The sequence below is a fragment of the Alnus glutinosa genome, chromosome 1 (assembly GCF_958979055.1).
Source record: "Alnus glutinosa chromosome 1, dhAlnGlut1.1, whole genome shotgun sequence".
In the NCBI taxonomy this organism is placed as follows: domain Eukaryota; kingdom Viridiplantae; phylum Streptophyta; class Magnoliopsida; order Fagales; family Betulaceae; genus Alnus; species Alnus glutinosa.
This window is the reverse complement of record NC_084886.1, coordinates 3,648,923-3,757,117: the sequence shown is the minus strand read 5'-3', so window position 1 is coordinate 3,757,117 and position 108,195 is coordinate 3,648,923. Positions and strand designations below refer to the sequence as shown.

Sequence of the window (108,195 nt, the reverse complement as noted above, 5' to 3'; positions counted from 1 at the left end):
CTAGTTCGAATCCCCCCTCCCTCTCTTGTGTGGACATGCCAAAAAAGAAAAAGAAAAAAGAGTTGATATCAGACACATACAAATAGAAAGGATAATATAATGTTTGGGCTAATAAATTTTTCTCATAAATTGATGTGGCAGTTCTGCTGTAATCAAATTTAATTATTGAGTTGCGTTAAGAGTATTACAATTTTTACTATAAAATCGTTTACAAATTGACGTGGTCATCTTGATGAAATAATTAAGTAAAAAATATGGTCAATCATACATTTTTACTTATTTTCTTAACTATGGATTTTCATATCAGTTTGTAAAATGACTTTCAAGTACTCTTAGCATTTTATTTATTTTTTTATTGTTTAGTGAATGACGTGGTAAGTGTTACGTAGACTTAGAGCTTGTTTGGAATTTCATTGTAAAATAGAGCTTTTAAAGTTAAAAAATAGTTTTTTAGGGGAAAAAAAATTCATCTCAAGATTTTTTCTCAAAAGTGTGTTTTTGCCATTATTCGAGTAAGAAAATAACGAAGTACAGAGTTTTTTACTGGATAGACCAATTTTTTGTTTTGAACATGAGTGACTTCTAGAATTACTCCATAATTTATGTTTGTAAAAAAAAAAAAAAAAAAAAAAAAAAAAAAAAAAAAAAAATCCTAATACAATCTCAAGAGTAATGCTATAAGTACTATTGTGTCATTCTTGTAATGATTTTAAAAGCCACCTCATTTTTTTAGGGATATAAAAGAGACACAATATAGACTTTTAGAATTACTTTGAACTCAAACATGCTCATCGTTTATGAAAAATAACTTTAAAAAAAATAAGGGGCAAAAAATTCCATACCGTTTGTAAATAAGACGGAATAGCCTCAAACGATAGTGGTCCAATGGAAATTGGAAACGATGTCGTAAGAAGAGCAGCAGTTAACGATAGTGAAGACGATATCGCATACTGTACAACGAACTAGGTGTGAAAATCATGAATAATTATGGAAGTCATTTTGTTGTCACTCTAATAATGATGTAGCTTTTAAAATCACTACTTGATCAAAATTCAATAGTGATATGTGATCAATCACAAGCTTATGCTACGGTTGTTTCGGCGTAAATTTGTTTATAGAAAATGATTTCCGTTTGATCAAAAATACTTGGTAAATTTCAGAAAATGATTTACGCTTTTTAAAAATGTAAATCATTTTTTTCAGACGACAGGCGTATTCAACTTTCTTTTAAACGACACAGTCGACCTTCGCGTTCAAGCAGTCGACCACTGGGATATGGCCGGTGCCGAAATCCGACAACGTCCGGTCACTGTCGCTGGATTTCGGTTAGCCTATATTTTGGTGACCAAAATCGTCGGATTCCGTCCAGCTGGCCGGGATCTGGCTGGATTCTAACCAAAACATTCGGATTCTGGCCAAAACGGTTGGCTTCCAGCACAAATTGCCAGATTCCAGCCACCTTCGTGAGAATCTGCCCAACCCAAATTCCAATGGAACTGTCTGAATTTCGACATTTATCTTGAAATCTGGCACCAGTAAACGGAATTCGGCGAAAGTGGTTGGAATCCTACCGGTTGGTGACGGAATCTCATCATCGTTGATTTTTATATTATTTTACATTAATATTTCTATGTTGTGAATAAAAATTGATTTTTATAAATTAATATAATTGAATGAAAATATAAAAAATATTTGTGATTTTTCGTACGTACCAAACATCAGAAAATGTTTTCGACGAAAAACATTTTTCTGAAACTATTTTACTACGAAAATTATTTTATATCGAAATAAATAGTATATTAATAGTAATTTTAAAAGTTATATTATTTTTAAAATGATATAAGAATAACAAAAGTTCTGGCGTTACCCCAAGATTGCCTTCCTCGTGTTATATTAAATGTTTTTTTTCATTTAATTTGATAAGATTGTTATAGAATTTTCATCCAATTATCCCCTTAATATTTGGGCCACGTTTGGGAGGAGAACAGTCCTTCAAGCGTTACTCGAAAAATGATAAGCTCTTTGAGCTCTTTGATCTCTTTGAAGAACGAAGGAAGAGAAGCTGACCGCCGAATTCCGATCATCTTCTACTACAGGATCGATATTCAGCTCATCCACCAGGTTCTTTCTTTTATCTAACAATCCCTTTTCAACTTTTTTCGTTATTTTTTTTCTATATCCAAAGACTGAAAGATATATACACATATGTATTCATTTTCATTTGGGCCAAGGCAAAAGCGTATAGGCATGTGCTTCTCGGAATTCCTTTCTTTTTTTTCATTCAATTTTTTGTGTGGATGAAACTGTGTTGAAAATATCCTCTTGTGGGTGATTAATAATTTCTCTGATTCTAAGGGTTCTTTTAATTGAATAATTTCTCAAAGGGTGCTTATGGCACATTGAAGTATAAGACCCAGATGGTGGAACTCAAGGGGTTGGCTCAAGTGGTAAGCGTTTTGGTCTTTGTGGTAGTTCAGGTCTAGGGTTCGAATCCCTTTAGGTGCAAACAATTACCTTCGGCCGGCCTGCCGGCGAAGTTAAAGTATTACCCGTAGAGGAGGTGCTTTACATGGGTCCGAAGTTTACTGACAAGGGTGGGTAGACGAAGTAACCCTATCTTGGATTAGTTCCTCCGCTCCTCATCATAAAAAAGAACCAAAAAAAAAAAAGAAAAAAGAAAAAAAAAGACCCAGATGGAGTCTTTGGTAGTTAGCGTTGTTCAGATCAGCGCTGATGTCTTTCTTTGCTTTGAACTCTTTTAACTTGGATTTTAGATGTTAGTTTTTGTTTCATTCCTGTGATGTTTAAAGGTCAGGACTTTGTGCCTTGTAGCTGTCTTTATAAAATAAGCATCTTAAGCTGAAGATAGATATTGCAAAGGGTGAAATTTCCTCATTGGAGGTGCCCAGATTTCATAGATGACTTGGAATCTTTTTCTCTAGTTTTCTGAAAGGATAAACATTGATAGGTATGTTTAAATTTGGATTCGCAGACTCTCTGAAGTTGTAACTCAGCATCGGAGTTAGACGACACATTCAACACAAGAAAAGCGTCGTTATAACAAGGTACACACAACATCTTAAGTCTGCTGTCGTTGGATGGTATCTATCAAGTATAGAAGTGGGAAGTTGACAATTGTGAATGAAACATGTGGTCGATGTTAAAGTGTCCCACATTGCTAAGATTTTCTTCACCTAGACACTTTATAAGCCATGGTGTCTCATTCTCTCTCAAGGCGTCTTTTGAGAGTGTTAATGGGTCCATGAACTTTTCACATGGTATCAGAGCCAAAGGTCATGAGTTTGAACCTTGACTCTATCATTTACCTCCTATTTCAAGTAAATATTTCATGTGTTGGGCCTCAACTATTAAAATGAAGTCTGAGTCCACACGTGAGGGGGGTGTTAAAGTATTGATTAAGTGATTAAATTTACCTCTTCCTATCAACTTAAGTTATTGGGAAAAGTAGTGATTTAACAGTCGACATAAGATGACTTGCAAGTTCCACTGTGCTTGCTTTAGGTGTTTTCATTAGCATATGTGTACCTCAATTGGAAAAGAAGGGTGTGTTTCCTTCATAAAGTCTGGAGTCTGGACGGCACATGAGAAATAAACATAAACATGATTTTTTTTTACATCTATGTAATCATGTTCCTTGAAAATGAATTTTTAAACCGCTAGTGGCCTGCCACCTGTGGTTCACTACCTCATGAAGGTTACATGCCCTTCTAAATGTAAGTAAGTTGATGGTAGAAGTGTCACTTAGCAATATTGTTACTTCACTTATGAGTATTTAAGGAAATAAATTTCAAGATTTTGTGATTTGCTTCTGAGAACAAAAAGTTTTGATTCTAACAGGAACATTGTGGAACTTGTAAGAGCCATGCTTGACTGTTTACAATGTTTTTTTCTTTTCTTTCTTTCTTTCTTTTTTGGACTTTATTTCTTCTGGAGGGTATTCCCCCGTATTTGGAATTCATGAATGATTGAAAAATGTCTTTGAGAGGGATGGAACTTCCATAGATATTATTACCACTCAGTGGTCTGTAATTCAAGCTATGGTGCTGAACTTAAAGATATATATAATAAGTTCAGAACTCTCTGGGAGAATAGTCCTTTTTTCTTTCATGTTTTCTGAGATCCAAGTGGGACTGTTTCTTATCGACTGTGATTACTTTCACAGGTTATAAAATCTGGCCTAACAGAATTGAGGGACCCAAGGTATAAGATTTCACCTTTTCCACAGAAAATACGTCCAGTTCAGGGAACCCCAATACAAATTTTCAAAGGTTACCATTTCTATGCAGAATCTTGTTCAGTGCAGAATATAAACTTGTGTTCTGTTTTGCTATAATATGGCCTGAGGATGATTTGTGAAGAAAAACCTGGCATGGCATCTATATACTCGGTTGATTCTAGAACTAGTTGCTCCCCGCTTGAATTTCATTGTGCAACCATTAAGACAGCCAGCAAATGTCAGCGTATTATCGTTCATACTGTTACTCTGTCCTCTCCTTCTCCTGTAATCTCTTGCGTAGAGAGTTTACCTCAAGGTGCACATGTTTCACATATTCCAGTGGGTGATTCAGAGCATGGAGACTCAAAGTCAAATACTGAGTCAACCACATCTCAGGTCTTGCGAGATGTACATATAGTAAGAACACATGAACTGCGCCATTTCTTTTTAAAATTCTTTGTTGTTTTTATTTTTTGGCATCACTGTATTCTTTTTTTACAAAAATCATGTTACTAAACCCTTGCTTCGTAGCTTCCTGAAAAATATCTTCATATTTGGTTTTCAAACTCCATGTGTTACTTTAAGCGCATGCCTACTTTATGGTTATATGCCATTGACTTAAAAAATAGATGGCTAATACATCAGTGTTATATTCATTCTTAGTCAACACGGTTGATGGAGGATTTTCTTGAGCTTGCTAAAGAAAACACAGACAAGGATCTGGAAACCTGTGGAATTCTTGGCGCCTTTCTTGTAAGATTAATGCTTTCTCTCTACATTCTAGAGCCTGAATATATTGTTATCCTGCAACTCCAGCATGATTGGCCCAATTATGTTTAGCAAGTTTTATCCATTAATATGGGATAATGGGGATTGATTTGAGGAGCATGTTTGCTAACTTAAAGCTATTTATATGATTATTTCCTTCATGTGTCCAGGAAAGAGGAACATTTTTTGTAACCACTCTTATCATACCCAAACAGGAATCAACTTCCAGTTCTGTTAGTATTCAAGGCCTTTTTATTCCTCTTGATTGTTCTTTTCCATACTGTGTAATTCCATTACTGCTTGGTGCTGACTTAAATTCTGAATGACAGTGTCAGGCTATAAACGAGGAGGAAGCTTTTGCCATTCAAAATGAGAGATCTCTTCTTCCTGTGGGTTGGATCCATGTATGCACGTCCATTCATGTTTTTCTTTGTATCATTCCTTCTCTTGTTCGGATATTCTTGTGTTCTAATGCACTGTCAACTAGAAGTGCTTGAACATTTTTAAGTCTTGGTATCAATAACACTATAAAGTTTGTCAAGATTGTCTATTTTTGGATATAGTTTATACATACTATTATTTTACGGATGTCTATGTTCATTTTTGCTGCTTTCACATCAACCAGAATGCTTTTGACGTCTTTTATAATTATCAGTTATTTCTCCTGCTTATGCTTCATGTTTGATCAGCAAGCTTCTTTGTTTTTTGTTTTTTCACTATATTTAGATATCCAGCTCATTCTGGATGGGAGTTGGCAGTATTTGTTCACTGTTGCCTAATCTTTTATATTCATTTTCAGACACATCCTTCCCAAAGTTGTTTCATGTCATCAGTAGATTTGCACACTCAGTATTCGTATCAGGTAATTGAGTCACTTAAGTGTGGGTTCCCTTTGTCATTAATTGAGGAATTACATTCATTTATTTCTGTTATTTGATTTGAGTGCCCAAATCAGATGTATTGTGAATTAAACTTTTGAATGTCACATCTGTTGCAAAACGTTTTACCTAGAATATATTTTGATGGGGGGGTTGGTCTCCAATAGGTAATAGGGCTCTCTACACCAAGGTTGGTGGCGCCATTGTACTGTTTCATGTGGTGAGCAGATGTCAGGATCAGAATAAACAACAATAAGATTGGTGTTATTATACATGTGATACATGTTTTTTTTTTTCGGTTTTCTTCTCCTGACAAAATGGTGAAAGGTTATCTTGATCTTTTGGGCAGCAAATTGGCATAAACTCTTGCTTAGTTATTTCCAAAGAGTTCTAGTTGGCATTTACTCCCTCCATAAGGATGGTTTGTAGGGTGTGGATAATGGCTCAAGATCCACATATTGCTTGTGTAACTTGCCAATCAGATCAATAAATAAACCCCTACCTAGTTATAATGATTAGGAAGGACTATGGTGAGACAGTATACTTCAAAAAACATAGATTAACCACAAAATTTTAATGTTTCTAGTCTATCAGCTTTTATTCAAAATTTGCTGAGGTAGCTTTAGCTTTGGGTACTTCAATTTGATTCAAAAATACTATGGCCTTCTTTTATTGTCTATTTCCCCATACTTTCAACTAGTTTTAGTAGTATTACTTGCAAAGACTGGGAATATACATGGAATAGTATGTTCTGGTTCCCAATTCGCTAATGGGAAGACCAACTTGAAATGATGCTTCTTCTTCTTCTTTTTCAGGTAATGGTACCTGAGGCTTTTGCCATTGTTATGGCTCCAACTGATACATCAAGGTGTGTAGCTCTTACATTATAGTTTAACTGTCACCAACTTGGGGTGGAGGGACTAACAATTCTTGTTATATTAGAAACGAAATTGGCGGTGCTATTTTGTAGTTCACATTTAGTATAAGTTTAATTGTAAAATATGTAAATAAATAATACTGCTTAAGAAATGCAAAGTAAAGAGACACTTGGTCAGGATCCTTAGTTTCATCTTTTGAGAGCTGATAAAGAGTAAATTTATGTGGATAAATAATGCTATTCAGAAACTTACGAAAGGAATTTCCTACAGGAGCTATGGAATATTTCGGGTATCTGACCCTGGTGGAATGAGTGTTCTAAAAGAGTGCCAAGAGAATGGATTTCACCCTCACGAAGAACTAGCTGATGGGAGTCCCATTTATGAGCATTGCTCTTATGTCTATAAAAATTCAAATCTGAGGTTTGAAATCTTTGACTTGCGTTGATATGCTTACATCCAGAAATACTGGTCTGTATGTATTGTGCATTGTTGACAGGTTTGTAGGTATTAGTAGACAGGGTGGTGACCTGAGTTGCTCCTTGCAACAGAGCTTGGCTGATATGTACAAATGTGACACGAATAATGCCTTCCTGTTAAGTGTGTGTGCATATTTAGTGGGAATATGTAAATAACAGTTGCTACTTGCTAACAATAATGAAAAGAACAGATGAGTTGCACTTTTTTTTTTTTTTTTTTTGTTATATCCCTGTCACTGCATTAGATTCTGCCTTGTAATAAGGTTTTCAAGGAACAAAAACTATTAAATAGATTTTTTTTTTTAAGGACGGTTTTTCTCTAACCGAGTCTATTAAGCTAACATGTTTTCAAAATGTGTGGGGTTTCCCTCAATGTTGTTTTAAAAATGCATGTGAGAGTGACTTGCATATTGGATACATGTCAGCTTCATAGACCAGGTTGGAAGAAAACTTTGTTCTTATTTTAATGCTTGCTTTTGAGTTTCCATATGTTGTCTCTGACTCTCTATAGATGGGAAAAAACATAGACTGACTTGGTTTGGGTATATGAGTTGCAATTAGTTTTTTATGCTAGTTAAGCTAATGTGAGAAATGAAGAAATATCCCATGTGCATCTACACTGCCTCCTATGGAACTGAATCCTCTCCTGTTCAAATGAACTGGTTCTTTTAAAAAAATTTCTATTTTTTAAGGAAACATTTTCTCTCCAATGGTTAATTAGGAGCTTAAATGGGAATGGTAGAAGTTTGGAGAGAATGGGCCGAGCTGTGGGGTTTGGTTGGGGCCCAGGAACTGCTACAGAGCTACGTACATGTAGTAAGGCTGCAAGAAATTTCCCAAAAGCAGAAAGCAAGTGGACCCCACTCCATCCAAAAAAAAAAACAAGCTCTGAAAAGTTTCCTCCTCCACGCGGAAACTTCCCGGCCACCACAGTTCTTTTTGTCTGAGCAACTTCTCACCAAGTTCGTCTTTCTCACTTCCACCTCCTAATTCAATTTAAAAATAATAATTTTAAAATGTACTATTTAGAGACATAATTTTTATTTTATTATTATTATTATTATTATTTTTTTAATATAAAGTTGATTTTATAAGAAAATAACGTGAATTTCCATGATGTTTCTTTTCTTTCATTATTCATCAGCTCCCTCTTCACGTGCCATTATTAATGCAAGGCCTGTCCTTGCAAAAGAGAGAGTAAAATCATAAAAGATGACCAATAATTGAGGTCCCCAACATTAATGGCTCCACTTGGAATTCGTCTGCCATCAATGGGCAATACCTAAAATTGATGAATAGGATTGTGAATTTCTTATACCCAAATAGCGAGTTAAGTTGAGAGATTTAACTCTATTTAATTAAATAATAAAATCATATACCAAATAAACATCCTACAAATACATCACACAATTAAAGTGACAAAGACAAAGATTTAGTAGTCATTGTATATATATATATATATATATTTTGTAACAACCGTTGATCTACTGAGTTTTGGACTTTATTTCTATCAGCTTTTGTAAAATATTTGTGTTAAGAGTTGATTTGTATATTAGAAACATTATTCTCGGCACGTGAAGCCAATGTATTATTATTATTATTATTTTAGATGAATTTAAAAATGCACAGGAAGATTGTAGCACAGGAGAGAATTCAATAAGCCTACTTCCTCAATAACAAAAATATAGTTGCAATTATAACTGATAATATTCACGTTAACATGAATATTAAATACTAGATGCAGAGCTGAGAATTCGAAAACCCCTACAAATACGGAATACTTCTACTCCGCTTGTATTTACATAAATTAATTAATTATTCAACAAATGAGACCCAACAAATCCCAAAAAATTAATTAATAAAAATTAGCATCGCGCTTAATTAGAAGGGATGCACATTCCTGCTTAACCCGTTCACATTCGTGAAAAATCCAACCCTGTACGGCAAATAAGATTTCCGCTTATCTCCCTCCCTCTTCGCCCTGTTATTCACGTAGTGCGCTTCGTGCACTGACGACGCCGTTTTAGCACCCCTCACTACCCTCTTCACCTCCACTTTTTCCACCTTCTCCTTCTTCTCAACGACGTCGCTTTTCTTAGCCTCCGTCGTTGGTTCGCTGCTTGGCTTTGCGCTCGCCGACGAATGGCTCAGGAACACGAAGGCATCGCGGCCGTCGCTGTTGCTCCGTCGAACCAAGTCCCGGAACCTCCAGATCTTCGAAAACCCCGTGGAGTTGCTCTTCTTGCTGAGCTCCGCCTTGCCGGACCACTCGCAGAACGGCCCGGAGGGGGCTCCCACCAGCTCGTCTGACTCCGAGGTCGTCGACGACGACGGAGTATCGCGCTCCTCGACGAAGAAATTCCTTAGCGGCGGTCGGTTAGCCGAGGAAGAATCCTCCTCAGGCTTCGAATCACCGTCGTAAGCGTCGGCGAGAAGGAGATCTCGGTTGAAGAGCGGGAATATCGGCCGGATCTGGCCGTCAGCGAATGCGTCGTCCGCAGAAATCGGCGACCCGTCGGGATTCACGCAAGCAAACGAGAACTCGTCGTCATCGTCATCGTATTCCCCTTCCTCTTTGCCGTTTTCACCTCCATCTACTAGTTTCTCATCCAAAGCTTCGATTTTGGAGGCTTCTTTGTTTTCCATATCCCCAGACTCGCAACCAAAAGCCTCGAGTTTGAGCTTTGCGCCGAAATCTTCGCTAACTTTATCCGCGACTTCTGTATATCCTCTCGCAGGTGGATAGAGATTAAAGGCCGGAGAGAGTGCTAACACCGAACCCGCTTGCATTTTTTTAAAATTCTTTTCCAAATACTTCAATGAATGAGGCAAGGAAGGCGGAGGAGGGTATATATAGCCTATTTTGAATCCGCTGGTGTTTAAATAAGGTGGTTGGTGTTTGAGGGAGACAAATACGAAGTTGTTAAGCTTGAACGGGAAGAAACAAATTATTAATTCACGTTAACAAAGACAAGAAAGCGAGTAGCGATAGCGCGTAAAAGCGGGCCCCGCCCCAGGTATTGGCGGGCGGTCCGAAATATCGGTGAGCGTGTGAGGTATTTTTACTATTTACGTCTCTGGCCTTCCCATTTTGACGGTTGCTGTGGGAGTCTATCTGTCTATGGACCCTCTGTTGCTTGGCTCACAAGGACCACGTGTCCGCATACACGCGGATTTGCCCACGTGTTTCTTTGTAGGTTCTGGAAGGACTTTTGTTTGGGAGTCAAGGGTCAGAAAGGAGGATCGTGAATCCTATTGTCACTGATGTCGTTAACGGATCAGATTCCAGAGATGGGGCCTGGGGGGTGTAATTACTCATGACTCATGGATGATGTAAGAGCTATGCTAACGTAACGGGGCCTGCGAGTTTGTGAATTGTGACATTTGGTGGGTAATGCGGGGGTGTTTGGTAAGCTTCAAAACATTCCCTATTTCCCTTCATATATATTTTTCTTTTTCAAAAAAATCCGCTTCAAAATATTTTAACTTTTTTTCGTTTTTTATATCACATTAATAATTTTTTATTATTATTTAAATAAAAAAAATCACTACAAAACAATTTATTTTTTTTCATAAAAATTATTTTTATTTTATATCACATCAATCATTTCAACTCAACAATTTTTTCCAAACACATGGCTGTAATTTTGGCCCCGTTTGACAATCTTCTCCCCCTCTCCCTTCTCTTGTTTTTACTTCTCTAAAAAAAAATCAATTTTAAAATATTATTAACTTTTTTTATTTTTTATATCACATCAACATTTTTTTTATTATTTAATTTTTTTTAAAAAAAAAACTTACTCCAATATAATTTTATTTTATTTTATTTATTTATTTATTTTAACATTTTCATATAAATTCTTCTAATTTATTTATTTATTTTTTTCTTTTTTTACATATCTACACAAGAGGGGATGGAGGATTCGAACTATTAACCTCCGTTTTATGAGGCGTGGTCCTCAGCCGATTGAGCTACCACTTATAGTCCAACTTTATGTCACATTAAGGGTTAAAAATACACTTCTGGTCCCTAAGTTTTGAAAATTTTATTTTTTAGTACCTGAGTTTCAATTTGCATCATAGATGGTATCCTTTATAGTCCAACTTTATATCACATTAAGGGTTAAATACAATTTTGTTCCCTAAGTTTTGAAAATTTTATTTTTTAGTACCTGAGTTTCAATTTGCATCATAAATGGTACCTCAATCAAGTTTTTCGTCCAAAAACTAACAGCCCTCCAGGTGTCAACCCATTAGGGTTGACACGTGTTTTAATATAAAAAAATCTTTAAAAATTAATTAAAATATTAAAAACTTAAAAAAAATTGAAAAAAAAAAAAGAAAAAGAAAAAAAGAGGGGTGGCTGCCAAGACCCTCTTAACCGGTTTGGGGTGACCGAGCCACCCCATGGCAGAAAAAAAAAATAATAATAAAAAGAAATAAAAATTGTCAAGGGTTTTTGGCTCTTGGGGGTGGCCATGAGGGTGGTTCGGCCACCCCCAAGCCGACCCTCTATAGGCAAACTTTCTTAAAAAAAAATTTGATGGGTTTTGACTTTTGGAGTGGTTCGACCACTTTTATGGGCAAACCCTTACATTAATTATATTTTTTATTTTTTTATACTAAAACATGTGTCAACCCTCCTGGTAGGCTGTTGAAAAACTTGATTAAGGTACTAATTTCATATTTTTTTAAAATAAAAATATTATCTGTAATGCGAATTGAAATTTAAAAATTAAAAAATAAAATTTTCAAATTAATTTGTAATACGAGTTGAAATTTAAAGAATAAAAAATAAAATTTTCAAAATTCAGAAAATTTTCAAAGCTCAGAGATCGAAAGTATGTTTAACCCTCACATTAATTACATTTTCCATATCTGTAGGTTGATTAGACACAATACAACCTAAACAGGACTAGGAGGAGAAACAAAGTACGTAAACCTCGTGATCATCTATTCTCAGTCTGTCACCGTCCCTTCCCACTTCTAGGGGGGATGGCTATATGGCCCATATCTAAGATCTTGGTTTCTTTTGAAAGGAAAAGGACCTATGTCACTGTTGTGTCGGGTTGTAGGAATATGGAGCGAGACTTATGTCTTTGAGATATGTTACATGCATATCATTTGTATATATTTTGTACATCTTTTTTTAAAATTAATTATTAGATCTGTAGGACTCATATGTGAATCTTTGTAAGACTTACAAATTCAATGATTGATTTAAAAAAGTGATATACAAAAATATACAAACTGTCTTTTGAAATAATGAAATATACTTGCTTCTTTTCTTCTTTTTCTTTATTTTTTTGAAAAAATGACTTTGAAATGTATATTATTGGTTCAGAATGTTTCAGATATTTTTATTCGTATCAAAATTGATGGACAAGGATTCAGACCCCTGCAATAATTTTTTTTTTTTAAAAAAAATGTCATACGAAAATAAAATTAGATTTAATTTTTATTTCAAAATCAATTGAAAGCTTTTTGAGTTTTAAAGAAATGTTATAATATATAATATATTTTAATATTATTCTTGATTTTTTTTTTATTTTTTATAAAAGATTTATCATAATTGTTTGTCTGTGATTTGATAAATTTTTTAGCTCACCTAATTTATCTAGTGGTGAAAGTAACTCTCTAACCATTCCAATTGTTTTATATTGTATTTTCTCTTTCTGTTTGCTTTCTAAACATTGAGAATCATTCGCATTCATTGTAGCTTGTCGTAAGAGATGATGTCATAGAACCTCCTTTGCTTATTTGATTATCATAATTATTAATTAAGGGATGATGCAATTAGATAAATAGACTAAATTAGTTGACTCATCGACATATATTAATTCTATGTTTACACCCTGAATTTGCGTACTTTTCTGAAATTCCTTAATTATGGATTAAGGATCGCAATTATTTGGTGATCAAGCCATAAACTAAAGACTTCAATTCAAACAATATATGGAGCACAAATCCAAGTCAATTTTTCAGGAAGGGAGACTTTTTGTAGAACCAACTCCGTTGACAAATCTAATAGTTACGGTCTCGTATGCCCTGCCATCTTCGAAGAAACCCGGTCACGCTTTCGTTCTACGACCAAATTGGGCAAGTAATAGCAGTCCCTTTGACCGCCATTGATGACCGAAGAAGAACATTCCAAATCCATGGAAGTGAGGGGGCCGGGGCGGTCAAAATCACGATTCACCCGTGTTCATAAACAAAGGCAAATAAGACCCTTTCATGCACGTTCTCCCCAAGACTTGCTGCGAAAGAGTTGTTTAATTTAATTACAACTAGCAATTTTCCAATATTCATCCTTAGTGGTAGACTGGGATTAAAATATTTTATAATTCGTTGTTCGAATTGCATGGGCAATCACCATGGAGATCCTTATCCGAAGCAGTGAGCTTACATCATTGTAATTGTACCACTTTCTATAATAGTTTTTTTTTTTTTATTTTTTTGGCTTTGGCTTTTCTGTTCGTATGAGTATAAAGGGGAGACTTTACTCTAACTTTCTGAATTGTTGTTTATTTTGCAATTACTTTTATAAACTTAAAAAACTTTCAATTTAGTATATCAATTTTTTAAATTTTATAATTTCATTAAGATTTTCTATTAAATCTAGCCAAATTTTTTAAAATACATATGTTTTTTTAAAATATTTATATAAAAAAAATTTCAAATATTCAAGTGTGAGTATTTTTACAAATTTCATTAAATTATGATCAACTCCTAAATCCTTACAATTTTTTTTTTCTTAAAAAAAGAATGGTATTTTTATGCTAGGATTTAACGAAAATCCTAATAGATAAGTGAAATTGAAAAATTTTGAAAAATGAATACATTAAATTGAGAATTTTTAAGTTTATAAGGATAATTGCAAAAAATGCGACAATTTAAAAGAATTAAGTGAAATTTCTCTAAATATTAGTAAATAACTCAAAATTTAAAATACTTAAAAACTACATTTAATTTTATGTCACATCACAAATAAAAAAAAAAAAAATACGCCGTAAATTTTTCCTAACCAAACGAGCTCAATATATGAACTAGTGGATGATGGAATAAGATCATTTCCATTTCAAATGAAAAATGGATGCTATCTATTTTATTGTCAGGATTTAAAGTTTAAAAAACATATTAATATTTTTATTTTTATTTTTTATATAGATACGTTACAAATAAACAACAACTAATGATTTAAAAGGGGAGCAACAGTGCTCGTAGGATTAGTGCCACTGACAAAAGGAACATGAGGTAGATAAAAACTGGAGGAAGTGGGAATGCAGCTAGAATTAAATCTAGCTACGGCCCAATATACCACATAATAAGCACCAAAATTTATACTTTTATTGATATACAACATTAAATACACAATTTTAAATCTTAAAATTTCATTTAAAATAGATACTATCAAATGCATCGACTTGTGGATGATGCCTTATCTTAGAAGTGACAAATGTGTACTAAATAATATCTTATCAAGAAACTGAGAGTGCCCCCCCGTTTCTTGTCAAGATGATGAAAGTCAAAGTTTGTTATGAGAATCCGAAAGAAACGACCGCCCCGATACAATGAGATCCGGTGCATTCAATGAAGGGGGCCCCTTGCCCTTATCCCTTACGGAAAAACGACGATTTTTATTTTTTTAAAATTATTATATTGTTAGGAAGCCGCCAGTCGGGGAGTAAATAACGCCCCTCTCACTCCCGTAACTGCCGAGTGGCATCGTCCTCTATATAGGATGTGACACTTTATCAATAGTACCAAAACATTTTCGTCTCACTTTAATTCTTGATTTATTATTTTTGGTGGTTTCCTTCTGATTTTTTTTTTTTTTTTTTTTTTTTTTTTTTTTTTTTTTTTTTTTTAAAAAAAAAACACAACAACAAGAGAGTCTGTGCAACCTAAAATTGAAACTAAGAACAAAAATACGTGGGGACAATACTTTCAAAGATGCGGATTCTTTAGCTCGAGGCACGGATGCTACAAAACTGGGGTCACCATTAAAGGTGATTTCATAAGTATATTAAGTCACAATGACCAAAATACCAAAACAACAAAAGTAAACAAAAAGAGAAGGAGACAAAACATAAAACAAAAACTAACAACAACTGCAGAGAATTGGGTGGATGACCGATGAGGGGTGGGAGCCGTCCTGAGAGGCGCGTGAGAAACACGCGCCGTCCAAAAACAGCCTCTCGGCAGTGAAAATCCCCAGTTTGATTGGGTCACTTTAGACAATCGGAGCTATTTTGTTGTCCAGAATGGGCCCATTTTGTTTGGGGAGTTGAGACCGCATCATTGGGAGCTTAGACAAGAAATAAAAGAGAGAGCTCGTCGTTGGAACTGGACGGGGTTAATTGAAAGCTTGAATAAATTAAGGGAACTTCGGAGGCCTATCAAGTGATTGGGCTTTGCCTGAGACCACCGTCTGGTTTCCGCTCAAGATTGGCCTAATCTTTGTCTAAGCTTTTTGGGGTATGCATGCAAGTAAACAACCAAATACTACTGGCGATTCCCACCACGCCACACTTAACTGCAGGCCTCATGGTACACAGCCCAGGGGATACGGATCTTCTCCGGTTCAAATAAACGAGAGAGTATTCGGTCTTTGTAAAATTAATGGTATAATTATCATTTTACATTTTGTTAGACAATTTTATTCTTACTTTTATAAGAACTGTAGGTGGGTGTCTGCCAATTCGCATGAAGTACGGGTGAATTTGTAGCCTCTAATACTGAGTGGATGGATATCATATTTGATATGTAGAGGGATATATATATATAGCAGAATATGGATAGACAATATCTGTCTCCGCCTACCTATATATAACAAACATCATTTTGGGATTTAATCACAAAATGATATCATTTCGTTTAGGGAAAGCAATAGAAAATGAAAACCTAATGCCTAATTTTCTTTCTCCCCCTCTTTTTATAGCCGTAGCTAGCTCCCCTTCATATCTCTCTCTCTCTAGCTAAAAAGAAGCTAAAAAAAAAACCTCAAAAAAAAGTCCAAAATGAAAAGTAAATGTCTTAGGTGGTTAATACAAAATAAAAATAAAAATAAAAATGCTTGTGTGAGGTTACACTACAAAAATACTGACAATTGGACGCGTGTCTACAGTACCGGTTACTGTAGATACGCGTCTAATTTGACACGTGTCTTATGAGACACGTGTCTAATTGTACAGCCGCCACAATTGGACGCGTGTATGTAATACACGTGTCCAATTGGACACGCGTATTAAATACACGCGTCCAATTTGACACGTGTATTTAATACGCGTGTGGACACGCGTATTAAATACACGTGTCAAACTGTTATTTTTTTAAATATAATTTTTTTTTTATTAAATAGAATTTCAACAATTGGACACGCGTATTTAATACGCGTGTCCAATTGGACGCGTGTATTAAATACACGTGTCCAATTAGACACGTGTATTAAATACGCGTGTCCAATTAGACACGTGTATTAAATACACGTGTCAAAATGTTATTTTTTTTCAAATATAATTTTTTTTTTAATTAAATAGAATTTTAACAATTGGGGACGTGTATTTAAATACACGTCCCGGAATGGTGTAGGTAGGCGCGCGGGAGTTATCCCGCGCCCACCTGATGAGCATTCAAAAAGAATTTTTTTTTTTTTTTTTTTTTTTTTGTTTTATACAGTACTCTCTCTCTCTCTCTCTCTGCGCGCTCTCACCTCTCTCTCTCGCCTCTCTGTCTCTGTCTCTGGCGGGGTCACGCCGGAGGGCCGGCTGGGTCGCGGTTCTGGTATCCTCTCCTCACGGGTTTCGCTGGAAGATCACTGGAGCCGCCGGAAGTCAGTCGGGTTCCGTCGGACTGCAGCGTACCTGCTGGGTGGTTTCACTCGGAGGCAGTTCTGTAGGGCCCGGAACGGCTTTGCGCCGTTCCTGGAGTGGAACTCGGCGAGGTGGGGGCAGGGCTGGGTTCCCCTGAGCTCACCGAGCCGATCAGCCCTCCCTCTCACGCAGGTTCACAGCCACTCCAACCCACTCTCGATCTCTCACTCTCTCGCTCTCTGTCTCTCGCTCTCTGTCACTCTCTCTGTCTCTGTCTCTCGCTCTCTCTCACTCTCTCGCTCTCTGTCTCTCGCTCTCTCGCCTCTCTGTCTCTGTCTCTCGCTCTCTCTCACTCTCTCGCTCTCTGTCTCTCGCTCTCCGTACGTCAACACTGTCTCTCGCTCTATCTCTCTCTCTCTCGCCCTCTCTGTCTCTCGCTCTCTCTCTCTCTCTCGTCAATACCGGACCACCGGCCAGTTCTAAGTGGACGACCACCGGCCAGTTCTAAGTGAACCAGTTTCGAAACTGGTTCTGCATGTGTTTCGAATTCGTATAGCAATATTCAATATTTTTGATTTTAGCAATATTTTAAATAACAATTTTCTTTTAAATAGCAATATTTTAAATAGCAATATTTTAGCAATATTTTAAAATAACAAGTTTCGAAACTGGTTCTGCATGTGTCAATTTTCTTTTTTTTTAAAGCAATACATTTAGCCACGTGTATGTATACACGTGGCTAACAATTTAGAATTTTTTTTTTTTTTAAAAAAAAAGCAATTTGACACGTGTATTAGAATACACGTGTCAAACCGTTTTGACACGAGTATTTTCATACACGTGTCAAATTGTGCAGTTCGTGACATGCACATTTGACACGCGTATCACGCGTGTCAAAATGCACGTGTCTAACTGTTTGACACGTGTACGACACTGTACACGTGTCAAACTGCACGTGGCTATTTGCATGCATTTTTGTAGTGTTATGGGTGGATTCCTCTTGCTTTGGATGGGCGGACGGTTACTAAAATTTGCTCTAGTCTTTGAGGCCAAATAATATTATCGGAAAACTTTAGTTAACCCCATAAACTACCACATCTATTGTAATATTCCTTCCAAATTCAAAAATTTGCAAAGTGGGTGTCCTATGTATCAGGCCTTTACAACTAACCCAATCGTTATAATTTTGAGTTAAATCTTAACAAAAAAAAAAAAAGAAAAAAGAGTAAAAATATCCAAAATACTCCAGTTTTATAAAATAAAAAATTGAAAAAAAAGAAAAAAAAGAAAAAAAAACACCCACATCAACGCCGTGACTGTGGGTCATATGTTTTTCAATTTTTTTTTTTAAAAAAATTTGGATTTTAGTTGTTTAATTTTAATTTTTTAATTAAGGGTATATTTATATTTTTATTAATTTTACAGGAATAAGAGACATTTTATTTGTTACTCTTTTGAGTTAAAGAAAAATCCTAACAGTAAGGAGTGATTGAAAGGGGCTCATACATCAGATACATATATTGTAAATTTTTTAATTTTGTGGGGACATTACAAAATGTGTGGCAGTTTGGGATGAGTAAATGAAGTTTTCTGTGATATTATTAGGACAAAAAAAAAACACACACACACACACACACAATTTTCTAGAGACATTATTCAAAATTGTTATACATGTATCTAGTATCTATTGTAAGTTAGATCATAAGAGTGTTTGTAGTAAAGTCGTCAAACAGTTGAAATCACCAAAATCAGCTGATCTTTCACAAAAACACGCATGCATCAAGCTCTCTACTGCTACAGTAAATCAGCCGATTGTCAGAACGCCTCGTCTCTTCAGCGGAGTGGATTTCGTTTGTCTCTTATTATTTTTTGTTTTTTATTCTATTTTCGCGGGTTCGACGAACCAACTGCCTTTGTCTCTTTCCGGTCGTCGAGGAAGCCAGGGTCGACAGAGGAGAAGTCGGTCGTCGAGGGTTCGGTGGATCTTGGCTTGGGTCTGCCATAGGAGAAGCCGGAGAATGGGTTGGGTCCGGAGATAGGCGCAACGGCGTGGCCGGGTGTTACAAGTGCGGCGATCTGAGGCTAGGGATTAGGGTTTCAATGGATTTAGAAGTAGAGAATGTCTTCTTCAGCCGATCTTTCAATTTCTCAGGTCGGCGAAGGTAGAGAAGAAGTCGGCCGTCAAGGAAGAGCTAGCCGTCGAGATCTTGCCGATCGTTATCAGGAAGCCGATGTCGAAGGTAGGGTCTAGAGAAGGAGAACGGGTTGGGTCCGGTGGGGGTCGGTTGAAAAGTGGTTATTTAAATTGTAATAAAAAATAATATTTATTTGAAGTAGAAAATATTTCGGGAGTTTGTTATTTAGAGCTTTTGAAAACTAGGTAGCTAAATTAATGAAAGTGATATTTTTGGTCAAAATTTGCTGAAATTTTGACAACTTCACTACAAATGCTCTAAGCTTCTACCTTTTCTAGGAGGAAAAGTATCATTAGATTATTAAACCAATGTTATAAGGATTGCAAGTTGAAACTTGCTCAATTTATATATATATATATATATAATGGAAATTTAGCCTGTGGGATTAAACTAATGGTAATGGTTATAAAAATTGAAAGAAAAAAAAAAAGAAACAAGCTCCACTAGTTGGAAAAAAAAAAAAAAAAAAACAACATAACTATTTATTATGTTCTTTGGAAAATGTTTGGAGCACTACTATTTTTACTACAACTTCTTTACAAATTAACATGAAAGTTCATGTGACATTGCCATATGAGCCACAATTAAATTTAATTGTTTAGTGACTGATGTAGAAAGAAGTCTTGATAAAAGCAGTGGTTCAGGCGATCCCAACTTACAGTATGAGTGCATTCTAACTCCCGAAAACCTTATGCAAATCCCTCAATTCTTTAATGAGTAAATTTTGTTGGGGGCATAAATCTAACCAAGGTTGTGTTGCTGGGATGAGCTGGAAGCGTTTAGGGACTCCCAAACTTTGTGGAGGGATGGGCTTCAGGGACTTGGAGGTGTTTAACACTGCGTTGATTGCTAAATAAGGCTGAAGGCTTATTTCTTCTCCAGATTCTCTCTTGGCGCGAATTCTCAAAAAGAAGTATTATCCAAATGGGGCTTTCTTAGAGGCACGAGTGGGATACCGGCCTTCTTTTGCTTGGCAAAGCATCATTGGGGCGAAGCATATCTTGGAAAAGGGGGTGGGCTGGAGGGTGAGAGATGGAGCGAGAGTGAAGGTTTGGGGAGATGCCTGGCTGCGCCCCCCCCCCCCCCCCCCCCTCCTCTCATCCTCGGTTATTCCTTCCCCCAAGACAGGATTTTGACCCTGATAACCGGGTGGAGACTTTGATAGACTATGATACGGGATGGTGGAATTTGGACCTACTCCACAGCCTGTTTGATTCGGAGGATTCGGCACGCATTGGAAGTGTGATTAATAGTCCCCTTCGGCAGCCTGACAAATTGATTTGGAGAGCTACTCCTTCGGGGTTTTTCTCTGGTAAGAGTGCATATCATTTGGAGATGAAGAGGCTAGCCCAAGAAAATGGTGAGAGCTGGGGTGAGAATGGAGGTGGGGAGGTTTGGAAAGCTATCTGGTCTATGAAAGCTCCTCCTGTGCTCAAGTCTTTTTGCTGGAAGGTGTCAAATAACCTGCTTCCTAATATGGTGAATTTGCATAAGAAGCAGATAGCTCCCTAGCCCTTTGCGTCCCATCTGTAGCCATGAACCAGAAACAACATTTCATCGCCTTTGGAGATGTCCCTCAGCTGAAGCGGTATGGCAAGAATGCTCCAGAAGAATTCAAAAGCTCAACTGTGGAAGCACTGACGGAAGGGGCCTGCTCATTTTCCTGTTTGAGAAGCTGGACTCCGAAGATTTTTTGGAAGCATTTACAGTGGCAAGACTAATATGGCATCGACGGAATGATTTTGTTTTTGGGAGGGGATTCAACTCCCCCAACAAGGTGATTGCTGCTATGAGAGCATCTCATAGGTGGCTAGCATCAATGGGGGGCTTCAAGAGGAAATTAGTCCGGTTCCTCCTACAGGTGCAAACCATCAGTGGGGAAATGGAAGATCAATTGGGATGCAGCCATTAACAAGTCGACTATGAAGATGGTATTGGGGTGGTGATTCGGGATGAGGAGGGTAGTGTGGTAGATGCTAGTGCTCGTACAATTCCCTATATCCTAGACCCTTCATCGGCAGAGGCAGTGGGAGCTTGGGCTGCAGTTTTGTTGGGCAGAGATGTGGGGGGTACAACAATCATTCTGGAGGGTGATTCGATCACTGGAAATGGTGTTAGCATTGCGAAACGAGGATTCAGACAACCGGGTATATGGCCATCTACTACAGGACACTAGAGCTTGCTTCTCTTTCTTCACTTCTGTTGAAGTAGTGCATGTTAGGAGAGATGCTAACAAGGCAGCTCATGTACTGGCTCAATGTGCAATTTCCCAAATGCTAGACATAGTTTGGATAGAGGAGTGCCATTCTTTTATCCAGCACATTGTAACAGCGGAACAAGCCAATTAGTTTTGATGGAATATATTATATTTTCTCAAAAAAAAAAAAAAAAAAATTATAAAGAACTTGTAATAAAGTTGTAGTACCTTTAATAACACTCTATGTGGACATAATCCACGAAATCTATGAAAATTAGATAAAAGAAAAATCTTATAGTAATATAGTATTAAAAATCTTACAATAACTCATATTTTGTAATTAAGTGAATGCTATAAATTATACTATGGGATTCGTTACAAATACCTACCATCATCTTTTTTTTTTCTTTTTCTTTTTTTTCACCCTTAATAAATTAATTGTAACACAGTCATCATCGTCATCTCTCTCCGTAAGTCCTTTTATAGTTGTCTTTTTAACTAATTATTTAGTTATTATATGGTTAATATAAGTATTTCATACACACCTTTCGGTTGATAGTTCAATTTTTTTTTGTATTTAACTAATCGGGTGCGTAAACGGTGAAAAAAGAAAGAAAGAAAGTAAAAACAAACAATGAAAGAATGGCCTCACGAGGAAGAGAGACGACAGAAGAGAAATTAGAGACATTATTATTAAAATTGTGTGAAGTGTGACTTTTTAGACAACATATTGGGACATGTCAAATGGCACTTTCGCTTTGTGTTTTCGCCCCCTCCACGTACGCACGCTATAACTAAAAATTATAATTTTATTTTATATTTATCATTTAATACTGACGTGTCAGTTTTAATTATTTTTATTTTTTTAACAATGATGAATACAAAGGATGTTCATCATCGTTGGATTGTTGTGGTATAAAATTGTAGTTTATAACAATATTTTGAACAAAATAAGTTTCGTCGATTTATAGGAGCAGCGGAAGATACGTAAAAATAGAGGAAAAACACCATGGAAAATTTGGCGCAAAGGAAATTTCCAGCCAGTTCAAAGGATTACAAGTTGTACGAAGAGGTTGGTGAAGGTGGCAGTGCCACCGTGTACAGAGCACTCTGCATTCCGCTTAACGAGATCGTTGCCGTCAAAGTTTTCGATCTGGAGAAGTGCCAGAGTGACATGGTATGTGTCATGCGCTGTATTGCATGTAGAGCTCCGATCCGATCGATATTGGTTCATTGGATGTTGATGGTGTTTGTACTATATTTGTTTTTGGGATCGTTTGTACAGGACGCCATTCGTCAAGAAGTACAAACTATGAGCTTGATTGAGCATCCAAATCTTCTGAGACAATATTGCTCTTTCGCAACTGGCAGCAGCCTCTGGGTTGTGATGCCTTACATGGCCTGCGGATCATGTCGTTACATTATGCAATCTGCTTATCCAGATGGTTTTGAACAGCCTGTTATCGCCACCTTGTTGTACGAAGTTATAAAAGCTCTTGCTTATCTTCATGCCCAAGGACTCATTCATAGAGATATTAAGGTATCCAATCCTAGCTAGCTGTCATTATGTTTTGTAAGTTTGTCTTGTAATCTTTCAATTTTGGGTTATTACTGTTTATGTATTATCTTCAGGCTGGGAATATATTGGTTGATTCAAAAGGAGCAGTTAAGTTGGCAGACTTTGGGTTGGTGGCAAGCATGTTTGATACTGGTAGTAGACGACGTTCAAGAAAAACGTTTGCTGGAACTCCATGCTGGTGCTGATCAATTGAACCCTGCAAATCTCACTACTATTGGATTGTTCAAAGCACTACTTATTGCACGACTTGTGTTTGTAAAAATCTCACCTTTTTTAATTTTCACAGGATGGCTCCAGAAGTTATGCAGCAATTGCATGGATATGACTTCAAGTGAGTGGGTGATTCAGGGACAGTAGCTCCCCGCTCCTTAATTATCGTGGATATCTATAACTAAACTCTAGCATTTAATATATAGTTCTATTGTACGTTTGGGGGGAATCTCTATTATATGTTGACTAATAACATAAAACATGCATCCTGATCCTATGGTACGTTCTTATATACGCGCACACATAATGCAACAACTTGTTAATGATGTGTGGTTTTGGGCTTAATAAGTCAGATTTTTTGTTTAATCATTTTAATAATTATGGACTGCCACGTTAGTTTGTAAAGAATTTTGTAGTAAAAATTATGGTATCCCTAATAGCACTATGTGGGCTTCAATATTCACACGAGTCTTTAAAAAGAAAATGATACTATAAGTGATACCTTCGAAAAATTTGAATTATGACCTTGATTTGAAGTTACTACTGTGCTGAATTTAACACTGACATCTTTATTATCATTTAAACTATGCGAAGTTATTACGCATGTGTTCTTATATGAGTTTCATATGAACAGAGCAGACATTTGGTCATTTGGAATAACAGCTCTAGAACTTGCTCATGGTCATGCACCGTTCTCCAAGTATCCACCTATGAAGGTAAATCTGTGGACATAGATAAAGTGAAACTTGGACATGCCAACCTGCCTAACTTTGCAGATTGAGTCTGCCGAGTCATATATTGGCATAATGTGAATTGCGCACAGGCCAGCCATCTCAAACTGGTTAATTGTTTTATTTTTTTTGCTTTTGGTGAAATCCCTTCTTTTTCTGGGATCTTATGTGTTTAATTTCTTGTCCATTGCAGGTATTCCTGATGACCGTACAAAATGCACCACCTGGTCTTGACTATCACAGGGACAAGAGATTTTCAAAGGTGTCTGCCATTTAATTGAAACTTCTTTGAAGGAAGTAGCTTTTATGTATTCCCCTGAAACTGACCATCGATATCCTTTCCAGTCATTTAAAGAGATTGTAGCTGCTTGCTTAGTAAAGGATCCAGTGAAGCGCCCTACAGCAGAGAAGCTTTTGAAGCACCGTTTCTTCAAATATGCACGTTCAAATGAAATTCTGGCTCGGACTATTCTGGATGGCCTTTCTCCACTTGGTGAACGTTTTAGGATGCTGAGGGTCTGTATTCTCATTTCAGTAATGCAGTACTCATCAACACGCTTACACATAATTCGCATCATGCATGTTTTGATATGCCTTCTTTGTTCAGGAAAAAGAGGCCGACCTTGTGCACAATAAGGCAATGTATGAATCACAGGTAATTAGTAACATTTTCTTTGGCAATTATTATTTAAGGTTCCCAAAGAAGAAGTTAACTGCATAACATGTGGAGTACTATTTTTTCTTTGTTCCCAAGTTAGATTGTCATGGTGGCTTGTGCTTTTAGTTGGAACAGGGGTGTTGACCGCCGAAATGAGTAATTCTATAAGTCACTCTTATGTTCTTCTTGTGTTCTTCAAAAAATGATGTAACTTTTAAAATCACCACTTAATCAAAAGTCAATAGTGATCAATCATAAGCTCAATGGTTATTTTAAAAGTCATATCATTCTTAGATGGACACAAGAATGACAAAAGAGACACTATAGTATTACTCTTATCGAAATAATAATGATATTTCCTAATCTCAAAAGGTGCTTTAAACATTGTAAACCCACCTAGTCAAAGGATGTTGTTTATCTCAAAGGTTTATATTCCTTGTGATACACAACAACATTGAGTTAGAGAAGGTGGCTAAACCATCCTATAGTCATTTGGAATCACACTCAATATTGGTTATGGAATGGTTCAACCACCTTCAGGCTGATTAGAGAAGGTGGCTGGACCACCTCCATGGCCTTGAAGGTGGTTCGACCACCCCTCCATATTTTCATTTTGTTTAAAAAATATTTTAATATTTAGTTTTTAAATATTTTTTATTGTAAGTGACATGTGTCACAATATGATTAATGCTAATGACAAGGACCTATTTTTTTTTTTCCCTTAATTCAGAGAGTGTTTAGTCATTTTTTAAACCACGTAGAGCTATTTGTCAGAATCTCAAAACACGGACCAATTTAGCAAATGTCTCTTATAATTGTTATGTTATATCCCAACATATGTATTGTGCATCAATTATCATAGTGCTGACATAATTTCCCCTCTTTCGTTATGCCTTTAAAACTCATTACTGCTAAACTTTTATCTCAATTACCTAATTACCTCTGTTGACCTTGCAGCGAGAGTACATACGGGGAATCAGTGCATGGAATTTTGATCTAGAGGATTTGAAAAGGCAGGCTGGTCTTGTGAGTATATTAATCCCTGCTTATGGATGTAGGCATAATACCCAACTAAGTCTGTGTGCTGTTTTCTCTTTCTTTCTATTTTACTTTTCACTGAATTTGATGGGTTTAACAAACTTAACATAAGCATATGGAGTGATGCCATATTGCCATGCTCATGCAAAAATATTGTTTTACGTTTAGATTCAGGATGATGATGGATTTGACGACTTAGCTGTTCTAGCAGAGAAACCGTCAGGGGAAAGGTTGAATCATTCTAATGTAGCAGAATCTACATCCTCGCAGGAGGTAAAATCCCGTGCTAATTACAAATGCAACTCAGACTTGGGCTTACAGGAATTTGCCTGACGTTTCCAGATATTTATCATCTACTTTCTAATCGTTTCAGGATGGGCGTCATTATCTTCGTCGTGTTGGTAGTTCTCCAGCTATATCTCCTGTTCAATCTCGTGAAGCACTTGGGTACGTATAATCGAAACTTTGTTTTGGTATGATCTCCTATAGATGGAGCAAAACGATTCAGATAGTGTGGACTAGTTTACTATTGCTATAATGAAGTCTTGAAAGGAATTTCTTAACATAAAAACCCATCATTTGCAGCGATCAATTGCTACATCTTCAAAATAGAGATAAGAGGAAACTTTCATCTGGTGTGTTGTTTATGATCTCTCTGTTTAGTTTACATCTACTTACATTCAATTGTTAACAAATGCTTTGTTAAATTGCTCATGCAGCAGAGGATGCATTCCACGAAATGGGTTTCCAAAACAAGGGCTGGTTCACAATCAAATTTGCAGATTCCAGACCTAAGGTACTCTTGGTATATCTACTATCAGCTACATCACATGTCAGTGCTATTACAAGGTAACCATAAGGAAAATGTAGTTTTGACTAATGCTACCGTGAACTTCATGGCTGATGTTGAGACAGTTTTTGGGTTGGATATTTTGAGGGGATATCCTTTGCTCTTGAGGTCCTGCAAAAGAAAGGAAATTAGGTAAAGGAGCTTCCCGGAGCGGCCCGGCAAGGGATAGTTCAGATGCCTAAGTCATATATGACTGAGAAAAGGCTTAAGAAATTGTAGAAAGTTTGAGTGTTGGAAAAGAGATCCTTTACCTTTCTCTTATTCGCGTATAATAGTAGTTTGAACATTAAGAGTGGCCATGCTGTTCATATCCTGCTATCCCCCATACCTAGGTTAGGAGGTTAAGTTGTCAAATTTGGCATATGCTTAAATGTTATGATGACGTTTTTCTCTTGATTTAGGAAACTCATGGTTGTCTGATCACACCCAGGTACAATAAGCTGTTGTATAAGATATATCCGTATCTTGGAATCTTGAGAAAGTATGGTCCAAAAATTCTTTTTATGGTGCAAGTCTTGTCAAATCATTGTCAGAGCCCCTTACCTATTGAATAGCGGATAAGTCTTCACATAAATCGACCCGTTGACCGAGTCTTGTCCAACAAGGCGTGAACTGGATTAGCAATCGGGATTTATCATTCGCAATCGAGACCCATTGTTGGGCTCCGATCCTGATTAGGCTTTATTCGGTTGAACCTCCTAGTGATTGACTAAGGAATTGGGCCTGCGTATAGAGGCCCGATTCCCAACAGCTGAGAGAGCTGAAGTTCTTGGACTTAAGGTTCCAGTAGTGTCGGTTCAATTAGACTCTACTGCTGCTTTGGAGAAATTGAAATATCCTCCAATAGGCGATAGCTTTTGACCCAAACAGAGATCTTATCCTGCTCTGTAGAGAACCATTGGGAGAAGTTTGGGTCTGGTGGTTGACTCGTGTTCATCGTGAAGCCAATTGGTCGCAGATTGGCTTTCTATAAGTTTTGAAGACCCTTCATCCTTGCAATGCCTTTTCTGACAATTGCATTCATGTTTCCTATTCAGGATGCTCCAAATAGCCTCATCAACCCTTTTTCCAGACAGTCAATAAATTCTATGCCTTCCACAGGCACCTACGTTCTTCTCAGGGTGCAGTCTATGTTACAGCAGAATGCAATACAAAAGGTGTGCATTATTCTTTGTTTGTCTACTTATCTAGCTTATGCTTCGGCTTCTCATCATTCTTCATAATTCTGGCAGGAACAAATAGTAAGATTAATTAGATATGTTAATGAAACCACAGGTAATGCTTATTTTATTATTAATCATTTTTTTTTCCTGCATTTTCATGTTAAGTTTCCCACCCTCTGTTTCTTGATGTTGTTGTATTTGCCATAATTTGCACAATAAAGGTAATAATATAGAGTATCCAGGGGAAGCAGGCAACGACGATAGCCTACAGGTACAGAACACCTTCTTTGGCTTTTAAAACCTGGGCGATATTGCTAGCTGGATACAGATTACAGACATACACAGTGTTTTCTCAAGAAAAAAAAAAAAATTTACTCCTAAATTTTTTTATTTTTTCAAATTTTCCCCCCCAAATTTTTTTTTTCAATCCTGCACCCTCCAAAGTTGGAAGGCTGGCTCCGCCCCTGGGTCACATATAGTAGATTACAATGATTTTAAAACCTGAGGTTATAAGGGGATGTCTTAAGTATGATAGAAACCAAACGGAACAAGATAGCAATAAAAGAATATAAAATTTGTCAGATTAAGGACATATGTTGAGAGGCAAATTGGAGCAGCTCATAGCCTAGCAAAGAATGCGCTCTCTATCATGGGTGAAGTGGTCCACATAGAGGAAGCCCCTCAGTGTGTTAATGATATTGTATACAATAGCTGAACGTTTTGTTCTGAGATTTTTCTCCTCAATGATATGAATGGATGAATGATTTCAAGAAAAAAGAAAGAAAAAAAAAGAATATATCAGTTTAATAGACTGTATTAAAGGATTTCTTTCAACCGGTCTAGAAAAAAACTGTCTTATACATAGTATTTTGTTCTTCTCTACTGTGATTCTTTGGGTGTATAGACATACATGCATATGTACATAAATACCTTGGATTGAACAGTAAATTCTACAAATTAACAGTATCCATCTTAAGAACCACATTTATAACTTGGTGCAATGGTAGTAGCTACTTACTATAAAGCTTTCATTAAAAAAGCAACAACCGACTTCCAAATTTTGATTTTTTTTTATTATTATTATTATTTTATTTAAGTAAACTGGAAAAAAAAAAAATGTTAGATTCTTTCCTTCTCTTTGCTTTAAATCTTGCCTTTCACAATTTGCAGACGTCTCTAGCCTCTGCAAGGGAGAGTGTCTTACAAGATGAGGTGATCAGTATGGAACAAAGGTATGTGAGATACACCTATGTCTTTTCACTACAAATATTCCATTTAATTGTTAAATCTTTATTGTCACGTCTTTGTCATGTCAGCATTAAGGAACTTTTTGAAGAGTTACAGAGATGGAAGATAAAAAATACAGAGGTATGTAGCGAGCACTTAAAGATCAATGCTTGGTAAAATTCATTCACTTTGGTAAAACCTATGCTTTCCAACATTTAGAGCCCTGATATAAGCTTCTTCTGTAGACCAAAGTTTAAATTGGATTTGGTTCTCTCTGTTATGCAGCTGGAAAAGCAATTAACTGCTTTGGGTGACAAGTAGGGGCCATTGGGCCACTTATGGACTCATGAGGGATTTGTTTAAACCTAAAAAGTCTCCTATATTCTCAATTTCGAGATTCAAATGCATAAATATCTATTTGTAAATTATACTTTTTTTTTAAAATTATTTTTTTAATTGAATGAAGAAAAAGGCTACAAGTGATAAATTATACTATATTGATAATGCAACAATACAATTATCTCCCCCATGGTAATCTGATCCCTTATTTGTCTTTGAGTAAGTCTCGCGTTCTGTTTGTGCACACAAAACGCAAGATGAATGTTGCAGATGAGTAATTCTAAATGTCATACCCATGTCCCTCTTGTGTCCTTCTAAAAATGATATGCCTTTTAGAATCACCATGTGATCAAAATTCAATTTTGATAAATTACAAGTCCAATGGTGATTTTAAAAGCCACCTTATTTTTAAATGGACATGAGTATGACATCTAGCATTACTCATTGCAGAGGCATGACACAAACCAAAGCTTTTGTCTTTTCTTTGAGAAATGTTACATGTACTTAAATTTTTATAAAAAGAGCCTTATTAAGATGGTGTGAAGTTTATTTATTGGTACCCGTAGCATTTCTTTTTATTAATTATTTTAATCATCTCTAATAATTAAGCTCTACATCAATTAATAAGACTCCCTTTATAAAAATTTAAGTACACGAAGCATTTTTCATTTTCTTCTTTCTTTGCCCACATTTTCCATTTTGGATACCGAATCCAGGTACTGAATGATGTTGAATCCCCCAAGGTAACCTGAACTCGAATTACATTTAATTGATGGCAGAAAAAAAAAATGAAAAAAGAAAAAAAAAAAGAAAAAAAAGAAAAAGAAAAAAGAGTAGTAAAGTCTGATGTTTTCTATTGGAAAATCAAAGTAAACAAAACAAATCCTTTAAGGAGGCTAGGAGTAACACTAGTACATTCAAATCTCTAGACTAAGAAGAACTAAACCCAAAACCCAAATCTACACTAAAACGTCTTTGCTTTTTAACGTAGAAGAACGTCATCCCACGTGTTTGCCACAATCTTTTCTTTGCTACTATTTTATATTGAAAATTGATTTTCACACAATTCTTCTTACCCAACTCCTACCCAACTCCTCTCATGTTATGTGGGTTTTATACACGTAGGTCTCACATGTGAGACCCATACCTACACAATGTGAGAAAGAGTTACGTAAAAATTGTGTAAAGGCCGTAAGAAAATCATTATTCTTTTGTGTTTTGCTGCATCATCTACCTGCACAACAAAAGAGAAAATTTCAACTTAAATTGATAAGCATCTACATTGGTGTGACATTTGATACAAAGAAAGCGACCCATCTAAGTAAAGATGAAGGAGAATTGAACCAAAATAACATTTAACATATGATTAAAAAAAAAAAAAAGGCAATCCTTAACTGCCTCATGAGTCATTGACTCGTGTAATACAAGTATATAAAAGTAAAGAGAATAATGGAGTTCCAAAAGTTTGCCAAAAGTTCCTGAAACAGCCAGCACATAAAATGTACTTTCCAACAAGAATTCATAAAAGAAAATAGAAATACTTTCGAAAATCATGCTTAAATATATCTTTGCCATTAAGCAAATAGTGTAGTTAGGCGTAATACCACCTCATTTGTTATTTTTTTCTTAAAAAGAAAAGGAAAAAGTGAAAGCATCAATAAATAATTTTAAACACAAAACAACCTAGACTAATTTTATCTTTTATGTTAAGTCAGAATACTTTTTTTTTTTTTTCTCAAAAATGCAAAAATTACCCTCTAAAAGTCTTCTTATATTTATTATATGAACCTTACATTTATTATTATAATAAATTTCTTACAAATCGAGGTTTTACACTTTTAAAAAGCAAACTGTGATGTGACAATTATTATTGCCTATACAAATTGACATGAAAGTGATAGTGGGATGGTAACGACGTTCATTAAAATACACCCCCCGCGCCCCCCCCCCCAAAAAAAAATAAAAAAATAAAAAAATTGGCTCCACAGAACACACCTTGTGCGTGAGTTTTGACTATTTCAGCTAACAACTCGTCTCCAGCGGTGACCCTGAGTAGATTTACAAATTGTCTTCGCGTGATCTTCAAGTTCTGTGAACAAAATACAAGCAAAAATCAAGAAAACAAGTACATAACCCCTAAAAAAGACCCCACGTGAAGAGCAATATGATAAGATAAATAATAATTTATTTTTTATTTTTTTTGTACTTCACTTGAAGGACCCGTAAGAACCCACTTGTGGGTTCTACAAATTTAATAATTGATTTAAAAAAGAGATTTATGAGATATGTTAGAAAAATGTACATGTAAAATGTATCGTATGATACACTTACCCGCAAATCTTTATGTCTCTTTTCAATCAAAGCCATTTGAGAAGGATTTAAGGACCTTGAAAGTACAGATATCAGAGCAGGAATACACATCCGTGGCGTTTTGGGTGTGGGAAAATTTGCAGGCACACTTTGAAAACCTGAGCAATTTAACAAAGCAACCAAAATGAGTTCAATTCAACATCATATATATATTGCTAACACGCTTAAAAGTAGTAGGCAGCATTGAATTGGCTTACGATTTAAGCATGCAGGGGCCCTGAAAGTAATGGTGAAAGCGGGAAGGATGTGGGAATTCATGAAAGCACTCCACACAATGTATCTTCTGGGATCCGAGGGATTGTCCACGCCGGAGTCGAAATTCGTGGAGCTTGGATGAAACTGCTTGGAACCAGGACAAACCACTTCCATGTTGCCCAGAATAACGCGGCATAGCAGAATATGTCTTAACCCGTCTTCATCGGCCACACAGGAAGATGCGCTGTGAAATATAAATTATTAAAGCATATATAATTAAGTAACGCAACAAATAATGCTCTGTTTGATTGCTCGGAAACTTTAAGACAAAAGGAAAAGAAAATACAGTTTCAGAGAACATTTTCCTAGTGAATACTGGAAATTCTTGAGGAAATTCTTGCAGCCTAATTTGTTAGACAAATGTGATTCTTTATAGAAAATGCATGTGAGAATTATATGTATTTTAAACAGATATAAACGGGAAGAATTTTCTACCTAATATAAAGGAAAGCTCTGTTCTTAAATTAATCACTTTATTGTTTTCTTTATTCCCAAATTTTGACTGAAAATCTAAAAATTTCTTTTTATTTGGCCACCTTTGTAATCAGAACAGGGGCATGCACGAGAAGTACGCAATAAGAAGTATGATATATCCTCCATGAAATAACAATTTAACAAGAAATTCATTTAAATTATTTAGTATTTTCAGGCCGGCTTAAATACCTGTCAATGGCGAATTTCGCAGAAGCCAAATGGAGTCCAACGCCATACGACGGACCATGCAAGGGCGTTCCACAGCGGCTAAACCCATGTTTCAGAATGCCAAGAATTTCGTCCCTCGAACCGCCATACCAAGCATACCTCGTGTTAGCATTGCCGCCACACTTTCTCGCCACCGCCTCGGAGAAAATCTTATACGAGTCCAACTTTGCTTTCTTTGTCAAGCTGGAGCCGGTGTTCCTATGTATTTCCACAACGTCGGTGTCCTTAGAAGCCGTTCCCATGCCCAATAGAAAGACTCTCTTCAACAATCCAAGCTCCGTGCTCCCTTCTCCTATGCGAAACAATCCTTCCCGAGCAAAGAACCCGATTTGCTCGCGAGGAGCTCTCCTTTCGTCGGCTACAGACCCGGCATCCGAAATTTCGCCATCATCAATTGAGATAGAGATTTGGTCTTCAACATCAATGACTTCCATCTGTTCATCCACAAAATCGTAACCATTATTTCTAATTAAATAATTCAGATTTCACCATCTCAACGTATCTGGCGTACGTGACAAATAATAAATTACAAAAACATAAATACCCGTAACAAAACTTGAAAAGCATAATCTAAACCATTTAATTTAAGATAATAGTTGGAATTTCAAGTACTTCCCCGTAAACCAAAAAATAAAAATAAAAAAAATCAGAAGATTGAGGAGATTATAATCCCGTTCGTGATACGAGCTAAAAGTAACTTCCAAGAATTAAAAGCCATTGAAAAGGAAGAATCCACAAAGAGAAAAGAAACCTTTTCAAGAAACCTTTTCTCAAGATCGTGGTGCAGAACAATGCGGGCTATTGATCGAGCAAGTTGCTTGGAGAAGAAGAACGGAAACAACAGGGTTATGTAATATATATATATATATATATATATATATATATAAAGGGAGGGGCTCTTTGGCGGTTGATTGGAGGCACCAATTTCGTGCCGCCATTTCCCTCCCAAGTGGACTAGATATTACACGCCTTTAATTCTTTGACCGTGTGGGGGTTCGTAACGTGCAGGCTAGGGATCTTATTCAATTGCGAAGTTACTCGAATGCCCCTATTGATATATACAAGAAAATAACTTCGAAGTGGATTAGGATTTCGGTTACTTCCAGGGCAAGTTACCATTATTTAATAACTTAACACCTCACCTCATGCGTATTGTGTTTTTTCTTTTTTCTTTTTTCTTTTTTCTTTTTTCTTTTTTCTTTTTTCTTTTTGGTTTTATATCAAAGTTTAGTAGGGTTTCGTAATGGGTTTGTTAGTTCATTTTAGTTTTATTGTTTTATAATATTATCCTTTTCTTTTTATTTTCTCTTTTTAAAATAAAAACATTAACACACAAACAAAAATATAAAACATTTAAAACTATTTTTATCTTTATGTCAGATCAAATTTTTTTTTTCAAATAATAAAAAAGAAACATCTAAAAAGTATTAACAAATGGAGCAAATACTATTTAATTTCCTGTTATATCTTGTTGGCCAAGTATTCCCTTTTTAAGAAAAAAAATTGTTAATACATGAAGTTTTTTTTTTTTTTTTTTTGGTATCTTCTTATTTTGGAGGGATTTATTTTTCAATATTTTAAAATTTCCTTCAAAAGAAACGGGCAAAAAAATTATTTTTCCTTGATCTTTCCGTGAAACAAATATTTCTTTAACATACAATATTTATAGTGAATTGGTCTCCACAAATTCCATCGACTTAATTCATTGTTCAAATTTAATGTATTTTTATTAGTGATTTCGTAGATGGTAAGTTACTTTTACAAGTTGGAAGAAATTTTCTTCTCCTTTCTTTTGTCACAAGCAAATTGTTAAATTGACTTGCTTCCAGTAAAAAAATTACTAAATATATTTTTGTGCAAAAGTAAATAATAAAGATTGTCTCTTTTTTTTTAAAAAAAAAAAAAAAAAAAAAAAAAAAAACTAAAATTCTCCATAATCTTACAACCTCCACCGTTTATTTTTGCAAATGAGATCTTTAATAAATTTTCACCATATAAGCCAAACTCAATTGAGAAAAGTTTTGTCTTCATGGCAGAATCATGCACAAAAGTAAGAGTGAACCAATTAAGCACCTCTCGGCCCATTGGCGTGGAAATTAAGGTCTCAAATTTCAGTCAATTGGATCACATTCCAACTTCGCTATTTTTTATTTCTTTTGTTCTGTATCAAATAATAATAAAATAAAGAAGTAAAAACCTAATCCAAAAAATACTTGTAATTTCTTTCATTTTTATCCAAAGACTAAAAAAAAAGAAAAGAAAAGGTGCATGCGACCTTCCAAAACAAACTATAACATCCAATTAGGACCTATTGATTATTGTTGGGAATAATTCTATTCGGACCGGCTAATTTAAAGAATCAAGAGCCTTCAAGTCAGTACCGGTGAAAAAAGAGAATTGACGGCCATAAAACTGAGATAGCAAGACTCCTGGATAGTTCTATCCTAGGAGATAAACACCAATTAAGTAGTCATCCCCGTAAAAGCTATTCTTGAGAATACGCAACATGAGATACATCTTGATTGAGTCCTGGGAATGTAGACACCCCGGGACCAAGAGTCAATTCATTCAGCTAAGGCCTGAGACAAGTATGTCCCGGGAACTTAGGTATCAACTTCATCCCAGGAAATTCGGATTAGAACTCTTCTCTAAGTTGAATTGGATCCTTGAAAATCTGGACCAGATCTTACGTCTACTAAGGAATCCAAGTCCAGATAAAACTTTGACAGCACTTCTAGATCAAGGAGCAAAAAACTTAATTCAGGTTTACCTCTACCTCTTTGCTTATAAATATGTCCATACCTCAGGTATAAACGACCGACTGAATATTTTATGCATAGAACATATTTTTATCTCATAAATTAATTTAAGCATCGAAATGAGACCCCAAAAAGGTCTCTTAATTTTAATTGTTTTACAATATTCTTGAAGAATGTAAAAAACATTAAAAAATGTACCGTTCACACCGTAACAAAAATTGTACTAACAATTACGGTCATCATACAAAACAAATTTTTGGCACGCAGGTTCAATAGTATATCAGGCATTTTCCCTCAACGTGTTATGGTCATTGGAAATAGTAAATGCTTTGAGTAATGAAGGACACTAATTAATGCAAAAATTATACTGAATAGTTTTTAATTATGATATGTAAGGCACACTAATGAAGAAGCAAACGAAACAGCTCACTGCTTAGTGAAAACGGTCATTTATCACTCTTTAAAGCAAGTTTGAATGAAAAATTATCATGTATTTATTGGTGATATTTTACTTGCTATGAGCACTTTAATGAAATTCTACAATATTTTCCTCTAATTAAACAAAATCCAAACATTTTCCAACTAGTGGATCCGAGTGCCATTTCCACACGTGAGCGGATCCAGCTAGCTCAGAAGGCCCAGTATATATCCATCTTAAAAACACATCTTATGCGCCCCAGTATCTAGGCGGGTCCGGATTGATCAACATCCCCGACCCGAAAAACGCCGCTACCACCTTCACCCAGTTTGCGTTACGCGGTAACCCGAAATTCAATGGCACTCTACCGTTGGATTTAACCAACCGACAGCCAAGTAACAAGAGATTAATACAACAAAGTTAATGAAAGTCTTCTAGAGTTTGTAGATTATTTTAGGACGCATATTTTCTCGTATCATTGTTTTGATATTCAAAGGTCCAAATTTGTTACATTAATATTTATTATTATAGTTATTGTTGAACAAATTCTTTTTTCTAAATGGGGTGGAAGAAATGAAGCGGAGGTTATTAGTTCGAATCTCTCATTCCTCTCTTGTATGAACATGTAAAAAAAAAATAAAAATCCAACCTATTAAATTAAAATATATTCTTAAAACATGCGATATTCAAAATGCTTTAATAATCACATATTTGTTGAATAAGCTGAATTGAAAGAATTAATTCAATATTTATTACTCGCAGTTTATCACATTTTAAAATAACAAATGCTAATATATATATATATATATATATATATATATATATATATATATATATATATATATATATATATGTCAAAATAGTAAACATTTGGTTTGATCTAACCCAATGTACTAAAAAAAGAAAAAAAGCCAAAAAGAGAAATTTATTGGGTTGTTGTTGTTGTTGTTGGATGGTATTTTGAGCCTCGTTGAATCACGCCGGCCATCTCTTAACCAAATTTCGGCAAACCCTCTGGAAATGGCTCAGAATCCCATGCAAATCCACGCATCGTAGCTCCATTTTCATGCAACCGCGCGAGGTTACAATTAATATTTCTTTGGGTGCAAGTTTTGTCTCATGGAGTTTTGGCTTCCATTGTTCATGAAAGAGGTTGTTGCTGTTAACGTTTGAAACAACGTAGAATAGAAAGATTAGTTTGAGAAGCCTTTGAAAGGAAAGGAAAGGAAAAGAACAATATAAGAAGACAACCAAAGAAAGATATACAATCTAGCAAAAGGAGATCAATGTCAGACTCGGCGGGAACGCCGGGTTCTTCTTCAAATAAGTCTCCTCCACCACCGAGAAGCTCGAAATCGCCACCATCTTCAGAGTCTTCGCCTCAGCCTCCGCCGGAGGCTTCAACGTCGGGTGGGAAAGGAGGTCCTCCCCCACCAAACTCATCCTCTCCTCCACCAGACGATTATTCTTCATTCTCTTCGCCACCCAAGTCCTCTCCTCTTCCACCTCTACCTCCGGATTCGGAATCGAAATCAAAGGTGAATGGACCGCCTTCAAAATTTGGTTCCCCGCCACCTAGTTCGTCGCCGCCGGGCTCAAGTTCTGGTACCCCTCCGCCTCCGTTGAATTTGGGACCTCCACCACCATCATCACCATCAAATTCGATAGTTTCACCACCACCCCCATCGGCTTCTCCTCCTTCTCCTCCTCCTGCTAAACAATTCCCACCTCCATCACCAATATCACAATCCCCCCCACATTCTCCTCCTCCTCCTTCTCCTTCTCCTTCTCCTCCTCCTCCTCCTCTTCCTACTGTTTTACCTATTCAACAATCTCCACCACCACCATCCCTTTCTCCTCCAACAGCCATCTCTTCGGAGGCCAAGCCCAGTTCACCGCCGCCACCCAAGATATCGAGCCCTTCTCCACCAACTGAGCTTTCCCCTCGAACACATTCCAAGTCTTCTCCACCGCCTCCGCCATCCACTCATTCCTCCAACACCAAAACTGAAGGTTCCTCCTCTAACTCTAAGGGAAGCTCCAGCTCACCGTCAGGATCAAGTGGGACTTTCATTGGGGCGGCAGTGGCGGGAGTGTTCATCATAGCCTTAATTGCACTATTTTTTGTGTCCTCAATCCGAAGAAAAAGAAGAAGAAAACAGCTCTATGGCTCCCATTACATGCCCCCCAAAAACGCTTCTGTGAGATCAGGTAAAATACAAAAATATTTAATTTGAGGTCTGCTGAATTGCTTAACATGTGTCTAAATTGTCTTTGTGAGTTATTAATATGAGTTCTTTTTTTCTTTTCTTTTTTTTCTTTTTTCTGTTAAATCGTCACTTATCAAATTATGAATTTATTGATTTAACTTATACTCTTAACATTTTCTATCATAGATGGATATTACTACAACCAGCAACAGGCAATGGGGCACAGTGGAGTAGATGGCTATAATAATTCTTCCTTTGCAAGTAGCTATGGGAGTCAAAGAGGAGGGAATATGTACCATGGAGGGGCACCAGATTCTAGCGGCTGCATAAGCAGCGGAAAGTCCTTTTTCAGCTATGAAGAAGTGATGGAAATAACAAGTGGGTTTTCTGGCCAAAATGTTTTGGGTGAGGGTGGGTTTGGATGCGTTTACAAGGGCTGGCTGCCTGATGGAAAAGTGGTGGCAGTTAAGCAGCTCAAGGCAGGTAGCGGACAAGGCGAGCGGGAGTTCAGGGCAGAAGTCGAAATCATTAGCCGTGTCCATCATCGGCATTTGGTCTCCTTGGTGGGCTATTGCATCTCTGAGCAGCAGAGACTGCTCATCTATGAATTCGTTCCAAATAAAACTCTTGAGCATCATTTGCATGGTATGAGGGGAATTCATTTTTCTTGTTTTCTCAAACATTATTATTCATGTCTTTGATTCTTGGTATATATATATATATATATATATATATATATCTCCTGTAGGCCAAGGAATGCCGGTGTTGGATTGGGTCAAAAGAATCAAGATTGCTTTAGGTTCTGCCAAGGGCTTGGCATATTTACATGAAGATTGTATGTACTATGTATCCCTTTTCTTGCTTATTTCTCATCTATTGCATGAAAATGAAGAACAAATTGTATGAACTCCTGTCAATATGATATCATCATATCGATCTGATTATTTTTCTTCTCACTGTGATCTGTTTAATTGTAGGCCATCCAAAAATTATTCACAGAGACATCAAGTCAGCAAATATTCTCTTGGATGATGCTTTTGAGGCACAGGTTGCAGACTTTGGACTTGCCAAACTAGCAAATGACACGCATACCCATGTATCAACTCGAGTGATGGGGACATTTGGGTAGGTTTGAAAGCCTGCAACACCTGACCACCAATATTGCATATTGAAGTTTATTTACGAATATGTTTCCTTTTTCTTTTTCTTTCTTCTCTTCCTGAGAAAGATGTAGTTACAGTACTATATATAAATGGCAAATACCTCTAACAAATGTAGACAGAGTCGGAGCGGGTTAGGAACTTTCAGTTACTGTGACCCATTATTATTTATTAAGTTCTAAAATTAGAAAATTAACCAGGTTGGATAATTAACTGCAACAGTCTAATGTATCAACTCTTTAGAAGGTCAGAAAGTAGTTGTGATTTCAGGATATGATTTGAATCTGTAAAACCAAAAACTCCCGTGTTGTATTCATAATTAATACATCGACTCACGAATTTGACACAATCCGAACATGAAATTAGTGGATTATGGTTGAAGAGTTTGACCTGTTTAATTAAATGGGTCGAGTTATATAGTTTTATACTCATATCTTGACACAACCCCAATCCGAAATTTAGGGCTAACAATTTTTTACATGACCTTCGAACCCGAGACGAAATTAACATGAAATTATCAAGTTTGGGTGTAGTGGTCTCATACCCATGTGCCTCGACACAACTCAAACCCGACACACGAACACGAATTGATACCCCTACGTGATAGTGTTTGACCCCTCAAAATGTTTCCTGATAATTTGCTTTTAATAGCGCCGTTCATAACACAAGGTTGCAACTTTGCATAATCAATTTTCAATTTGGGGGTTCAGGTACATGGCACCGGAGTATGCATCAAGCGGAAAATTGACAGATAGATCAGATGTATTCTCATTTGGAGTTGTGCTTCTTGAGCTTCTCACAGGGCGTAAACCTGTTGACGCAAGTCAGCCTTTGGGGGATGAGAGTTTGGTTGAATGGGTATGAATTATCACTGGACATTCTCTTTAAATGCTTCATAATATACTTATGTAGTATTCTTTATTGGAGGACTGATGAAGGACTTTTTGGAGATTACACCTAATTTGATCTCTTCAGAGCCTGTAGAAATATAAGTAATACAATAAAAAATAAAAAATAAAAATGTTCATATTCTGGTATTATCTTTGGCAAATATCATTACTTAATATTTGAAAAAAGTGAAAATGTTTAAGTAGGCTTTTTCTCCAGAGGTGAAAATGTTTCATCTTTCTCCCCTTGCCTTGTGTTTTCACTGAATGAAATCTTTCTCCCATGCACCATTGCACCTTACAATGGGTTACATGGAGATTTGAGAATGAGTACGTACAGAACTTTCCAATTCCAGTTCTACCTATTACCAAAAACTATCATAAATTTCTAGCATTGCTTGGGGTTTGGCTTTGAGGAATCAGGATAGCCCAGAATTCTTCCCTGTAACCTGCTGAATCTATGCAAGGGTAATCAATCATGACTTCTGAAATATGACATGTTGTGATCAAACAAGATTGTAAATGTGGTTTCTTCTTGAAGGACAATATTAGGGTATACCGTGTACAGAGCCAACAGTTGCCTGAGGAGGCTAATAATATTGCCTGAAATCATATATATGCCCAGTGATCAATTTAGCTCAATTTCAAGTCCAGATTTGTTTGACTAGGACAAATAGCTGAAGACTCCATGACCTTATAATTGATCAAAAAATCCTTTACACTTTGCCCAGTGATTTCCCATGTCATATCACACTAGTAGCCATCAACAAAGCTAGGCTCTTTTTTTTATTGGACTTTTGCTCCTATCATAGGTGATAGGAGCAGCTCCACGCCTCCACCTTCTCTTGAGATGGGACTGCCATTAAAATTTTCAGGAGTACTAATCACCTAGCACATCACGTTGCAAAGTGGGCCGCTTCCAATAGAATTTTCGGAAGCCTTCCCAATTCTTTCCCTTTTCACTCTTCAATTAGAATCATCAGTAGGAAAGATATCTCCTTGTAATCCCCATTTTCCTTGTTGCTTAGAAGGAAAAAAATAAAAAGTGGAAGGTCTTTTGAGCTGAATTAGATACCTTTTAGATTATTATTTTTTGGGGGGGGGGGTGGGGGAGGGTACCTTTATGTTTAATCTGTTAGAATGCTGCTAATAATGGTTTTCTTACAATCCTCTCTTGGTTCCCTTTGAACAATGTCTTGTCAGGCTCGCCCACACCTTATTCATGCCCTTGAAACTGGTGATTTTGGTGAATTAGTAGATCCAAGGCTTGAAAAGCATTATGTGGAGAGTGAAATGTTCCGAATGATCGAGGCAGCTGCTGCGTGTGTTCGCCATTCTGCTCCAAAACGGCCTCGCATGGCACAGGTGATACTAATAAACAGCACTTCTTGATTCCTTTTTGTTGAGTCAATACAATCTCATGCATAGAAAATGTAAACAATATGCTTAATGGAACTGAACCTCTTATCCTCGGCAACTAGCATGTAAATATTTTCCACCTCCATCATTCTTGTGGCAGTTCTCTCTGACTTGAACAATTGTGGCCCTTAATTTCAGGTGGTGAGAGCACTAGACAGTGAAGGTGAAATGTCTGATCTTTCTAATGGGGTGAAATATGGTCAGAGCACTATATATGATTCTGGCCAATACAATCATGAAATTTCAAGATTCAGGAGGATGGCAATCGGCAGCGATGGCTCAGAATATGACATGTACAGTGGAGAATACAATTATAGAGAAATATCTGGATCTCAATCTTCAGCGAGGTTCCGGGATGCTTCAAGTGGTGAATCAGAAACTAAAGCCATTAATGCACATAACGGCGAGCACAGATATGGCAATGGGCGTCGGTTTTGACTAATGGTGATTTCTTCTGCACATTACTTGACCCACACGGCATACCGGAAAAGGCTATCTTATGCAGGGACGGCCTTTGTTTGACTTAATCTCACTTAACTATTGTGTAAAGCTTTTCATTTTTATTTATTTTTTTCTATGAGAATCTTGGTTGATCATGAGTCCCTCAAATTATCAGCAGAGTGGGGGAAGCTTGTAAAGTGCGAGTTTTATTGGAAGGTAATTTTTAATATCAACAATCGTGTCTTTTCAATACCAAGGTAAGACTAGTTTTGTGAGGATACTTATTGTGATAAATGTTTTATTATGGTGTAATGATTCAGTGTATTACATATTTAACGCATATCAGTTACTTCTATAATTAGTGTGTTCTTTTTCTCGTTTCTGCTAGAAGAATCACATTACAGTGTATGGTTTTAAAATTGCAATTTAAGTTTTATTTGAAAGCCATTATCCTATATTAATATGGAAATCATAGACAGAACCAGGGGGCCAGGGGGCCGTAACCCTCCCTGGTTTTCACATTTTCCCTATTTGCTCTTCAGATTTCATGTGCTTAGTGTAGGTGGATTATTATACGGTTATACCAAAAGCCATCAACCAGGGAATCGGAAGAGTTGTGACATGGAAGTTTTTTGTACAGAAGAATCAAGTTATTGGTTTGAAAAGGAACAATAGGCAATACATGATTGTAAAATCCTCAAATCCATTCAAAATCAGAGTTTGCCTAGATTTCTCACAAATGAAACAAAAGGTAAGAAAGTTACGGATAAGACCCACTTGATGAACCCCGATCGAGCATCATAAACGAAATGAAGAAAAAATACAAAATAAGAAAGCTAAAATTTCAGCCTTCTCTACTTTCATTTTTTCCAAGATATATTATACTAAATTTGAAGTTTACAGGACATGTCAACAATCATGCAGTATCAAGTGATGCTATATTGATAGAGGAGGTGTAAAAACTTTGTCAGTCAACTGTCTGATGTTATAGTCTAAACTTTGCTAGCTCGATCAAAGAGTCCCTCAATTTTTGTGTTTGAATGTCCTTCTTAGCCTGGGGAACACATACAATGTTATTTTGTATCAGAAAGATGATCCAATAACACATACAATGTTATTCTTTTTTTTCTTCATGGTTCTGGTTATGATGATATTTACTAACTTGCTGGCTCTTTCAGTAATATGGACTGGCAGATCCTAGACATTTAAGCAGTTAACCACTGATTTCATATCTCCTAATTCCATGTTAGTATTCCATTGCTTGAAATCTTACCTCAACCTTGAGAATGTTCAGGACCATGCCACAGAATGTGGTGATATTGGCATCAGCTACTTGAAGCCCTAACGAATTTAAAGCCTCCATCAACCTCGAAAACCCACCTTGTTTCTGCTCACAGTAGAATTTAATCAAGAATTCTCTTTGGCTCATTTGGTTCACTTCCACTTGCACCTAAGGAAAGGTTTCAACACAAAAAAGAATGGAGCATCCATTTACTGAGACATGTTAAAATAACAAACTGATCACAGACATTGGTAGTGACATCTAAAGGTTATGCTAGCTCTGTGTACCTCTGTTTGCTTCTGTTCTACAAAGCTAGATGAGCCGCGGTTCTGCTCAGTAGGCGGCAAACATGTGGTGCTGCCGTTGTGGATTCTATCTGATGTTGTGAACTTCAACTCTGCTTTATTCATCTTGCAGTCCACTTCTTCAATTTCCCTGAGCTCATCCTGAAGTTGCTCCACCTCCTTCTTCAACTCTTGTATATATTCAATTGCATCTGCAGGAATTGAAGCTCTATCCATCTAGAAATTCATTAAATGAAACAGAATAAAAACTGAGTAAAAATGGAGAAAAAAGAACTATGTAAAAAAGGAGACCAATTCAATACTATAGTATTTGACAGATTCATTGTCTTAACCTTGGTTATCTTTGGGACCAAAGCGCGTAGAGTGAAAAGCCCATCTTTAATCCTGTTCCTCCTTTTCCGCTCGGTGACAAGATTTTTGGAATGATAACGTTCTCTACCTGGCTTCTGGACAACTTTTCCTTCATCATTTTCTACCACATTGCCACAATTTGAAACCAAATCTGCCTGTTGCTTCAATGAACTCTCGTTATGATTGTAATTTTTAGAGCCAGAAAATTTACCAATTGACTGCTTCCCAGAGCCATGTAGATTGATAAAATCAGAATTTAAATCAAACGATGGACAGTCATTCGAAGGATTGGAACTGCTGGATGATCCTTCAGCACTAGGATAGGAGCTGGACTGGGTCACTGGAGGCAGAACCTGTATCCTAGGATTGGAACTTAACAAGTGCAGGGTAAGTGGCCAATGTTGAAAGTACTCCTCAGACAATTGATCAAGATGATATTCATCGAGGGTCAGACTGGTATCGCTACAGGCACTCATGGCTCCTTGGTCCAAAGACACATCACACTTAGCGGTGATTAACTCTATGATCTTTTGATCTATTGGTATCTGAAAAGAAGAATTATATATTTTTACAAACTGGAGGAGAATATCCAAACTACAAATGCAGAAATTAAAACAAAGAGCAAAGCAAATCTTACATGCTTGGCGACAAAGAGCTCAATAAGCCCACCAGCAACTGGGATCAGAACTTGGGTTCCAATTGAATCCTGGCAAAATAACATTTTGGGCAAGTTAAACGGTGTGTCTTATTGGATGAAGTAACACCTCTAAGCGTTCTGATAGCCAGTCTAAATTCAGTCATGATCCTCTGAAACATGGTGAACTATGATGTAAAAGATCTGCAGGATGTCCCATGTCTTAGCAGCATCGTCAATTTTTCAAGAATATCATCAACTACTTGATGAGGAACTTTTAAGAAAAATGTGTCTTACAGCCTGAAGCCTGGATCTTTGGGCTTTCGGTTTTTGGTCACTAGGAAGCAGGCACGGGCACAAACTCAATCTAATTAATCAATATGAGATAGATAAAACTAAAATGTTGTGAAGATCAGAGGACTTTCGAAGCACAACCGGCTTAAAAGTTATGGTTGAAACCTAATACGAATGGACCAAAGTTCCACTGAAACATGACATGCATTCTATGTTATCTTGGGAATTTGTGATCAACTTCAAGCCCATATCAATAGGCTAACTTATCTGAAAGCAAATTGGTATACCCACATTTGAAGTATCTGAATTGAAGGCATTGGCATGGCAAATCCACCTGGGTTGCGCTGATATCACAACCTCTCCATGTAACCTGGTTCCCAATCTTTCATATTAGTGTTTCTTGATATTCTTTTTATGGCACAATGATAGAAAGAAAGAGAGTTTGTACCCAGAATACAGTGGCATAGAAGAAGGAAGCCGAGCAAGAGCCTCACATGCCTTTGTTCTCATGGGATGCTCAAAGTGGGTATCCCTGCAAAGAGGAGACAAAGTTTGCTCTTTGACATTGTCATTCTCACAACCAGCACCACTACAACAGCAACCCATCCATTCAATAAACCTACAAAAGCAATGAACACTGAAAAATGAACAGAGATGATTGGAACTTGAAAAGAGTACTGTCAAAAAACTGATCGTATTGGGTGTGGTTGGAAATGTTTGGAGTCACAAACACCTGGAGGGATCATCTCCCAATGTCCAAACAACACAATAGTCCCAACAGTTGGTCTCAGCAAAGGGTCTAAGCCACTCCACGGCTCCATCCAAACGCTTCATTGTCTCCTCCATCTGCAACACCTCCCCTTTGTTTTAAAATCTGCAACGAGTACGAGTACGCTCACAAAGCCCCTTTAATGTCTCCCTTTATAACAGTCTCTGAAGTTGAGACAAAATGGTACAAGACAAAGCTAACCAACTTTTTAACCCTTTTAAATTGGGAGGGTCTGAAACTAATCAGTGGCAAATCTGTGACAGTGGGAATCTGCAGGCTGCAGAGAGAGAGAAAGAGAAGACAGACAGACAGTTTTGACCGACTACCAGAGTGGGTGTATAAAACAACCATCGAATGGTTCAAAAGCTCCAGCGAAAGCAACCCATAACCGCATAAAATCATCAAGATTCATGATTTCACGTTATTTGGAGAAAGAATGGTACCTTTCCACTCTACTGTGAAGCGGGTTCATGACACGCCCCACTTACTGTAGCCAGTTTCTTGGTGGCTACTCTTGTTTTATTGTTTCCTTTATTTTTATGGGATAATTGCACCATTGGTCTTTAGCCTAAATTATAAATCATTTCTTATGGTACAAAAAGTTTATGGAGGATCTTTGTGGTAAACTATAATTACGAATTATTCTCTGAACCCATTTTCTGTCCACTAAATTAACAGATTCTGTTAGTTTGTCACATCATACCTAATAAAAAATCGACGCATATTCGTTACAATATATATATAAAACTTAAAAAAAAAAATTAAAAAAATTAAAAATAAAAAAATAAAAAAATTTGAAAAATAAAAAAGGAAAATAGTAAAGGTGAGCCACCCCTAGACCTGGGGTAGGCCGTATGCCACTCCCAAACATGGTCGAGGGTGGCCGCAGGTGTCAAGGGTGGCCGCGCGCTACCTCCACGGATTGGGGGGTGGCTCGAAGGCCACCCCAAGTTGCCTTTGGGGGTGGTGTGTGGCCACTTTTGGCCACTAAGGGTAAGCTTGAGCTCAACTGAGATCAGCAAGTTGATGATTGCGAATCGAAACTCGTCAAGTCAGGCTATAAAATCAGCCATCACGATGTTGCAAACAAATGGTGACAGAATGGGTGTCGGGAAGATTAAGTTGCGGTTGGGAAATAACGCCACCCTAAACACCCATCTTTTTTTAAAATAAAAATAAGAAATGAAATTTTAGTTTATTTATATTTTTGAATTTTTGAATTTTTAATTGAAAAATAACACGTGACAAAGGTATTATGGGGATATTTCGCCAAAAATGTATTTTTTTAATAATTTTGGTAGTTTGAGGGACCAGAGTGCAAGGCTTGGTAATTTGAAAAACCATTCAAATAAAAAATGATAATTTGGAGAGTTTAATTGGATTTTTTCCTATTAAGGGTCCGTTTGGGTTTGTGATTTCAAAAAGTGCGATTTAAAATAACGATTTTAAAATGTGCGATTTGAAAAAAGTGATTTTTAAAAACACAGTTAAGCGTTTGGCAAAATCACAGTTTAGCCTTTAAAATCGCGAATTTACCTTTTAAAATTCTGCGTTTTCAAAAAAGCACCATCTTATCTGCGATTTGAAAAAGCAGATTTTCTGCGTTTTCAAATCGCAATTTTTAAAAACGCAGTTTCCAAACGATCTATGTTCTGCGATTTGGTTTAAAATCGCACTTATTGTCTACGAAATCGCAATCCCAAACGCACTCTAAATAGTATTACCTACAGAATTCAATTAGTTGCGCGTGGTGGACATACTTGTGGAGAAAGGATGTCAGAGAAGGGAATATTTGCACGGTTTGGGTAATATCTACTATGCTTCGCCAGGGCAGGCACAATTCTGTTTTCATCCCAGACGGTACAATTATGGAAGGCCATAGTAGAAAAAGAAACGACATTTTGCCACTTAAAAACATAATTATTTACTCTCTTTTTTTTTAATTTTTTTTTTTTTACAATAAAAAATACAAAACTAGACCCAACTTGTTTACATGATTTTGTAATTTTTTGTTTAATAAATAATAAAAAAAAAATTAATAGTTGTATCATGGGGTGGCAATATATCATACCTCACAAAGTGTAGAGAGAAATTGAGAAAATTAGGAAAAAGAGCAATGTTAGAAATTCTATATTTTTATTTCACAGATATTTTTTAATGCTGATGTAGGAGTCTCAACTAACTTTAAATAAATATTTCTTAAAATAGGTATTCGAGGGGAGGGTTAATTGGGTACTATAACATCAACATTATATTATATTCGTAATAGAGTAATGCTGAAAACTATATTTTTATATCACAAATATCTCGCAATGTTGATGTGGCCATTCAAACCAATGCATCGATCAATCATTATAAAAAGAAAATAATAATGTTAAAAACTATATTTTTATCTCAAGAATATTCTATAATGATGTCACAGTTTCAACAAACCTTTAATCAAACAACCTTTAGATCAATCAATATGAGTGTAGATGGGCTTAGCTAAAAACTGATCGGTTAAGTTGGGCCTATTCAATAGTATTTGGTTTCCTTAAACTAAGAAAACACAAATAGAACTAAAAGTTGTATCATAGATATAGGGAAGCAAAAATTGTTCCATTAACATAATTTTAATAGAAAAAACTTTTTTTTTACTTTCTTATTCCTCTAACATTTATTTGAAACAATATTTAAATGATTTATCTTTTCTCTCTTTCTCCTATCATTTAATTTAAAGAATATTTAAATGGTATATGAAAATGATAATGAAAGCTATTGTGAAATATAACCATATAGGTGAAAACCTAATTATGATTACCAATTATTAGTTAAAATTGGTAACCGTAACCGTAACCGAGGTAGCTAGTTGGCCAAAATCGTCAACCAGCTCCGGTAACTGGATAGTCAATTAACTGGTTATAATTTAAACTTTTTTAACCCTTTAAAAAAACATTTCAATCTTTTTGGCCCAATATGTTGGCCTAAGTTGGAATGAAAGTAAAAGTCTAAAATCATAAATTTTATTATATATATATATGCCCAGTTATCAGTTATAAACGGTTTCAATATTTTCTAAAATGGGTAATCGCTCCAATAGGGCCGGTTATCGGCCGTCTTTACACTCCTATTGTGAAGTACATTTAAATAAGGAAGCAAAAAATAATTTAGTTCCTTAAATTGAAAAAAATATTAAGGAAGCTGCAAAAAAGCACTATTATTACATCCCCAAGACGACAGTCGTATTCTATGTAGCAAATACGATGCTCGTCCACTACATGCCAGTGCCATCGGGCTAATTCAAATTTTCAGCTCAGACAATGAGACAATCGGGCTAATTCAAATTTCTGCACGTTACAATACCATATGTAATTACATATTCAAGTTCCGGCTGGAAATGTAAAGATACAGTCGAAGAAAAAAAAACGAAGGATTTGATGGAAATGTCATTCAGGTAGATAACTGAAATTTGTAGATCGAACCTCCTCTTTCTGTACCCATTATCATGCATCGGTTCTGAGGTATCCTTCACGCTCAGCAGGTTTCATTCCGCCTTTGATGTGGTCAACAGTTTCGAATCCCTTGTGTCCTCTGCTTCCTCCATTTCCACCTGGCTTAGCAGCTGAACCTTTCTTATCAAACCCGAACTCAATGTCCCCAGATTGTTTGGGACGGTGGTTGAGGTGGTGGTGGTGGTGGTTTTCCTTGGGTTTTTGGCTGCGGTATCGCCGGTTGCAGAGGCGGCCAAGAAAGCAAGCAATTGCCGACACAACAATGATTACGGCCAGGACAATAAAAACTGACCCGAAGGACCCATTTGAGCGGTGTACGGACGGTGGCGCCAGCTGACCTGTGACGGTGTTGGGGTAAACCACAACGGGCTGCTGTTGCTGCTGCGGCAGTTGCTGCTGCTGTGGCTGCAAAGACATCTTAGACTTCGGGCTTGGCTGATCGAGAGAAGTGAAAGGGAGGAGTTTGGCTTTAGTACAAGCCTGAAGCTCTTGTTCTTTGAGTGCATACAAAGGGAGTTCTTGGTTTACTCATGAAACAAGCAATTACATTCCCCTGTGTGAAGGGGTTATGTATAATTGGGTTCGAGTATGTGGGGTTATCAATTCAATAAAGTATCAACTTTCTTTAATAAAGAGGCAACTAAAGATATTCCTTGTATTCTTTACTGCGGAAGATTGGGCACTGCTGTTGCTGTTGCTTTGTATGGAGAGAAAGTAAGATTTTGGCCCCTTTTGACAGCATTATTTGATCATATATCCCATTTAGTCATTGGATTGGGATGATCTCGGGTGCAACTCATGTACACAAAAAAGATGATATGGTATAGTATAAATTAATCTCTTGTTTAAGAGACTCTCAGCATCTTGTTTCAAATAAGTTTTTTGATAGCTTTTTTGTGCACAGGATGGCTTATGATAGTTTACAGATTTGTGTGTGTAGATTAATATTACACAATGTCCATCCTTACACGTTTGTTATCTAATTAGTGACTGTCTCACAAATTTGTGTGGAAAGAGTGTTGCAAATAACAACACTAATTCAGGTTTGAATTGTTCTACTTGGTACTTGCACAAAGATTTGTGCAACTCTCATTCGGGTGAAAAGAACCCATTTTGATTCGTTGGTCAATAACTCTACAGGTTTGTTGCAGATATTTTCAAAAGAAGTAAAGATTATGGGGTTCAAAATTGGGATTTGTGTAAGAAATCGAGCTCCATTTCCCCAAGCCCAACCACAAGCTTATCTGCGTAATGGGGTCACTCTGCCTAATGCTTGCTTTATTCCCTTTTCTTTTTCAAAGAAGGATTCTGCTTGCTTGAGTGCACGAAAGCTTGTTTTTATGTCTTTTAAATTTTAGTGCATGATTGGAGAGTAATGATATAATTTATCCCCACTGCACTGATAACAGCTTGTGCTAGAATAACAAAATAAATAAATAAATAAAAACAGCTTGTACTTAGTACGAATATTACCAGGGGACAACCAGACATTTCAATTAACAAAAATAGAGGTGTCCTTGCCACTTTATGCGTGTCGAAGACCTACAGGCTGCAAGAGCGTTTACATTCCGTTAAAAAATATATATATTTTTATTTTAATTACTTAATTTTTTATTTTGAAGGTTAAATACAATTTAACTCTTCAAACTGTTGCTCGTTCTCCAAATGATCTCTCAAACTATCGAGGCTTCCATTTCGATCCCCAATCTATCAATTCTTTTGAAAATAACCCATTCCATCGGTGTTTCCCGTCAATATAGATGAAAAATAGTACATGGGCCGCATACATGACTTTAAAAGACTAAAAAATCAAAAATGCCCTTCTTTTTAAACATAAAATTACTAAATTACCCTGTGAAAAAATAACACGGCACTTAATGGCATAAGACCACAATATTACGAAAATGCCATTGTGGATCACAATAGATCTGCTTCACCTACACGGTACTTCGTCCCCGTACCGCATCTCCTCTGAACCCATAAACATGCTCTTCGCCACCAGCCCGTCTCGACCAAGCATGGGAATGAGTACTCCGAGCCGAACCGGAACTCATCGCCTACACGATCCAGTCCACTTCCCCCTGGATTGTGTAGTCGCTGAGGGTGCATGGTGTCCTCGCTAAGCTCATATTGGTCCTGCAATTTAAGCAAGGCATCAACAAAATGCTGCTTGGCACCACCACTCCTCTCACGTGCCTAAGTGGTATAAGATCACAAAATAGTTAGATCATGCAATGCCTCAAGTGGAAGGGTGTTCACCTTTGTTTTTATGTTCTAAAACAGAAGTGAACAGAGTACCTATGCCAAAGGATTTTCGCCATCAAATCTGGGCAAATCGAGGTACAAGGCCTTGGTATGTACTTGTACTTCACCCCTTTGAATGTCATAAATCTCATCCTCCTGATACCACACATTTCTTCTCCATCATCTCTCCGTTCTGGGTCATGGTTTCTTTTGTCTTCTTATTCCTCCATTCTCTTTGGGTCAATGGAAGATGATAGCATGGAATGGGTGTAATCATTTTATTGTAGCTTTCCTTTTCTGCGCCTCCGCGAAACTGTGTTAGAGGATAAAATCAGTAGCTCACCTCTCCTCCAGCGTGACAGTCAGCAAGCAAGAGACCTCCACATTTCCTGCTGACCAGTCCCCTTACAGCACCAGCTACACCGCAGGCTAAGCTCACAATCTCTCCTGGATTCCTGCTGATTTCTGCGCTCCATGTTTTCTGGATGCTCTCTCTACGCCTCAAACTCAACACTCAACTTTTTCCTCTTTTGTATCTTATTAAGTTTTCTATGTTTTCCTAGGATGTAAACCTTGTATTGATATCTCTCAAAACTCATGTACGTGTTGCTTTAAAAATAAAAGACAATTCTCTGGTTTTGGTAACTTAACCAAACCAGTTCTCCTAAATCTTTCAACTGCTCTGCTCTGCGTTCAAGAACTAAACTGAACTCAAGTGTTATTCTCTGTTTCTTGATAATTTAGTTGTTTCTCAAGCGAGAAGCTTCTCAATACTTGTTGCATCCAGAGAAACGATTTTTGGTTTAAAAATACCCAGGACCATCCTTCTGAATCTTCCCATGCGTCAGTGATGGGAGCTCCAAGGGGTGGTGGGAGTGCAGCTGTAAGATGTGAAAGGGAAAGATGTTTTAACCATGAACAAGAGAAAATGAAAAGCTGTTTTGGTATCTTGACCAAAACAGTTTGTGTTTCATTGATATTTATAGACGATTACAAGAGAGTGATTATACATTTCAAGCGGTCAAAGACCAGCGTACAAAACAGAAAACTAAGATGTATTTACAGGCTTTGGAATGTCAACTAAGTAAACTTAATCTAGTAATCCAAGTAAGCTGCTGTGACAGAGGAGCAGAGATATGGTTAGAGAGATCAAGAAAATGGTTTAGATGTGTGGACTTGCTGATGACGTGCCGTGCAAGTGATGTGGGCAGATTGCATGAGTTTCTGTGTGCTGTGTTCTGCATTGGTGGAGTCCTGCAATGGAGATTTGTTGGACTGATAGCTTGCATCAGTGGAAAGCTTGTTCAAGTAAGGATGAGTTGATTTATCCTTAACAGCAGCTGGATCATTAGGTGCTGCAAGGTCATTAGGTGGGGGACATATGTGGGGCTCAACTTCATTGATTGAAGCTCTAAGAGAATCCTTATGGCTAAAGAGTGGAACACATATAGAAGACGTGTTGAGTGGGGCGGCTGGACCAGGACATGTGGAAGGTGAAGCACTAGGAGGCAGTTGAGGTGCTTCAGAATGATGGACACGATTTTTGGTTTAAACCGTGATGTTCAATGTTATAACCCAAAAATATGCATGCATGTTTTGGGTCGGTAGTCAACAAAAAAAACAGATTGGAGTCATTTTTACTTCCGCGTGCATCAGACTTCACAATTCTCAATCCCCCAAGATTACCGAAAACCCAAATGAATTTGATGAATGACAAGAAGAATCTAACCAAGTTGATGCACTTAGAAAAAGAACAGAAATATTATCAAAAAAGCATTTAGAGAAACGATTTTTTGTTTAAAGATACATAGGACCATCCTTCTGATTCTTCCCATGCATACATGGCAAACCACTTCCTGTAAAATTGTTTTTGTACAAATAAACTGTAGTTGCATTTGAGCAACTACATTATTATTATACTCTAGTTTTGTTTCTACGGTAATGACTTAATTACAATGTTCCAGGCTACTTTGGGAGCCAGATGGTAATGGGAGTTCTCCTGTGTAAATTTATGCCAAAGAATCGAGTAAGCTTATGCTGGAAGTTCTTAAAAGCGGCCCCAGAATAAATGACGATGGAGATATTATATCTGAGAAAGGCACTGCTGCTAATGATACAATCTTTGATATATTTGGAGGTCACAGGGCTTTTATTGAAGCAGAGGAGGCCGAGGAGCTTCTAAAACCACTAAGGAAACCAAACTTGTATACTAAGATTTGTTTTAGTAATAGAAGTTTTGGCTTGTTTCAGTAAACCAAGCTACTGCAGTCCTCAGGTTTTTCAGGTCGTCTATGGCGATGCATTGAACAGAAATCTGGTCGATGGGTCGAAGACCACTTCGGCGAATAGCGGTTTCAGTTCGAACAAGATCCACGTCGACAAACTAGTTGGGAAGGGCAAGAACCCGACCTTGCAGATTTCGGTCTATGCAGGTCGGAGAGGGACGACGTGTGGATTTGGGGGTGGACCCGACATGAATCCTCTCTCTATCGGGCCAAGGTGAACTGGGTAAAACAGAGGAAGTGAAGGGGGTGGCAGAGAAGAAGATGAAGAAACAGATCGAAGAAGACGATATTGATGGAGAAGACTGAAAATGAGAAGCCACGTGCCGTTACGGGTAGGGGAGGGTATTTTCAGGCTTTTGGGTTAAAAGAGTCGCCTGCTGAATTTCAGCCTACTCTTTTTTTTTTCTTTTTCTTTTTTACATGTCCAAGATTTAAACTAGTGTCCTCCGCTTCATGAGGCTTAGTTCTCAACTGAATGAGCTATCTCTTGAGGACTATTTCCACCCACTTAAACCGGCACAAAGTGACGAATGAGACAAAAAAAAAAAAAAAAAAAAAAAGTAATTAGTATTTTGGGGTTGAAATGCAAGCATGGTAGTTCGAAAGCCATAAAAAAAAAAGTGGTAATTTAGGACGCTTTTTTGAATTTAACTACGTACATTCCCTATTTATTTTAACTATTTTATTTAAATTTTTTTTTTTTTTTTTTAATCTTTATTGGGAAGAGAGAGAATGTCATAAATTCCTTTTAAAATTTTTTTTGCTTATGGCCCTTGTAGTATATAGCGTTGGTGATAAGGCATTTTTGTTCATGGGCTTTGACTTTTTTAAAAAATAAAAAAATTGGGTAGTGCAATTTTATGAAAAATAAGTGTTATGCGGCAATTTATATTTTAGTACCTAATCTGATAAGTGCAATATGAATTATCACATCAATTTATAAACAATATAAATATTATATGAATTGTCACATGATAGTTTATATTTGAATGACTAATATAATAAGTATCACGTAAAGCTATACAAACCCTATTGCCAAGAATCCAAGGAGTGAGCCATAATGAATTACCAAAGCAAGATAAAATTAAATCCCCAAATCCAAGAAGAATAGGGTGATCGAGTCAGCTCCGATGCGTGAGATGTGTGACTCTTGTGAGGGTCAAAGTGCAACCACAAGACTTCCTTATTGATGAATTAATGATGAGCCACACAAATTAAACCATGCACTTCCATCCAAATTCGAACCAAAACTTTGCAAATTGCAACCAAACTATATATCTGCTCCACCCTCCATTCTAACTGAAATCCATCGGCAGCCTCTTCGACGTCGATCCCTCCACTCTCAAAACCTTCTCGGGCACCGAAATTAGCCTCATGATTGGCGTGCCCAACGAAATCCTCTCCTCCCTAGCCTCCAACACCTCCAACGCCTCTCTCAAATGGCTCCAGTCAACCTCGAGCGGTGGTGAGGCAGCGATTGCCGAGAATGCGTTGGTGTATAACAAGAATGTGGTGAGATGGGCGGTGAACAACGTCGGAATTCCGAGGAGGCCTGGGGAGGGACTGGAGATTTACGGCCTGTTTGGCCTCTTAATTTTATGAGATTGCGAAGGGTGGGAAAGAGTACGAGAAGCATTTTGGGATTTTTGGTCTTGATGGGTTTAAGGCCCATGAACTTAGTTTCAACTGAGACGGGCTTGTTTTGCACTAGTATGATGTGATCATACAAAATTACAAATCTCTAATTTTCCATATGGCACTTATTTGTAAAATAATTAAATTCACACATCAAGTTTGTATTGTCACGTGAATTTTCAAAAAAAATTATACTAAGAACGATAATACTCCAAAATTATATTAAACAAAACATGTGCCTTAATAACAATGAATTGGCTTACAAATAAACAAAATACTTCGGATATATACTACGGTTTTTAATACAATTTTCTTATAAATTGACATGGCAATACATAATTAGTAAAATGATTAACAACTCAACCGCTAGTTAATCAAGTAGATAAGTCAGATTTTTTGTTTAATCATTTCATAAATCTTGGACAATCGCATTAGTTTCTAAATGACTTTATAGTCAAAGTTGTAGTATCTCTAACAATACTTCACAAAATAAATTTCATAAAGAGGGGAAGTATTGAAAAGAGGTGATTAACATTTGACAGTTTTAACTGCAAATTACTTATAGACTCACGTGGTAGTCTGTGTGTCACTTATCACATAAATCACAATACAATTAAATTGATGATCTTATAAATTGAATCTTTTCAAGTACAACTCGCCATTAGATTTTATTTAGATTCTTATTGAATTTTGAATTTAATGGTAATTTTTACTGATACGAATATATAATTTTTTATTTTTTTGACATGTCCACACAAGAGGGAGTGGGGGATTTGAACTAGTAACCTCCGTTTTATTAGGCGTGGTCTCCAGCCGATTGAACTATTCTTTGGGGACTGCTACGAATATATAAGAATAAAAATATGTGTAACATTTTTCTTATAAAAATTTATATTCTTTTATGACAGCATCTTTATTTTGAATTAAGATGGCTATAAGAATCTACTCAATTAAAGGGCTACATAATCTCGAGATTCTTGACCATTAGACAGCTATCGCATAGCTATGTCCAAAATCTCAACAAATGGGGAAAAATAATATGTAAGCGATGATGAAGATTAGTGGAGAAACCATGTGCTATTAAAGAAACCATGCCAAAGGTTTTTTTATTTTATTCAAGAAACCATGTCCAAGGTGGGTCAAAGCGTTCACACGAAAGAAACTGTCGTATATGCTCCAATAAGAAACTGTCGAAATAAATCAAATCTACCTCAAAAAGGGCAGAACTCTCTCTCAACCCGCGGAACAAGAAAATAGCCAAGCAGTTTGATGTTCGCCGGGAAGGAGGCTTCTACGCCTCCCTTCCTCAGTGGTGGTGCCTCCTAGTCTTTTAGGCTATGGAGTCTTTTGTTTCCTCCATGGTGTGTACCATGGGAATGATAGTTTGTCTCCCAGTTTTTAGGTTGTGGAGTTTTAGTTCTCTGAGTCTTTTGGGCTCTGGAGTTTTATGTTGATTTTGGTTGGTTTTTCTTTTCCTTCTTCTCGTTTTCTCTGGCAGGAGGTTCATCTCGAGGCGTTCGGTGGAGAGTTTTGTTATCGTTTCGTCTCGCCGGTGGAGCGTTTTTGTGCCTAATCTGTTCAACTTTTTGATGCTAGATCTACACTTATCCATCGGCTTCTTAGAGACACACGCCGCTCAGATGGGTTCACCTGTGTTTTCTAGTTCCACCGCTGTTTGTTCCGGCCGTAGGGGTCATCAGTGACCGGCGCGTGATCGTCACCCGCCAGGGAAGTCTTCTCTTCGACCAGCGCGTGGAGGTCTTGCTCCGTCGTTTTTCGCCGTGCAAAGGCGATGGCCGGGCACTGGGTGGCTAATCTGTTGTTTGGCAGCTTTGGGGGAGGCGCGTGTTGTACACGCGCCGGTCTCCAGCGACGACAGTGCCCTCCTCCAACGACTTGGGTTGAATTTCTGTTAAATGTGTTTGTGTATTCTCTAGTTACTATATACAGTTGCTTATGTGTGGCTCAAGTTTTACTGGAATTTTATTTGTTAGGGGGCTGATTTGTAATTTTAGTAAAATTTGAGATTCTGCATAGGTAATTGTTTTTTAAGCTAGATCCTTCTAGCTTAAGAGTGTGGGAGGTATGTCCCTCATTTCTCATGATGTAGCCTGTGAGCTTTCATATGTTATAATAGCACATACTATTAGTTCAAAAAAAAAAGAAACTGTCGAATATCCTCCAATAAGACTTTTTTATTCTTCCACAAATCCATTGTATCAGTATAAAGAAACAAACCCTTTTTTAAAATTACAAACCAGTGAAGGGACAATTTTCCTCTCAAGAGAGAGAAAGTCCGAGAGTTTTCTAGAGAGCGAGTGTTTAGAGTGAAACTTGTCTTCCAGGGGGGGAGGCCTCACGCCTCTTCCTCCCGGTTTTGTTTTTTGGCTTTTGGTTCCCTTGGCCGCTAGGGCCAGGGTTTTGTTCCCCCTGGGTGTTTTTCCAGTGGTGGTTATTTGTCTCCGAGCCTTTACGGCTGTCGGAGTTTCTTCCTCCCAATGGTGGAGGCTGTTTTGTTTTGTTGTTTTTTCTTTCTTTTGTTTTTTGCTTTGTTTTTGTTGGTGCAAGCAGAGGCTTTTGGTTTCTGGTTCGTGGAGATAGATGGGTGTTGGAGAATGGCGACGGAATTGTTGTTCAAAGTTAGATCTATTAACCTCGGTTGGTTTTTTTTCAACAAGAACCTTCCTATTGCGGTCTTCGGCCCTCTCCGGTCTCGATGGTCACCTGGCAGAACCGTGCAACTCTCTCCTGTTCGGCGCGTGATCAGCACACGCCGGGGGTCTTCCTTCCTTCCCTCGCGCGTGCGGGTTATGGCTTGTTTTTCCGGCTTCGCAAGGTGTCGATCTGGACTTCTGGTGGTCGTCCGTTGATGGGGGGGGTTCCCGGAGACGTCGTGTGATCTGCACGCGCTGGTTTCTCTGGCTGTTTGTTTCTTGTGCTTGTATTCCTGAGCTTCTACTTGTTTTGGTTGTATATTCTTAACTTGTTTCACAGTCTACCGGTTTTCGGTAGCTGCTTTAAGCTAGGGTTTCCCCTGGCTTTGTGGTTAGAGGTTCTTTACCTCTAGTCGCTACCTTCGGCCTTTCAGCCTTGGTTTAGCTTCGCCTTCGGACGGCTGTTTATGCCTTCTTTCTTTGATTTGTGTATTTGTTCTGATCTTTGTAACTCTTTGTGTGGTCTCCGGGCGTTTGCTCTGGCAATGAAGAAGGTTTTTTTAAGTTAAAAAATAAAAATAAAAAAATAATAATAATAATAATAATAATAATAATAATAAAAATTAGAGAAGATAGACACAAAGGTCCCTGTGTATCTCTTTTTGTCAAATCACAAGCTTAAATTTTTGTGAATTTTAAGGTTCTAATATTTATCAATTGGTTAATGATATATATATACACACATTCACATTTAATGTGTGATTCATGTATATAAAATGAATATCACATACATAAATTTCAAATATATGTATAAAAGACATCTCTTATTAAATAATACATTTCATCATAATTTTGTTAATTTTTTAATACCTGAACACACTTGTCACGTAAAATCACGTCAGCATGGCACATCATCATTACTGTTAACAAAAATTTGACAGCAAATAACCCAAAAGGTTGGGTTCCAACAAAAACGCACTATTGGGAGATGATACATATGGACGGTTTACTGTCCCCATCACCCTTTTATTAATTTTTTAATAATAAATAAAAAAAAAACAAAAAAAAAAAAACAAAATATGTCCTTTGATGTGATCATCAAATGACATATTTTGATTTTTTTTCATATTAAAAAATCAAGAAGGTGGTTGTGGGTGACGGTTTGTTGTCCCCCATAAATCATTTCCCTGCATTATTTGAGTGCTTTGTTGTCTATTTATTTTAAAATTACGATGATGATGCAGCATTACATGGCAAGTTAGAGTGTTCATTTGTTGATTGGACATGCTAGTTTGTACCATTATGATACCTGCAATGTTTTAATTGGATATTATAGCATTTCTAGCATGACTTTTAAACTAATGATAATAGGTTTATTTTCCCTCAAAAAAAATTGATAATAGGTTTATTTAACTTTTATGTTATACTTTATTTTCTTCGGCAAAGCCTTTAAAAATAGGAAAATGATTTGATAAAAAATAAATTTTTAATAAAAAGTGACTTTGGATGTGATAATAAAAAAGTGACATCCAATTTGATATTAGAGGTCACTTTTTTATTAAAAATTTATTTTTTAATAAAAAGAGTCGTTCATGAGACGATTTTCCTGTGAATCACTTCTCTTAAAAATAAAGGCTTTTCATCAAATTGCTACAGTAAACTGTAGCATATTCTACCAATATAATAATAATTTTTGGTATAAAACAAGAAAAAATGCAGAAGGAAAAACGAGGATAGAGAAAGAGAGGAAAAAAAAATAGAATAAATTATATATTTAATAAAGACGAAAACTTTAGGAAGTAAATTGACAAAATTTGAACATTGAGCGACATGTCACCAGGGATCTTTAACACGTTTTTCCCATTGAAAAGCCAAATAAAATAAGATATTTTATTTGGTAAATGCATGTATAAAATAGAATAAGTGAATTATTAATTTTAAAATTAATGTGATATAAAATAAAAAAAAAATTATATGAAAAAGTGAAAAAAAAAAATTGTATTGTAATTAATTTGTTTATTTGAATAGTAATAAAAAATTATTGATGTGATATAAAAAGGAAATTTTTTTTTTTTTAATATTGATTATTATCGAAAAATATATATATAAAAAAAATAAAAAATAAAATATATATATATATATATATATATATATATATATATATAAAAACAGTAAAAACTCACAGTAAAAATTCCCTATTCTGTTCCGTTCTTATCCTTTTCAAACAAGGCCATTAAAGAAAGACCAAAAACAATTACGGATAAGATTAGAATTGCCGACCAAACAAGCAAAGTGGTACTATCCCCAAAAAAACAAGTAATATATTGACCTCGGTTACAAAAAAGATTCTATCCGCTTGCGCAAGCATATAATATTCCCATGACATCATGTGTTCGGCAGGATATTTTCGTCTTTAAATTTTTTGTTTCATACATTACAATATATATCTAATAAAATGAAATAAAAGAGTTAAACGAGATGATACTTACTCCTCTGAATTTGAATGGAAAAGAGAATGAGAGGATTAGATTTACTTAAGCAATAACAATATTGTCGCAGAGTAATGCTACATATGTATAGAGTAATTTTAAAAATCTTTCCTGTATTATTTTTGTGTCTCTCTACAAATAACAAAGCTTTTAAAATTATATTATCAAAATTTAATAGTAATTTATCATAAATTAAATTGTAATTTTAAAAATTATATTATTTCTGAAGATATATAATAAGGACTTTTAGTATTACTCGTACATACCACATAAATATTTCTTAAATATTTCACAAAGATAACAGGACATCTATTAAAAATTGATTTTTTTTTTTTCTTGTAACAATGATTATAAAAAAATTATTAAACTTTATTGCGTTATTGTTGTGCATTGTGAGTGTTTTGATCATTTTTCTATTTTTATTTTTAAAATTCAAAAAGTAGTAGAGGACCACCTTGCCACATAAGCAAGATATAAAAAATTGTATAAAAATATGACAATAAATCATTACTCTAATGTTTATTACTCTTGTTTTTTATTTCTTAAATATAAACGTCCTACCAAATCGCCAAGATACCAAATTGATGGCAATAAAGAAGCCACGTTGCATTCACCTCTGTTATATAATTTAAGAGAAATGATCCCCACACTCATTTCTTACAACAGTTTCACAACAAGTTGACGTGGCTAGTAATATTTTATTATTTTTTTTGTTTTGTTTTGTTTTCTTTTTGTAAAAAAGTAATAAAATATTACCAGCCACATCAGCTTGTTGTGGGACTGTTGTGAGAAATGAGTGTATGAATAATTTCTCATAATTTAAAGAAAACGGTCAGGTACTCTAACTTTTATCACAAGTCATTAATAAATTTACTTGTCATTCCAACTACCTCTTTCTCTGTCATGTTAAATAGATCACCTTTTGATAAATTCAGACCAACCAAGGGTTATGGGAGGGTGACGCAGTGGTAGTGGAAGACTTGGTAGTAGAGTCTTCTAATTAAAAGATAAAAAAAAAAAAAAAAAAAGTCTTAATGCATAAAGAATAATAAATTATGCAGAGTGTTTGAAAAAATTATCTGATTTGATAAATAATTCAATTGTTATTTATTATATTGCAAACTCACCTATATATAGTAAAAAAATGTTTGTAGAGAAAATAAACATATTTCTAGTAAAAGTAAATCTAATCATAGTATGGAAATAAATACTTGTAGAAAAAGAGAAGGTAAATAAAATAATTAAATCCATAATAATAAAAAAAATAAAAATTCAATGAAATTGACTTTTGTGTTAAAAAACATAGGGATTGGGAGGCCCCTGTCACATTTCCTATTCATTATTGGGTCTGAATTATTTGCCTAGATTAATCTTCAAAGACGAATCCCTCAACAATTTGCATGGTATTAAGATTAGTAGACAAGGGCATTCTATCTCTCATCTCCTTTTGGCATATGACATTATGATTTTCAGTTGTGCTAGTTCTAAAGAGGCTTGAAAAAAGTTGAGGGGTGCCGAACTATTTTTATAATTATTTATTGAGAGTATTTTTGTTATTTGGGAATACATTACAATTTTTCGGTAGTTTGAGACGATATTGATGCAATCTTTAATTTATGGAAAGCATTACAAATTGAGTGTTAATTTGAGAGAAGTATGAGTAATCTTTTCTATAAATTGATTAGCCTTTTTAATGTATAGCACAAATATAATTAACACTTTCTTAATCACGGTGACATCTCAATTTGTTTAAATATTTCTTAAATATGTCGGTTTGGCATATCTGCAACAGACACTCAGTCATGTTTTAAGAATGAGTAATGTTACTTGTACTACAAATTTTCTTATAAATTGATATAACAATTTATAATTAGTAAAATAATTAAATAAAAAATTTAACTTGTCAATTTAGTTAGTTAGTGACCGGCTTATTAACCATACAATATTAATTATTTTATAAATTATAAAATATTGAATTAGTTTATAAAAAAATTGTAATAAAAGTTGCACCAGGACTAAGAGGAGCATTTTCCAGTGCCTCACCTCCATTGAAACTTTTTTTTTTTTTTTTTTTTTTGTTTTGGCTAGGTGTTGTTATTTACAACTTAATCCAAAGTGTTTGGGCTTCAAACTCTTTGCCTGTATTGGAGATCTCCTTTGCCTGGACTAGATATAAGTTGTTTCATAGTCTGTTCAGTTTCGTTGGAAGCCGAACCGGATTTAATCATCTAAGTTTAAAGGGGTTCTCTTATTTCGGATAGTTTTATTTATTTTAGTTGGCTGCAGCTTTGACAATTGACATGCAAATTCTTAAAGAGTAATGATTCACTACCACCTAAATATACAACTTTTCATCACCTTGTTTATGTGACAATATGGTCCCCTGCCTTAATTTATTTTTAAAAAATGAAAAAGAGCAATGATTCACTACCACCTAAATATACAACTTTTCACCACCTTATCTATGTGGCAAGGTGGTCCCCCACTTTAATTTATTTTTAAAAAATAAAAAAACTCAAAAAGTAGTGGGGGACCACCTTGCTACATATGCAAGGTGGTGAAAAGTTGTATATTTAGGTGGCATTGAATCATTATTCAATAAAAAACTCAAAAAGTAGTGGGGAACCACCTTGCCATATAGGCAAGGTGGTAAAAAATTGTATATTTAAGTGACATTGAATCATTATTCTATTCCTAAATGACTTCTACCTTAGTTATTTTTTTGGCTATGAGGTGGTTGTAGTTTATCTTGATTAGGTTATTGAGTCGGTAGTTTGTTTTTGTTTTGTCTTTTTCTATATGTTGTTGAAATTTGTTTCAACAATATTTTATTTTATATATTTTTTTTTTGAAAAAAAAAAGGAAAAAAGAAAGGAGCATTTTCCGTTGGAAATTGCATGCGACTCAAGTCACTCAATCGCAACTGATACATATGGAGCCAAAGCATCGCAAAAAGAAAAACGGGAGGGCATTTGTGCCAGTTTCATGGTGTGTTCGGGTGTTGAATTTTTGAAATTATAATTAAATTTTTATTCTATTTACGAATTTTGAGATTTGACTTTTAAAAAAAAATTGAATAAAATATAATTTATATTTTTAAAAAATATAATCAAAATTATATTCCTTATCCAAAATTTTGTTGCCAAACAAACCTTATTATTATGCTTCTGCATGGAAACATGAGCCATCGACCCCAATTGGTCAACGTGTCCAACTCCACGTGGTTCCTACGCGGAGCTTAAGAGGGCTTAATTTCTTTTCTTCGACACCAAGAAAAGAAAATTCTAGATGCCGGAGCTTTTCTGATTCCCCCTATAAATATGTGAAACGTGAGTGCTTTTGCAACGGACTCGTTAACACCGAGCTTCTTTTGCAGCACTTTGACGCACACTGAGAAGAGAAAGAAATGGCGGGTGGTGAAGAAAGCGTGACCCAGATCAACAACGGGGATGTTCTTGACTTTCGCTCGCTCCTCTCTTCTTCGGAGAGGGACTTTCTTGTCCGCAACAACGGCGATCAGGTATTTGAGTTTTCTCGTTGAATTTCCATTTTCTCTGGAAAATATGGGATCTGGGGGCTGGGAAAGTTGATGAAGTACACACACACTGAGGCACTTTTTGTTAGCCTTGTTGTTGGTTTGTTTAAGTAAATTGAGCTTGTGATCAGGTCATCCCCTGATTATAAGGTGATTTGATTAGACGCCTTGGTGCTTGGTTTTTTCCTTTTCATAATTTTTTTTTTTTCGAAGAGCGGTTGAGAAATTTGGGTATTTTCTGATCTGATTAGTTCTTCGATCACACCCACAGAGCATTTGAAAAAAAAAAAACAGAGAGTTTCTGAGCAAGAACTTCTATCATGGCTAATTCATGGATTTCTTTGATGAAGATCTTGAGATTTACAGTAGAACCCTGTTTCTTATAGTGCTTTCTAGTTTGATTGCAAATATTGTGTCTATTTTGGACGAGGCTAGGCTGCTCAATAATTTTTCCCTTTGTAATGAAATTCAGCTATCAAGTGAAATTTTGAGAAAAATCGCAGCAGTAACCTACTTTGTAGCTTACATCTCTCAATTTACTAGTCCCATTGATGCACAACTTAATCACGATTATGGTTTAGAAGACCAATTAAAAGTTTGTTAGGATTATGAATTTGTTAACATTATCATAATTTTCATGAAATTTTCCTTTTGGTTGGATGAGCTGCTCCATTGACTGAATATGGGAAGTTGTAGTCATATGAGTTAAGAGGGAATCATTTATCGAATTGTGAATTTTACAGGTTAAAATTGACAGCTTGAAGGGGAAGAATCTTTGTTTGTATTTTTCAGCATCATGGTGTGGCCCTTGTCGCCATTTCACCCCAAGTTTAGTCGAGGCGTACAAAGAACTTTCTCCAAAAGGTGATTTTGAGATTATTTTCATCTCGGCTGATGAGGACGAGGAATCGTTCAAAGCGTACTTCTCCAAAATGCCATGGCTTGCGATTCCATTTTCTGATTCAGAGAAACGTGATCGCTTGGATGAAGAGTTCAAGGTTAGTGGGATACCTACCCTTGTAATCATTGGTGAAGATGGGAAAGTAGTGAGTGACAGTGGAGTTGAGATCATTCGAGAGTATGGAATTGAAGCCTACCCTTTTACACAAGAAAGGATCAAAGAACTGAAGGATCAAGAGGAAGCAGCCAGGAGGGATCAGTCTTTGAGATCTCTCTTGGTCTTCCGCTCACGCGACTTTGTAATTTCATCTAATGGAAACAAGGTAACTTTCGGATTTCGATGGTATTGATTGTTATATAAAAATGTTCGTGTCCATGAAATATGTTATTCCTCTCCCCTAATCTGTATTTGTTCTTAATGTGCAAGGTGCCTGTCTCTGAACTTGAGGGGAAGACAGTGGGTCTGTATTTCTCGTTGTTCTCATATAAGTCGTGTGGTGATTTTACTCCAATGCTTGTTGACGTTTATGAAAAATTGAAAGCAAAGGGAGAGAGCTTTGAGGTCGTGTTGATACCGCTTGATGATGATGAGGAATCATTCAATCAAGGTTTCAGAAGCATCCCTTGGTTTTCACTGCCCGTGAAGGACAAGGGCTGTGAGAAGCTGGCTCGATACTTTGAGCTCTCAACCCTCCCCACTGTGGTTATTATAGGGCCGGATGGAAAGACTGTTCATTCCAATGTTGCTGAAGCCATTGAAGAACACGGTGTTCTGGCATACCCATTCACCCCAGAAAAGTTTGTAGAGCTTGCTGAGATAGAGAGGGCCAAAAGGGAAGCTCAAACGCTTGAGACAATATTGGTTTCAGGAGATCGAGATTTTGTCATTGGGAAAAATGGAGTCAAGGTAAAATCTATGATTTTATTCATTGCTGCAAACTTCATAATAGCATATTTATTATTTCATATGTTTTAGCCCAACTTTTGTGATGTTCCATGTTTTCTTGGTTGAACATGTGGTATACTCTTCTATGTGCTCTGTGGCCGGAGGACTTTCTCTGTCCCTTTGCAGCATGCATCTCCTTTTCTTCCTCATTTACCTGTTTCCTTTTTTCAGATTCCAGTGTCAGATTTAGTGGGAAAGAACATCCTTATTTACTTCTCGGCACATTGGTGCCCGCCATGCCGTGCGTTTCTACCAAAACTTATTGAAGCATACCATAAGATAAAGGCAAAGGATGATGCATTTGAAGTGATTTTCATCTCTAGTGACAGGGACCAAGCGTCCTTTGATGAGTTCTTTTCAGGAATGCCATGGCTAGCACTTCCCTTTGGCGACAGAAGGAAGGCATCACTGAGTCGCACTTTTAAGGTCTCTGGTATCCCCATGCTCGTTGCCATTGGACCAAGTGGCAAGACCGTCACAACAGAAGCTAGAGATCTCATCATGAGTCATGGGGCCAATGCCTACCCTTTCACTGAAGAGCGAGTGAAGGAGATCGAGGCAGAATTTGCAGAGATGGCAAAGGGGTGGCCTGAGAAGTTAAAACACTCACTCCATGAGGAGCATGAGCTTGTTCTCTCTCGCCGTAGGAGCTATACATGTGACGGGTGCGAGGAGCAAGGAGACGGCTGGTCCTACTACTGTGATGAGTGCGACTTTGATCTTCATCCCAAGTGTGCCTTGGAAGAAGACAAAGGACCCAAGGATGGTTCATTGGGAGAAGAAAATCCCAAAGAAGGGTGGGCCTGTGATGGGGATGTCTGCTTCAAAGCTTGACAGAGTCGCTTGTGATACGACTCCTTTTTTCTTTTTACGTGTGATTATGATATGTGTCTAAGCTTCCAAGGATACCTTCTCTGATATGCCCTTGAGGTATCTTTGGGGTATATAATTTAATAATATGAATTTGGGTGTGCTGTTGTGTTAATATGATAATATGACGTTGTGGATGGATTTCACGGTATTTGTGCCTTCTAAGTTCTATCTTCTTGCTCGCATCGCATTCTTACTGAAAAATGAACTCAAGTGTGAGCCTTACTCGTAATTAGTGAGCTTTAGCCCAGAGTGAACTTAAAATTTGTGCAAAACTTAAAAGGATTATATTCTTAAAATTAGAAATTCAAGAATTAAATTTAAATATGATAAAGATTTAAGGATTAAATATGATTTTTTTTTTTTAAAAAAAAAATTGTTATTAGAAAAATGTTTAAAACATATTTTTGAAAAAAAAAAAAAAATCTTAAAATTGATTTTTTTTAAAGAAGAAAAATCATTTTTAATTTTAGAAGGTCTATTTTTCCGCCCAATCCCAATTACAATTAGTAGCAAATGCTGTATTATTGGATAAATTCAATGATGTGGCTTCTGATGTCCTAATCAGGAAAACAACATTTTGTGCTGACAGGTCCTATGCATTTAATGCCATTTTGACGTTTACTTATAGCACTAGTAACAATTATTTTATATTTGTTCCCTTTCCTATATTTAGGAAAAATTTCATAAAAAATATCAAAAAACCTCCCACAGCAGATGCCTTATATTTAGATGAGGGAGTTGGGAATGAATAGTGATTCCCTATGTATACATGTCTACTATTTATTCCCTATATATTATTTTAATATAAAAAAAAAAAAATTTAATTGATATAGGAAAAAGTAAGAGAATCTATTGTGGGGTATTTTTTTATAGGGAAGTAAAAGATAGTTTTGTTCCCTAAATATAGGAAAAATAGTTAAAAATCTGCTGCTAATGCTCTTATGCTACTTGCTTAAAAAAAAAAAAAAAATCCATGTTATGCTACTGCCTTTGGTTAGTCTTGTCGCGAAAGTTTGTGGCACACGAGTTTTAAATTGTATGTCCTTTCTTTGAAGAGCAAGGAATCCAAGGATTACTTATATATATATATATATATATATAAAAGGAATCCAAGGATTACTACGGACTCTATTATTGAAAAATGTTAGAATTTTTTAAAATTTTCATCCCAAATGATTTGTTGCAATTTTATAAGATTGTGATATATTTTTTAAAATGATAAATTGTGATATGTCATTTGAAAACTAAATTTTAGAATTTTTTTTTTGAAATGCGTAGCATTTCTTCTTTTATTTGGTAATTCTTTTATTATTATTATTATTATTATTTGATATTGTCAATTTATTTTTAAATCAATCTTAATTAATTGAAAAAAAATTACATATTTATTAATTTTAAAAATGATCACAGCCAATGAAAAGAGACTTTGGGTCTCTTCTCAAAATGTTATCATATTTTTGTTCGGATAAAAATTAGTTACAAATTGATTTATAGTTAATTCTTAAAAATCAATCTAATAAAATGATGTGTGTTTTTTTTTTACATACTATTAAAAAAAATATTTAAGAAGCACACCTTGTTAAAAAGAAAGAAAAAAATAAATATATCATTCTCAAACTACTACTTAATTGTTAATATCCCCATAAAACTAACAAGATAATGTCAATGTTCCCCTCCAAAGACCAACAAAAAGACAAAAATGACCATACGTTTTTTTTCAATAAGTCAAAAATGTCCTTATAAGTTCAAAATAATAATAATAATAATAATAATAATAATAATAATAATAATAATAATAATAAATAACTTAAACAATAACTTTTAAAAAAACAAATGAAAAAAAGAACGATTTTTTTAAAAAAATAAACGAAAATAAAATGAACCCCCCCCCCACCTTTTTTATAACTTTTTGTTATTTTAGATTTTTTTAAAAAAATTTAATAATTTTATAAATGGTATTTTTGTTATTAGGGAAAACAATGATAATAAGGTGGTAGTTTGAAAGAATTATATGGATTATTTTTATTTTTAAGATAATAATTTATAAATGATGTGACACATTATTTTAAGAAGCAACTTTTTGAAAAAAACAAATTGACAAATGAGAAATGATCCCTACACTCATTTCTCACAACAGTCCCACAATAAGCTGATGTGGCTTGTAATATTTTATTATTTTTTTGTTTTCTTTTTATTTTTTTTTGTAAAAAAATAATAAAATATTACCAGCCACATCAGCTTGTTGTGGGGCTGTTGTAAAAAATAAGTGTAATGATCATTTTTCTTGACAAATATATCATTTTCCATAATAGACCGGACTATATAGCATTCCACTAAACCGACCTTTCTTAGTCGCCAAGTCTCACGCTATTAACGGATATAACAAAGACTACATAAAGCCGTTCAAAAAAAAAAACAAAGACTACATAAAGCATCACAGCCGGCCTGAAGACAAACTTGCAGAGGCAGACTGAGCGGAAAAAAAGAAAGAAAGAAAGAAAAGCATGGCTAACGGCGACGTTGACCGCGTATCTCACGATCTGATTTCGCTTCTCTCCTCCGATGAGAGGGAATTTGTCGTTCGCAACAACGGTGACCAGGTATGAGCTTTGAGACAACAGAACTATGTTGCTCAAAATATTACATTTGATTTTTAGGTTTTTTTTTAAGAATCTATATGATAGCCATTTTTATAAATTTGATCCGTTGTATATGATTGTTAAAGAGAACGTGGGAAGTAGAAGAAAAAAAGAAGAAGAGAGATACTTTGGAATATATAATAGGATACTTTCCAAAAAAGGATGAAAGTAGAGCGTCAACTAACTCATATGAATGATATCATAGAAGAAACCCAGTTGATCAAATATTTTGCGACTATCTGATCTCCTACTTTCATCTGGTATTATGATTTGTGAGAAGTGCAAGGAGATTTGACTTCGATACTATGCTGAGAAAGATTATAGTGGTTTTTTTTTTTTTTTTTTTTTTTTGATTTTCTTTGATTTTTTTTTTTGGATGAATATTTCTTTATTTTATTTTTTAAAAATTTAATTTAATTTAATTTAATTTAATTTTTTTTTTATAGATGAATAATCTTTGATTTTCTTTCATAGGTTAAAATCAGTAACTTGATCGGAAAGACGGTGGGGTTGTATTTCTCTGGCTCATGGTGCGGTCCATGTTGCCGTTTTACCCCAAACTTAGTGGAAGTTTACGAAGAGCTCTTGCCCAAAGGCGACTTTGAACTGGTCTTCATTTCTTCTGATAGAAATGATGAATCATTCAATGGCTACTTCGCCAAAATGCCTTGGCTTGCAGTTCCATTTTCGGACTCAGAGACCCGGAAACGCCTTAAGGAATTGTTCAATGTGAGGGGCATCCCTTACCTTGTTATTCTTGATGCCAATGGGAAGGTTTCGACTGATCAAGGGGTGAGAATCGTCAGGGAATATGGAGTGGATGGATATCCGTTTAGTGCAGAAAGAATCGAATTCTTGAAAGAGGAAGAGGAGGCTGCTAAGAAGAATCAGTCCTTGAGTTCTATTTTGGTTTCTGGCTCCCGCGATTATTTGGTTTCAAATGATGGAAATAAGGTACACTTTTGGCTAAGTACATTAATTGATCACTTTGCTCTGGCCCTATTCTTCTCGTTATGCGAATGACATAATTACTAGTTGTTAATGTCATTTGTTGGCAGATTCCTGTAGCTGAGCTTGAAGGCAAGATGGTTTGCCTCTATTTTTCAATACAGACTAAAAATCAATGCCTTGAATTTACCCCACAACTTGTGGATGTTTACAAGAAACTAAAGGAGAGAGGAGAGAATTTTGAGATTGTGTTGATAGCTCTGGACTATGAAGACAAACACTTCAAAGAAGGGTTCGAAACAATGCCATGGTTGGCGGTGCCATTTAAGGATAAGAGCTGCGAAAAGCTTGCTCGTTACTTTGAGCTTGAAACCCTTCCTTCCTTGGTTGTAATTGGCCCAGATGGGAAGACATTACACTCAAATGTGACTGAACTCATTGAGGAACATGGTATTGAAGCCTACCCTTTTACACCCGAGAAGCTTGCTGAGCTGGCTGAGATTGAGAAGGCCAGACTTGAATCACAGACTCTGGAATCAATTTTGGTTTCAGGGGAAAGAGACTTTGTGATTGACAAAAGTGGCTCCAAGGTACCATTCTTCTTAATTTTACCATTGGATATAAGAGGCTGCATGAATAGTACAATTAAGTGAATTTCTTGTGAATTAATTCTCTTCTGTCCTTGGTTAGGTGCCGGTGTCTGAACTAGTTGGAAAGAATATTCTGCTCTATTTCTCAGCTCGCTGGTGCCCCCCATGTCGCGCATTCCTGCCTAAGCTTATAGAAGCATACAAAGAGATCAAGGAAAAGGACAATGCATTTGAAATTATATTCATCTCAAGTGACCATGATCCGTCCTCATTTGATGATTTCTTTGCAGGCATGCCTTGGTTAGCCCTCCCATTTGGTGATGAGAGGAAGAAGTTCCTGTCACGCAAATTCAAAATTCAAGGCATTCCTGCTGCCATAGCCATTGGCCCCAGTGGCAGGACAGTCAACAAGGAAGCCCGGCAGCTTTTAACAGCTCATGGTGCGGATGCTTATCCATTCACTGAAGAGCATCTGAAGCATATGGAGGAAAAGCTGGAGGAAACGGTAAAGGGGTGGCCAGAGAAACTGAAACATGAACTCCATTTGGCGCATGAGCTTATCAAAACTCGTCGCAAGTCATATGGTTGCAATGGTTGCAGGGAGATTGGGTATGGTTGGTCTTTTTACTGCAAGCAGTGTGACTTTGATCTCCATCCCGAGTGTGCTTTGAAGAAGAATGAAGGAACAAAGGATGATGATCAGAAAGCAGAGGGATTTGTTTGTGATGGAGATGTGTGCCGTAAAGCTTGATAAAGCACCCAATTAAATAATGTGTGGCATAAATAAATCGTGCGTTTAAGTACTATGTAATTCTACTGGTGTGTTCTAAGTTACTGTATCTTGTGGGATATAAGTGAATAACTTGTGTGTTCTAAGTAACTGAACTATGGTATATGCATGAATTTGGTGTGCTGTTGTGTTGCAGAGATCTATCGTATTGAATGATATATGTTGAGCAAATAGTAAGAGAAAGCTATGGATGCTGCACTATTTTTGCCTTTCAATTGTTGCTCTCGTTGGCTGGAGGAGTAGCTAACACCCAGTGATGGCCCTTGGACTAGCGTCAGTCCAGTCAAACGTGACCTTTTTTTAAAAGGAAAATGATTGTTGCACAAAATGAACACAACATGGGCACATCCCCTCACACTAGGTCCTACTCTCATGTGAGGAGATGTTGTGCTCATGTTGTGCCCATGTAGTAAATCTAGCATTTCTCTTTTTAAAAAAATAAAATAAAATAAAATTTGTAAACACTGCTTAGCCCTAGATTTTTGTCCCCCTTTTCATTTTCACCCAAAACACACGAAAACCCCAAATCTATCCATCGCCAAAACTCTACCTGGTTATAGTGTGCCAATAGGATCAATAGCATCGGGATTTTTCTTTTCTCCAACCACAAGTTCCTACAAACTGACCAGTCCCAGGAGTACTTACATATTGTTATGGGCCCAAAAACATATTGTTTATTGTTTATTTTTAATATTATTTATTTTATAAGTATTTTTTATGTTATTTAGTTGTTGTTTTTCAACCCAAAAGGGGAAGAAAAAAAGAGAAAGAAAAAAAAGATTGTTTTTCTTTTTTATATACTGGTGTTCCAAATTGGAGCATGAAATAGGCTGAAGCATCTGCCAACAAGTCTGGGTTTGTACGGACATTGGACATCGACACGAGGTCCAACTTCGGGGTACCTAACTGCAAGTCCTCAGGATATGCTTTGTTGGGGGCTGCGGACCTGAATCCCTTATACAATTTGTTAAATTACGGAATTTAAGTATTTTTTAGGCATAAAAAAGTTTAGAAAGTGTTACATTTTAGAAATGTTGTATCTTACTATTAAAAATTAAGTATATTTTTATCGAGTTATTATTTTTTATATTATAAAAAAGATTATTATTTCTTTTTTTAGTTATTTAAAAAAAAAAAAGCTGTAAAAGTAGGAAAAAAAGGTATTTTGAAAAGAAAATTCTTTTTAATTATCTTGATAATATGCCGTATTTTTAATAAGTGATACTTTCCAAACAGTTCAATGCCTAAAAATAGCTTAAATTACAAAGTTTGAGAATTTACTATTTCAAAATCCTAATTCCTGGTCGAGAGAGATTTGAATTTTCTTAAATTATTTGTCCAAATTTAAGAGAATTTAAAAAAATAATTATAAGAGATCATTTATAAAATTTATTGACAAAATAAAAATTAATTCCAAAACCACTTATCCGGCTAGATATTTCTCATCCATCCGGTTGAGACCACTGGGGAATGGTGATTACCACTGCAGATTGCAGAAAGTTATTAGTAACACTCTAACACAGTCAACGACAACGTGAACAGCTGCTGTGCTCGTGGATCTCCACGCATTTGCGTCTAACATATGCACCCCGTGCTATTGACTCTCTCAAGGCATGAAAAACCTTTTTTCTTTTTTTTCTCAAAAAATATAATTGTAGTAATATTCATATCCAACTGCAAATCTTGGATCAGCTTCTATAGAGAGCCTACGGTGGACTGGATATTCTTGCAATAAAATCCGGTCGGTAAGTGAATCTATTCACTCTGATTCCCTTTAGGGACTTCTCTTTCTTTTTTTGTGGGTCCTTCCTTTTACTTTCAAGAGCTCTTAGGGGTTTCTGTGGTGCTGCTTATCTCTAAGTTATGGGTTTTTATCATTGTAATTTTGAATGGTTCGTGCTTGATATTGATTGTAATTGGCGTAAATTTCTTGAATTTGCCTTAAAACCTTGATGGGTAATTCTTACTGCAATTATGTCTATGATACTTCGTTGATGTATAATGGTGAATTGGTAGCTGGGCCTTATCATTAGAATGTGGTTGGTTGCTGTCTAGCCAGTAATTAAGTAATTAAATTGAATTAACTGCTGCAAGCATTTCCAGGGTTGAATGGGTGAGACTGAGTTTTCGAAAACTACCGTAGATGTCCACAATAACAAGAGAAATGGACACGGCAAGGCGTTTGATTCAGCATTTTCTACATTTTTTATGCAGTTCCCTCACAGGTTTCAGAATTTTGTTAAGGTTAGTGTCATCTCATTTGAAGTCATAATGGATTGCCGGCTTTTAGTCTTAGTTGAAAGTTAAAAGGTTTCACCTCCCTTTGAATGTCAGTCATAAGGGAGGTGAATTCTACTCCCCCCTATCTCTCCAGAAGTGGCCATTTTATTGAAGGAATTAATTAAGCAGGAAGTGCTTCATCTCAGATCCTATTCTTTTGTTCATGTGCCTAGAACTTTAAATGAGGCAGCTCATACCCTTGCAAAATCAGCAGCTGCTAATTTTTGCGATGATGTTTAGTTAGAAGACATTCTTTCATGTATTTTTGATATTGTTACTTGGGAACAGAGAGTTCCTAGATCCTAAAGTTTATGTAATTTTGGGATCAATTCTTTGTTGTTTTAGCCAGAATTATCTGGCTTAGGGTGTAGGGGGTCTTGAACTCCTATTCTCTGTATTTGCCTTTGGGCTTTCTCACTAATATATACTGTACATGCTACATGTTCAAAAGTTAAAAGGATTCTCCTTTTCTGTCACAGTCTCGGTTCCAAAGGTTAGCAAAAGATATTGAAGGAGTAAACTCAATGAACCATCTTCTAAGAAAAGAGAAAGGATCATCTATTCCTTGGGAGGTTGATGTGGAAAAGCAGATGCAAGCGTGGAGAGAAAATCCATCATGGGTCGATCAACCTCCAGAAATAAAGGTGAGGAAATTTTAAGCAGGAGAAATGTTCTTTTTCTGTTTGGTTGCTACACTTTTGCATATTGTTACGCCAGCACATAAATCCAGTTACACATGAAGGATTTTCATGCAGGACGTAAATATGAGGTACATTTTAGATTGGTATTAGTTGCCCCAGAACAACAAAGGTTGTGTAGAAAAGAATATTGAAACAGAAACTTGAGCATTTTTCTGATGTTAAATTTTCAACCTATTGCGTCTGTTTTTAGGATAATCTTGTAAAGTTGATAGCTTCTCTGCTGTCCCCATACTGACCCCCATGGGTCGTCATAGTCACGAAGTATATGGATTCTAATGACACTCTTGGCAGGTCAGCGTACCAAGAGGTTCTCTTTGCAACCTCAATGTAAACGTCAATGTTGGATTGCCTCCAGATGCAGTATATAATATTGTGATTGACCCTGATAATAAGAGGGTTTTCAAGAATATTAAGGTGAATGGTATCTTTCATCCACTATTTCTTTCAGATTTTACTATTGACACCATCTCAAGGAAATGATGATATGTTGTGGTTAAGCATGATACTAACTTAATAAGAATTTGTCTTCAATATTTGTTAGGCTCTTATATCTCATGATACTCGCACTTACGGAACAATAATTCATCTAGTTTTAAAGCTTTACCATCTCACACAGATTCTGAATTTTGTGTGATATGTTAAATGTCTTGCCTCAGGAAGTAACATCCAGAAGGGTTTTGGTTGATGAAGGTCTGAGGCAGGTGGTTGAAGTGGATCAGGCAGCCATATGGAGATTTCTTTGGTGGTCAGGAACCATATCGGTTCATGTTATAGTAGATCAAAACAGAGAAGATCACTCGGTAAGGAATTGCTGTTATTATTGTTGTTGTTGTGGTCGTCTTGTGGAAGGGGAGGTGTCGGGGGAGTGACCTTTGGATGGAAATTGCAACTTGCATGCCCTCTGGTATGAAGTTGCACTGCATGGAGTGATGATTATTGGGCTTTTCATTTTTGGCCTCAAGTAGGAGTATACCTGGTTTATAAAAGACTTTAGGGGTTTACTAATTGTTTTCTTGTGGGATAGAGTTTTCCTCCGAACTAGGTTGGAGGAACATGTGAGAAGCTCATGTTTTTTAAATAACAATGATAAAGTTTGAAGAAATTTTATTTAAAAAGCACGTGCTTTTCACATGCAAAATTGACACTTGGCGTCTTTATAGATTGGGTTCCTCCAACCCAGTTTGTTGTGGTTGCATTTTGTACTTGGCAAGTTCATATTCAGAACCAGACAAATGGATACTTTGTCGAAAACCCGATTCTCTAGTATGAAGCAGACAGATTGTTCACTGTTTCTGGATTTTCTTTTAATGGAAAACAAACTCTAAAAGCCCCTACCCAAAGGTTTTGGAAGCAAACTTCCTGACTCATATGCATATTTATGTTTCCTGGAGTTTCTTTCTGGAAAATCTGCTGGCTATACCTAACTGATACCAAATTCAATCTTATAATATGCTTTACATTACTTTAGTATTTACCATCATATTGATATGCAGTGCCTTATTTATCAGCATCAAGACATTCCTAATTTTGGGCAACCTCATCCTTGTATTATGCAAAGTGAAAACCAATATTTATATTTCTAACATTGATTTTCAGATGAAGTTCAAGCAAGTGAAAACGGGGTTTATGAAAAAATTTGAAGGGTGCTGGACGGTGGAGCCCGTGTTTGTCGATGAAAAACTTTGCTTTCCCTTCAAGCCTAAGACATGGAAAGATTATTGTGGATGTTCGGGAGGCAAAGGAAGGGTTGGGTCAAAAGTGAGCTTGGAGCAACTGATCCAACCGGCCATTGTCCCACCTCCACCCATTTCCTGGTATCTTAGGGGAATAACCTCCAGGACAACAGAGATGTTGATAAACGATCTGCTTGCGGAAACTGCCAGAATCAGGCAAGGATTTGGCCCTGAAAGTTCTGAGAAAGAGCTTGTAATCTCCAAGGAAATGTCTGATGAACGCGGAGTCGACGATATATGTGATATCAAAGAAAGATGGACCCTTCATAGGAGAAATGCAAAGCAATGTCATAGACGGCTGCTCACTGCCAAGTGAACTTGTGTTTAATTTCTGTTTTACTCGTTCGCTTCTTATCTGAATCCGTAGCTATAATTGATATCTGAATTCTCTAGCAATATTTCATAATAATATCCGTATCAAAACTATCTGAATAACAAGTTGAATTATAAAAATCTTGAAATTTAGCCGTTGGAAAATCATGAAATTTCAATGAAAAATATTAAAATACTCTAAATAATTGTTAAATGGTGAGCTACTATCTTGTTGGATTAGTCCCAAACACCATGTTTGTTGATTTAGCAATTTCCGTTGTAAATTAATAATTAATGTGAAGTGACACGTAATTATGCTACTACTTTTTTTTTTTTCAATTGTTCTCCTAAACTCAGTAAATCATAAACCATATGTATTTTTTAAGAATAACATCTCTGTGAGAGTCTATCATTCTTGGGAGAAATGAGACACAAAAGGACAAAAATTTCCTCTCACTAAGTCTGACTTCGTTCTTGAAGAATGTGAATTCTTACGTACATTTTTAAAACTTTGTCGATTAAACTGATATTGTTTTTAAAGCATGCGATTCAATTCTCACATACACTACTAACTTATCAATTTAACAAATTGGATCGAAAGAATTTGGAAAAAAAACTTTGTCTCCATTGGAGCACTCACCCGGAGACGTAAATCAGACGACAGGAGTTCTGCTAGTCTTTCGAATTTTGCATTACAGTCCAAGAAGAAGAGGGACAAAATACAAAGGTTCTACAGTTACAGTAAGATATTAATTTTGTTAAAGTATCAAAAGTTACAATATGTTGGAATACTAAAAAATATAGACACGGCTGGTTAAAAGACAATCAGGGAACTAACATATTGTTCAGGTATGAGTTGTTACTCTCTCTGTCCACTTGATTTTCCTTTTCAGATATTTTTCCTACAATATTTTTTGCTATGTTACACATATTACACAAATTTCGAGTCTTCGACTCACTGAGAGTGCACCCAGGCAACCAAGCATTGCCTTGTCCAGCGTCCTGTATCTATGCCCTTGAGAAGAAACCGCTTCAAATTTAAGATGCATAGACACTAAACTCTATACTATCATTCTCATTCAATTCCCCATTTGGTGGGCTACATATCTTATCTCCTGCAAGGCAAGCAGTGGTTGGGAATGGCCGCATTAACCGATGGACCATCGTGTCATCAAGACCATGCTTTTCATAGCTCCTGAAGGCACCCAATGCTCCAAGAAATCCTTCATGCCGCAAAAACATTGCTTTAGCCTCACCTTTAGACCTGAAAAGAGAAAAGGTAATGTTTACAAAGATGGAATTTACAAATAGAACCAAAATCAGGCATGGAACCTGATAACCTTCCTAGAGAGAAGAATGAAGAGAAGAAAAGAGAAAAGAAGGAAAAACAGGATGAACCCACCACCCAAAAATGAACTCAATGGATTTATGAAGACAATTATTTGAATGTCAATTTTGTTGCATGTATGGGGTCATTGGTATGTTTTGAAAAAATAATGCTGTTTCGCTTAATAATTAAAAGGTCTGCTAATGTCTTTATCATTTATCATTATCATTACTGTAACAGCTGAAAATTGCAGTATCTTACAGTCTCCTTCCTTTATGTAAGAACTAGGAACATCGTTGTGCCTTAAACTGCCACCGTACAAAGAATGGAATCTGTTTGTTACCAAGGTTGAAGCACCACCGAGGATGCCAATTTTTTTTTTTTTTTTTTGGGTGACCTGAGGAGAGGAAGATGTAGCCGCTGTAATTTCAGGAAGCTTTTTTTTTTTTTTTTTTTTTTGTTGGGGGGGGGGGTGGGGGGTAAAATAAGATGATTTCAGTTAAAAACATGAAAGGATGATCCATATGCGAGATATGACCAAGGAAACAAACGCTGTCATAATTACCAGAAGTGAACTGCAACCGAAATTGTGTCCATGGTATAAGTGTGACCCCGAATAAAAAATCCTCCAAAAAATATCCGCTTGAGCCCAAATCGGAGTGCATTCAAGTAGGAGATCTGAAAGTAATAAAATAAACTAAAATAATATTAGAAACACTATGACAGTCAACTATATAATTTTAATGATTTCAGGAGGAATTAAAAAAAATTGCACAATACAATTCTGAGAAAAAAAGAGGAAACAAGTTGTCATTTTGTTTTGGACAAAGAAGAATCATGGATTACAAATTGCATTTTTAGGGATACGTAGGAAATGGAAAACAGTGTTACTATCTCCAGGCATGGCAAAGGAATATCAACTTGGTTAAGCAAATATGCTTCCAACCCTCGATTCTAGAATGGTTTTCTGACGAAGGGGCGTTCAACACCATTTTCAAGACCACAAAAATAAAAAAGTAAAAGTAAAACCCTGGACACCAGCCTGCTTCTGTAAAATTTCAGACTCGTTGATATTGTTGATGCACAAATGAATTGCAATGCCAAATTTAAACTACACCTATCTAGTAGTAAATAAATGAAAGGTAGAATAACTAATGTGTCGGGCACACCAAGGATGCCTGATCAGCAAATATAATTAAGATTTCAGGATACCATTCTTATGGTTTTGTTATACTGTTAAATATCATTAAGTTCTAGAGTGGTCTAGTCTAAGTACAGCCTGAATCCAAGGTTTGCCACTGAAAACGAACACTTAGAAAAATTTGAAGTTCCCAAAATCCAAGGGGATTACTTTAAGAACATGAAAGGAGATGAATGAAGAACGGAAGCCTCACATACTACATCCCAATATACCCATATAGCAAGATAGTTTTGACAAAGATAACACGCTCTTCTGTTTTTGTTACATATTAATTTATAGGCAGTACGAAAAAGAAATGTTCAAAATTGACAAGCATATAGAAAATAAAATCAAATGGAGAAACTCATAAAAATAATAAGCAAGAAAGAAAAGCAGAAACATGTTACGAAATGCTTGAATATGCGAAGAGAACAATATATAGCAAAAAAATGAGATGATTACAAAGTTTGTGAAGGAATTGTAAAATATAAATTTCACAACGTCGCAAACAAAGTATCAATTTTGAAGTAGCTCATTTGAGCAGATTGTTCTTTACTGCACAGACGACTTCAAGAGTTCAGCTTTTTTACTTTCGGTAGACGGAATATGTAAGCAAGAGGGGAAAAAAAACATTAACTATGCGTTAAATGTGTTATGAAAATAGGTTTCCACTGGCAAATCTTGGCTGGTTTGGTAATCAGTTGGCTACCAAGCTTCAGCAACAGATGGAAGAGAACTAATGGACAGGAGTGACGACAAATTTCTGTCAAGGATTGGATTGGGACAGCTTAATAAAAAATAAATTAAATTAAAGTCTAGGGTTGGTCCAAAAATGATTTCCAAAATTCTTAATACAGGAAAATATTAATTCTTAATTTTTCTTCTTCCAGTATAGACAGACACACATCACTACTTCTGCACTTCACACTATATAGGCAAACAAGAAATCTGTCGCACTAAAACTGACCTGTCCAATGTTATTTGAAATCATTCTTAAGAGTGACCGGGCAAGATCCTCGGGTCTGTAATCTTCAAGTTCTTTATTATCAGAAATTGCCTTGCCAAAGCTAGAAGCAATAGTTGTTGATGAAAGGCCAATCTGTTGGCATTAGGAGGGGGACAGTGCAGTTAATAATCATAAGACAAAACTAAAAATCTCTCATCATCATCTACTAAATTAGACCAATTTTCATTAAAATTTCAACTTGAAGCACACAAGCACCAAAACCAGCAAGCTCTCAGAAACCTAAATTAAAGCAAAGACCTGTCTATGAAGAATATTCACCTTTGAATAGTCCATTCCACCAAAGATGTCCCCAACAAGCATGTCTATCACTCTATTATTTCCCTGATGACTTAATTTCAGCAACTCATCAAAACTGAGGCAGTAAAAAAGAAATTTGTGGTCTGTGAATTAAAAACTATACAATAAGAAGATCAATCATCATACTGAGATAAGATAACATAGCAATTACCTCTTGCAATTTGTTAAGAGCCTTCCCAAACCCCAAAAAGTGCCACCACCAACACTTGTTCCACTCACACGCTCAAACTTCCCGTCTCCATCCACCTATATAAGCACAGGACAGAAATTAACAAGGAATATGAGTACAAATCATTATGATCAAATAACAAGTGAAAAGTTTTAAGAGCATGAAACTAAAGCAGTAAGTGAAGTGAATAATATAACTACAATACCTTGAGCATGCTGACACCAGACCCGATATTAACGAGGAGGTAGGGGTACAAATCATTATGGTCAATCTGCACAAACTCCTTCTGCCCTTCCATGTATGTAAATGCTTCTTGATGAACTGCCTACTCAAAAAATATATAGATCCAGCTGACACTATCAGCCAAGACATTGGTAAGGCAAACAAGAAAAGAGATGCAATGAAGCACTTGCTTTAAAACATGAACGAGATAATTTTAATATCAATAATGGTTGTACGCTTGTCATGCAGACATTTGAAACAATACAAACATTTCTTCACCCATTCCCCTCCCCCAAACAAATTATAGTTTGTTTGATGCAAATGAATGTGTATTTGAGAAGAATCAGAATAACAGTGCTCAAAATAAATGAAGCGCAAGCGACTAAGTAATATATGAGAGGACTTCACTTTGTCATATATAAAGGAGAGAAAATAAGTTGTACATACCAAAATTTGCATTTGGTATTAGGGTCACACCTTAAGTAAAAAGTTAATTCCACCAACAAGACAGTCCATTTCATCCTCCTTGTCAAGACTGATGCCAAGCTTTTCTTTGAAGAGATCCGCATACTTGTATGCCCCACCGCCTGTGGCCTTCTCAGAGACATTAAGTAGTAAATAAGTTTAAATAAGTACATACCATAAAACCTAGTTTCTCACTACATAATCTCTCTCCAAATGCACCCATTCTTCTGCACAAGCATTACATGTGCTATTTCGCCAGTAAATCATGAAAAGATATCTAGCTCCTATCTAGACAATAAAAAAGTGGAACTAATTTGACCCAACTACTTCAAAATAATAGTATGGTAATGTTAAAGAATAATTTTTACCTTAATTATGCTCTTGTCAGTTGGAGGAGCCTCAAGATTCTGGTATCCTGAATTCATTTTCAAATATAAGCAGAATGACCAGAAGTAGCAGAAACATCATGAAGAGTGAAAGAGCATCAGAAAGCAAATTCAAGAAAAAATTACCATAAATTAGCAGCGTCCTAATCTATATCGCAAGGATTGAGAAAATATTTTTGCATACACTGAATGCCAACATAATGGGAATTTTTTCTTTGAAAATCAGACTGTTATAACATACTTCACCTTAAGAATAATTTTCCATGAAAATGCAGGTGCTACATATGTCTTTTAGGAATTATATAAAAACTGATGATGAAAGCAGTGCAGGGCTGTTAAGCGCATCTAGACTAGGCGAGAAGAGTGGGTTTGGTTTTCAAGGAGCTTCTAACCAATCAAAGTTAAGCTCAAGTACCTGTATCTGCCAGGCTAGAGCAAAACTCGGATCAAGTAGATTAGACCATGACCAATTTAGATAGCTTCAAGGAGTTTCCAAAGAGACTCACCCAAAGTTTACAATAGAAAGTCAGTGACATACAGTGAAGGTTTCTTTAAGCTCTAGAGTATATTGTAAAAATTTAGTTGCCTTGGTAAATTAGAACTGTGAGATTCTGACAAGCATTTGATGATGTATCAGGCTGATTCATCAGCTGGGTTAGGCTATGAACAAGCTCAAGCTCAATCAAACATATACGAAACAAGCTTCAAAAGGTTATTTTGAGCTCAGATCACACTCAAACTCAACTCAAGCTTGATATTCAGCTCAGCTGATCTTGAACATCCACATGATTATTTCAGCTAAGTTGTTCTTAGTGTCCTTTAAAAAAAAAATCGCTCTTCCTTCAACACGGCTCCAAATGTACCACAAGTTTGGTCACTTTTAGGAAAAAATAGTTACCGAAGTAGCAATAACATGTAAGTGCAGGGGCACACATACCACCAAGATGAAGCTGCTTGGTTTGTATAAAATCTAAGCAATCATTGATCTTGCTCGTTTCGAACTTCACAAAATGGAGCCTCCCTTTGAGAACTGGATAGTCCCTATTACCATTAGGAACCCCAAGACTTTTCTTTCCCGACCTCCCCACCTCATCATCAGCGTCATAATTCGTTGAGAAATACACCAACTTAATGAGAGAACCTGCCAACAAACACCAATATTATTTCAATTCGCATGGGATTTTATACGAACATAAATATTACGGTTACGAATTTAATATCACAACTGAGAATAGAGGTCATCAAGAGGCAGTCTCACTACTGTAAAAGCAGATTAATAAACGTGATCACAACGACGAAATTCAGAGCCAAATAAGTATTCTAGCAATTCAATTTTGAATCTCGAGAACTTCTTTGACTCAATAACGGATTTTAGATACCTTCGAAGTGCCCCTCACTGTACCATGTAACACGTAATTGAATTGAGGAAATCAAATACATAAGTACATACAATTACACAAAGGAACAAGAAATTCACGGGAATTGAAAAGAAAACTTCTCGAGTGGAAGAATCACCTCCGATATCCAGAGCCAAATGAGATATTCGACCACCGGGTTGGTTTGGGTCGGAATTCCCTGGAATTTCAACCTCTTTTGGATCCATTTTTCCTCGCTCTCTCTCTCTCTCTCTCTCTCTCGTATTCGACTCTGAACTGGGCGCTGATTCTGAGCTTGGTGGGCCTGAAATAAATATGCAACAGCTCTGTACCTAACCCCTGGCTGCTTCCCAACGCAGCACTATACACATTACACACGTTCTAGGACTTGGGAGGAGGAAATAGAATAGACCGGTTAAATAATTAATGGGGATACGGGGATTTCGTGCGACGCGTTTCTCTCTTTTAGAGGAGTGTTTATTGGCGCAGTCCCTGTCACTCGCCATTTCCAATTTCTTTAGCCTTTTTTGACTTTCGAACGGGAAAGAGAGTACAACCGCATGATAGGTTAATCACAGGTAACAATCAACAAAAAGTCAATAATATTAAATGATTTACTTACCAAAAAAAAAAATAAAGAAAAATAAAAAAAAAATAAAGAAAAATAAATATTGAATGATGTGGACTTAAAATATATATATATATATATATATATATATATATATAGGATCCGGCTTCTATGCGGTACTAAAAAGTACCGCATAGATGCTGTAGTCTAAAACGGCATTGTTTTAGACTACAGCACGCCTTACCAACAGCTATTGCCTAGTGGGAGTTTTATAATGCATGACTTTAAATAGGACGGCGTTAACGGCGTGAGTTGAGTTGAAGGATCAACTCTAACAGCATCATTTTGTTAGTAGCTCAAAAAAAAAATATACCAGGAACTTCAAAAACTAGTTCATCTATTGAACCAACAAAGAACTCCTCGAACACCGGAGGAGGGACTTTATTCGATGTCGTTTGCTCCGAACTCTCAGACTGCCCATGCAAGTTGTTCTCCGTTGTCGTCCCCAACAACTGTTGCCGACACGTCTCAATAGCTACAGACACGCACAAACCCACAAATAATCAAAAATCGATCACACAAATTAAATACCATTAATTCAACCATTAAAAAAATAAAAAAAAAAATAAAAAAAACCCAACAAAAGAAAAGAAGAAGAAGCCAATACCTTGGGTCACAAGCTCTAGGCTGAGAGACAGCTCACGCTGAAACATCTGGATCTTGTAGCACTCTTTCTCTGGAGCATCCACGTACTCACGGAATCCCAACCCACCATGATGTTGCATTTTCTCCGTGTAATATATTCCATACAGAGAGAAAGAGCCTAGGCTCTATGGGTCGGTGTTATTGAAGATGCTCAAGGGAGAAGAAATAGAAGCAGGAAGCGAATAATATACAAGAACAAAGGCTATTTTGTCCAGAGCACATAGAATAAGGAACTCCAAAAAACCAGTTCATCCACTGAACCAACGAAGAACAAGGAGCTTCAAAAATAACAGCACCGTTTTCTCAACCCCGCCGACGAGCTCCAGACCACCACCATCTCCGACCTCACCAAGAACAAGAGAAGGCCATCCTCTTGGCTGTCCCCGGTGCCTTCACCCCCACCTGCTCCCAGAAGCACCTCCCGGGCTTCGTCGTCAAGTCCAAGTAGCTCAAGGCCAAAGGGGTCAACACCATCGTTTGCATTTCGGTCAATGACGCCTTCGTCATGAAAGCTTGGAAGGAGAACCTCAATATCAACGACGAGGTGCTCTGCTGTCCGATGGGAACGGCGACTTCACCAGAGCCATCGGGTGCGAGCTCGATCTGAGCGACAACCCCGTCAGCCCGTGGCCCGTGGGGTTGGGCGTGAGATCCCGAAGGTACGCACTCTTGGCGGAAGATGGGGTCGTCAAGGTCTTGAATTTGGAAGAGGGCGGTGCATTTACGTTCAGTGGGGATGAGGATATACACAAAGCTCTTTGAATTTGGTGAGCTTGTAACCCTTTCTTTTATCTCTTTTTGTTTGTGCTGGTTTTTGGAGTTCCTTTTTTTTTTTTTTTTTGAAAAGTTTTGGAGTTCCTTGTTGTTCGTTGGTTCAGTGGATGAACTGGGTTTTTGGTGTTCATATGTTTCTTCTTCTTTTTTGTTTTTTGTTTTTTGTTTTTTTTGAGCTACTAACAAACGATGCTGATAGAGTTTAATCACTCAACTCACTTCAACTCACGCCGTTAACGCCGTCCTATTTTAACTTTTTAAATCATGCATTATAAAACTCTCACGGCACCGTTTTATACTACAGCATCTGTGCGAAAGAAGCCCAACTAACCGAATGCTTTTACCCCGAGGCGGCGAGGTCGTTGCATAAACTTAAAATTCAGTCCTTCAATTTTTATGATAATTTTTAGTTGAGACCTATTACTTTTCTAATTTCTATTCAACTCTTAAAAACCTAATCATTAAATTTGTTTTTCTATGCATGAATGTTACATAATGCATATTTAATGATTAATATTTTAAAAAATTGTTAGAATTAAACAGAAATTTAAGAAATAGCATTTTTTTAAAGTTAGTTAATAAATTTGTTGTTTTAATATTTAAATAATTAAAATTAATCCATCCACCACCTACTGTCCACACAATCAAACATTATCAATTGGCCGTGTCATTCAATATAAAATTACAATCATACCATTTTTTTTTAACAATTTAAAAAAAAAAAAAAAAAATCATAAGGTTCATAGGCACCCTTCTCTATATATATGTTTAAGAAAAAAGGGTATGAATATAATTTTATGTTGAGTAATGAGTGATGTGACCAAGCTTCCATAACTATCTGGACAGCATCGTGACAAAATGATTGATTTGAGAAAAAAGGGTATTTTGATTTTTAAGGACTTAATTTGCTTTATAAGGTGTTGAAAAAAACTGTTCGAATAACGATTTTAAAGATAGAAAAAAAAAAAAAAAAAAAAAGAAAAAAGAAAAAAGAAAAGAAGAGAAGTTAATAATATATACACACATAAAACGATATTGTTTTTAATGTTTTGATATATGATTTTTATTTTGAGTTTATGCTCAGTTTGTTTCAGCGTAAAATGATTTTCTGAAAAATGATTTTGACATTTTTCTAGTATTTGGTAGGGGCGAAAATAATAGTTAACCGGGAAATAATTTCTGTTTGACAAAAAATGCTTTGTGAATTTCGAAAAAAGACACAAGACGCATTCGATCCCTTTTAAACGACACAGTTGACCTTCACGTTAAAGCAGTCGACCATCATCAAAATCTTGCCGGTACCGAAATCCGACAACCTTAGGTCAATATCGCCGGAATCTGGCAACGGAATCCGTTCGACCCAAATTCTGACGACCAAACTGATCGTATTCCGGCCACCAATCTAGCCAGAACAGCCGAATTCCAACAGTTCTAGCAGTTTCCGGCCAGTATGCCGGAGTCCGGCCGTTTTGGGCCGGATTCTGGCAGTTTTGGCCGGATTCTGGTATTTTTGCCAGAATCCGACCACTTTCGCTGGAATCTAGCCAACCCAGATTTTGACGAGACTGTCCGAATTCCGGCCTTTATCTTAGATTCTGGCTATAATAGCTAGAATCCAGTAAAAGTGGCCGGAATCCTGTCTGTCAGTGACGAATGGTCTGTTTGGCAAGCCATTGCCAATTACCCATAATTGTCTTTTTGCCCATCAAGTCAAAAATATTTTAACCTTTTTATACTTTTTATGTCATATCAATTATTTTTTATTATTATTCAAATAAAAAAATTTACTATAAAACAAAACTTTTTCACTTTTCTATAAAACATTATCAAATTTTATATCACATCAATCACTTCTTACTACTATTCAAATAAATATTCCATAACACAACTACTTACCAAACACACCCGAAATCTCGCCTCTAGTGATTTTTATATTATTTTACATTAATATTTATATGTTTTGAATATAAATTGATTTTTATAGGTTAATATGATTGAATAAAAATATAAAAAATAACACCGAAAAATGTTTTCGGCGAAATTTTTTTTTTAAAAAAATGACTTTCCTGAAACTATTTTACGACGAAAATCATTTTACGTCAAAATAAACGAAGCATAATGAAAATGATCTTTATTCATAAAATAGTATTCTTAAGCTTTGTTACATTTTGAAACTTTCTAATTAATTTTTTTTTTTTTTTAAAAAAATAAATTGCTGAAAACAATCTAAAATAAGCTATAAAAAGAGGTTAAAAGAAGGTACAAAGCACCAAAATAAACCTAAAAGGCCAATTTCGCTAAGCTGTTATTTTAAAACTATTAATTGTCTAAGACATAGGGGTTACAAAAATTCAAAAACCATCTAAAACAGTTGCGATTGGCATTTAGAGATAGTACTGGTAACTGCATGTTCACCCTTAAGTACACGTGTGTGATGTGTCTACCAACTCTTTATAATTTGCACCATCGTCACGGTGACTCCCTTCCATTCCTGGGAAAAAGGATAAACAGGGGAAACCGAATGTAACATATTATTTATGCTCCGTTTGTTTCGACGTAAAATAGTTTCCGTCGTAAAATATTTTCGACGAAATCAATTTCAAAAGAAATTATTTTCTCGAAAATATTTTTCGGCGTTTGGTTCGCACGAAAAAATTACGAAAAGGGAAAATGCAACTGTCGCCGGAATCGTCGCCGTCGCCGGAATCCGGCGAACATGTTTGGCCGGATCCGGCCAAAATTGCCGGATTCCGGCAGGACACCTCCTGGACCGGTCAGATCCGGCCTGATCCGGTCATTTTGGCCGGATCTCGGCAGGATCAGTGGCCGGATCCGGTCAGATCCCGCCGGATTCCGGCCATTTGGGCCAGATCCGGCCGGATCAGTAGCCGGATCCGGTCAGATCCCGCCGGATTCCGTCCATTTGGGCCAGATCCGGCCAGATCAGTAGCCGGATCCGGTCAGATCCCGCCGGATTCCGGCCATTCTGGCCGGATCCTGCGGGGTCAGTGGCCGGATCCCGGCCATTTCGGCCAGATCCGGCCGGATCAGTGGCCGGATCCGGTCAGATCAGGCCGGGTTCCGGCAGGTTTCTGTCCATGGCCGGATTCCGGCGGCCGGCGGTATTCCGGCAACCGGATTCCGGCGGCCGGCAGGATTCCGGTGGTCAGATTCCGACGCCGGCATTATTCCAGTGACTTGATGATGCCGGATACCGGTGCTGCCTATTTTCGAACGACCGACTATTGTAGGATTTGGACAGTCAGATATCAAACGTGCGTGCAAGGACGAAGAATATAATTTTGAAAAACGATTTACAGTTTTTAAAACCGTAAATCGTTTTCCAAAAATTAAAGAAGGTTTTACGGTCAAACCGAAAATGATTTTCGTTGACCGTTATTTTCGCCCCTACCAAACACCGTAAAATACCGAAATCATTTTCCGGAAATCATTTTACGCCGAAACAAACGGAGCATTAGATGATTCTGAATTTCTGATTTCAACCTGTTTGGGCTGAACAAATTTTTTAAGAATTTTTTAAGAATTTTTTTTTTTAATTTAATTTATTAAATTGACATATATTTTAAAAATATATCAATATCATATGTATTTTTAAAAATACATACAAAATTATATTTTCTATTAATCGCATATTCTTAAAAACAACAGTCAATTTAAAAAGAAAAAAGCTTTATCATTGGGGTTTAAGTAGCACCTCAGTCCGGGTTAGGGTTCCAGCTATCTGTACCCGACCCGCTCCATTCGCAACTGAAAGTCTGAAACCCATTTAAACAAAGCATTTCAAAGAAGATGAACGCGGGCGCGCGGGAGAGTGAGCTACTTTCTGTTCGCTTCCCAAGAGTTTTCTTCAATGGAGTTTGCTTCGGTTCATGCAATCTGTCTGCATGTGAGTTTCTTCAAACTGTAAGGGAAAGTTCAAATTTCTTCATCAATCGATTATCGCAAACGCACTATTTTCTTAAACATTCTGATATTTTTGTTTACTATTTTATTTTTTATTTTTTAAAACGATCACAGTTTATTTCTTCTGCGATTCAAAGATGCCGCTTATCCGGAGAGCTATGCAGACTCTCGGTTATTCTCAAGTGCTCTCCATCATCCGATCCTCTCGTTCTTCTAATTTCAAGTAAATCTCTCATTATTAATTTGATTTTGCCTCGCCTTTTTTTCTCGCTTAAAGTTTGATGAAAGTTCCATTAGCCGTTGATATTTTTGAGCTTGTCGTAGAGAAGGTGATAGTGGCTAAACTACGTCGTTTTTGCCTACTTTTCCTTTTAACCTAGAGTGAACGCAACAAGAGCAGCTGTAATTAATTTTTAGGGAATTACGGTTGAGAAGTTTCAGATATGTGTGATAATATATAGAATTCAAGTGAAAAATGAAATGAAGAGAGGTTTTCCTTGGTTTCGTCACGGCAGTTTCAGATACCGGCGTCGGAAGCTGCCTGGAGGAGTTTCGGGACTTGAAGTTTTCAAGGGAAGGCATCGGAGCCGAAAAGTGGGGTAAGTAGAGGACTGATATTGCACTAGGCTACTAGAAGCTCCTGGTCTTGATCATTGTATTGTTCATCTTTTCAAGAGGTTCAATTAATGCTAGTATTGGCTGTATTCATTTTCATGTTCGCGAAAACGCATATAGTTATTTGAATTTGTAGGAAAATATATGCGCTATTTTTTGATCAATGACTGGCATTTTGACGCAGTTGGAGTGCTTTCTGTCAGAACTACTAGTAAGTTCATTTTCTCAGTGTACCTGTGCTTTATTATTATATAGAAACTTGTCCGAAAACCACTTCTTTCTGTATCATGTTTGGTTGCCTATTAATTTTCATCGACCGTGTGGATGAGATATTGTAATGCTTGGAATTGAGGAGGCTTGAGTTACTTATCAAAAAAAAAAAAAGAGGAGGCTTGAGTTCATAAAGAAATATAATTCTCTTTTTTTTTTTAATGTTTCGCATATATTTCAATGTTGCTAACGTTCTGTGGAGATTACAGGCATATGTGATAATGAGGTATATCATTACCAGTTAGATCTAAAAGAGAGTGCTTCTGCCAGAAGGCTGACCAGGCTACCTTCAAACCCCAAGAATGGTGTGAAATTCAGGCATGCAAGTTACTTGAACTTTTTATATTGTTGATTTGTAGATTTCATGTAGTAATTGCTTGATGATCATATCTTCAGTGGGACTGAAGTGTTTTTCTCCATCTTCGAAAGTGTTGAGGTTTTACTGCCAGAGATCAATGCCTTCTTTCAAAAGGTTTGTTGACTCTTTTCTGCAGATTCAGTTGTTTCTCTTTTGTTACATGAAGCTGGTAAATACTCAGATTGATTTTTAGCTTATGATTAACTATTGTCGTCTAGCAACCAAAAACAAACATATACATGGTCTTTCAAATGATTAAAGGAAGAACTTGAGATCATAGCAACTTAGTATTATTGAATCTCGATATTGGGACATCTTTTTTATGTTTTCACACGGTTAGTGGTTAAACAAATGAAAGAATTTAAGATCATAACCACTTATTATTATTCATGTTGGGATGTCCTTCTTCTTCTTCTTTTTTAACAGGGCTAGTGGTTTAATTAAGTTTATTGTTCGATGTACTTCTAGGCTGATGCTAGGATCCTCAAAAAATTTAGTTGATTGAAAAATAATATCTGCTGCTTGAATTGATTGATATCACATTGTTTCATGGTTTACATTTCTGAACTCACTTTCCATACTTCTCTCTTAAGTGCCCATTGAAAAATTTATCTTCTATTTTTCGCTCTATTTACTGGAATCTGTTCCCTATTGGTTTTGCAGATGCTTGTGCTAAAGATTCCTGTGAGTTCTACTTACTACTCTTTATTATATGATAAAGGTTTCCATGTTATCAAATACCTTGTATTCCAGTGTAACTTTGTCACAAAAGCTGAAGAACTTTCTTACTTTTTTTTTTTTTTTTTGGAGAGTTCCACTTGTCTTTCCGAACAATGGTGACCTCCAAAACCTTGTTAATTCCACTAGAAAATGTTCCTAAGACTTTGGAGCTTGATTGATTTGATTTAATATAAATCTCACACTTTTAATATTCAATAAGAGAAGCAATATGCAAATTTGTCTAACTGCAACGATGAGTATGACACTAATTATTGATCAGATTTGTTTTTTGTCCAGAATGTTGCCTATGAAGTGGTTGTTGAGCGTGAAGATGCTTCTGGATCACGATGTGAAATTTTTTTTTTAGCGAAAGAGCCCTATCCACCACCTTTTTCAGCCTCAAATCTTGAACGTTTGAAGTCAGGTCTTGAAGATTATGTTTTAAAGCATGGAAATAACTCAAATGAAAAGTGTGGCTCTTGTTTTCCAAGTTTGTAAGTTCATACCAAATTCATTGTTAGGTTTCTGTTTATCTTTTGGGGTCAACTTGCATTTTTATTCATGAGTAAGTAGGATGGATCAGGGTGCTCTACTTGAATTAGTAGAAAAGTTATTAGTCCCATTATTGCATGCTGAACTTCATATTCTTTGGAAAATATTTCATGCTTAATCATGTAAATATTTACTTCAAAAATCTACTAGATGAGCTATCTATTTATGAACCTCTTGATAGGGAGCATCATCTCAAGGTTGGGAGTGGAATATCATGCTGCACAGAAGGCCATAGGAATGCTGGACGGACAATGGAAGCCATTATTGTGATAAGTGAAATATCAGAGCCTACCAGTTTTTGCTTCAGAACATGTGGTGCTAAAAGTGAGGTTTGTTTCACCTCTTCGGTTTTATGTCATTCAGTTCTTAAATAAAGAATAACAATCAAATATATCATGGTTAAATGTGAAGTCTGCATGGGAATTGGGTCACCTGCATTTACTTGTCTTGTGCATTAAGGCCCAGCTACATCACTTGTTTCTTGCGATAGAACTTTATGATCAACTACATTTATAAATTCATTCCACTACATGCAGAAAGTTACCTGCTACGTGTATTTGTTAAATGTTGCTCCTTTGGCCTCACCTGTTATAGCTGAGGTGATGCTTGTTCTTCATCATTAATTGTCAATAAAATATGTATTGACAGAAGATTTAAGTTCCATAACGTAGCATAGTACACACACATAGATAGAGAGAGCTGATAGTATTAATTCAGAAAAAATTTCAGATCAAGAGAGCCTAAATAACTCAGTCTGCACGCTTGTTATTTATTGAACCAAATTTTTAGTTTTTCTTATATACAAAGCTTATCTGTGCACTAAAATGTTGAATTTTAGGATCTGTGTATATACAGAGCACAAAAGGTCGTTGCATATCAAGAAAATCCGGCATAAGCATTTGAATAGTTTGGTTGATCAGTACAGGTCTTACATTGTCATGTCGTGACCCAGGTTCAATTCCCGTATCTATGCTTAAGAGATATCATCTGACCAAGTTGGATTTCTGCTAGAGTTTTCTCAACTCTGCTCCCACCGTAATATTGGAAAATTGAAGGATTAAAGCCCATTACTTGGTGTTGGAAAACTTGGTTGGGAAATTATGTGACAATACATTTATTTATTTTTCTTGGATTTTGCATCTCCTTTTTTTACTTTAGTTTGTTGTAGTATGCAATAAAGTAGGTGGAAGTCTTAGGCTATGCTGCCCATGGTCCAATCCAAGATCACTTTCTCATCATATATATCAAATTGACAAAGCATGTTGTTTGATTATTATTCAATTAATCTACTGTTGAATTGGTTACCCCTATAACAATACCATGTCTCTAGGTATGCTATCAAGTACACATGTGTCGTCATACTGGAATTATTGGTTGTTGTACTCCAAACCATGTGCGAATGACTTTCAGCATAGAAAGAGTTCGTTTAATATGTGAAGCGTTGAAACTTGAAATTACCCATCTGAAGAAAGAAGTTAAGGACCAAAGGTCATCAGAGAAAATAGAGATTAATGTCTAAGTAAATTACCTTTTATTCTCAGTAATACTTGTTTTAATTAGTTCTGTGAGTTTGCTTTTTCCTTTGTAGTTTGTCTTTAATTTGTATAATCTGGATTTGTTTTCAGGTTTTTAACTTTAAAGACTTCTTACCTTCTTCAATCTCCCCGTCATCTATGAAGGCATTGACTAGCATTGACTGGAGAAGTTATGGGTTGACTTTGGCAAGTATTGTCAATCAAGGTGGCCGTGCATTGCTGGAATGGGAAGGGTTGCCACCGTATGCTCATATTGATATTGTCCTCCACTGTTACCATGAGCAATATCCAACATTGTGCTATATGCTTCAGTTCCTAATATGGCTAACGTTAACCCTTTCATGCTTAATGATTGTTGTTCCTATTATATGTATGTATGTGGCAAATCACCTTTTTTTTGGGGTGGGGGGGGAAAGAGCGGGGGGTTGGTCTCCCTTGAATTTTAAATTTTTTGGCTGTAAGCTGCTGCTATATGTATGCCTCTTCCTTGACTTCTCACCAAGGTCATGATACCATCAGTGGGGCAGAGGACTCAACTTGATCGAAATCTTATAAAAAGAGCAGTGAAACTTGCATTGGATGATTTGAAGGAGAAGCATGCAGGAGTTCTTCTAAGTGCCCATGCCCTCAAGGTAAATATCTATCCTTTTCTCACAAAAAGATTATATCTTCGAAGTTTCAACGTATTATTGTATGTTGCTATTGTCTTACGCAATTGTATATATACATTGGGCGTTTTTTGACATGTGCAATCATTGCTAAAACAACTTGGTTTCTGCAGCAAAAGATGTGTTCAATGTTCAAATTCAGCAGATCAATTTTTTATTCGAAAGAGCTGAAGTTTCTTTTATTATAATGCTTGAAATGAAATTGATTTCTCCAATTTTTCTATCATAACCTAGATTATGTATTAACCTAAAAATGTCTTGGTTATGTGGGATATACCTTATGTTTGTGTGGTTATTTGCACTGCCTTGGTTATTTTACTCATCAACAAATGGCTTCATGGTGTAGCACTATATAAAATCTGTGAATTCTTGCTATTGGACGAAGAGTTCAATGTTTTTAACTGTCAACAAAACCGAGAGAAAACTCACAAAGATAGTTGTCAAACACATGCATTGCTTTGAGAAAAACTTTGATCAAATTAACATCAATATTGCCCCATCTTGTTGGGTTAATAAACAAGTTCGCTCTCGAACCAGAAATACTGCATGATTGTAATTGTTGTGAGAAAATTGTCCCATTTTTGTTATTATCAAGGCTCCCTATTTAACTACTTGTCTGAAGATCATAGTTTTCACGATGGATAAATAAGCATCTTTTTTTTAGAAAATTGTGATAATCTAGCAGCTTGACGAACCCATATTGGTGACTTGGACTTGAACTTAATTCTCTTAATTCTCAGATTCGCAGTTATGCTCCTGATCTTGCAAAAACAATGACTGGCCTAATCTTGTCCTCCAACGACTCAGGCTTCCAGGAAGAATGCTTTTCTCTTCTTGGCTTGCAGTTTCAGGGAGTTGGAGGTGAAATTGTTGAAGATTGTATCAAGGAAAAGGTTGTCTCAGTTATAGAGATGAACGATAGAAAGTCACACCAGAGAAGTGAAGAGGTTGCTCCTTTTCCTTTTAGAGATGACTGCCTCGAGGAGCTAGAGTTCCAAGAAGAGGAATATGAAGAAGGCGAGGATGCCTTCAGTCCCTTGGATATATAGATAATAGACGTATCTTGTGCATTATGCCTTCGGCCAACCCGAGATAACCGGAAAGTTCTACAAATATGAACGTCTTTGTCGATTGAAGATGCCACTGTCAGCCCCGAATAAAGCAAGTTCCACTCGTGGTTTCTGCTAATTACAACACCAAGGTATAATTTCCAACCTCAAATACCTGTGGATTTGGTGTTCTCGCCCGTTTGTGGCTGTATTTTAGCCAACTGGACCAACTGATGTAGAAACCCAGAATGCTCTCAACTTGGTATTGGAAAGTCCAGCCTGGCTATGACCTGTAACTCGGCAATTGGCAATATCTACGGTGGGCATGGATGATCCACATATTACTCTTGTCCATTCCCTCTCAATAGTTAAAATATGTCAAATACATGGTGGTTGTGCCTTGCCTGTCCTCCATCAAATTTCTTGAACATACACATGGACCATGACAATGTGACCTTTGAGTTGATTTTTACCAGTTTGATGTGGAATAGAGGTGGCTAATTGGCCAAAGGGTCTCGGGTTTATTGGTGGATTGATTATTCAGAACCATAGTGTTGTTCACATGTTTTTAGTTTACTCATTTCTGTCATTTTTGGCAACCTCTACCAAAAGATAATCGAACTGACGGAATAAAAAAAAAGGATTGAATCCTGTAAAGCTCAATGGTCATAAATTGCTTAAGCTGCAACTGCGTGAATTTATTTTTGAGGTGTGTACTTTATATCTGGCTATAAAAGCTTAAAGAATTGCTAAATTGAGATGGGCCAGCGAAGGATATTATGTATATTTTCAAGTGGTGTGAAATTGCTAGAAAGTGTTGTCAAACATCGAATTTCCTTTTCTTTCTTTTTCTTTTCCCTCCCACCAATCACGTCCTTTTCCCAAATATTGCTGATTTGTCTCCCCCACGCTATGGGTTTGTTTTAACACTATTATCATAATTATGATGATGGAAGCCTAGAAGGCCATTCACTGGCTGATGGTTTTGACATGATGGTCCAGACCCATAACAAAGCTGCCACGTGTATGGTGAAGACAGTTCTCACCCATACATGAAGCAAATGTAAATTTTTGTAGGAAAGACATTTTCCCTTTCCCTCTCTGGGAGGGGAAAAAGAAAATTGAAACTTGGGGAAGGCGCCAAGGCAATATCGTTATATCGTTACATGCCTAAAAATTAAGAGCTCTCCGTCAAAGTATCCATAAGTTATCTAGTAATATGTAAATGGTCTTTTCTTTTTCTTTTTTTCCCTACCACATTGCAAACGTGTACTAGCTAAACCTCTCTGATCTTCAAGTCTTAGAGCCACCTTTTTATTTATGGGCAAGTTAAATTTCATTAATAAAAGAAAGGGAAATACAAAAAAAGAAGGGGGTGGGGCACTATTTTATTTTTTATTTTTCCAACAGTTTGTGGGGTGATTGCTTATATTGGTCAAGATTATTAGGCAGATTTCACAGGGAAATTGCCCTTAAAGACTAATGATTAATTGCCTTCTTTTTCCCTTTTAAAAAAGAAAAAAAATGCAGGCTTGGCAAATTCCTGTGATGTTTATCTCTCACGTTATCACGTACCACTTCTAGTCTGAGGTTTCGAATAAAGGACAAGTTAGATGCGGTACCACTTGAGAATAATACTTTGTTAATAAGTGGATGCTATAAGGCGGTAATTGTGACTGATGTCACAAACGGACACAAATTTCTTTCAAAAAGATTTTTAAGAAATTTCATATAAATTATATTTAAAGTTAATATGTGTTCTTTAACATATAAGAATCTTATGTTGTACATTTTAATAGCATGTACTTATCAAATGTTTTAATAACATGTACTTTTCATATGTTTTTGTAGTAACATTACTTCTTAATTACATGCTTAAAGAGCACTTGCAATGACATATTTAAGGGGTGGCCGGGGGTCCCCCCCTCAATTTCAAAAGAGAAAAAAATAAAAAAGGTAAAAAAAAATAATTTAGCCGACCGGATCCTACAAATTTTATTTTTTTTAGCTCCTGGCCCTGCCATAAGAGCATACTTCCCTCTGGGTACGTTATTAATATGTTTTAGGTTTTTTTTTTTTTTTGGATTGTTTATTAGAAAATAAAAGGAAAAAAATAGAAATTATAGGAAATCCTCTAGAAATTAAGGAGAGGTCGGAGGAAGAGAAAATATTCGAATTTTTTTTTTTTTTTGTCAGATGAACATCGATATATATGTAGGTGTAATACATGAAAGTTTCACAATATATATATATATATATATATAGAAGTTCTCGATATGCATTCAAGACAAGAGTTATACATGCATTCGTTTACCAGTAGATCGAGATACATATCAATAAGATCAAATATGTTAAGAAGCTCTACATGTATTAATTTCCTATGAACGTACTCTCACAACAAGAAAAGGCCAAGTAGTGTAGAAAAAGTATAAAATAGGGAAAAGAAAACATGGGACATGATTACACCATCGGCGTCCAATTAACACTCTCCTCTTAATTAACAGATCGAACTGTTCAAGCGGCAGAGGGAGCAGGAATGTAGGACATCGTGGGCTCAGGCATGGAAGCCATGATCGACGACCTTGAGAATGTCTCTTCCTCTAGAACTGGGTTTTCATCCTTGATCAGATCGAGTGACTCGTCGTTATAAATATCCCACCATTTGGATACCAACGTCTTAATGTCCTCTCTGTCCATGTTTACTTCCTTGCCAGTATACCTCCATGGTTTTGATCCCTATTTTTGGCAAAGAATATAGAGTTGAAGGTTAAGATAGAGATCCAGGATATATTAAATACTCAATATCAGTTATCTTACAAGGTGTGATCGATCGAATGAGATCAAAAGAGTACTTACAGCAGCACAATAGTGCACCACCTTGACCTTCTCAAGCTCCACGTTCTCCGGATGGCGCCATAGCATAGCAAGAACAAGGTTGTATACAAGGGGGATGGGCTTGTACACGTCTTTGAAGAACATATTCAGGAAATCCTATCATATGCATACAATTAATTAATTACCAAATATTTATAGGAGTACAATATAGATTTCCTTAATTAATTCTTTTTCCAAGCTGATAGCGACGGGAATGATGATAGCGATACTAAATTACTAATTATACCAAATAAGCTAGCCTACAAAATGAATCAAATGATGGTCACCTATGCTTATTGCATGCCCATCATGCAGATTATTCAGCTTTGATCTATTGACTGAGCAAATAAATATTGAATAAAACAAAAAGAAATCATATATACTCGGGGAAGACATAAAAACCAGAAAATTAGAAAACTCACTTGCTCTGCAAACGGCGTAGGTGGAGTGATTTGGAGGACCTCGAGAAGGCTCTCATAAGTCAAACGGCTAGGCTCGAAGACGAACATGCCGGCGTTGAAGTACAAGGGAGGAGGAGGAGAACCCATCTGATCAGCAGGCCATGTCACCTTCTCCGGGCACTGCTGGCAGTACCCAATCTTATACTGCGGCGTGTGGCTCCACGTCTTCTCGCAAAAGCAGTCCATCACGGCGTAGAAGTAGCCGTCCGGTGTGTCAAAGAGATGGTCTATGTTCTCAAACACTTGAATATCCGCATCCAAATACATCATCTTGCTGTACTCTTCAAACTGCAAATAAAGCGTAAAGCATAAAACTCCGCATCTAAATGTGCAACAACATGTACGTACGTACGTACGTGTTCTACATCGATCCATATATATATATATATATATATAAGCGTACTTACATCCCAAATACGAAGCTTGGAGTAGTTGATAACGTAGTAAGCCATAGCAAACTGAGTATGGTTTTCAGGCGGATATATAGGCTCAATCTCACGGACGATGCATCCTTGAGACCTCAAGATCTCCCGATGCTCCTCAGGCACGTCAGGCAACATTGCAACCACCAAAGGGTATGCGCTTTTGAGCTTACGCAGACCCTTAGCCAAACCAACTACCCCCTTCACGTAGTCGCCATTACCGGCCAAAAATGTTATGTACGCCCTCTTAGAGTAGCCGGCGTTAAGCGTAGAAACCTTGCCCGTGCCGGTGAACACGTCGACAGGCACTTCGGGGGCCATTAATTAATTGTATGCTTTTTGTGAGATTTCTGGTTGTGAGGAGTGTTGGGAAAGTAAAATCAACAACCCTACTATGGACTACGTACCCTTTGTTCCTGACTCCTGAGTTCTGCAATGGCAGCCTTGGTCTCTTTAAATAGACATTAAAGGAGGCCAGGGTAAATTAATGCATGCCAAATGAACGCCAAATGAAACTCAAATGCAATTTATATTGTCCTTTGTTTCTTTATCTTAATATTTTGTTTAGGTTTTGGGTTTTATAATAAAAAAAGGACAAAAAATAAAAATAAAATGAATGAACATAGTTTGCCGCCATCATGTAGAGCCTTATCAGTTATTGTCAAGATGAACGGCTGAGATTCGATGAGGTGAGGTCACAGTCGATTGGAGGTTGATTTTCTTGTACTGGTATACTATATATATATATATATATATATATATATATATATATATACTTAATTGTAACAGAGGAAATGTAAAGGCATCAAGTGGAAGTCATCATTTTCGTTTGGGGAAGGCAAATTGATCACAAGGAAGCTGGCTGGTAGCATATACAGAGGAATTAGTCGGCTGTCGTGGGGTCTGGTTTCGGGGGAAAAATCATGGGATGATGCCAAAATTAGATCATTGAGGTTGTGCCAAAAGTTGAAGATGGTTTTTTCAAAGCCGTTGTTTGGCTATACACAACATCACATTACTTACTTTTATAGATCATTCACATTCTATTTAGCTCCCTCATTTTTATTTTATTTTATTTTATTTAAGCTATCAACTTTTTTAAAACAATTACATTTCACTCTTTATTTTAACTAGCCACTTTAATTATTACATTTTTTTTTTCGAAGTCGTGCATATCTTACAATTTTTTTTTTTTTTTTTTTTTTTTTTTTTTTTAAAAAAAAAAAACACTATATTTGGTGAGCACAGTAACATTTTGCCAAATTCTAGGATAAAGTAACTAGTAGTATGCAAATACTTTAACACCTAAATTTTCATATAGCTAGCTAGCTGAGTGTGATTGCTCTAAATCCCTGCACTCCAAGTATGCAATTATCTGATCTTATTAATTGGTCAAAAATGTTGTAGCACTTCAAATCAACCATTTGATCTTTTATTATTATTATTATTTAACAATAATTAATCCAAATATTAGTTGGAAGTGTCACGCTAGCCTTGTTGGATCGATGAATGTTGGATAAAATTTTAGTATATAACATTTCTCTTAAGTCATTTATAAACTGACGCACTTGACACTTGTCATGTCAATAATTAAAGTGTGTATTGATACATGGAAATCCGCATGTCACTTATATATATAAATTGGTCATGTGATAGCTCGCGTGACCTTACCACATCAGCCACTAGAATGTAGAGTTGTAGACTATTATGTTGTAGTCCACGTGACATTTATTTTCATAAAATTTAGATTATCATGTGTATTTATAGTAAAAGTTATAGTATTTCAAACATTTTTTTTTTTATGAATATTTCGGAAAAAGTTGGCACCTAAAACATGGGGTATCTCCATTGGACTTGTGTCATCCTCAAGCTAAGTAAAAATTTAATAAGATGTAAATAAGAGTCAATTTAAAACTGGAATAAGAAATTTCCATTAGCTCAATCTTTTGTTTTCTATTAGCTTTATTCGGGCTCATTGCTAGGCCACCCTTAGAGCATTCTACTCAATGACTTTCCTTAAATGTAGGGAATAAAACTATTTTTTAATTCCTTATCAAAAGATACTCTACAACACAATAGCTTCCCTTTATATTTTCCTATAACATTAAAATATTGTTTTTTTTTTTTACTTTTACTTTAATTTTTTTATTCATTTATTTTATTCTCTCTCTCTCTCTCTCTCTCTCTCTCTCTTCGTCAAGCAAGAATCCAAGATGCAGAAAACTCAAGCATCGATTCGTTCCTTGGTCCGTTCCATTTCCTCGATCTGTTCTATTTCAGTCCTTCACCACTCACTAGGCATAATTGATAGAGAGAGATGAGATCGTCAAAGAGGGATTAAGCTAAGAGAGAGGGCTTGAGCAGAGAGAGAGAGAGAGAGGACAAGCAAGAAAGAGAAGGGCTCGGGGTTGAGTGCTGGGTGCTCTGCAAATCTAGCGTGGTGGGCGGTGTCCATGGGGTGGGTTGCGGTTAAAGAGGCAGATTGGGCGTTTGAGGTGGTGCTGCGTGGGAGGTGCGGTGGGCGTGGGATGGTGGAGGTGGTGCCGCGTGGGAGAGAGGGAAGAGGGACGAGATCCATAGCTCATGTCGTTGCCCAATGCACAACGATGGTGGCCCAACCACCGTGCTTTAATTTCTCTCTCTCGACCTGAATAGCACGGTCATCGTCTCTCTCAATCTCATTCTTTGTCTCTCTTCAGTATACTCTCTCTTGCAAATGACGTGCAGAGATGATAGAAAGAGTGAATGTGAAGATTGCTGAAGTGGAGTCTACGAGTGTGTGGAGATTTCAGGAAGGAGGGACGATGTGACAATATGAGATTTTGCGTGTAGAACATGATGAGCGTATAGGGAGTTGTGAGATAGGAGAGAGCGTGTCGTTTTTCTTTTTTCATTTTAATATGCATTGGGTATGCTACAATTCTACCAAATGCATTGGGTAGAACTATAGCATTCTTGGTGTTTAGAGAACATGTAAGGAAGCTGCAGCATGCCCATTTTTATAGTTTTTTTTAAGATTTTTCCTACATATAGGGAACAAAAATAATTTTAGGGTAATTGTTGTGAATGCTCTTAATGGCGTTAATTTTTATTTATTTATTTAAAAAAAAACTCTCAAAAAATATTTTTTATTTTTAAAAAAAAAGGTAAAAGGCCACAATAAAAATAAAACGAGAGGATGCCGTGTGACATGCTACGAGGGTTATATATATATATATATATATATATATATTTAAAAAATGATTAATAATTTTGATGGAGCCGCCCTCACAGGCTTTATCATAACATGATATTCGTCTCTTTATCTTTTAGCTTTTTAGTACTGCATACTCCACAATATCCCTTTGGTAGATTTTTTGGGCTCCACGGCATCTGTAAATAAAACTCGGACATCTCTCTGTCTCTCTCTCTCTCTCTCTCTCTCTCTCTCTCTCCTTTAGCTTTTGCAAAGATTAATTAGGAGGTACGTAGACCCAGATATAAAAGAAACGTAAAGATGGTTATGACCTTTACGAGCACCGGCCTCGCGAATCACGACTTTAGTTAATTAAGATATTTATTACTCTTTTTGAAACAATGCTAATGCTATTCATGCATTATCAACGAACTAGTTGCTCATTAATTAAGGATCGATATTTTACAAAATTTTATTTTGTCATTAATTTCAAAGTAAATGTTACATAGGAGAGGGAAAGCTACATTGTTGTACGTACGTGTTGCATATTATTATTATTATTATTGAAAAAATTTCAAATAATAATGACTGTAAACAAAATAACAATATTTATTATGTAAGATCTGTTCACTTCAACTGGTTTTTCCAAGACACGCACCTCTCCACGGTGGTCGCCAGCTTCTTCTAGCCCAGCAGCCCCAGCCGCGGTTGTGCCGGTTCTTCACGCTCGGCGCGTGGCCTACACCCGCCAGGGAGGTCACTCCCTAGACCGGTGCGTATGGGTCACAACTTGTTTTCTAGGGCGCGGTTGGGGTTTTTTTGGTGGATCCGAGGTCTTCTGGAAAATTTTTGCTGCAAAGGAGGTCTTCGGTGGAGACACGTGTACTACATCGCCACCCGACACCGGTTTAGGGTGTTTTATGTTGTTTTTTTTTTGTTTGTTCACAGTCTGCCTCTGTGATGCTTAAAAGTTACTGGACTATTTGTTGGCTTAGGTGCTAGATCTGCCATCTTTTATTTGTTGATTATATTTAAATGTAAAGAGTGGCTCATTGTTGTCCCTATAATGATTATGTATTGTTTAGGTTGCTGTTCAAGTCAGATTTATCTGACTTATGGTGTTGTGGGTCTTGAACTTCTTGTTTTTGTCCTTACCCTGGAGTTGTCTTCAGTAATATATGATAACACATGCTATTTGTTAAAAAAAAAAAAAGTGATATATGTAGTGCTTCCTTTGGCTAATTGCCTGGAGATAATTGTTATATTTATTTTTTCATTTGTGCCATTTTTAATTATTTATAATTATATATGACCAATTATTTACTTTGGTCAAATGGAACGTGTATTACATTAATACATATAGTTTTTTTTTTTTTTTTTTTTTTCACACATATTTATGACAAAAAATATATATATATAAAAAATAGTTATCATTAGAGCTAGCCGACATTATCTTCCAAATATTGATCAGTACTTTCACCCAACTACATCTTATACAAATCCCATTTTGCTTCTCAAAGGATAAACATAGGTGATTTGTATACAAGATAATGAGAAGAAATGGAGATTTATACAATTTGGTTGTTTCCATTGGACGTTAGTAATTCAACATTAAATATGAAAGAGTTTTTATAAAATTTATCTGGTCGAATAGATTTCATACAAAATGTTTATCTGTTTAAACATGTAAGTTCTATAAGGACTGTCTAAATCATTACAAATTCAATCAACAAATTACTGAAACTTGAGAGCCGATCCGTGATTTGTATAAGAGTGATTGCAACCGGTTGATTTTTCTAGAAGTAATGGGGCTTATTTTATTGATAATATATATATATATATATATATATATATATATATATATATATATATATATATATATATATATATATATAAAATAAAGGATCTTCCTATAGAGTCATTTTCCAAGCACGTTGCGACAATCTTAAACTCGAGGGGCATGCAGTGGGTTCGAATGTTCGATCAGCTTCCGAGGGGACTACAAAACTAATTATTGAAGGGGTCATGGGTTCGCAAAGTGGGAGATCGACCACACGAGCTTCTTCCCACCATGAGTAGTTTAGTAAATTAGCCCCTTCCAGCCGCCAGATATTTCACTAATTAATATCTCATCCATTAGGATCTGTTTGTTGGGGTTTTTATCTGACTTTTTCACCCTCCTACTTTTCAAAACGGATCCAGATTGGTTGCAACTTGATTAGCTTACCTAACCTCTGCATCAAAGAGCCGGTAGTTAGTGCTCGATCATGTAGTTTGAGACTTGTTTGGGTATGTAAGTCCCATCGTAATCCACTTGAATTAGCTACAACTTAGACTATACCATTTTAATAACCGCAGCCATCCCGTATTAGGCGATTAGCAAATATAAAAAAAAGTTGATTAGTAGTTATTCAAAGCTATAACTGCTTTTAAATTTGAACATTTTAAACTTATTTTTGAGTATTAAGCATTCATTAAACCTCTTTTTTAGGCTTATACAATTCATTATAACTGCCGAATGTATGATGTCATTTAGAACCGTATATATATATGAAACGACGTCATTTTGTTATATATATGGGTAGACAGTTAGCGGTTAATAACCACATCCACCTACTTCTTAAACCGCTAACCCTTCCGCCTTAGACGTTTAACCTTTTTTTTCAATTACCTACAAAAGCAATTAGGTAGTTAGTAATTAGTAGGTGATTATTAACCGCAAACCTACTATCAATTATAGGAATCCTAGTCCTAACTACAGTCCATTTGGTGACAAATGCAGGCCTTTTGTCACTTTCTGAAGCGGTATTGGCTTTCTAATCAGATATAGCTTATAAGTTCTAATTGTATAATGAAAATCTGCAATCCTACCAAAGTGGCTCTTATTATGTGTTAAACTTTTTTTCCTGCGTTTTGTGTGAGCCTACTTTTAGAAGGGCAATTTCATAGAAATTTCTTTAAACTTTATTGATTTAGAAATCTTACACTAGCAAATCTAATGAGAGATAAAGATTTGGTGAAGAAAGAAATTAATGAAAGTCTTGAAGTGATCCTAACCACTAATTCTTGTAATTGTGGGGCACTAAAAGACAAAAAATAATAAGAATAATAATAATAAAATAAAAATAAAAAAATGATTGGCAAAGAAGGATGAGAACAAATTATGGAATGTGTGTAGGAAACCCAAAAGCGAGGCTGAACCTCTCATCCCAGAGAACTGATCGCAACCTTTTTGTCGTGCAGGACATACACATATCTTGTTTATTACCCAAAAGCTAAACTAAGATTATTCTTCCCCAATTTTTTTTTTTTTTTTTTTTTTTTTTTAAGTGATTATTCTTGCCAACTTGTTTACTAAAATATACTCCTTCATCTAGAGAAAAGCCATGATATTTTGTCGGTCGTTTTCTAGGGACCAAAAATGAAAAGTAGAAAGGATAAATTATATTTTGTTCCCTCAACTAAAACTCTATTTGCACTTACATCTATAAATTATATATGAGTCAACAATTTGGCTGTTTCTTCTGAATTATCATTTTATTACGAACTTACGAGTAGCATCTTCAATCAAAATTGGATAGACTATAAACCAATCTAATAAAGTTAACATGTATTTTTAAACTCAAAATCCTGCAAAAAAAAAAAACGTACTTTTTCTTTTTTTAATTAATGTTATTAAAAATATATATGTGAAAATTACATGATATTAAAATATTTATCACATAATAAGGAAGACTTTAAACAATTTTTTAGATCAACTTTTTCACAAAAACAAACTTAACCTAAGCCCATGAAAGAGGGTGCAAGACCATATGAGGAATATTTGGATGAGCTCGTTTTGCAAAGACCATCACGGTCCAGAAACTTGAATGGCCACAATCAGATACCCCAATGCCCTCCAAAAGGGATGGGCCTTCCTCAATATCCAATTCTAGCATTTGTTAACAGTATTTGTTAACAGTAGATGTGCATTTCCCGATATTTATTTTATTTTATTTTATTTTATAAATGGTATTTTTATTATTTTGGATCTCGAAAGAGGGATATTGGCATTGCAACCTGCCAACCTCAACGATAAATGGAAGGATATTACAAAAATTAAAAAAATTGAGTAAACATTGCAAAAAGAATAATAGTTAGGAAGGATAAATATAGTTAATCTATTGTGTGGACTGTGGAGGATAAATTTTTGAGAGTGAAAATATAAACGTTAATTAGAATAAGAACGACATTTGTTATTTTCTTAATAAATAATACTATTGCAAATATCACAATCTCAGCCCTGCAACAGGTTTTGCTTTCTAAGCAGAAAGTTTGAGTGTCCACTTCGTCGATTGAACGCCCCGAGCAATGCAATGGGGATGCGACAATTTTTTTCCTGAAGAATTCGTCATCTGATTCATGCATAATATCATGGAAATTGTTGGGAATAATCCCTTCCCAATAGGGCCAGCCCGGCTCAAGCCGGGGGCTACAAGCCCACCTTAGTTACCATCCTCCAAAGGCCCTTCCGTAAGGTTTTGGGCCCCAAGGCCCGAACCAGCCCATAAAAGAACTATTGGCCACAAGCCTGGAAGCACAGAGCAGGCAGCCCATTATGGGACCGGGCGTGAATTTAATGCGCTGAAAGCGCATAGTAATCATAGTAGTTCAGAATGAGTACGGACGCCTATATGCTCCCAATAGGGGCGATGAAATATCTCCTGCGGTGCAAAAATATCTTTGGCACACCAAGGATGTCCCTGCCTATGTAAAGAAGCGACAGTGAACGGTGCAAGAATATCCCTGACACACTAGGATGTCCCTGCTAGTGCATAACAATGGACGGCGCAGGAATATTCCTATATGTGCAATAAATGCAGGCAAAGATGCATTTTTTAATGAGAAAGGAAAACCGGGAACATAAAGGTCTATAAATACAGCTCATTACAGGTATGAGACACACATGCTCTTTGAACTCCACCAAAATTATTCTCAATCTTGCTATTTGACTTAAGCATCGGAGGGAGGAACTCCGATCGACTCCAGAGTATTCTCTTAAGCTTTGCAGGTATTGCAGTGCCCATACGATGAAACCACCTACGAAGAAGAGTGAGTTGTCACAACCATATCGAAAACTGTACCAACAAAAATGAATACAAATTTTTGGCAGCCTTGCCTCCTGTCTCCCTCCAGCTTAACCAAAAGGGATTCTCATCCTTTATAGATGGGAGCAGTTGTCGATGATTGAAACTCTTCCATTTTGCGCGTATGAGTCATGACTCGTGCTTAATACCATTGGTAACATGGCACCATCCCTCCGAGTATGGGACAGCTTACTGCATATTATATTATTTCAAGGGGACAAAAAATTATTTTAAATTTCCAGATCCATTAGTGCATTATTCTCCCTTTTTCAAATCTTCATACCTCTTTGATCCCGGGTATCACTTAAAAAGAGTGGTATCCACTATCCAAGCAAATTTGGGTAAATACACACAAGAATGAACCAAAACGATAACTAAAGCAATCGGCAGCGATTTCAGCTTCCAAACAAGCCTAATTCAGGGGTAGGGAAGAGAGAAGAATTGCTTCCCAAGGTGACAAAAAGGAGGACAGGAGCATTAAGATCACTTGTAAGAATAGCTAAAGAACATTACTTATTTGCAGTTGTACCAAACTAATCCGTTGAGTATTGATCTCTGAATAAGCTATCGGTCCAAAATTACCTCAAACCATTGCGCATAGAAATTCGCATCACAACCAATTATCAATTAACACATGATATAATTGATGACTTTGAGCATTCATAGCAAACACTCTATAAGGAGTTCCGTTCCCTAAATTTAGAAAAAATCTCAAAAAAATCACAAAAACTCTCATCTCCCTCTTCCCTTCACCATTCTCACCTCCCTGCAAGGCTGCAACATTCCATCATTTGCAACCATCGAAGAAACACAAACCCATCAAAAACACTTCCAATTTCTTTTTACCAGCCAGCCATCAATCCAAAATCACCAAACAAATTTGCAACTTTCATTGCCAGCCTCAACTTTCAATCTTTGGACATTCGGTCAACTAATTTCCACAATAGCCGAATACCCATAAAATCAACCTAGTAAATCTAGAGATTACCTCATCGAAGGAGACCCAGGGCTTTGAAGTTGTTGGAGGTGGCTAAGACCCAGGGCACAAGCTCACTAAACTTTCGAGAAATGGCTTTCGGCCTAGGATCTCTATCACCAATACCCACAGCATCTGTCAACACACTGGCATCCTCTCCCTCTCTGTCGGTTCTCTGCATCTCTCTCTCTCTCTCCTGAGCTCTCTCTGTCTCAACGTCTCCCTCTCTCTCAAGCTCTCTGATCTCTCTGTCGATTGTGCCTCTATGATGTTCAAAAATTAAAAATTAAAAATAATATTTTAATGTCATAAGAAAAGATAAAAGAGAAAGCTATTCTAAAGTATATTTTAATGTTACAGTTTTACCCACAATTTTTTTTTTTTTTTTTTTATATATAAAAAATAAAGAATTGAGGGGCGGATGTCAGAGGTGACCT

General features: G+C 36.3%; 14 protein-coding genes, 2 long non-coding RNA genes and 1 pseudogene across 29 annotated transcripts; 9 read left to right on the top strand and 8 right to left on the bottom strand.

Annotated features, from left to right (window-relative positions):
• Positions 1–1,931: 1,931 nt before the first annotated feature.
• Positions 1,932–7,447, top strand: LOC133866578 (AMSH-like ubiquitin thioesterase 2). Of its 5 annotated transcripts, XM_062303141.1 has the most exons (11): positions 1,932–2,121; positions 2,993–3,065; positions 4,184–4,221; positions 4,308–4,654; positions 4,901–4,990; positions 5,176–5,238; positions 5,335–5,409; positions 5,805–5,867; positions 6,699–6,751; positions 7,032–7,181; positions 7,258–7,447. In XM_062303141.1, exons 4-11 carry the CDS (start codon positions 4,367–4,369, stop codon positions 7,391–7,393), a joined length of 918 nt encoding a protein of 305 aa, XP_062159125.1. In that variant the 5' UTR covers positions 1,932–2,121; positions 2,993–3,065; positions 4,184–4,221; positions 4,308–4,366; the 3' UTR covers positions 7,394–7,447. The 5 variants fall into 5 exon arrangements, with proteins under 5 accessions (XP_062159125.1, XP_062159134.1, XP_062159152.1 ...); XM_062303150.1 differs by lacking the exon at positions 2,993–3,065; XM_062303176.1 differs by having other exon boundaries at positions 1,934–2,121; positions 7,032–7,447.
• Positions 7,448–8,889: 1,442 nt separating this feature from the next.
• Positions 8,890–10,121, bottom strand: LOC133866568 (uncharacterized). Its single transcript, XM_062303130.1, has one exon. It carries the CDS (start codon positions 10,025–10,027, stop codon positions 9,119–9,121), a length of 909 nt encoding a protein of 302 aa, XP_062159114.1. The 5' UTR covers positions 10,028–10,121; the 3' UTR covers positions 8,890–9,118.
• A 12,235-nt stretch (positions 10,122–22,356) lies between these two features.
• On the top strand, positions 22,357–29,341 carry LOC133866530 (serine/threonine-protein kinase BLUS1-like). 6 transcript variants are annotated; one of them, XM_062303103.1, is made up of 19 exons: positions 22,361–22,618; positions 22,727–22,981; positions 23,074–23,198; positions 23,307–23,351; positions 23,865–23,946; positions 24,155–24,223; positions 24,307–24,477; positions 24,569–24,616; positions 25,577–25,645; positions 25,826–25,930; positions 26,031–26,104; positions 26,243–26,292; positions 26,377–26,453; positions 27,545–27,664; positions 27,740–27,782; positions 27,892–27,941; positions 28,841–28,902; positions 28,987–29,038; positions 29,183–29,341. In XM_062303103.1, the coding sequence occupies exons 1-19, from the start codon at positions 22,451–22,453 to the stop codon at positions 29,216–29,218; spliced, it is 1,701 nt and encodes a 566-aa protein (XP_062159087.1). In that variant the 5' UTR covers positions 22,361–22,450; the 3' UTR covers positions 29,219–29,341. The 6 variants fall into 6 exon arrangements, 3 of the variants coding, with proteins under 3 accessions (XP_062159080.1, XP_062159072.1, XP_062159087.1); XM_062303096.1 differs by having other exon boundaries at positions 22,359–22,981; positions 26,380–26,453; XM_062303088.1 differs by having other exon boundaries at positions 22,360–22,981.
• LOC133866561 (uncharacterized) lies at positions 26,356–26,880 on the bottom strand. Its single transcript, XR_009899893.1, has 2 exons — positions 26,759–26,880; positions 26,356–26,618 (listed from the first exon to the last, which is right to left on the bottom strand). It is a non-coding gene; the product is annotated as an uncharacterized LOC133866561 (long non-coding RNA).
• Positions 29,342–30,070: 729 nt separating the features above from the next.
• Positions 30,071–33,453, bottom strand: LOC133858405 (probable inactive poly [ADP-ribose] polymerase SRO2). Of its 2 annotated transcripts, none has more exons than XM_062293873.1 (6): positions 33,328–33,453; positions 32,525–32,997; positions 31,804–32,045; positions 31,568–31,704; positions 31,232–31,325; positions 30,071–30,470 (listed from the first exon to the last, which is right to left on the bottom strand). In XM_062293873.1, exons 2-6 carry the CDS (start codon positions 32,995–32,997, stop codon positions 30,463–30,465), a joined length of 954 nt encoding a protein of 317 aa, XP_062149857.1. In that variant the 5' UTR covers positions 33,328–33,453; the 3' UTR covers positions 30,071–30,462. The 2 variants fall into 2 exon arrangements, with proteins under 2 accessions (XP_062149857.1, XP_062149856.1); XM_062293872.1 differs by having other exon boundaries at positions 33,315–33,451.
• A 3,516-nt stretch (positions 33,454–36,969) lies between these two features.
• On the top strand, positions 36,970–42,350 carry LOC133866512 (proline-rich receptor-like protein kinase PERK13). Its single transcript, XM_062303068.1, has 7 exons — positions 36,970–37,951; positions 38,137–38,595; positions 38,699–38,785; positions 38,928–39,075; positions 39,821–39,968; positions 41,201–41,362; positions 41,555–42,350. Exons 1-7 carry the CDS (start codon positions 37,027–37,029, stop codon positions 41,852–41,854), a joined length of 2,229 nt encoding a protein of 742 aa, XP_062159052.1. The 5' UTR covers positions 36,970–37,026; the 3' UTR covers positions 41,855–42,350.
• A 236-nt stretch (positions 42,351–42,586) lies between these two features.
• On the bottom strand, positions 42,587–45,896 carry LOC133866520 (transcription factor bHLH90). Its single transcript, XM_062303079.1, has 8 exons — positions 45,457–45,896; positions 45,172–45,342; positions 45,015–45,093; positions 44,433–44,501; positions 43,777–44,340; positions 43,427–43,660; positions 43,131–43,307; positions 42,587–42,911 (listed from the first exon to the last, which is right to left on the bottom strand). Exons 1-8 carry the CDS (start codon positions 45,567–45,569, stop codon positions 42,843–42,845), a joined length of 1,476 nt encoding a protein of 491 aa, XP_062159063.1. The 5' UTR covers positions 45,570–45,896; the 3' UTR covers positions 42,587–42,842.
• Positions 45,897–48,806: 2,910 nt separating this feature from the next.
• On the bottom strand, positions 48,807–49,540 carry LOC133858428 (uncharacterized). Its single transcript, XM_062293898.1, has one exon. It carries the CDS (start codon positions 49,398–49,400, stop codon positions 48,975–48,977), a length of 426 nt encoding a protein of 141 aa, XP_062149882.1. The 5' UTR covers positions 49,401–49,540; the 3' UTR covers positions 48,807–48,974.
• Positions 49,541–56,254: 6,714 nt separating this feature from the next.
• LOC133858494 (uncharacterized) lies at positions 56,255–57,357 on the top strand. The gene is made up of 2 exons (XR_009898521.1): positions 56,255–56,508; positions 56,646–57,357. It is a non-coding gene; the product is annotated as an uncharacterized LOC133858494 (long non-coding RNA).
• A 6,208-nt stretch (positions 57,358–63,565) lies between these two features.
• On the top strand, positions 63,566–66,692 carry LOC133866504 (probable nucleoredoxin 1). The gene is made up of 4 exons (XM_062303056.1): positions 63,566–63,810; positions 64,569–65,048; positions 65,153–65,632; positions 65,843–66,692. The coding sequence occupies exons 1-4, from the start codon at positions 63,697–63,699 to the stop codon at positions 66,503–66,505; spliced, it is 1,737 nt and encodes a 578-aa protein (XP_062159040.1). The 5' UTR covers positions 63,566–63,696; the 3' UTR covers positions 66,506–66,692.
• Positions 66,693–68,950: 2,258 nt separating this feature from the next.
• On the top strand, positions 68,951–71,646 carry LOC133866480 (probable nucleoredoxin 1). The gene is made up of 4 exons (XM_062303023.1): positions 68,951–69,144; positions 69,658–70,137; positions 70,242–70,721; positions 70,822–71,646. The coding sequence occupies exons 1-4, from the start codon at positions 69,049–69,051 to the stop codon at positions 71,470–71,472; spliced, it is 1,707 nt and encodes a 568-aa protein (XP_062159007.1). The 5' UTR covers positions 68,951–69,048; the 3' UTR covers positions 71,473–71,646.
• A 1,248-nt stretch (positions 71,647–72,894) lies between these two features.
• Positions 72,895–76,678, top strand: LOC133866492 (uncharacterized). Of its 2 annotated transcripts, XM_062303042.1 has the most exons (7): positions 72,895–73,122; positions 73,204–73,256; positions 73,615–73,755; positions 74,271–74,435; positions 74,784–74,906; positions 75,149–75,292; positions 76,089–76,678. In XM_062303042.1, the coding sequence occupies exons 3-7, from the start codon at positions 73,621–73,623 to the stop codon at positions 76,539–76,541; spliced, it is 1,020 nt and encodes a 339-aa protein (XP_062159026.1). In that variant the 5' UTR covers positions 72,895–73,122; positions 73,204–73,256; positions 73,615–73,620; the 3' UTR covers positions 76,542–76,678. The 2 variants fall into 2 exon arrangements, with proteins under 2 accessions (XP_062159026.1, XP_062159018.1); XM_062303034.1 differs by having other exon boundaries at positions 72,896–73,256.
• Positions 76,679–77,273: 595 nt separating this feature from the next.
• Positions 77,274–83,396, bottom strand: LOC133866465 (pantothenate kinase 1). Of its 2 annotated transcripts, XM_062303004.1 has the most exons (10): positions 83,126–83,393; positions 82,548–82,751; positions 81,593–81,639; positions 81,237–81,353; positions 80,743–80,862; positions 80,520–80,614; positions 80,330–80,423; positions 80,012–80,143; positions 78,430–78,542; positions 77,274–77,801 (listed from the first exon to the last, which is right to left on the bottom strand). In XM_062303004.1, exons 1-10 carry the CDS (start codon positions 83,211–83,213, stop codon positions 77,576–77,578), a joined length of 1,236 nt encoding a protein of 411 aa, XP_062158988.1. In that variant the 5' UTR covers positions 83,214–83,393; the 3' UTR covers positions 77,274–77,575. The 2 variants fall into 2 exon arrangements, with proteins under 2 accessions (XP_062158988.1, XP_062158996.1); XM_062303012.1 differs by lacking the exon at positions 80,012–80,143 and having other exon boundaries at positions 83,126–83,396.
• A 514-nt stretch (positions 83,397–83,910) lies between these two features.
• LOC133858499 (transcription factor HHO2-like) lies at positions 83,911–84,804 on the bottom strand. The gene is made up of 2 exons (XM_062293973.1): positions 84,222–84,804; positions 83,911–84,089 (listed from the first exon to the last, which is right to left on the bottom strand). The coding sequence occupies exons 1-2, from the start codon at positions 84,337–84,339 to the stop codon at positions 83,911–83,913; spliced, it is 297 nt and encodes a 98-aa protein (XP_062149957.1). The 5' UTR covers positions 84,340–84,804.
• LOC133858495 (peroxiredoxin-2E-1, chloroplastic-like) lies at positions 84,407–85,021 on the top strand (annotated as a pseudogene).
• A 3,716-nt stretch (positions 85,022–88,737) lies between these two features.
• Positions 88,738–95,248, top strand: LOC133866449 (type 2 DNA topoisomerase 6 subunit B-like). 2 transcript variants are annotated; one of them, XM_062302984.1, is made up of 13 exons: positions 88,738–88,957; positions 89,072–89,180; positions 89,473–89,556; positions 89,757–89,783; positions 90,052–90,160; positions 90,239–90,314; positions 90,864–90,884; positions 91,218–91,414; positions 91,654–91,801; positions 92,009–92,071; positions 93,098–93,291; positions 93,510–93,639; positions 94,416–95,248. In XM_062302984.1, exons 1-13 carry the CDS (start codon positions 88,844–88,846, stop codon positions 94,722–94,724), a joined length of 1,581 nt encoding a protein of 526 aa, XP_062158968.1. In that variant the 5' UTR covers positions 88,738–88,843; the 3' UTR covers positions 94,725–95,248. The 2 variants fall into 2 exon arrangements, with proteins under 2 accessions (XP_062158968.1, XP_062158976.1); XM_062302992.1 differs by lacking the exon at positions 92,009–92,071 and having other exon boundaries at positions 88,752–88,957.
• Positions 95,249–97,001: 1,753 nt separating this feature from the next.
• Positions 97,002–98,922, bottom strand: LOC133866439 (galactinol synthase 1). The gene is made up of 4 exons (XM_062302973.1): positions 98,467–98,922; positions 98,021–98,347; positions 97,581–97,715; positions 97,002–97,460 (listed from the first exon to the last, which is right to left on the bottom strand). Exons 1-4 carry the CDS (start codon positions 98,800–98,802, stop codon positions 97,239–97,241), a joined length of 1,020 nt encoding a protein of 339 aa, XP_062158957.1. The 5' UTR covers positions 98,803–98,922; the 3' UTR covers positions 97,002–97,238.
• Between the last annotated feature and the right edge of the window lie 9,273 nt (positions 98,923–108,195).

Coding starts and splice junctions, on each gene's coding strand:
- LOC133866578 (XM_062303150.1), top strand. CDS start 4,367: ATGATTTGTGAAGAAAAACCTGGCATGGCATCTATATACTCGGTTGAT. Junction 4,655..4,900: donor TCTTGCGAGATGTACATATA/GTAAGAACACAT, acceptor ATTCATTCTTAG/TCAACACGGTTGATGGAGGA. Junction 7,182..7,257: donor TATAAAAATTCAAATCTGAG/GTTTGAAATCTT, acceptor CATTGTTGACAG/GTTTGTAGGTATTAGTAGAC.
- LOC133866568 (XM_062303130.1), bottom strand. CDS start 10,027: ATGCAAGCGGGTTCGGTGTTAGCACTCTCTCCGGCCTTTAATCTCTAT.
- LOC133866530 (XM_062303088.1), top strand. CDS start 22,451: ATGGAAAATTTGGCGCAAAGGAAATTTCCAGCCAGTTCAAAGGATTAC. Junction 27,783..27,891: donor ATATGTTAATGAAACCACAG/GTAATGCTTATT, acceptor TGCACAATAAAG/GTAATAATATAGAGTATCCA. Junction 27,942..28,840: donor GCAACGACGATAGCCTACAG/GTACAGAACACC, acceptor CACAATTTGCAG/ACGTCTCTAGCCTCTGCAAG.
- LOC133858405 (XM_062293873.1), bottom strand. CDS start 32,997: ATGGAAGTCATTGATGTTGAAGACCAAATCTCTATCTCAATTGATGAT. Junction 32,046..32,524: donor GCGAAATTCGCCATTGACAG/GTATTTAAGCCG, acceptor TATATTTCACAG/CGCATCTTCCTGTGTGGCCG. Junction 31,705..31,803: donor GGCCCCTGCATGCTTAAATC/GTAAGCCAATTC, acceptor TAAATTGCTCAG/GTTTTCAAAGTGTGCCTGCA.
- LOC133866512 (XM_062303068.1), top strand. CDS start 37,027: ATGTCAGACTCGGCGGGAACGCCGGGTTCTTCTTCAAATAAGTCTCCT. Junction 37,952..38,136: donor AAACGCTTCTGTGAGATCAG/GTAAAATACAAA, acceptor TTTCTATCATAG/ATGGATATTACTACAACCAG. Junction 38,786..38,927: donor GGCATATTTACATGAAGATT/GTATGTACTATG, acceptor GTTTAATTGTAG/GCCATCCAAAAATTATTCAC.
- LOC133866520 (XM_062303079.1), bottom strand. CDS start 45,569: ATGGAGGAGACAATGAAGCGTTTGGATGGAGCCGTGGAGTGGCTTAGA. Junction 45,094..45,171: donor TCTATGCCACTGTATTCTGG/GTACAAACTCTC, acceptor ATTGGGAACCAG/GTTACATGGAGAGGTTGTGA. Junction 44,502..45,014: donor TCAATTCAGATACTTCAAAT/GTGGGTATACCA, acceptor TTATTTTGCCAG/GATTCAATTGGAACCCAAGT.
- LOC133858428 (XM_062293898.1), bottom strand. CDS start 49,400: ATGTCTTTGCAGCCACAGCAGCAGCAACTGCCGCAGCAGCAACAGCAG.
- LOC133866504 (XM_062303056.1), top strand. CDS start 63,697: ATGGCGGGTGGTGAAGAAAGCGTGACCCAGATCAACAACGGGGATGTT. Junction 63,811..64,568: donor TCCGCAACAACGGCGATCAG/GTATTTGAGTTT, acceptor TGAATTTTACAG/GTTAAAATTGACAGCTTGAA. Junction 65,633..65,842: donor TTGGGAAAAATGGAGTCAAG/GTAAAATCTATG, acceptor TCCTTTTTTCAG/ATTCCAGTGTCAGATTTAGT.
- LOC133866480 (XM_062303023.1), top strand. CDS start 69,049: ATGGCTAACGGCGACGTTGACCGCGTATCTCACGATCTGATTTCGCTT. Junction 69,145..69,657: donor TTCGCAACAACGGTGACCAG/GTATGAGCTTTG, acceptor TTTCTTTCATAG/GTTAAAATCAGTAACTTGAT. Junction 70,722..70,821: donor TTGACAAAAGTGGCTCCAAG/GTACCATTCTTC, acceptor GTCCTTGGTTAG/GTGCCGGTGTCTGAACTAGT.
- LOC133866492 (XM_062303042.1), top strand. CDS start 73,621: ATGGGTGAGACTGAGTTTTCGAAAACTACCGTAGATGTCCACAATAAC. Junction 73,756..74,270: donor GGTTTCAGAATTTTGTTAAG/GTTAGTGTCATC, acceptor TTTCTGTCACAG/TCTCGGTTCCAAAGGTTAGC. Junction 75,293..76,088: donor AAAACAGAGAAGATCACTCG/GTAAGGAATTGC, acceptor ATTGATTTTCAG/ATGAAGTTCAAGCAAGTGAA.
- LOC133866465 (XM_062303004.1), bottom strand. CDS start 83,213: ATGGATCCAAAAGAGGTTGAAATTCCAGGGAATTCCGACCCAAACCAA. Junction 81,354..81,592: donor CTGACAAGAGCATAATTAAG/GTAAAAATTATT, acceptor GTCTCTGAGAAG/GCCACAGGCGGTGGGGCATA. Junction 80,424..80,519: donor CTCTTAACAAATTGCAAGAG/GTAATTGCTATG, acceptor TTACTGCCTCAG/TTTTGATGAGTTGCTGAAAT.
- LOC133858499 (XM_062293973.1), bottom strand. CDS start 84,339: ATGCAACATCATGGTGGGTTGGGATTCCGTGAGTACGTGGATGCTCCA. Junction 84,090..84,221: donor CCTAGAGCTTGTGACCCAAG/GTATTGGCTTCT, acceptor GCGTGTCTGTAG/CTATTGAGACGTGTCGGCAA.
- LOC133866449 (XM_062302984.1), top strand. CDS start 88,844: ATGAACGCGGGCGCGCGGGAGAGTGAGCTACTTTCTGTTCGCTTCCCA. Junction 89,557..89,756: donor CATCGGAGCCGAAAAGTGGG/GTAAGTAGAGGA, acceptor ATTTTGACGCAG/TTGGAGTGCTTTCTGTCAGA. Junction 89,784..90,051: donor GCTTTCTGTCAGAACTACTA/GTAAGTTCATTT, acceptor TGGAGATTACAG/GCATATGTGATAATGAGGTA.
- LOC133866439 (XM_062302973.1), bottom strand. CDS start 98,802: ATGGCCCCCGAAGTGCCTGTCGACGTGTTCACCGGCACGGGCAAGGTT. Junction 98,348..98,466: donor CCAAGCTTCGTATTTGGGAT/GTAAGTACGCTT, acceptor CTTTATTTGCAG/TTTGAAGAGTACAGCAAGAT. Junction 97,716..98,020: donor CTACGCCGTTTGCAGAGCAA/GTGAGTTTTCTA, acceptor TGCATATGATAG/GATTTCCTGAATATGTTCTT.